The 121,896-nt window shown below is 46.0% G+C and overlaps 1 protein-coding gene, 1 long non-coding RNA gene and 1 other non-coding gene across 5 annotated transcripts; 1 reads left to right on the forward strand and 2 right to left on the reverse strand.

Moving 5' to 3' along the window:
* Nucleotides 1-47,168: 47,168 nt before the first annotated feature.
* Nucleotides 47,169-106,179, reverse strand: HSD17B3 (hydroxysteroid 17-beta dehydrogenase 3). Of its 3 annotated transcripts, XM_033236647.1 has the most exons (11): nucleotides 105,940-106,179; nucleotides 102,475-102,521; nucleotides 67,975-68,050; nucleotides 65,782-65,889; nucleotides 64,406-64,473; nucleotides 62,744-62,779; nucleotides 59,545-59,579; nucleotides 58,333-58,414; nucleotides 57,233-57,298; nucleotides 53,387-53,536; nucleotides 47,169-47,432 (listed from the first exon to the last, which is right to left on the reverse strand). In XM_033236647.1, the coding sequence occupies exons 1-11, from the start codon at nucleotides 106,091-106,093 to the stop codon at nucleotides 47,322-47,324; spliced, it is 933 nt and encodes a 310-aa protein (XP_033092538.1). In that variant the 5' UTR covers nucleotides 106,094-106,179; the 3' UTR covers nucleotides 47,169-47,321. The 3 variants fall into 3 exon arrangements, with proteins under 3 accessions (XP_033092538.1, XP_033092540.1, XP_033092539.1); XM_033236649.1 differs by lacking the exon at nucleotides 65,782-65,889; XM_033236648.1 differs by lacking the exon at nucleotides 57,233-57,298.
* Nucleotides 58,568-80,020, forward strand: LOC117098280. Its single transcript, XR_004443305.1, has 5 exons — nucleotides 58,568-59,598; nucleotides 60,211-60,267; nucleotides 72,166-72,370; nucleotides 78,944-79,034; nucleotides 79,820-80,020. It is a non-coding gene; the product is annotated as an uncharacterized LOC117098280 (long non-coding RNA).
* On the reverse strand, nucleotides 69,255-69,358 carry LOC117099474. The gene has a single exon (XR_004443812.1). It is a non-coding gene; the product is annotated as a U6 spliceosomal RNA (small nuclear RNA).
* Nucleotides 106,180-121,896: the final 15,717 nt, after the last annotated feature.

A 121,896-nucleotide genomic window follows, 5' to 3' on the forward strand; every position in this document is an offset into this window, starting at 1 on the left:
CAATGTGTAATCACACCAAAGAAATGGGAAGCTCATGTTATTGGTTTTAAATTCTTTTAATTCCATAAAATCGTCATGGTGTCGACTCTTAGTGACTATTAAATAAATTATTCCAACATGGAATCAGTGAACAACAGAAAATTGAGATAAAAATAATGGAAGTACATGCACACACCTATATATCTATGAATATTTTAGAAAAGCTGATTTCGTAGGCATAAGTGAAGTATGCTGCAGAAAATATTTAACAGTAAGTTGTAAAGTATGTCCGACTAAATGTAAAAGGACCAACTGCAGTGAGTGAATTCCGGAAGATGGAAATCTGCATCCCCATTGTTGCTCTCAGCGTTGGCACTGACTTCTGGGAGACGCTGCCAGTGCCCCGCATTGGCCACGGAACTCAGGGGTCTGCTCAGGTCCCTCCCGTGGCTGTTAACTCATTCCCATCACCTCTGATTCATGGTTGGCCATCCTGCCTTTGTCCTCAGGCTCCTCACCTTTGGAAATGAGGATAAGATCCCATGGCCAGTTGAAGACCCAGTTATACAACATAAATGAAATCAAAGGGGCCTAATTCACATACCCCTAGGAACAGCCACACAGAATCCTCATAAGAAGTTGTCCTGGAGCAAGATAGCTCCGTCCCCACTGTCATTTTGCCAAAGAGGTTTTTCTCCTTTATTTTGAGGTTCTCCTTAAACTCGTTTATAAACTCATTTTGTGACACACACAAAAGGAACCAAGCCAGAAGTCGCCCTGCCCATGCAGAGGCTTGGCCCCAACACAGCTTTTTGTTCTCACACACTTTCACCCTGAAGGAAGACGATGAATTTTTTTTTCCTGTATTTGGAAACGCTGCCCATATTTCTGTCTTGGAATGGAATCGGGCCTCAAAATCAAGGTGACACAGGAGCCAGAGCCAGTTAGAGTCTTGCAGCAGCTCTGCACTTGGTATAATGCTGGTTTGGGTCTGTGACCTTGGGCCTCCAACAGCAGCTGAGAGTCTTTTAAACACTCTGAGCTGTGTTTTCATGGGAATCCCTAAGGAAGTGATCTGTGGAGAACATTCTTATGAGGTCCCCTGTCCCCAACTAACCTGTGGCCACGGGGTTGATGGGGTTCTCCTCTGGGTCACTGGTTCATAGCACCATGTCAGCCTTGGCTGAAGAACTGGGCCTTCTGCAGACAGACCCCAAAGTCTGAGGTATGGGGGTCAATAAGGAGAGCTGCGGGTCCTCCAGGTCATTCTATTCCTATGTAGCCATTATCTCTATTCCTCAGGCATCCTTGCATTTCATCACAGAGGGGAAATGCAGGCCACAGAATCTCCTCACCTCTTGATTTGCTACTTCTTCCCTACTCCTGAGTATCTATTTAGCACCTTATGGGACTCAAAGATAGATCCTCCCTGGGGTCATCTAAAATACACCACAAGGCCAGGTGCAGGGGCTCACGCCTTAATCCCAGCATTTGGGGAGGCTGAGGTGGGCGGATCACTTGAGGTCAGGAGTTTGAAACCAGCCTGGCCAACATGGCAAAAACCCCGCCTCTACTAAAACTACAAAAATTAGCTGGGTGTGGTGGCATATGCCTGTCATCCCAGCTACACAGGAGGCTGAGGCACAAGAATCTCTTGAACCTAAGAGGTGGAGGTCACAGTGAGCTGAGATCATGTCACTGCACTCCAGCCTGGGTGACAGAGCAAGACTCTGTCTCAAAATAAATAAATAAATAAAATGCCTCACCAGCCCTCAGAGTACTCACAAATTGAGGTCCTCAGGCAAAGCTACCATTTTAGATCCCACTGGTTAACCAAATCTCTGCCTCCACCACACTCTGGGTTTGCAGGTAATTGGTAGGAGATTGTCCTTCTTTGATATTGAATCTAACAAAGGATCACCCTCCCCAGGCTCCCTCAAGGAGATCTTCTCCCTCAAAGATAGGTTGATAAAGGGAGGCAGGTACCTGCAGCAAATAGGACCTTGTTCCAGATAACTATTGCTTCTTAACAAACTACTTCGAAACTTAGTGGATTAAAATAACCACCACATTATGGTATCTCATGATTTTATGGGTGGGATTTTATTGCCAGGAATTTGGGCAGGGCTCAGCAGAGAGATTCTTCTGTTTCGTGTGGCAGCCACGAAGGTCACTCAGTGGTATTCAACTGGCAGATGGCTTCACTCACACGTCCAGTACTTTGGCAGGGGTAGTTGGAAGGCTGGACTCAACTGGGACTGTTGATGAGAGTGCCAATGTGGCCTCCCTGACACAACTGACTCAGGAAAGCTGAACAGGGGCCCAAGGGTACCTGGCAGCTCAGAGCTCCAAGGGTGCCTGCTCCAGCCTCACTTCATATGATCCAACCTCGGAAGTCATGTGTCATCACTCCAACACACTCCATTGGCCACAACAGTCACAGCCCTTCCCAGATTCAAGAAATGGGAACATGGATCCCATCTCCCCACATAAGTTATGTAAAAAACCTTATGAGACCTCATCTGCTAGTTTCAAGCGCTGCTACCTCAGAATCCTGGTTTTTCTAATCTCAGTGGCTGAAGAGTCCAGTGCTACCTACCTATTTTCCCACCTTAGAGAGCTCCTTGTGAAAGTGCCCCTACCTCCCACCCAACCATTACCCGTACCTGCAGGCATGTGCCACCAGCAACTTATACTAGGCTCTTCTTCAGAAACATGATTTGACAAAACTTGTTCAAGGCCCTCAAGACACATGTTAATAAAATGAGTCTTCTTAAGTCCCTGGGTTGAAAACCTCAATGACTTACCACCACACGCAGAATAAAATCCAAACTCCTTACTGCAAACTCTAACAGTCTGTTAGCCTGCCCTTGCCTGCCTCTTTAAGCCTTCATTTCTGGTTTCTTTCCCCACTTGTCCTCTCCAGCCACACTGGCCTTCTTCTCTCCAACTCACCAAGCTATTCTCACCTTAGAGCCTTTGCATGCCCTGTTACTTCTGCCAAAAATGTCTGTTCCTTCCATTTGCTTTGAATCTTTCAGGTATATCCCAAATGTCATGAACTCAGGCCTCTCCCCACCATCCATTTTACTTTTTATTACATTACTCTGGTCTACTGACTTCATGCAGGCATCTAACATTATCCCATGAACTAATGTTAATCTACATGAGAGTACTTTGTCTGTATTCCTTGAACTCTGTTCTGTTCCTGGCACATGGCAGACACTCAACTGATACTGATTGAGTGAATGAATAAAAGAGTAAGTGAATGAATTCCCCTGGCTGACTTCTCAACTTCACTGGCAGGACTTCTCTCTTTTTGGCCCAAAGTGATATATCACACAACTGGATCAGAGCCCTCCACCCACCAAAATCACTTAGAAGGAGTTATAGACAATCTATCTCATGTTTCTAGCTGTGCGTGGGCTCAGACATGTGGGAGACTGGGTGATGCCTTTCCATATGTACCCCAGGAACAGAATGCAAATGCAGGCCCAGGAAAAGTCTGGATGTCGAATAGTGCTCCAAGGAAATTCTGCCCCTTAAGCCAACAGCATACCTGGTCTTCACTGAGAATCCATGCACCAAATTTGTAAATGAAATCTTCATTTGCCAAGAAGGTCAGTTAAGACTGCTTAACCTTAACAAGCGACAGTACAGCCAGACCGCCAGTGTTCACACCCTGCACTTCACACTTACTCCAACTGGGACACTTATCTAACCCTTGTGTTTCTCAGTTTCCTCAGCTACCAAATGGTGTTGGCGGCAACAACAACCACACCAGTACCTAACTCATGAGATTGTTACGAGAATTAAAATATATGTAAAGGACTTAGAACACCACATGGCACCTAGTAAGCAATCAGTAAGTATCAATTGATTATTCACCTAATTTTCAAAGCCTTTTACAAGCCAATCCCTATGTACCCTGATTTTTAAAAACCTTCTCTCCTTTACTCAGTTTACCTGACCCTCTTCCAAAGCCAGACTCATCTTCTCACTCTGAGAATCCAGTGTGGGTTTCAACATCCATGCATTTGCCCATGCTGGGAATCTGCCTCTGTATAGTTAGCCTGATTCCTGTGGCCACAGCACATAGCCAAATCCCGGCTTTCCTCCCTGAATCAGCTCAAACCCCAACTTCTTCAAGCTATAAAAAGTTATTTTCTTCCTCCAAAGCCCTCTATATAATAGCATAAGATATATAATTCATTGATCAATTGATCCTATGATTTCTAGTTATTTAAATCCTTTATTTGTCAGTTCATTTCTCATGTATAGAGAGGTCCCACCTCCTCAGCTAGACAGAGTCTCCTGGAGAACATCACTGCTGGACATGCTAGAGAACAGGAACTTGAAATATTAACCTTGAATTGCCTTGATCGCTACCTGGAATTTGTCCAGTACATTTTAGACACAACTGGACAAATAACCTTAATAAAGCTTAAGGTGTATTAAGGCACTCAAGTCGAATCAGAAGAGAGTGTTTTAAATAGTAGCTTTCCTGTTGACAGCACCACAGATCTCATCAGTCTCTCTTTAAACAGCCAGCCTACCAGGATTCATCCTCAGAGGAGACAGGGAAAGAATGGATCATATCCACAGTCAATATCTTGACTCTAGGACTTGTACTTACCTGATTTTAAAAATCACTTTTACTTTTAATTTTTATTAATTAATTTAAAAATTAAAAGGATTCATGATTGTGTGAAGCAGAGTCCACGCCACCCAACAGTCTAACTCTATAGAGAGAAATAATGACAAGTCCCAAGCAGGGAGATCAACAGCTGAACTGCCGGCCAACCACTCAAGAAAGACGTGTCAACTGCGGGACTGAATGGCGGACCACAGCCATGCCCAACTGCCCTGCTGAGAAAGAATCAGGAGAGCTTGCAGATAAAGAGGATTAATCAGTAACAGAAGTGTCTTGAAGCTAAATGTGGCTGGTAGAACTGGGACAACTGCCTTCATGTATAACCCCTTTTGCTTGAGTCTTTTTTTTTTAGATATGTTTTTTAAAATTTAGAACTGCAGCTAAACTCAGCACCATCTTCTTTTGAGCAGTCACTTGCCCAGTTTCTTAGTGTGTTTTGTGTTGCTATAACAGAATCCCCGAGACTGGGTAATTTATGAATTTGGTTCATGATTCCAGTGGCTGGAAAGTTCAAGATTGGTCAGCTGCATCTGGTGAGGACCTCAGGCTGCTTCCACTCATGGCAGAAAAAGGGAGGAGAGCAAGTGTGTGCAAAGAGATCACATGGTAAGAGAGGCGGCAAGAAAGGGAAGCCAGGGAAGCTGAACTTTTTTTAACCTAATCCATTCACAAGAGCAGGAACTCACTCACTCCTGAGGGAGAGCATTAATGTATTCATGAGGAATCCACTCTCATGACCCAAACACCTCCCATTAACCCCCACCTCCCAACACTGCCACAATGAGATCAAATTTCAATGTGAATTTTGGTGGAGACAAACCAAACCGCAGCACTCAGCATCACAGCAACTTATCCCTAAGACACTCCTGGAAGGTCCCTGGTGGTTTCCTTTTAAGTCTTACTTTTCTCAGAGTTGGTCTATGGTCTATGGTCTGTATCCTACTCTGTGGACCATAGATATGCTGATAATCCTGTGGTGTAAACACCTTGCAGACTAGCATTCATCCAAACCTTTTTGAATACCTATTGGGAATTAGGACAGTCTTCTGTTCTCATATTTATTTCCTGGGGTGTTGGGAACAGGCCCCCAAGTCTGGCCGTAAACTGGCTCCAAAACTGGCCATAAACAAAATCTCTGCAGCGCTGTGACATGTTCGTGATGGCCATGACGCCCACACTGAAGGCTGTGGGTTTACCGGAATGACGGCAAGGAACACCAGGTCCACCCAGGGCAGAAAACTGCTTAAAGGTGTTCCTAAGCCACAAACAGTAGCATGAGTGATCTGTGCCTTAAGGACATGCTCCTGCTGCAGATAACTAGCCAGAGCCCATCTCTTTGTTTTGATCCCTTTGCTTCCCATAAGGAATACTTTTAGTTAATCTGTAATCTACAGAAACAATGCATATCACTGGCTTGCTGTCAATAAATATGTGGGTAAATCTGTTTGGGGCTCTCAGGTCTGCAGGCTGTGAGTCCCCTGATTTCCCACTCCACCACTATATTTCTGTGTGTGTGCCTTTAATTCTTCCAGTGCTGCTGGGTTAGGATCTCCCTGACCGAACTGGTCTCGGTACTGACCGAACTGGTCTTTCCACCTGGAAAGGCCAAATAGCCTAGACTTCTACCTTTGCCAGACTGCAAGGGGATGACAAACCCTTATGCCAGAGTGGTGTCAGAGCAGGCAGAGTGGGGAGCCAGGACCTTAAATCCACTGGGCAGTGACCAGCCTCTCTCACATACACATACACAAAGCCCCAAAGTGTCAGTGGAGACCATGTAGGGAGCCCAGACTCCCAACCCCACCCAGCAGTAATGAGGCATCTCTCCCCTCTCCACTGGAGTGGCATCAGAAGAGGCCAAGTGAAGTGTCTGGATTTTTACTTCACCAGTAAAAGGGCCATATCCCCCCACAGTGTCAGAGGAGGCCATGTGGGAGCAGTAACAAGACAACCCTCCCTATCCCAGCCAGGATGGTTTCAGGGGACTCCTAGTGGGAAGCTGGAACTTTTGAAATTTAAATATGACTGAAGTGCAAGACGCTCAGTGGCCCTGGCTGGTGTGTACAGGGGCCTGATGATGGAAGGGGAAGTGGTATTCTGATTAGGCCAGCAGGACCAGCATCTCAATGTGAGCCTGTCCCACTATCTTACAAGACCTCATTCATGTGACTAGAACAGCCCTCAACCGTAGCCACAACTGCAAACATAATGCCAACCGTAATCTGAATTTTCGGACCTGTCCACTTTGGGGAGGCAATTTTCAGAGGCTCACTTTCCTATGTCTCCAGCTGAGTCCTCTTTTACCAAATCCAAAATCAGTGCCCACCAATGCCTATGGAGTTGGGATTTTATTTTAAGCACAATGGGAAACCACTGGAGTGGTTTAAGTGGGGTCGTTAAATTTGATTTCTGTGTTTTACACTTATCTCTCTTAGAGTTCCGAGGGTCACAGATCTTCAGAAAGGGCAAGAGTGACCACAAGGAGCTCAGCAAAGGCCGTGGTCAGGTGGTAGACAAGGGTGGCTTGGACAAGGGTGATAGCAGTAGAAACCATGAAAAATGACCAAATTTAAGACACATTTTTAGGGTAGAGTCAGAAGGACTTGCTGTTGGACTGGACATGGAGTGTGAGAGAAGATGAGGAACTGGTGTTTCCAGTCAAAACACTGAATGGGGAAATCACTAACTGGTCTGGGAAAGGCCAAGGTAGGAGTGGGTTTAGAGATGAGGAAGGAATTGTGTTTTAGACACCGTAAGTCTGAGATGCCTATTAGACATCCATACTTCACAGAGAAAATAAGCAACATCATCAGCTGGGTAGTCCCTCATCTTCCACCATCTAATCTTGACTCCAGAAGCATCTCTGTGCACCTCCCTGTCTCTTCCTACTGCCGTGGAGGAAGTCCCAGGTATCCACTTCCATCCTCTACCTTACTTCCTCTCACCTCCACAAGGCTTTGCCTCTAGAAACGTTCTCCTCTCTGTTCTTGTTTTTGTTTTTGTTTTTGTTTTCAGACAGAGTCTCACTCTGTCACTCAGGCTGGAGTGCAGCGGCACGATCTCGGCTCACTGCAACCTCTGCCTCCCAGATTCAAGTGATTCTCCTGCCTCAGCCTCCTGAGTAGCTGGGATTACAGGCACCTGCCACCACACCCGACTAATTTTTGTATTTTTTGTAGAGACAGTGTTTCACCATGTTCGTCAGGCTAGTCTTGAACTCTTGACCTCATGATCCGCCCGCCTCAGCCTCCCAAAGTGCTGGGATTACAGGCGTGAGCCAGCGTGCCTGGTTATCCTCTCTGCTTTTGGAACATGATACTCTCCTGGTTTTACTGTAACCCCCAGCCATCCTTCTAGAACCATTTTGTTGGCTTCTCCTTCCTCTACCAGACCTCTAAGCCTTGGGGAGCTTGAGGACTCATCCATGCTCCAACCTAGTGATATCATCCAGTTTCATGATTCTACATTCCACTTACACCCTGATGCCTCTTAAATTTTTTTTATCTATCACCACTTCTCTCCTGAACTCCAGACTTATCTAGCCTGCTGCCTATTTGACATCTCTCCTCAGATGACTTGGGAAAGAAGAAGGGAATGGAAGAGTTTGAGAAAAGAAGAAATGTGTGAAATAGTCCGATGACTATAACAAGAGCAAACATCGTGGGATTGCTAGGTGTGGTGCCATTTGATATTTAAAGTGAAGCCAGTCATTTCTGTTTAGCAATTTTCAATTTTCTCCAGCTGCTCAAGAATAGGAACAAAAAAGGCAGACAACTGGGTCCAATCAAGCTTGGGGTCTCCAAGTAGAGTACTTCTGTCTTGATTACCACACGGCAAACCTCAAAACTTGGTGGCTCTAAAGAACAGCAATTTGATTCTATCTCAAAAGTCAAGAATTTAGGCAGGTCTCAGCTGGATGCTTCTTATGCTCCTCATAGCATTGGCAGAGGTCACTCAATGAGATTCAGCTGGCAGACAGGCTGGTCTGGAGCATCCAAGACAGCTTTCCTCACACGTCTGGCACCCTGAGATGGCAGGAAGGCTGGGACCGCAAGGACCACTGGGACTGTTGACTCAAGAGCCTATACAAGGCCGGGCGCGGTGGCTCAAGCCTGTAATCCCAGCACTTTGGGAGGCCGAGACGGGTGGATCACGAGGTCAGGAGATCGAGACCATCCTGGCTAACACAGTGAAACCCCGTCTCTACTAAAAAATACAAAAAACTAGCCGGGCGAGGTGGCGGGCGCCTGTAGTCCCAGCTACTCGGGAGGCTGAGGCAGGAGAATGGCATAAACCCGGGAGGCGGAGCTTGCAGTGAGCTGAGATCCGGTCACTGCACTCCAGCCTGGGCGGCAGAGCAAGACTCCGTCTCAAAAAAAAAAAGAACCTATACAGTCTTTCCAGCATGGAAGTTTCAGGGCTATTGGATTCCTTACTTGATTGGCTGATTTCCCCAGAGTAAGGATCCCAGAGGGACCAGAGGACAGTTGAGGGGCCATTTCCAAGCTAGAGCTGTTACTTCTACTGCATGATTTTATTTTATTTTACTTTATTTTTACTTTTGTAGAGACAAGATCTTGTTATGTTGCCCAGGCTGGTCTCGAACTCCTGGCTTCAAGCAATCCTCCCATCTTTCCCTCCCAAAGTGCTGGGATTATAGGTGTGAGCCACTATGCCCAGCCCACTGCATTCTTTTAAATATAATGAAGTCATATGGCCAGTCCAGATTCAAGGGCAAGGAATCAGACTCCAATTCTCAATGGGAAATAGCAAGGTCGCGTTATGGAGGAGTGGGTGGAAGGATGCCCTTTGGAAAACACAGCCTGCACATGCAGGACAGAGGACAGCCAGGAAGGGGCACAGAGGTTTTTTCGAAGAGAATGATTATACACATGACCACGACATCTAAGTGGGGAATGAGTTAGGGGAAGCCTTTGACAGGCAAAGTGTAGGGTTTAGTGGGTTACAGCCTTTGATGAGATTGAGGAATCTTAGCAGCCAGGAGACTAGAGCAACAGGGAGTGCTTGTCAGAGAATGGAATGCTTGAAAATGAGATTTGGATCAAATGGCTTCTGTGAATGACAAGACTCAGCGTGTGACCATGGAAGTGGATGGTTGCAGTGGAGGGAAAAGGGGTCTTTAGCAATACAGTGTCAAGGACAAATAGCCAAGGAGGTGGATGGGCGTCTACTTGGATACTGAACCCCCTGTGACTGAGGACATGAATGGGGGTGAAGAGGGAGGTCAGGCACTGAAGTCTGTAACCAAGAGGAACCAAGAAGCCAGCCCAGGAGTCACCATGAGGTTAGCTGGTGCATGGCTAGATGGCTTGATTTTGGGCCAGGAGAGGGATAGAGACCATTTAGAAACAGAAATCAGGGGTAAGAAGGCCACTCAGCTCCACTGCCAGCCACGAGGGCCTCCACTCCAGCCAGCAGGGAGCTCAGTGCTCAGGGGGAGGCCAGGTTCCTCAAATGCCAGACTCAACAAGGATGCAAGGAGTGGATTGAGGGTTTGGGGAAATTGGTTTATCCCAGACTGCAAGCCTTGCAGAGACTGGGGGAGGGCTGGGAAAAGAAGTCAGAGAGCTGGGCGCAGTGGCTCATGCCTGTAATCCCAGCACTTTGGGAGGCCCAGGTGGACGGATCACCTGAGGTCAGGAGTTCAAGACCAGCCTGGTCAACATGGTAAAACCCCATCTCTACTAAAATACAAAAATTAGCCTGGTGTAGTGGCAGGTACCTGTAGTCCCAGCTGCTCAGGAGGCTGAGGTGGGAGAATTACCTGAGGTCGAGGTTACAGTGAACCGAGATCGTACCACTGCCCTGCCACAGCCTGGGCAACAGAGTGAGAGTCTGTTGCAAATTAAAGAAAAAAGTGGGGCAGGGGGACACAAAGGAGCCACAAGGGGCTGGGTAAGGCCAGGAAGCCTGAGGGTGACTGCAGAGGCTGCCACACAAGAGCTAGACAGAAACGGGAGGCAGCCAGAATTTGCCCTGACAAATTCCGGAGCCGGAAAGAAGAGAAAATCAAACCTGCAGGCAGGAATACCTTCCTCCAAGGAAGTCTGCTTTCTCCCATGGCCACACGGGAAGCATCGTGGTGACCTCCAGCCTCTCTCCAGAATGCAGGCAGAGCTCCTAAGGGGAACCTACTCCCTAGCCCAGTTTTCTCTCCCCCCAGAAAATCTGTCTCTCCCTTCAGATGAGGAAGCCCAGGGCTTTGAGCTCCTCTGTCTTCCTCCCGCTGAGAGGTTCTGCTCAGGACACTAGTGGGCTCGGGGCTTGCCTGTGACTTCAGAGGGAGCCAAGGTGAACGTGGCTACTTTTATCCAGCTGTGGCCAGCTTGCCCCAAAAACAGCCAAAAGCAAACATCACACCACAGGAGGCCTGATTTCATTCCTAAGATGCTCCTCTCTTATCTGTATGAGAGATCATGTCCCTTCTACTACTGGGATGTTGGTCATATTTCCTAGGAAATAATAAGCTTGGCATCATTTTGCTAAGGAGACATCCATGGCCTCCCTGCCCTGGCTTACATCACAAAGTGTCTGTTTGGACGAACGGAGGCAAGATGGTGCACTTCCGGGTTCTTCATCACCAACTTTTCCCACGCACGCGAAAATGCAGCCGGCGCCCGGGAAGGTGCAGACCAACCGGGCATGCGTCAGGTGACGTCATCCCGAAGAGACTAAGATTTACCTGGTCGCACCTGCGGAACGCCCCCGACACGCCCGTGCCCCGCCTATTGCCCTCCCACTCCTAGAAAAGCCAATCCGGACGGACGCCACACGCGGACTTCCCAGCCCCACTCCTGTCGAGATGTCGGGACTGTATCAGGAACCCCGCCCGAGAGCCCCACCGGGGGACTCTGTCGGCCTCCTTTGCCGGAGGCCAACAAACCTCTCCCTACCCACCTTCTTCCCCTGAAGCTAGGTGACCAAAATAAATTTGCAGTTTTGCTCCTACCCTTGCCTGCTTGCTGGTTCTTTTGTGCCCGCTCTGCTGGTCTCAGAAAAAACAAATCAGTGTCCTCATCAGAACAGTCCTCATTCATTCATTCATCCAACAATCCTGAATGAGCACCTACTACATGCCAGGCCTTGTCCTAAGTGCTGGGGAGATGCAGTGAACAACATGGAGAAAAAAAACACAAAAACAGACAAAAAGTCGCCACCCTGGTGCAGCTTATGCTCTAATGAGGGAAGGTGGAAAGTACTTTTAAAATAATAACAAAGCAAAGTAAGGAGGACAACAGCATGTTAGCAGGTGACAAGTGCTAAGGAGAAAACAGGGCAGGGGTAGGAGAGTGGGAGTGGGTGCGTGTACCTGGGAAGGCAAAGCCTGGAAGAACATGCTCCAGCGTGACCAATCCACTCCTGTAGAGGACCTCAGACCCTTTCCTGGTTGCTCCCTGAGGGAAGGATGAAGTTCCCATCCATGCCAGCCCCTCTCACCCTCCGGACAGGAGCTGGCTAGGGCAGCAAATGCAGCTGCCCTGTTTTCTCATGAAGGAGACACCATCTCTGGCTGCTCACCCTGCCCAAGGGTCCTGCTTCTCCCACCGCCCTGCCTTCTAACAGCCACCCCCTGAGCCACCTGTGCACATTGCTCATGAGTTCTGGGTTCAGGTCGGAGGGATGGAGGAAAGCCTTCCCCACTAAGCCTTCCTGCCGTGGCCTCCTTCTGATGTCTGGGCCTTCCTGCAAAGCTTCCTTCTGTCACTCACACGCATTTCCTCAAGTTTACTTGGTGCGCCTCATCTTCCCGTCTTCTCACTTGCAGGACAATTTCACCTCCCTCTGTCTCTCTGTCTCTAACAGGCAGCTGCGCGCTGTTGGGTAGAGGGGCGAACCGATAAGGCATCCTGATGTCACCTATGTGCTGGCTCTCTTTAACATGCTGGGCAAGTCCTTTTCACCTCCTTCTGTTCCACTCAGCTGGGAGGCTGGATGGCTGAGCAACACTCCCTACAGACCAGAAATAACATCATCTCCAGGCAGAACCCTCCTGGACTAATATATTTTACCAAAAAGAGAGATCTTCAATTGCCAATAAAAACATTTCGTGTCAATCATTGATATGAAGGAGTTGCCTCGTGAAAAGCTGAACTCATTCTTTAGGGAGAAGAAAAATCACCAGAGAGAAACGAGAGCATGTCAGAGGCAGCAAGAAGAGCTCTTAGGAAGCCAAGTTGAGACAGAGAGTGCATGAGAGAAGAAGAGGCAATGTCATCATGGGCAGAAAAAAAAGGGAAGACAGGAGATGCCAAGTAAACATGAAACAGAAGTTAACACAGGAGCTGAAGAGAAAAGCTGAAAGAAAATTGAGGAATAAATGTGTAACTACCCTTCCCTTCAGCAACTGGGGTACGTGACGTGCAGAGCAAACCAGGCTCAGGCCAGCGGCTCCCAGCCGAGGCATTCACAGAAGAGGACTTCCTGGTTGGGCTCATCTTTTCAGTAGTTCAATATCAGTCCCAAAGGAATCTGTTTAGGTAAATGATGAAAACTGCAGAAGAGTGAATATAGCGCGTTACCATTTGTGTTCTTCCCTACGTAGACACGGACATTCATGCACACACGCACATGTGTCTGTGTGGACGCAGGTCATATCTGGTTGGAGAGCAAGGTGACTAACGGAGGCTGGTTGGAGACAGGAGTGGGAGGGTAACTGACTGATTACTGTATACCCTTTTAAATATTGTCCACGGGTCAGGTGCGGTGGCTCACGCCTGTAATCCCAGCACTTTGGGAGGCCAAGGCAGGCAGATCACCTGACATCAGGAGTTTGAGACTAGCCTGGCCAACATGGTGAAACCTCATCTCTACTAAAAATACAAAAATTAGCAGGGTGTGGTGGCGCGTACCTGTAATCCTAGGTCATCGGGAGGCTGAGACAGGAGGATCACTTGAGCCTGGAAGCGGAGGTTGCAGTGAGCCAAGATCACGCCACTGCACTCCAGCCTGGGTGACACAGTGAGACTCTGTCTCAAATAAATAAATCAATAAATATCGTATGTCTTTATAATGTTGTACATATCACCTATTAAAAAATAGGGATAGAAGAAGAAAAATAGACAGAAGATTTTAAGCTCCTGAAAGCGCCCAAAGGTATTCTCTGAGCTACATAAAAGGCTAAACAATAGGGAAGGGGGAAATCCACAAAGTAAATTTTATCTAAAACCCTACATCCCCCATATTACCTCCAAATCTCAGCAGAATGAGGCACGGGATGAGAAAGTGCGATACCACAAATGGATCAATTCCAGCTGCCTTCCCTTTGATCCTCCTGGGGACAAATCCTGACTTGAGGAGATATTATATAGAATAAAATGATCTGCTCAAATGTGAATTTACCCAGGGTTTGTGCATGTGTGTCATAGAGAGTAATAAATCACTAACTCCCTACAAACGTATCTGCAGGACTCTGTCCCACTGTGACTATTTTTTTCCAACATACCTAATTGTGGCTTCTTCAGGTCTCAAGCATTATAAAAGTCAAAATGCCCTAAATCCTGCATTTCTATAACCATTTGCATGGCCTGTGGTCCAGATGGCAGTGATGTGACTCCTTGCTTCTCTGAATCCATCCCCACATCTCTGTTTCTTGCCAAAAGCTTCAGGCCTATTTCTCAAAATTAGCACTTCCTTTTCCTTCCCTCCAAGCATGGCTTTGCCTGCTCCCCAGTGAATGAAGAATTGTGCAGCAGTGAAATCTCTCCTCAGTAGATCAATTCAAGCTATAGGAGAAAGTAAAGGAGACTTTTGCCTCTATGCTCACCCGAGTGGCTTTTTACTCATCCAGCACAGTAAACAAAACAGCAGCACAAAAGGCAGGCAATGCGCAGAGCTGAGAAGACAGGCCATCCCCAGGAGAAAACCTCTAACTGCAGGAAACAGGCTTTACAGCAGCACAAAAGGCAGGCAATGTGCAGAGCTGAGAAGACAGGCCATCCCCAGGAGAAAATCTCTAACTGCAGGAAACAGGCTTTACAGTTCGAGCTTCTCACAGGGTGTGAGAAAGCCCACGGAGCTCTTGTCCTGGCTCTGGGTTTCTTCCCCACCATTACTATTTTGGTAAGGAGCAATTCATACCACTTTCTGGAAGGCTTTTTGCTTGGCTGCAGCGTGGGAGAGATGGCCCCAGGACGTTCCCGCCAGGATGTGCCCCTGGGAGCTCAGCTCCCAGAGCTGCCCTGCGCTCCCTCCGTGGGGTGCCTCAAACAACACAATATGTTATTCCTGGGAAACTTGCAGCTCTTTCTCTGGAGGAACTTGGTTACTTTCGGTCCTTGAAGATTCTTTTTCTTCAAGCACATGTGCAAGACACCAGAGTTGCTTCACTTAGGCAATGGTAATTTACACTAAACCCTAAGCGAGGAAAGCTGTGCGGCCAGCAGGAGCCACAGATGTGAAATGGGGCCATGGTATCATCTAATTTAGGAATGCCAGCCCCCAGGGAAGAGTCCTCTAAGGGAGCAGAGTTGTGCAGAAAAGAAAGGCGGTTGTTACAATGGTTTTCTTCCTGCCTCAGACACCGGTTCTCAGATGAGAGCATCAGCAATTAGAGGCGGACCGATTCCTACCACCTACCTGCCACCTACCTACTTGTTGGTTGGCTGTGTGCAGGCCACCTCCCTAGTTCAGGCCCTCTTCAAAGGCTTCTTGCATCACCTTTGTAGCTGGTCCACTTGCCTTAGCATTTCTGCATGCTGACATGGCCAGCTAATGTAGACGACAGCTTCAGCTAGTGCACACCTGACATACAGGCTTCCCACAAAGCCCTGCTGGCCAAAACCTTGCCTGGCACTCAGCCTCCAACTGCCTCTTCTGGAGTCATGGCTACATCTCCTTCGAGCTACAGACTTTCGAGCTAAACGACCAGAAAGAGTCAGTCAGTGATGACCTGAGCAAGCGTGCTCCAGGCAGTGCAGAAGGCCTGTGCAAAGATGCTGAGCCCAGAGGAGTTTTAACAAGATCAAGCAACTTGCAGAGGCCAGCATTGCTGCAGGGTCATAAAGAAAGGATCACGGCTGGGCGCGGTGGCTCAAGCCTGTAATCCCAGCACTTTGGGAGGCCGAGACGGGCGGATCACGAGGTCCGGAGATGGAGACCATCCTGGCTAACACGGTGAAACCCCGTCTCTACTAAAAAATACAAAAAACTAGCCGGGCGAGGTGGCGGGCGCCTGTAGTCCCAGCTACTCGGGAGGCTGAGGCAGGAGAACGGTGTGAACCCGGGAGGCGGGGCTTGCAGTGAGCTGAGATCCGGCCACTGCACTCCAGCCTGGGGGACAGAGCGAAACTCCATCTCAAAAAAAAAAAAAAAAGAAAGGATCACAGCAGCTTAACACAGGGCAGGAATGAGTATCAGGACCAGCCCATGCTGGAGAGAGAAGAGTGGGGTTCTCTAGAGGGTGTCAGGCCAGACCCTGCCATGGCCTAGTTTCTGTTGGGAGACCCCATTGAGACCCCAGAAGAATGAATGGGGATGAAGAGGACAAGAGCGAAAGTGAGAGCTCATCTAACAGTCCAGGCATGAAATGATGGAGGCTTGCAGAGGACCAGTGACCATGAAAGCAAAGAGAAATAAACAGACTCAAGATATGCAACAGGCCCGGTGCAGTGGCTCATGCCTGTAATCCCAGCACTTTGGGAGGCCAAGGTGGGTGGATCCTCTGAGGTCAGGAGTTTGAGACCAGCCTGGCCAACATGGTGAAACCCCATCTCTAGTAAAAATACAAAAATTAACTGGGCATGGTGGCGGCTGCCTATAATCCCAGCTACTCAGGAGGCTGAGGCAGCAGAATAGCTTGAACCCGGGAGGCGGAGGTGCAGTGAGCCAAGATCATGCCATTGCACTCCAGCCTGGGTGAAAAGAGCAAGACTCCATTTGAAAAGAAAAAAAAAAGATATACAACAAAGGTAGATTATAAAAACTACTGGTGGATCAGATGGGAGAGGAGTAGAGTGGACTGAGGAGAAAGAGAAGGGAGAAATCTACCAGTTGTCTAACTGGAGCAACTGGGAGGGTGCTATGGTTTGAACATACCCTCTAAAACCCATGTGGAAACTTAATCCCCAACACAGCAGTAGTGAGAGGTAGGGCCTTTAAGAGGCTCTGCCCTCATGAATGGATTAGTTCATTCATGGATTAATGGATTAATGGGTTATGATGGCAGTGGGACTGGTGGCTTTATAAGAAGAGGAAGAGAGGCCTGAACTGGCGCACTCAGCCCCTGTACCCTGCGCCACTGGGACTCTGCAGAGTTCCCATCAGCAAGAAGGCCCTCACCGGATGCAACCCCTCAACCTTGGACCTCTCAGCCTCCATCACTGTGAAAAATAAATCCCTTTCTTTATAAATTACCCAGTTTCAAGTATTCTGTTACAAGACTAGAAAACTGATTAAGACTGAGAGGGTGGCAACTTTGAGATTCTGAACTGTTGGAGAAGCAAATGTCAGAGTCAAACATCTTGAGCTTGGTTTGGATGTGAAAGTTTCAGATGGTACTGAGATACCCAGATGGAGATGTGAGAAGGCAGCTGGCTGTAGGAGGGTGGAGCTGGAGATCTGGAGAAAGACCTGGGCTAGAAATAGAAACCTGGACGCACTGGTGTGTGGATGGTCTTGCAAACCACGGCAATGGCAAGGGCAGTTGGTGGCTCAGACACTCAGACCTTAGCAGATGTCCTGCCTGCAGCAAGTTCACTGCTTAACTGCCCCACGAGGCTACGTCTCCATGCCACATGGACTCAGAAACATCTCCTATCTCCTGCCAATCATTGAGATTTCACAAGTTATCTGTTCCAACTTGATCTAAGTGATGTGAAAAGAGACTGGTTTGGAAAGCCAAAGGATAGGAAAAGCCTAGGGACAATGGGAAGAAGCTGATCTTGCAAGCACAAAATGGTTCCCAGTTGCTGCAGCGGTTTCCAAACCCCTCTGCCCACACAGGAGCCATCTGCCTGCTGGTGGCCGCTCAGCCGAGGCCAGCAGCTCCAGTCAGGGGGAAAGCGAGCATCTATCTAACAGCATCTGATATCAGCACCCCAACTTCCTGCCCCTCCTGCAAAAAATTCTCCACACCCCCAACCCCCAGCCTCAGAAAGCCTCTGTATTACCATCACGAGCCCTGCGAGGAGGGGGCCTGGCCAAGGATGTGCTGAAAGCCACAGAGTGAGATTGATGTGGGGAGCGGCCGCCCCGGGCATGTGTTCGCCATCTGTCAGGCGGAGGGATCCCTGCCAGCCCTACATGGTTATTCAGTATTAAAAGAATATTCTTTAGTTTGACTGACACCCTACCCTGGGCAGCCTCAGCCAAGACGGTTGGGCTCTGGGATCCAGATGGGATGGAGGGGCCTCTGCTCTCCTGAGGGAAATGCCTCCGGAGGGCTGGGCCACCCAGGGTACTAGAGGGGAGGGGGCTCTCCAGGGCCCGGGAGCAGAGTGTGGCTTGGCCAGGGCTGGGCAGGCCTGGGCCTGAGCTGGGGCTTTTATGTGGGGCTCAGTTTCAAAGGCAAGGGCGGGACTGAAAGAAAATGTTCCTCACACATTATCCGTGCCTCATAGGGTCCTTAGGAGAACAGGAATACCAGGCGTGAGGGGTGCCTCCTGCAATGGAATCCCCAGCGTTAGGCTTTTTCCTGGAAACTTGTATATACAGATAAACCTCACTTATTAATTTCAGGTCAGACACCAAGGATAGACAGAGGGCCCCTTTTCAACGCTAGCCCTGTTGCCTTCACCAAATATCCAGGTTTCCCTTCCGGAAGCCACCCTCCTCCAGGAGGGATCTTGTGGATGTGGCCCCTTCCCACTGAACTGAGGCAGAGCCAAGTGACTCCCTCAGGCAATGGAACGCAGGCTGAAGTGGCATGTGCCACCCCTGGGTGGAAGCACTCGAAGACAGCATGTAGTTGACCTTGGTTCTCTTCCTCTGTCATACCAGCAAGTGGCAGAAAGAGGACACTCCTTAAACCTGGGTCCCAGGGCACAGCTAACACGGAGCAGAGTGGCAGCCAACCTGTAACGAACCCATGATGTGACTGAGACATGAGCCTTTCTTTCTAAACTGCTGGGATCAGGGGTCTGATTGTTTTTGCAGCAAAACCCAGCTTATCCTGACTGATACACGCATATGCTTGCCAGCTCACATCGCCTGCTGTCTTTATACACACTGAGTGGTTTCAGAAGTTTCCATTGGCAGTTGGAAAAATACCTTTGCAACGAGAACATTTAAAGGAAAATCTAAGGGCAGATAGTTAATTAAAACGTACTGCCACGTTAAGTTTTCACAGCTAAGAACAGTACCAGGCCTGGGATTCCAGGAAGGCTTCTTAAGAGGCATTGTGTTTGTGGCAGAAATGAAAGCTGGGTACCCAGACCAAAAACCTCCGCAACCAGTGATGCCAAGGCAGAGGGTCTAAGAGCTGGAGATTCTGAGCAAGGTGCAGGGGGCACGCAGAACGTGTTTGCAGGTCATTAAAATGGCTCTCTTCTCTGCACACATGTGAGTTCTTTTCTTTTCTTTCTTTCTCTCTCTCTCTCTCTTTTTTTTTTTTTTTAGTGGATTCATGCTTTCACGCAGTCACCCAGGCTGGGGTACAGTGGCATAATCATAGCTCACTGCAGCCTGCCTCCTGGGCCCAAGTGATCCTCCCTCCTCAGCCTTCTGAGTAGCTGGGACTCTAGGCAGGTGCCACCACCCCCAGCTAATTTTTAAAATTTTTGTAGAATTGAGGTTTTACTGTGTCCAGGCTGGTCTCAAACTCCAGGAGTCAAGTGATCCTCCCATCTCGGCCTCCCAAAGTGCTAGGACTATGCTTGAACCACCACACCCAGCCATGGGCTTTTTTTTGTTCTTGGTCTGCATCTCCAACACTTTCCTCTTGGTGTTTGATCTAATCTCTCTGGAGATGGATAGATAGAAATCAAACTTTAACAGTAGTGCCCATTTTGGTTCATGAAGACAGAAGAATTCTGCTCCTCTGAATCCATTCCAAGCGGATCCTCGAATCCTTCCAGCGTGAGAACTCCTTGCAAGTTCCCAGAGCGCTGCTGAGAACATGGAGATTTGCCTGTGGTTGAGATGGTTCCCTTTTGGTTACCAGGACATTTCCAGTTTGGCTGCTAAAAGCTGAACATCTTTCTGGTGAGCCATTCCCCTGAGATGCCCGAGTCAACTCTCAAACCCAAATCTCACATTTTCCATTGTGTTTGTCAGCTACACAAAGAGTAGGCTTACCCCCAGCTACAAGTGGCTCTGGGAAACCTGCATCTGATTTAGCGTTCCGCTAACAACTCAGCACTCCCAACAGGTTGTGGTCATGTGAAGTAGGGTCACAGTACTGCTTACATGCATTCACATGGCTATGTGTGTCAAACCGCAAATGCTCCTTCTGCCATGAGGAGGGTCTGCCACAGTGGGTTTCAGTGCCAGCCCCGGAGGCCTGAGCTGACTCGGCCCCTCCCGAGGGCACTCTGTGGCTGGAGCAAGGAGGAGCTGGATGGATGCCAAGCGGCTCTTGAATAAGGAGATGTTTGCCTTGCTATGCCTCCCCATTCCCATCTTTTCCTCAGACATATACCCAGATGTACCCACATGCACCCACACACATCCACACACATCCACAGGCATCCACACATACCCACATGCATCTATACACACCCTCACACTCACACACACCCTCTGCCTCCTCCATTCAGAACTGCCCGTGGTCTTGCCTTTTTCCCATGAATAAGCTTCAATTTCATGGCAGCAGAAAAGAAAAAAAAAGCACTGCTATGAAAGTCTAATGCTGTCTTTGACATTAGTTAATAGCAATACAAACAGAAGCTTATTACAGAGAGTGATCGCTCTCACCAGACTTTAACACACGTTAGACTGAAGCCTAAATGAATGAAGGCATAGAGAAGGAAGTCGCATCTGAAATACCCTGGGCGTGCGGGGTAACAGCATGCAGACAGGTTTTGAAGTCACACCCTCCAGCAAGGCTTGCTGGATCGCCTCTGCAGTCACTGCAGCTGGGCCCTCCTTCGCAGTTTCTATTGAATGGGATTTCAGGCCTTAATTCCTCCCTCTGGATCCTTGATAGTTAAAGAAGTGAGGCTTCATGAGGTTAAGGGGTTGGGGTAGCCATTGTTTCTCCCCTTTCCTCTCCATTAGGCCCTCCAATGCTTTGCTGAGGAACTAGCCGTGACACACCCATGACAGGTTCCAGTTCGGGGAGTCCTTTGGAGTGAATGCCACCCGTAGGCTGTGTCTTGAGGCCCTGCTAGGGAAAACCTTCCCTTAAAATCACCCAGACCTGCTGGCCTGACATTTCGTCACGGATGGGCAAGGGCCATTTTTCTGGGGCTCCTGGTTTTAGGACCCAATTCCAGGAATAGGAAAACTGCTCTGGGTCAAAGGCCAAATCAAAGGCCCCCAGACACAGCCTCGGGGGCGATAGGGTCCAATGGTTAGAGCCAAGATCCTGGAAACAGAGGCCTAGCTGTGTGATCGGGGCAGGTTACTTCACTTTTCCTTTCTCTTTTCTGTTAAACGGGCAGAGGAGGACCCACCTCTTGGGCCCAGGATGGCAGAGAAACAATGGAAGTTACGCTTCCCCCGCATCGCCTGTGCCTGGCCCTGGAAAGGGTGAGGTGAGCTCTTCCTATTCTCAGGGCCGCGCCTTCAGCAGAGGGCATGAGGAAGCCAGGAAGAAAGAAGGCACCAGGCCACAGGAAAGAGGAAAAGCAGCTTTGGCCGGGCTTGTGGTTCTGGCTCTCTCTTCCCTTGCTAACCCTCGTTAGGGCAGATGCGAGAATCAAGAGCACGTAGGCCTGGCGCAGGAGCTCACACCCAGTACTTTGGGAGGCCAAGGTGGGAGGATCACTAGAGCCCAGAGTTCAAAACCAGCCTGGGCAACAGAGTGAGACCCTGTATCTACAAATAATAAAAATGAAAAATTAGCCTGGCATGGTCGTGTGCACCTGTAGTCCCAACTACTCAGGAGGCTGAAGTAGGAGGATGGCTTGAGCCCAGGAGATCGAGGCTGCAGTGAACCATAATCACACTGCTGCACTCCAGCCTGGGCAACAAGTGAGACCTTAACTCTAAAAAGAGAGAGAAGGAGAGCAACAGAATGTATAGAAAGCACACGAAGTGAGAGGACGTGTAGAAGGCAAGGCCTGGCATGTTGTAAGTGCCCCATTACTCTTAAAGAAATTGGATATTTTGTATCAGTGAACTGGGGGACTGAGTCAGTCAACATTGGAAGTTCACGATCCGGGAGCTTCATGCACGGTCCCCATCAACCGAGACCCATGGTTTCTGCCTTCCTCTTCTTCAGGGTTACCTCCTGGAACCTCCTACCTAGAGAGTAAGCCTTGCTTCTCCTGCTCCGTTTGGAAGAGGTGACCCCCGATACCTAGAGTTGGGGCAGTCCATCTCAATGTTACATCCACCACTTTCTCGGGGATGGGATTCTTATGCAAAGGCCTTTTGGAGGCCTTGCCCAATAGCTCAGAATTTAGGGGTAAGCATGTAATGTGGTCTTCAATTAGATATTGCCTTAGCCTGGACCAAGTGTTGGCAGGAATTGGTAGCTGGTGGCAAGGTGAGAAGAGGGCTGAGGACAGGGCAAAGGGGACGTGAAGGACTCAGGCTGCCGCACGGTTGGGAAGCATTCTCGGTCCAGCTAGGACCTCCAGGACAGTGGAGGTCTTGACTAGAATTGGCCACAGCAGATATCCTTGACTTGTTTGCAGCCTCAGGAGGAAAGTGTCCAGTATTTCATCTTTGTGTAAGGTGCCACACGCAGATCTTTCGGAGATATCCTTTAGCAGATTATGGAAGTGTCTTTCTATTTCTAATGAGTCATAAACAGGTGCTGGATTTTATCTAATGCTTTGTTTAGGATCTACTGAGATTATCATATGACATGTTTTATTCTCCTTTATTCTATTAATATGATTATTATATTGAATTTTAAACCAACCTTATATTCCTAGGGGAAAAAAAACCACTTGTTCATGATGTATTATCTTTTTTATATATTTTTGTATTTTATTTGCTGCATGCCTGCTCATGAGAGATGCAGGTCTGTGCTCTCCTTTCTTATAATGTCCTTGTCAAGTTTTGATATCAATGTTATGCTGGCCTCATAAAATGAACTAAGAAATGTTCTTTCTTTTTCTAGTCTCTGCATCGCTTCTGTACTATTGATATTATCTCTTCCCTAAATATTCAGACTACTTCTGAACATCTGTGGCGGTTTTTAAAATGAGTCCACAAATTCTTTGATACTCTTCTCTCCAAGTGGTAGAGCTCAATTCTCTTTCTCGTGCGTGGAGGCTTGATTTAGGGACTTTCTGCTAATGAGTGGAATAATGGCAGGTCACATCCAAGATTACTTCATGCACTGCAGCTTCTGTCATGGGTTCTCACCCCCATCGGTCCCCCTGGAGAAGCCACCTGCCATGCTGGGAGCTGCCAGTGAGGACCCAAGGCCTCCCAACAACCACGTGAGTGAGCCTGAAGTGGTTTCTTCAGCCCCAAGCAAGTCTGGAGGTGACTGCAGGGCGACAGCTTGACTGCAGCCTCATGGGGGACCCTGAGCCAGAACCACCCAGCTAAGCTGCTTCTGGACTCCTAACCTTCGGAAAGCAGATGAGATTAGAACACGTGTTGCTTTTAGCTGCCATGTCTTAGGGTGATTTGTGATGCACCAACAGGTGACAGGTGTTGTGGCTCAGACGTGAACTCTCTTAAACTCACCTCTTGCTTGTTCTTAGAATACCTTTACATTCTGCTGGAGCACATCCTACATTAACTTCCTAAAAGGAGTACAAGAGTAGTAAAAGTGTCAGTTCTCGCAAGTTTGAGATGCCTTCGTTTTCTCCTCACACTTGATTCACAGTTTGGCTGGATGTAGAAATCTGGGTGGGTCATAAGTTTTCCTGAAAAGTATGAGGACATCACTTGACCGCCTTCCAGCTTCCAGGACACTATGCTGAAATGCAGTGTCATCATGATTCTCGTTTCATTGTGTGTCATTGCTTTTTCTTCTCTTCTAGAAGCTTCTGAGATATTAGTTTTAATCCCTGGGGTTATAAAGAATGAGTATTTTTTCACTAATCATGAAGTTAATGGATTCAGTGCAGAGCAGCCCCATATAGTAGGGCTTTCTGTGATGAGGGAACTCTCCTCATCAGCATGCCCAGTACAGCAGCCACCTCCCACGTGCAGCTATCACGCACTCGAAATGTGGCTAGCGCAACTGAGGAACGAAAGTTCAATCTCATCTAATCTCAATTAATTCTCATTTTAACTTAGTTACCCGTGGTAGCTAGTAGCTACCATCTTGAACAGTGCAGATCTAGATATCCTGAGTACGTTCTGATAGAGTGTCTTTTCCTTTTTTATTTCTTCTCCTTTCTCTGGCTTCGTTTTTGGGTTCATCACTGTTAGCTATCCTTGACTGGTCCTCTTAAGTTTCTTTCATTTATGTTCTTCTTGTCCATCTCTGCCTTTTTGTCCCTCCTTTGGAACGTTCCCTTTGTTTTCTACTTCAACGTGACTTTTTTTATTTTGCTTTTTTTCTTTAAGTTTCAAAAACTCTTCTTATTGTCAGATTGTTTATTTTTAAAGGGTCTCATACTTGATATATGGATGCATTATTTTACTTTATCTCTGAGAGGTGTTTTTTTTTTAAGTTTTTGTGTGTTCTATGCATTTTCTCTTTCCTCTAAGTTCACTTTATTCTGTCTCTGTCATGTGAGTGTTGCTCCTTAAATGTCTGATGATCTGGGGCTATTTGCTCATATTTAAGACTTAAATGCTAAAAGCCTGAATGAAAGCTTTGGAGGGTGGGCAGAGCTTCTTAGTGGGTGAGAGTCCATTCAGAGTCCTCAGGTGACAAGCGTCCTGATGGAGGTCCCTAAGAGGTCAGTGTCAGGAGGTCTCCTCTCTGGGTCCATTTCATTTCTTAAGGGAAGCATCCTTCAGTCCCGTGCCTGCAGGAGGGTGGGGCCCCTGGTGTGTGTCTGCCTTCCCGTGTTCTGAGAGCAAAGAAAGGTAAGAAAACTGGAGACCTCACCATTCAATACGAAGACGTTCCCCACATCCCCCCATTTCTAACCCTGCATCTGACCTCTCTTCTGCACTGTGCTGTCTGATGGCCCCTAGTCCAGAGCAGAAGAGCTGAATTTCTCCCCAGATAACCCTCCAGCCTCCTTAGGGGAGAGGGTGGCAACTGCCTGGGTGAATGGGCAACTCCATCCAGACCTTTATCAACCCCTTGGTTTTTGGCTCCACTGAGCATGGCACCTGGTGCCTTTGAGACCTGACAGGTTCTAGGAGACAAGGAAGCTCCTTCTCACCTATGTCCCCTCTGCTGACATTCAGGATGGACATTTTTGGCCTCTTCTGTCCATTACTACTTCTTCAGGGTCTCTCCATCTTTCAGGGATATCCTACAATCTCTCTTCTACAGCTATGTTGGTCCTCGTGGGTTAACCTTTGTATTTCCTTTATTGTCATCCTGGTGAGCTTTTGGAGGGATAGGAAACAAACCCACATGGCCCCTCCCTATGTCTAATAAGAAGCCTGCTTTGTTTTTGAATCTGATTCGCATTCTCCACACTGGCTTTCCTCCACCAATGAGCCCCACTTGCCTGCGCACATCTTCCCCATTCACTCAGAAGGCTTCAGCTGCAGCCAGCGCCATTCTCAATCCCAGCTGCCTTCTTCTGAAAGCTCACATTGCTTTTCTTCCCTCGGTATCCCTCCCATTTAATTCAACCTCAAATCCCACTATCTCCATGGAGTACTCAATGACTGGTTCAGCCCATAATAAACTTTTTGTTCTCCAATTCTCTTAGCACGTATAGTTTGCACATATACTCTAACTCTATTTATTGATTTACTTATTCCTGGATTCATTCCTTTACTTATTAGCTGGGAACTTGTCTCCAGAGCCTTTTGCTTTGTTAGGGTACATAAAATGCAGTCATATAGAGCGTATTAGAATCATGTGGGAAAGAAAAGGAAAAGGCCAAGGTGGACGTGTAAACCGGGGCCAAAAAGGAGCCGATACAAGAGCACGCGCTGTCACATAATGAGTCTCACATGCTCAATGGGTGCACCAAAAAATCAGCTTCAGGCCGGCGCGGTGGCTCACGCTTGTAATCCCAGCACTTTGGAGGCCAAAGTGGGTGGATCACCTGAGGTCAGGAGTTTGAGACTAGCCTGGCCAACATGGCAGAACCCCATCTCTACTAAAAATACAAAAATTAGCCGGGTGTGGTGGCGCGTTCCTGTAATCCTAGGTCCTCGGGAGGCTGAGACAGGAGGATCACTTGAGCCCGGAAGCAGAGGTGCAGTGAGCCAAGATCACACCACTGCACTCCAGCCTGGGTGACAGAGCGAGACTCCATCTCAAAAAAAAAAAAAAAAAAAATCAGCTTGAAGTTTTCTAGCAGTCAGTATAAAGATCATTTATCCAAAAATAAGTGTCCGACATGACAGAATCCACCTTAGGAGAGATCCGTTATCCAGCCTCTGCCAGTGCTCAACAGGCTGGTTGCTGACACGTCGGGCTTTTTCAGGAGAGGATCCCATGTCCTGAAAGGCACAAATCGTCAACTCCACCCTCGCAGACACTGGGGGTCTGATAGGACTGTCATGAAAGGTCGCTGAGCTTTCCCAGCTAATATGGTGGAGAAAATTGCCACACTCTTTCATCGGAGAAGATTGGATACCCTTGTCAGGAACAAGATGCTGGACCTCTGGGCTGACACAGGGTGGCATTTCGCCTGTGACCCCAGCAGTGTTTCCTGGGCAGTGCGTAAGACTTGAGTTACAGGCCCAGCTTTTCACTTTTACGTGAATCCCTGGTTTTCTCTGAATTTTGGTTTCCTTCCTTGTAAGATGAAGATATACTTACCCTGCCTATTACTCAGGACTAATATGAGAGTCAACTGAGTTAATATCCAAATGCTATATAAATCAAATTTAAAATGCTATATATCTATCTTCTTATTGTCTATGCTTTTCCCTGAAGTCTAAATTACCCTTTTGAGAAACTATGCTGTCAAACCTCATATGGTTTGAAGATGCTAAAGGAAACATGCCCATGACACACGACAGGGCCTCAAAACGTATCGGGCTAAGCTGCCTCTGGAAATAGAAAGCCATCTCCCAACATTGAATACTCTGAACTTAGAACAGAGAATCTAACATAGCAGATCTTTTTTTTTTTTTTTTTTTTCAGAGACAGGGTCTCACTCTGTGGCCCAGGCTGGAGTGCACTGACACCATCGTAGCTCACTGTAGCCTTCATCTCTTGGGCTCAACAGATCCTCCTGCCTCAGCCTTCTGAGTAGCTGAAACTACAGGCACGCACCGTCAAGCCCAGCTAATTTCGTAAATCTTCTTGTAGAGATGGGGTTTCATCATGTTGCCCAAGCTAGTCTCAAACACCAGGGCTCAAGTGAGCCTCCTGCCTCGGTTTCCCAAAGTGCTGGGATTAGAGGTGTGAACCACAGCACCTGGCCCAGTAGATCTTTAATATACGCAGACACGAAACCAGGCTAGATGGAGACTGTGTCAGGCTGCATCTCACAAAGCCCTTTCGTATTTTCTATCGCATTAAATGCCCACAACAATGCAGTGAGCTAAGTATGACTACTCTCAATTTAAAGTGACATGAATTTTGCAAAAATCAGTCAGTAAGTGGAAAGACACTTCTCAGTCCTAAATCTTGCTCAGCGTCCACACAATCTAAAGAATTTGTCTAACCACGGACTATGATGAGAGAGAGCACATACACGCCCTAAATCAGGGGACCCCAAACCCCCAGCCGTGGACTGGACGGGTACCAGTCCACGGCCTGCTAGGAACCAGGCCACAGAGCGGGAGGTGAGCGGTGGGCGAACGAGCATCCCCACCTGAGATCAGCCTCCTGCCAGATCAGCGGTGGCATTAGATTCGCATAAGGGTGTGAACCCTCTTGGGAACTGTGCAGGTGAGGGATATAGGTTGCATAGTCCATAACAGATTCTAATGTCTCATGATCTGAAGTGACAGCTGCATCCCCAAACCATCCGCCTCCTTCCCTCTGCCCCCGCCCACCCGTCTTCCACGAAACTGGTCCCTAGTGCCAAAAACGTTGGGGACGGCTGCTCTAGAGGACTCCTCATAGTCCAGTGGCTCTAGGAATGAGTGACAGGCACATAACAGTACAGATAAAGGAAATCCTTTTGAAGGATGGGCTGAACATGTCCTTTGAATCTGGTTTCAAACTGGACTGAAAAGAAGATGCTTCATAGGATCTCTGTTTAAAACTGTAGGGTAAAGTCCTTTGTTGAGCATCTGGTTCCTGCCCTAGGAAAAGAACATTGTCTTTCTTGAGCTTTGCCTAAAATCCCTAGAGCAGACAATCCTCTGTCCTCAAACCACCACTTCAAACATCTCAGGGTAGGGGTTAAAAACAAAAGAAAGCTCTTGTTTTTCCCACTACAACCACCACCCAAAACGCCAGCGGCTCATGGCTCACCCCAAACCGCTGGCCACTTCGGAATCCATGGTGGCCATGAAAGGCAACAAGAGATGGAGAGTTGAAGGCAAAACCACTTATGGCAAAATAGTTTGCCTCATCACCAATGCCCACATGACTGGCAGAGTGCATGAGCCTGGGGTAAGAGGAGACGGGCATGGAGGGCTCAGGGAGGAGTTGCTGGAACATTCAGTACCATGGCTGTCTAGTGCTTAAACCAACCTTCCCACTGAAAACCACCAAAATGCTAAGGAAGAAAAAATGTACCTGCACCAAAAACTGATCATTATCAGACCAAACCTACAAGAAGCCAGAACCCCAAAGAGACAGCTGTGATTTGAAGTTCTTTAGTCCCGTAGGCGTTTGCTGAACTCAGCACATTTGAGTTCCAGTTTTTACACTTCCCAGAAGATACTTCGGGACCACCCAAGGTGGGAAACCTAATAGAATAGTGTGACCCATAGGCTGCCCCGCACCTTCCCCAAGGCACTGCAAAGAGAAGCTGCAGTGCTAAGCAGAGCAGGGGGAGGCAAAAGCTGCATCCGCATAGCAGCCCCTCTCTGTGTTTGCAGCCAAACATACGAAACGTCAAGCTGTGAATTTCGTTAAAAGCACTGCAGGTGGATAGTGGCCTCCCGGGGCAGAGGTAAGTGCAGATGCTCTCAGAAGAACACCCCCTCACTCCAAGCCTCAAAGAGGCCCCACAAATAACCTTCTAAGGCTAGGGAGTGGCCCTGTGAAAAATAAAGCAGACAAGGAAAAAGGCATCATGAGTGGGAAGCGGCAGAAACCAAGTCAAGGTACCAGGCTTTTGTTTGAAGCTTACGGACTTTATTACAGGGGAGCCCTGTGGACCGTATCTGACCATGCTGAGATCTAAGAACATTTTAGCCAAAAGGAGAATAGCATCAGAAGAGGAGATTGTCCCCAGTGTGCAGGCTCACACCTCCGACTGACAGATGGCCTCGTTCCCCAGAATCGAAAGTTCCTGGAAAAGCAGAGGATGCAGTGTGGTTGCTCTTCTGCTCCTCTTTCCGCGGCTGTTTTCACCCTCCCCTGCCTCATGAAAGAAGCTGACTGCACTCTGTACCTTCCCTGCTGCCACGGCCCTTCCGCTGTGCTCTGGCTAACGAGCTCACCTCCATATGTGACACAAACCACTCAGCCTACTCTCCAGACAGGATCTGGAGGGCGCCCTCAAAATTAATCCATCTGCCGTCCATCCCATCCACAGGAAAGCATTTCCTGCTCATCTGGCCAGTTTGGCTAATGGTGATTAAAAACCATTTTCATCTGCTTCAAGATCTTGAGACTCTTTTGTAAATAACCATTTTTGACATCGGTAACCATGTCCGTGGCCCCAGGAGATCCAGCTAATGAACCCTCCATTGCCTTCACTCGTACAGCACTTAGGCCACCAGCACTTGAGTCAGGGTCTATGGACTATGTTCAGTGTCCCAGCTGTACCCCACAGGGAACTCTGGGTTCCCTCGGCCATATCTGCAACTCTGGCCTGAGAGCTTTCCCCCAGAATCTCGGAGGTCACTCTCACCGTATGCCTGCAGGTGGCAGGAAGGACTGAGGAACTGACACACACTGACCACTCCCACTAGCAGGCCTGAGTCAACTACTCTTAAGACTTGGTGTATACATACCCCAGCTCCCTTGCCTCTTGGGTTAGATAATTCTGAGAGGCGAGTTTCCCTGAGTTCCCACGGGATGGGGCTCCTTAGCACTCACCTGCCCTCCTTCCTCTCAGGCCTCTCTAGTAGAATGGGCAGGAGGCACTGAGCTCCCTAGTGGCCTCTGTGAGCACAAGGTCAGCCCCAGGCCCTTCCTTAGTTCCCAAGGGACTGGAGCCCGGACCTTCTGAGTGGCTGCCTTAATTTTCCCTTTGTCCTCCTGGAAGGAGGCCCCAGGATGTTGAATTCTGGAGGAGCTAAAAGGCTCCACTTTAAACTTCTCCCTCCTCCCTGGGTACACCTAAAAATTCTATTAGAATCACACCTCTGTTTCAGACAGAATCTCCACAGCACTCCCAGAGGAATGGGACAGGGCATGGGAGAGGCCGTGTGGGGCTCAGCCACAGGAACACGTCCTTCCAGCAGGGTTAGTAGATCCCAAAGAGAGCAGAGACTCCAGGGAAAGAAAGAAGAGCACTGAGTCAGCATGGAGACAGTGCTTATCTCTGGGTGGCGAGCCAGGAGGGATTCTTTGTCCTCCTTCTTGACTATACTTTTCAAATTCTCTAAAATGTTTCAGAAATAAGATAATCACAAAGTCTGCAAGTATCTCCCTGCAAGGTATAATCACTTTACAGTGGAGAATACAGCAGACATCACCTAACTAAGTGATAAAGGTGACATCTCCAGGAACGGCTCACATGGGTAACAGTTGCTCCCCGGTGGGGGCGGGAGTCGGGGGTGAACCCAGCACTGCCCCTGGGAAGAACCCAGCACTGCGTCTGGGATTCTGAACCCGTCTGATCCTGAGGGAACGTCAGACAAGCCCAAGTTGAGGGACTTCCTACAAGATAACTGGTCCATACGCTCAAAAACTGTCCAAGTCATAAAAAAATGAAGAAAAACTGAGGAACTATTCCAGATTAGAGGAGACTAAAGAGAGGAATAACTAACTCAAGGTGTGATTCAGCAAAGGCCCATTCGTGGGCCTAGGGGAAATATGAGGGGTCTGTGGAGGATAACACAACTATATCAATGTTAATTTCCTGATTCCGTCAGCAGCCTGTGCTTATTTTGGGGAGAAATATAAACCGAGGCATTGATAGGGCATCGATGTGGGTGAAGGGTGCATGCGAACTCTTTGCATAATTTTTACACTTTTAGAAGCTTCAAATTATTTCAAAATAAAAAGTTAGAAAAGAAAATGGCCATTAACTTTATAATCCAAAAAAAAAAAATGTTTTAGGACAAAAATATGTCTCTGGTCACAGCCTGTGCTGTGAATCCATGGAGTAGATTTTTGCTGTCAGCGAAGTTCCCAACAGCTGGAGAAGAACAAGAAACAAAAGCCGAGCTGCCCCCCTGAGCTCCCAGGTCCCAGACACAAAGCTGGCCTCTCCGGCTTTACTGAAAGATAAGTGCTGATAAGGCCTGCGGGTCATCTTCGTCAGCGCGGGCCCCCCAGCTCGCTGAGAGGGGCCCGCCCTTCCAGAGCTCAGCCAGACATAAGCCAGAGCAGAGCGTGTTTCTTTTCAGCTGAAAGCTGCAGCTGGTGCATCCACCCTGGGTACGAGCAGACTCTCAGCGGGGTGCCCACCAGAGTGGGGGCCTGCAGACGCCCCTGCGCAGAGAGGCTGGGAGACCACAGCCCAGGTCTTCTGGATGGAGATTGAACTACAGCATTCCGTTTGGATCAGTCCAGAAAAAAAAAAAAAAAGAAGAAGCAAAATCTCACTATCACTCTTAGTAAAACAAGATAAGCTACAAAAACAACTAATGCAACTACTGGCTTACACCCAAGTCTCACCAAGTTCCCCATAAGAACCAAATTCCCCATAAGAACGACCACAAGGGTGACCACACTGACTAGTTGTCCTGGCCTGGTTGACCACACTGACTAGCTGTCCCAGCGAAGTGTTGCTGGAAACACTGGTCAAGGTAGGGTTTGTGCCTGGACCCCTTGAGGCCAAGGCTGGAGGTGGGCGTCTCCGTGCCAGCTGGCCCGAAGGGCAGACCTGGCTGCATCAGGGCCCAAAAAGGCCATCATCTCCATAAATGCTGGAAGCTGCTCTCTCGCAGACTTTAACTGTGGGGGCCTCGGCCCCCCGTTTTTTAACTACTGGAAGACGTAGCCCTGAGTCCAACAACCTCTTCCACGCCTGGCGACGCTGCTAAGAACGCGGAGCAGGGCCGGGGCCGGCAGCGGGCGCTGAGGCACGGAGCCACACTGCCCCCTGGCGGCCGTCTCCCCGCCCCCGCCGCCGCCTCGCGAGGCGGAAGGTTCAATGTCACTACTGCGTTGCTGAATTTGGACTCAAGATGATTAGTGCGGGGCATCGGGTCCATCCAGGGGAGGAGAACGTTCCTAATGCGGAGTGTCACAAGCCCTGCATTTAAGGTCTGGCTCTGGAACTCTGGGCAAGTTGCTGAAATTCTCTGATCTCAGCTGCAAAAGGAGGAAAATAATTAAAGCCTGTGTTGTAAAGATCGATGTGTGTGATACAAGCTTTCCCCGCCCCCGACGCAAACACACACGCACAGAAGGCAAGATCACGAGGGATATATATATATATATATTTTTTTTTTTTTTTTTTTCGGAGTCTTGCTCTGTCCCCAGGCTGGAGTGCAGTGGCTCCATCTTGGCTCATTGCAACCTCTGCCTCCCGGGTTCAAGCGATTCTCCTGCCTCAGCCTCCCGAGTAGCTGGGACTACAGGCACCCACCACCACGCCCGGCTAGTTTTTGTGTTTTTAAGAGATGGAGTTTCACCATATTGGCCAGGCTGGTCTCGATCTCTTGACCTCGTGATCCGCCCGCTTCAGCCTCCCAAAGTGGTGGGATGGGAGTGAGCCACGGCGCCCGGCCGGCGGTTATTTTTTAACCCAAACACTGCCCCTTCTAATGTTCTCCGCTGCCGCCCAGTGCAGCTCCTGACGCTACCCCGGTTTCTGGGGTGGAAGCAGCAGAGGCCCCCCGCACTCCACCGAGCCGGAGGGCAGCCCCGCAGTGGGGCCTGAAGAGCCTCAGCGGACCCGACCCGCACTACGGCCGCGCTGCCCTGCTCCTCTGGGCGCCTCCCCAAGGGCCTCACTTGTCTGACCAGCAGTACTCTCCGCCCTGCACCTCGTGGCTTTGGTGGCTGCATGGCTTCCGGTTTTGGTGGCTGCGTGGCTTCCGGTTTTGGTGGCTGCGTGGCTTCCGGTTTTGGTGGCTGCATGGCTTCCGGTTTTGGTGGCTGCGTGGCTTTCGGCCTGCGGGGGCTATGCCCTCCGCACCAAGGAGCCCTTGACAGCCGCGCATTTGAAAACCCGCTGCCGGTCGCGCATCCTGGAGGAGGGGCACGGTCAACCCGCACGCCCCAAGGTCTGGGCCACCAGTAAAGACAGGGTTTCACCATGTTGGCCAGGCTGGTCTGGAACTCCTGACCTCAGGTGATCCACCCACCTCAGCCTCCCAAAGTGCTGGGATTACAGGGGTGAACCACTGTCCCTGGCCAACAACATGGGTGACCCTCAAAACAATTATGTTCAGGGCAAGAAGCCAGACTAACAAGAATGCCTACTGTGTGGTTCCATCTGATAAGCTTCTAAGAAATGCAAATGAATGTATAGTGTCAGAGCAGATCAGTCATCACCAGAGTTTGGGATGGGACAGGAAGGATATATTTCGAAGGGCACAAGGATATTGGGGAGGGTGAGGGGTAATCAATATTGTAGTCATTGTGATTGATTGTGATATTTTCAAAACGTATCGAGTTATGCAATTTTAAAATGTATAAGCTTATTGTATGTAATATGTCAGTGTCACCTCAATAAAACCATTTTTTCTAAAAAACAACCAACTTCAGGTCTCTGGGCTTAGTACCCCTTGGAGAAAGAGGCTACAGGTGGTCAGAAGTAGAGCCCGCAAATTTTTATTTTTCAACTTATCCTAATGATTCTAGGGCATGGTCCTGTTTGAAACTCAATGGTTTAAGCAGACCAAAGCAGAGAAGTGGGCAGCCCAAAGTCCACAGACAGCACTGTCCTCCACACCCAGGCATCCTCAAAAATGTTTAGGGGCAATCAATTGCTCTACACCCCAACAATCAACACCAAGCAATGGAACCACGAGGGGACACTTGGGGAAAGTCAGACCCTCAAAAATCCCATTTTCCCATACCCTCAGCCACCCCAGGAAACACACCATCTAAATAAAATGGCACATCTAGCCCCTCCCCCCAGAAGACAATCCCTAAAACATTCTTAAATAGAAATTCTAAGCCATAAATTTATTTCCCCTTATGCCTTGGTCAGTGACTAACACGCCTACCACTACTCATGACACATTGGTTAGTGCCCCTAATCTTCCTCATCTCCCTAATTTTGGGACCCCAGCCGAAATGGTTTAGTCTTGCTGAAAATGTTCCCCTTGGCCACTAGGGGAAGTAGTGCCCGAATTATACACATCCCTGGAGCCCCCAATCCCCAGCTCCTGAAAACTGCCACGCATGCAAATTTCTCTTTTGGGAGGTAGTCAGTAAAGCATCTTCAGATTCAAGACCCATGTTGTAATGATTCTGGACTTGGTTCTAACTCAAGGCAAAATTCAAGCAGTCTTTTAACTGATCTGAGCCTCAGTTTTCTCATCTGTAAACTTAGCACAATGAGCCCTTTGGGGCTAGCCTCCTACAGCACCGACACCCTTAGTGTAGCATCTCCCTCTCCCTTGGCTATTCCTGCATCCACAGCCAGCAGCAAATGTGGACAAATGGGGTTGAGAGTAGGCAAGGAAGTCCCTGGAAGACAGCAACCAGTGAACTGGGTCATGAGTGTAAACGGCAAGCCTGTTCTTCCCTAGTTCTGCCAGGAGGGTGGAGTGTCAGTAGAAGTCTATAGCGGTTCCTCCCAATTGACCACACTGGGAAATTCTCCCAACAATGACTCTTCAAAGCCATCCTGGTAAATTCTTCCTCTTGAGTGGTTCCCAAACAGTTGTCTCATTTTCCCCAGAACTTTACTAGTTCAACGTCCATGGTTTGGATCATGATCTGGGCTCAAATTCGTGTTTGTCCCTATACATTTATATATTTTTAAGGAAGAAGAAAAGGTCAATTATGCATTGTTTATCCAAACAGGTTTGCAGTGTCAAGAGTTTTAAAACTAGTGCTTGGACTCAGGGCTGATTTTCCTTGGTAATTGAGGGCAGTTTTGTTGCTAAAAGGCTAAGTTGTTTCAAACTTCCTTTTATTTCCCTTAATCCCAAAGCCTGTGTGAGACAGTCATTGATGAACATTGCAAACATCCTCATTCTCCTTAACAACATAATTCTCTAGGCCTAACTAAATAGAATAAACTAGAATGGAAAGAAAGGACCATTCAACATAAAAAACTTCTAAGCCAATAGTCCCTATTTTAAGTCACTATCCAACAAGCAAGGAAAAATTGGGTAAAAGAAACCAAATCTCAAGTGTCAATAGCAGTGAAATAAGCTGATTACATTAAGAATCACCTCTTAAAAAATATGCTGGCCCAGGCAGTTTAGAGACGAGTTATGTTAAATCTCCAAGGAACTGAAAATACTTCTGCTATTTAAACTGTTCTGTAGGATAGAAACAAATCTTAAAATTTCTAAGTTCATTTTACTAATCTAGCACAATCTTGATGCCATGACTGGTGGGAGGATAAATCAGTAGCTATGTTCTGGAGCAGCCAGTGAGTTACAAGGAAATTAGAGTGTGATGTCATGAAGTAACATGAAGAAAGTGTTCCAAGAAGAGTCAGTGACAACTAAAATAAGAACCAAGAAGTGACCATTGGATTGGCAACATAAGGTCATTGCTGACCTTAACAAGCATATTCTCCATGGAGAGGTGAGAACAAAGGCCAATTTTCATGGGTTGAGGAGAGAATGCAAAGTGAAGAAGTAGAGACTGTGACAAAGAAAAACTCAAGAAGTTTCATGAAGAGAAACAGAAAGGAGGCAGCAGCTGCAAGATGATATGGAAACAAGGAAGGAATATTTCTTTAATAGTATATGCTAGAGCTTGTTTGGATGCTCATGCAAATGATCCAGGAGATGGAGAGAAACTGATGGTGAGGAAAGGAGAGGAGATAGTTACAGGTGATATGGTATAGAAACCAGAGGACCACAGGCCTTGAATGAGATCCTTCATCCTTAGTAAAAAGGGGAAAACAGAGAGTGTGGGCATTTGGAGGGTGTGTAATTATGATGGGCATAAAGATTTTTCTGTATGGACATTTACTGAAACATTGCTTATAATAGCAACAAATAGGAAACAACCTAAATGCCCAAAAGAACATTGACTAAATAGTTCAGAGTATTAAGCAGTCATTAGAAGTAATGTTATGTACCTATAACTATCATTAAACTTAATGGTAAAGGCTGAATGCTTTCCCCTAAGATTGGAAACTAGGCAAGAATTTCTGTTTTCACCATTCCTATTCAACATAGGACTAGAAGTCCTAGCCAGTGCAATAAGGCAAGAAATAAAAAGGCATGCAGATTGGAAAGGGGGGACGGGGCCTGTCCTTATTTTCAGATGACATGACTGTCTATGTAAAGTATTCCAAGAAGTCTACCAAAAAAATCTCTTAGAACTAATAAATGGATTTAGCAAAGCCACAAGATACAAGGTCAGCATGGAAAAATCAATATATTTCTATAAACTACCAGTGGACAACTGGAAACTGAAATTTAAAACACAATACTGTTTATCATTGCTGGGAAAAGAAAGGAAAGAAGGACAGAAGATAGAGTTGAGTATATATCTAACAAAACGTGTACAGGATCTGTGTGCTAAAAACTACAAAACCTGAAAGAAATCAATTAAGATGTAAATCAATGGAGAGGCATACCACGTTCATGGATTGCTAAGACTCGGTATAGTAAAGATGTCAATATAGCAAAGGTGTCAATTCTCAAATTGATTTGCAGGTTTAAAATAATTCTTATTAAAATCCCAGCAGGGTTTTTGACAAATATGGACAAACTAAATCTAAAATTCAGATGGAAAAACAAAGTAACCAAATCACTAAAACAGTTTTAAAAGAGAATAAAGTTAGAGGGATTGTATTACCTGATTTTAAGACTTACTGTTACTACAATAATTAAGCTAATGTGGTATTGACAAAGTCATAGAGACATAAATCAATGACGAAATAGAGGGTTCTGAAATAGACCCACACAAGGATGGCCAACTGACTTTTGACAAAGATGCAGTAACAGCTCAATTGGAAAGGGATAGTCATTTCAACAAAGGGTGTTTGAATACTTGGACATGAACTTCAACCTAAACTTCACATATTAGTCAAAAAACTAAAAATGGATCATAGATGTATGTGTAAAATATAAAACTATAAAACACTTAGAGAAGGCCAACCTCAGCAGCACATGTCTTTAATCCCAGTACTTTAGGAGGCTGAGGCAGGAGGATTGCTTGGGACCAGGAGTTTGAAACCAACCTGGGCAATATAGCAGACCCTGTCTCTACAAAAGAAAAAAAATTTTATTTAGCCAGAAATGGTTGCACATGCCTGTAGTCCCAGCTACTTGGGAGGCTGAGGTAGGAGGATTGCCGGAGCCCAGGAGTTCAAGTCTGTAGTGACCTATGGTCATGCCACTACACTCCAGCCTGGATGACAGAGTGAGGCCCTGTCTTTAAAAACAAACAAAACAACAACAAAAACAAAAAAGAAGAAGACTTAAAGAAAAACATAGAAGAAATTATTTGTGACCCAGGGTTAGGCACAGAATTTGTAGATATGACACCAAACATATAATCCATAAAAGAAAATATTGATCAATTGAATTTCATCAAATTAAAAACATATACTCTCAAGACTGATAAGAGCATGAAAGGAAAAGCCACAGATGGGAAAAAATTTTCAATATCGTATCTGACAAAGGACTTACATCATCCAGAATACATACAGAACTCTCTAAACTCCACACTAAGAAAATTAAAAATTCAATTTAAAAATGGTCAAAAAACTCAAACAGATAATTCATCAAAGAATATACATGGGTGGCAAAAAAGAATGCTCATGAAAAGATAGTCATTATCATCTATTCATAACCAATAAAAGTAACTCTGCGCTAAGTCAGAAAAGACAACACTGCAGTTTCTACAAATTTACTGGGACATTCACTGTTGAAGCCCTGAGTTGTCATGTAAGAAGATATCTATGCTGCAAGGAAGCCCAAGCCACAAGGAGAGGCTTCAGTTGGGAGCCCCAGCTGAGGCCCCAGCCAATAGTTCACATCAATTGCCAGATGTGCGAATAAAGAGACATCCAGATGATTCTAGTCCCCAACCACTGTCACTCCCATTCACCTAGCCTTCCCAATTGAGGTTCCACATCTTGAAGCAGATACAAGTCTTTTCCACCATTCTCTATCCATATTAATAACCTGCCAAATTCATTAGTCTAATAAAATGATTGCTTTAAGTTGCAAAATTTGGGAACAATTTATTATCCAGCAATAGTAACAAGAACAAACTGGTACTCTGTTCCTATTGCAAAACATATTGACTGCAAGTCAGTGAACATGCTTACTAACATCTACTAACAAGAATGAAGCCACTCTCTGTTATGTTCGCTTTCCTTGCTTCCTTCCAGTTCAGTTGTATGCTTATGAAGAGACGTGTTGTTTCCAAATCTGTTAATGTGAGCTGTATTTATTACGAAAATTACACAATTGAATTAAAAATACATAAGCTAATAAAGCCTTGGCATGAAAAGAGAGCTACTGGCCGGACGCGGTGGCACATCCCTGTAATCCCAGCACTTTGGGAGGCCGAGGAGGGCAGATCACGAGGTCAAGAGTTCAAGACCAGCCTGGCCAATATGGTGAAACTCCGTCTCTACTAAAAATACGAAAATCAGCCAGGCATGGTGGCGCATGCCTGTAGTCCCAGCTACTCAGGAGGCTGAGGCGGGAGAATGGCGTGAACCCAGGAGGCAGAGCTTGTAGTGAACTGAGATCGTGCCACTGCTCTACAGCCTGGGCAACAGAGTGAGACTCCGTCTCAAAAAAAAAAAGAAAGATAAAAGAAAAGAGAGTTACCATTATTATGAAAACTCAATTAAAATAAGTTATTATTATAGAGGTAGGTATCAACATAATATCTATAAAATATTGTTGGGGTGATTTTGAAAATCCAAAACAATTCTGCATTCAGATCTCTTTCAAATGTCATTAAGTTCTCATTCCACTTTAAGGAAATCAAAACTACATATTATAGGTGATGCATTAGATGAGTGTGATTTATGTAAGAAAGACAAGCTGCAATTCCAATCAGTGACCCCACATTTAAAGGAAAGGACTTGGCCCTACATCTAAAGATTGGCAAAGGAATATACTTTTATATGTTTTAAGTTAAAATAAAATGTTTAATGTACCAACCCTTTGACCCAGCAAATCCACTGGTGGGTATAAACCTAAGAGAAATGAAAACATATGTCCACAAAAATACTTAAGCAAAAATGTTCGTAGCAGCATTATTCATAAAAACCCAAGCTGTAAAACCAAATGTCCTTCAAGAGGAGAATAGATCAACAAAATTGTGATATATTCCTACTGAAAGAATACTCAACAATAAAAAGGAGTAAATGCAACAACAACATGGGTAAATTTCATGGACATGACACCGAGTAAAAGAAGCCAGACCCAAAAGAACCCATCCTGTATGAATTCATTTATATAAAAGTCCATAACAGGCAAAACTAATCTATCGTGGGAGAACTCTAGAAATTTCCAAGGTAACCAAATCACACTTCTGTGCCTATTTGCCAAAACTGTACAGCTAAGATTTGCATATTTGAATGTACATACACTTTACCTAAAAAATAGAATTTAAAAGCTCCAGTGGGAAATGGGGAGATGGAGTTAGAAACGAAACAAGAATGGCAAAACGATGATAATTGCTGATGCTGGGTGATGAGTACATGGGACACATTATACTACACTGATTATTTTGTGTATGTTTGGAATTTTCCACAGTAATTTTTTAAGGTAAAATGTTTAAGGAATATGTTATTGCCTATGATTCTCAGTTGTAACCAACTTTTTTGATGAACTGATAAACTCCCTGCTCCAGTGAGGGCCTCTGCTGCACAGATTCCTGGGACTGTGCTCTCTCCCGAGCTTTGGCAAAGGGTTGGCACCAATGAGCTTTTCAAACCACAGTCAGGACTCTATGCCACGTACTCTAACACTTAAATAATATCTACCATGTTGTGCAACTGATGTATTGGTAGTTCATTAAAATATTAAGCGAAAGGTGAGGTGACAGAGCAGAACAAACAAATACGAACTTTGTTTTCAGACAGAGCTGGGGTCAAGTCTCAGGTCTAGCATTTTTAATCTATGTAACTGAAGGCAATTTAATGTCCCTGAGCTTCCATGTCCTTACCTCTGAGGGCCAGGAAAAAGTTGTGCAGAGGCTGCTGTTGCTTCCCCCTTTATCTGTTACCCCTTTTTCCCAGTAATCGAAGTATTGAGATGTGTGTACAGTCTTACAGAATGTCAGCCTCCCTTGCAGCTAGGTGTGGGTGTATGACTGAACTCTCCCTGTGAGAAATAAGAGTACATCATGTGACAGCTTCTAGGAATCTTCTTTAAATAAACCAGGCATACACTCTTTGCTTCTCTTTCATCATCCTTTTTTTTCTTGCTTCTTGTTGTCTTGAATGTGGCTGTGCTGACTGGAGATGCAGCCACCACTATCTTGGACACCATAGGAACAGAGTGGTGGTAAGTAGGCAGGGGCCCTAAAACCTTCCTGGAGCAGAGCTGCCATTCCTGCCTTGGACTCCCTACCTATGGATTTTTATGCAAAAAGAAATAAACATTCTCATTTTATAAGCCACTGTTGAAGTTTCTACTATACAACTGTAAGTCCACAACTGAACTCAAATCTAACGAATACAATACTTACTTCATGGTGTGCAGTGATGAGTGGACGTGCACATGTATATAACATATATTAGCTATTGAAGATAGTAACAACTCATCACTATCATTACAGCCCTCGAGTTACTGTCTTGTTGATTTTCTCCACCCTGCTCTGTTTCTAGCAATAAACAACTTACAGTGGGCTTCAACAAATACTTGTGGGAGTGAGTTGAATATCTCACACTCCAGCTTTTAGTGAGAGAAGACATGCTGGTCCAAAGGAGAATAATTCAACAGTATAATGATAATCATTGGCCAGGTAGGATTTAACATAATTCTAAAAGAAAGATTGGATAAAAACAACGGAATATTGAGGTGGGCACCCCCATTAACTACAGGTCAAGTTTCTCCACATTGGCAATACTGACATCTGGATCCAGATAAATCTGTGTCGGCTGGGGGTAGGGGCAGTGCTGTGCCCTGTTGAATGTTCAGAAGCATCGCTGGCCTCTATCAGTGAGAGATGCCAGGAGATTCTCCTTCCCCGAGTTGTGACAACCAAAAATGTTGCCAGACATTTTTGCAAAAAATGCAAAATGTCTTCTGGGGGACAAAATTGTTCCCAGTTGAGAACCACCGCTAAGATGGAGGTGTATATTCATACAACTTTTCTAGAAATCACTTGGTAATAAACATAAGGAGACTTAAAAATATTTAGACTTTTTGGCCGGGCGCAGTGGCTGATGCCTGTAATCCCAGCACTTTGGGAGGCCGCAGCGGGTGGATCACCTGCAGTCAGGAGTTTGAGACCATCCTGGCCAACATGGTGAAACCCCATCTCTACTAAAAACATAAAAATTAGCCGGGCGTGGTGGCGGGCGCCTGTAATCCCAGCTACTCAGGAGGCTGAGGCAGAAAAATTGCTGGAACCCAGGAGGCGGAGGTTGCAGTGAGCCAAATTGTGCCATTGCACTCCACCTCAGGCAACAACGGTGAGATTCCGTCTCAAAAAAAAAAACAAATTAAACTCTTCATCCAGGAATCCTACTCTGAGGAAATAATTGGTAATGCACACACAGCAATAATTAAAAGACGAACAACCTCATTTTAAAAATGAATGAAGCAGACTGGCGCAGTGTCTTACACCTGTGATCCCAGCACTTTGGGAGGCTGAGGCGGGCGGATCACAAGGTCAGGAGATCGAGACCATGGTGAAACTTCGTCTCTATTAAAAATACAAAAAATTAGCCAGGTGTGGTGGCGGGCGCCTGTAGTCCCAGCTACTCAGGAGGCTGAGGCAGGAGAATGGCGTGAACCCGGGAGGTGGAGCTTGCAGTGAACCGAGATCACGCCACTGCACTCCAGCCTGGGGGACAGAGCAAGACTCCGTCTCAAAAAAAAAAAAAAAAAATGAACGAAGCATCTCAGTATACGTTTCTCCAAAGAATATATACAAATGGCCAATAAGCCCATGAAAGATGCTCAGCTCAAATTGTTAGCTGTCAGGGAAATGAAAATGAAAACCATAACGAGACACCACTTCATACACCCACCAGTATAGTTATCACCAAAAAGACAGAAAAATAACAAGTACTGGTGAGGAGACAGAGAAATTGGAACCCTCACCCTCTGCTGGTGGTAATGTAAAATGGTTCAGCCACTTTGGAACAGTGAGGCATTTCCTCAAAAGGTTAAACACAGAGTCACCACAAGACCCAGCAATTCTACTCCCAGGTAAATAAGCAAGAGAAATGAAAACATATATCTGCACAAAAACTTGTACACAAATGTTCATAGCAACATTCTTTACAATAACCAAAAAGTGGAAACCATCTAAATGTCCATCAACTGATGAACTAAGAAATAAAATGTGGTCTCTTCATACAATAGAATATTATTCAGCAATAAAAAAGGACTGAAGTACTAATACATGCTATGACATAGATGAACCTTGAAAACATGGTATTAAGTGGAAAAACCCAAAAACAGAAATCTACATGTTATATTCGTTGCATTAAAAGTCCAGAATACAGCCAGGCCTGGTGGCTCATGCCTGTAATCCCAGCACTTGGGGAGGCTGAGCCAGGCAGATCACCTGAGGTCAGGGGCTGAAGAACAGCCTGGCCAACATGGTGAAACCCTGTCCCTGCTAAAAATACAAAAAAATTGGCCGGGTGTGGTGACGCACTCCTGTAATCGCAGCTACTTGGGAGGCTGAGGCAGGAGAATTGCTCGAACCCAGGAGGTGGAGGTTGCAGTGAGCTGAGATTGCACCATTGCACTCCAGCCTGGGTGAGAGAGTGAGACTCCATCTCAATCAATCAATCAATCAATCAATTAAAAAGTCTAGAATAAGCAAGTCAACGGAGAGAGAAAATACATCAATGGTTACCTAAGGCTGGGGGGTTCGGGTATGGAATGGGGAGTGACCGCTAGTGGGTATTAGGTTTCCATGTGGGTGATGAAAATATTCTAAAATTCTTCTAACGTTGATGATGAGTATGGTTATACAACTCCGTGACTATACTAAAAACAACTGAATTGTATACTTTAAATGGGTAACTCATACAGTATGTGAATTAAAGTATAAAAAGAAGTTGAAACATCACAACAGGAAAATGCACATACAAGGACAGATGTTGTTATAAGGTTTTGTGGGGGTGTTTGTTTGTTTGTTTTTTGAGACAGGGTCTCACTCTGTTGCCCAGACTGCAGTGGCATGATCTTAGCTCATGCAGCCTCCATCTCCTGGGCTCAAGAGATCCTCTCACCTGAGCCTCCCAGATGGCTGGGACCACAGGTGTGCACCACCACATCTAGCTAATTTTTTTATTTTTTGTAGAGAAGGGGTCTCACTATGTCTCAGGCTGGTCTCAAATTCTTGGGCTCAAGCAATTATCCTGCCTCGGCCTCCTAAAGTGATGGGATTACAGGTGTGAGCCACTGTGCCCAGCCTATAAGATTTTTAAAATCAGAAAACACCTAAATGTACATAAAAAAGGGATGGTAAAATAAACTATGTTTAGTACTATGAACAAATATTAAGCAAACATTATAAATCATCTTTCGAATAGCTACTATCACAAGGAAATATGCTTTAATCTTAAGAGGAAAGGCAGAATATAAAATCTACTTTTAGACTCACAAGCACACACACACAAAACACACACATGAAAATTATAAAAAGAGATTCACAATCAGTGAAGACTGGTTCATTCTGGATGGTGAGATAACGCTGGGATTTTTATTTTCTGATCTTTTCTCTGTAGTTTTTATATTTTCTACACTGTGTATCTAATTAGGAAAATTGTTTTTTTAAAGATTTTTAAAAGATAGTTTATTTCCACAACTTACTGGAGATTTACAGACTATAAGAGCTGAATAAAAAAGGATAAATCATGTATAAAACCTTCTAATTTTACTGATGAGGGAACCAGAGCCCAAAGAGGCTAAGGGGCTTGGCACTCTCTCAGTCACCTTGCCAGAGCCCGTGAAACTGAAACAGGTCCTTTCCTCCTCTCGCCTCCTTTTCCTTCTTTCTTAACGACCCTGTCCCTGACACACACACATGTGCCCGCGCGCACACACAAAGCAGCTCAAAAAATTGAGAGAGTTCTTGGCCCGGATTAGCCTCTGTTCTAACATTTCTACCAGATGAGGTAGGAGGGACCCAACCGCTTCTCTCCCAGAACATCAGAGGGCGGTAGCGAGTCAGGCCCGCTGAGCCCGCCGCACGGTGGACGAACCCCAGCGAGGACAATCATCTCTTTTGGCAGGAGAAGCACAAGAAACTGATTACAATCGCCCTGGAGTCTTCGGGTCTCTCTGGTAAGCCCTGGCTTACAGAGTCTTTGAAGTGGGGTGCCCTGGTTCCCATCCACAAGAGCAAGAAAGGGATGACACCCCAGGGAGCCGCCCGAGCACCAGCTGCCAATACTTCTGGAGCAGCAGCCCATCATCACCTCATTTTCCTGCTCCCAGTGCCATCCGAAAGGGACTCCGCGGCCTTCGGCTTCCTGGGGGGTAGCACAGATGGAAGGCTGCAAGAATGCGGAGGGAACACGTCTATCAAAACGGCTGGCTTCTGATGCTGGCCCCTGGGGTCCCAAGCCCTCCAAAGATAAGAGAATCAGGCGAGAAACAAGAGCCCAGTACTCTTCCGCAGAAACAAAAGGTCAGTGACACTTGGCAGGCCTCCCTGTTCCTGAATGATTCCCAGAGGACAGCAAATTTACAAAGTGGTCAGTGTTGAAATCCAGACATATGGGCCTGGCTGCAGAAGCCTGGCTCCCCTCCTGTTGCCTCCACAACAAGTGAGAGTGAAATACACAAACTTGAGGGCACGGGCGTTCACCCCTTGCCATTAATTTCGATTAAATAAACTTAGCCCAGATGTAGGGCTCTACTGTTCTGCTTTAGCCGAGGTGTGCGAGAAACTCCAACTCTGCCACTCACTGGTCAAGTGAACCCACACACATGGGTAAGTTTTCTGTGCCTCAGTTTCCTCATCTGTAAAATGAAGGCAATACTAATAGTATCAACCTCAGTTGTTATGAGGCTTTACATAGTCCCTGACTACAATTAGTGTTCAATAAATGATAGCTGTTATCTACTACTAATGATGATAAGGATAAAGATCTTAAAATATGGAATTTTTCTGCCCTCATTTCATAAGAAATCAGTTCAACGTCTTGGGGCCTTTACTGTTAGGAAATGCTCTCTTACTTTAAGGACCCTCAAGAAGCTTGTTGGACAACCGTGCGAATCAAGCTAGAATTCATACACTAGAAACCCCTGTATCACACAGCTAAAACTTATCTCTAAATATCTGCCCCAGGCCATTTAAGCTGACGTGTGTCTCTGTTCTCACCTAAGTTGCTGGTTGTAGAAGTTGTTCCTGAAAGGCCAGTTCACCAGGGTTTGATTGGAAGGTTCTAGAAACACAATGTCCACACTTTTATAAGTTCCTCTAGTGCCAGTGGAAAGGCCAAGTAATTCATCATAATAGGTAGATGCTAGGACAAACACTTAGATACTAAGATGAATGAATGAGAACATGTTTTCTAAAGATGGGCATGACAATATCCACCATTCCATCTGATACTCTTCCCATGGCAGGTTTTGCGTCTTCTCCCATTGAATCTGGGAGGGCTTGGGCACAATGCCACGTGACTTCCAGGGTTAAGTCATACAGAACAGTGTAGCTTCCTCCCAATCTTCTTTGGGATGCTCATTCTTGGAAGGTAGCCACCAAGCTGTGAGGAAGACCAAGCAGCCACTCAGAGAGGCCATGCATAGGGGCTTCATGTGACAGCCCCACCTGGGGTCCCAGCCAACAACTCCCTCAATCTCCGGACATGTAAGGATACCGTCCTTCAGATAATTCTAGACCTAGGGCTGGACACATCACTCCATGTGTCCCCAGCACCCCAAGAGTTGGAGACCCTCAGAAACCTCATTTCTAGTTACCAACTCCTGCCTTAGAGCAAGGGGTTTTAAACATTTTGAGTATCTTATCCTATGTTTTTATTTTTACCAACAGTCTTACATAGAACCCCAAACATAAATAAATAGATAAAGCTGGTGTTGCATTCACTGATATGGGTTGGGAGAAGACCAGAAACTGGCCTGATGTACTGTTGCCTGACGTCTTCCTCTGTTCAGTGTGAAAGTAAAAAAATCTTGGGACCCCCAAATCCTTAAGCCAATGGGACAAGTCAAGCTGGGAGCTGCGTCAGGCAAAACTGCCTCCCATTTTGGTTCTAAATAAGATGACTACAAAGAAAAAAAGCTACAGACCTCCCTCACAATTTGCCCACTAGGAAATTTCCTTGTGTGTCCCAAGATCTTTACCCTAAAATGAATCTGTTTAATTTTATCCTGACAATGTAAATTGATCACTTATCTTCACAGGATGGAGACAAAGGACAGAACTCAAAGTCATCCCTCTGCTCACCTGAGACAAATGCATATCTGATTGCTTCCTCTGATGTAAAAAAGTAGAGTCACTGAGCTAGACAAAGCATAAGTGACTTATCCTCTACCCCCTCCCACAAGTGAATTGTGTATTTGGTGAAAGGCTGATCAAAGACTCCAAAGAATGCAACCGCTTGTCTCTTATCTCCCCACACCTTTCCAAAGGTTCTTCTTCTTTCCCCAATATTCTCCCTTTAAATATTGAAGCCTTCAAAATCATCATTGGAGAAAGGCACCAACCTGCTTCCCAGGTGCACATCCTCAACCTTGGCAAAATAAACTTTCTAAGTGATTGAAATCTGTCTCAGACACTTTTTGGTTCACACCAATTTCCTGGGTCTTTCAGGAACCCTGTTTGAGAACAGGTGGGCACTTCCGGACGACAGCACAGATGGGCACCACAGCTTTCCCAAAGATCTTCCGACACAAGTAAAGTGGCAAAAAATGTGTATTCTATGCGTGTGTGACCCCAGCCCCTCCATCTTCGGCGGACTAGGTTGAAGTGCCTGTCTGCTCCTCTGGTCCTCTTCAGCCAGCATGGGACCGGTGAGGAAAAGACAGTGCTGGACTCCTCGCCGCCCGGCTACCTGACCTTGGTGTTGAGCTTCAGGTACGTGACATAGTGTGTCAGGAGCAGCCTTTGGAAGGCGCCGCTGTAGAAGGCCCAGGCCGGGATCAGGCTCAGAAAGCCCGCCTTAAACAGAAAGAAGCGTCAGTGTTGGGGAGGAAGGAGTGACAAGTACCTCAGTTCATCTTTGTGGTCTTTAAAAACATTTTTTCTGACTACTAAAGTGGAGCCCCAGAACCTTTTATGTCATTGATAAAGTGTAAGGGTCTCGTGACACTTTCTCAGCACACAAGGTTTTCTCAGACACCAAAGGAGCCAGTCCTTTGAAACTCCTTTGGACGACCTAGTAGGATCAGCCCTAAGGAATTTTTTTTTCTTTGAGACAAAGTCTTGCTCTGTTGCCCAGACTGGAGTGCACTGGCATGATCACGACTTACTGCAGCCTCAGCCTCCTGGGCTCAAGGGATCCTCCCACCTCAGCCTCTTAAGTAGCTGGCACCATAAGAGTGTGTCACCATGCCTGGCTAATTTTTTTTTTTTTTCAGAGACAGGGTCTCACTATGTTGCCCAGGCTGTGCTCAAACTCCTGGGCTTAAGTGATCCTCCTGCTTTGTTCTCCCAGAGTGCTGGGATTATAGGTGTGAGCCACCGTGCCTGGCCTGGAAATTCTAAATGAAGAGAACTCTGTGTTAACCACCTCCTGACTTACTCTTTCTCTTAGTATGTCCCCCCTTGTCTTCAAGTCCTTTCTACCAAGCTTCTGTTAAAATGAAGATCCTGGGCCAGGCGCAGTGGCTCATGCCTGTAATCTCAGCACTTTGGGAGGCCAAGGCAGGTGAATCACTTGACGTCAGGAGTTCGAGACCAGCCTGGCCAACATGGTGAAACCCCATCTCTACTAAAAATACAAAAATTAGCCAGACATGGTGGCGCATGCCTGTAGTCTCAGCTATCAAGAGGCTGAGGCAGGAGAATTGCTTGAACCCAGGAGGTAGAGGTTGCATTGAGCTGAGATCGTACCATTGCACTCCAGCCTGGGTGACAGAGTGAGAGTCTGTCATAAATAAATAAATAATAAATAAATAAATAAATAAATAAAAGTGAGGATCCAGGAAAGAATCAGAAATGCTTTCCATCATTTGGCACAACTCCAAGGCATAGTGGGCGCCAAGCAAATACGCGAAGCCTGGATGAATGGAAGTCAGTCACAGAAAGGTGTGGGTTATCGACATGCAGCACTTGCTTTTCAAAGAGGAGGAAGCCTTCAGCTCAATGCATTTCAGGCTGTAGAAAGATTCTGTCAATGTACAGGCCTTGACAGATTCCTTGCCACCAAACTGCAACTGTGTCTTGCACAGTTCTGGGGTCCAGGATCCCGGAAGCAATCATTTTGTTCACAGCATGACTTTATTAATCCAACATGCCTCAATCCACCTACTCCCTACAGAACAACGGGATTCCAACCAGAGGAAAGCTTGAGCTTCGGGGGGAGTTATTCATGTTTTGTCAGCCAGCTCAGATCCTCAGACCTCTGCATTCCTCTGAGATATTCGAAGACAAGGGACCAGTGACAGCTTCTGGGAGCCAAAGCTGACCTCTCCTCCCACTAGCCACGCTGCTGAATCAACACAGCTTCTTCCTCAAGGACTTCATTTTTCTCTCTGAACTTTCTTATCTCACAGCAAAATCAAGCCCTCTCAGTAGCTCCGTCCTGAACAACATGTTTTGGCATAGTGAGGTCAGCCATAAAGAAAATAAGCAACATAAATTAAAATTCCAGCCCCCTGGAAAAAGTCCTAAAAGAGTCCTTCTTCCATCTCCATCTTTGTCTACCCCCTCCCATCCTGGAAGGGCCATGTAAGAGCCAGAAAAGGCTGTGGCCGCAGATAAAAGTGGACCGAAATTCTAGCTTCACCATCACCAGCTGGGTGGTCACGGGCCAGCTGTTGGAGCTCTGAGCTTTGTCTTCCTCCATTGCAAAAGGGCGACTCTAAGACCTGTCTCCCAAGATTATTAATACAACTAAGCGAGGCAGCATGCATGAAGCCTCCAAGCACGACAGGGTCTCTGTAGGTAGGGGCTCCATTCCTGCCTCGGTCCCAGCCCCATGTTCCCTGTGGGTGGAGGCCATGCTATCTTTGCCTGGCCTCTTGGTAATAAAAGGGTCGCTTATTTACCATTTGATTCTACATGATTGCTTCTCTGTTTAGATACAATGATCTTTCTAAATCCTGGCAAACTCGAAATTGGCTTTAATGATTACTGTATTTTCATTTATTTTCTCTCCTGCTTCACCAGGCACGAAAACTCCTTTTCCTGGTCTGTTCTTGGCAACTGTTTGCCTGAAGAAATTAGCATCTGTTATCTAAGAAATTAAAAGGAAAGGTCAAGAAAATACTCTGGCCAGGCATGGTGGCTCACACCTGTAATCCTAGCCCTTTGCGAGGCCAAAGCAGGAGGATCGCTAGAGCCCAGAAGTTCAAGACCAGTCTGGGCAACAAAGCGAGCCCCAGTCTCTATAAAAAGTTTAAATATTAGCTGGATGTAGTGGCTTGTGCCTATAGTCCCAGCTACTGCAGAGGCTGAGGTGGGAGGATCCCTTGAGCCCAGGAGTTCGAAGAGGCTGCAGTGAGTTGCGATCCTGCACTGCACTCCAGCCTGGGCAACCTGGCTATGTCAAAATTAAATAAAATATTCAACTTTGACCCTGTGTCGAGATAAAATAAAATTTTATTCTATTTCTGTAAAAATAAAATGTTTATTTTCCTACAAGCAAACATTTTTCAGATGCTGATGAATTCTGTTTAAGCCATCAGCATCCTGGAGGACTAAGGTCACAGCGTGCTCCTGAAGATGGAAGGGACGCCATCCCCACTGGAGAGGGCTAAGCTGTGACACCAAGAAAGTGCACAAGAAATATGTAGTTTGGGCCAGGCACGGTGGCTTACGCCTATAATCCCAACACTTTGGGAGGTAGAGGCAGGCAGATCACCTGAAGTCAGGAGTTGGAGACCAGCCTGGCCAACATGGTGAAACCCTGTCTCTACTAAAAATCCAAAATGTAGCCGGGTGTGGCGGTACACACCTGTAATCCTAGCTACTCAGGAGGCTGAGGCAGGAGAACTGCTGGAACCTGGGAGGCAGAGGCTGCAGTGAGCCAAGATTGCACCACTGCACTCCAGCCTGGGCAACAGCAAGACTCCATTAAAAAAAAAAAAAAAATGTAGTTTTTCTTCCCTGGAGAGAGTGGGAAGTGGGAGGAGAGAAAGAGAAAGGCATGGTCAGAGTGTGTCCTCCGTTCGATGTGAGCTCTGGGCCTAGGCTGGGGGCTGAAGGATAAGCCCTGGCACATGAAGGACGGAGAATTGTGATTCATGAGTAAGGGTGGCACTGAGGGCAAAGGAGGAGCCATTGCCCCCACTTCTCTGGGGTGCAACCACAGGAAATTATCTCAGCATGGGGAGATAGGTGCTGAGATTTGGTTTTCCCAGCTTCCCTGGGTCCACGTTGGTGCTGATGTAGAGATAAGAGCCAGAGGTCTCCATGGATCCAAGCTACAGATGGACCTTGTGCCTGTAGCTGGAGGGGGATGTGGCAGGGTGCAGCGGTCTGCTGCCCTCAGTAGCTGGGGAGGCCTTGTCAGGGCATCCACTGGCCAAGTCAAAAGGACAGAAAGGTTCATCTCCCTCATCCGCCACAGACATAAACTTCAGCAAGGTGAACAGCCGCCCAGGACACCAGCCCACACACACGGAAGGACCGTCATGGACCACAAGGCATCCTCCCCAGCGCCACCTAGTGGGGGGCAGGAAGAAGGGAGGCTGCAGGGAAGACTGAGCACTTCTCCCCAAATAACAGACTGAGAGTACATTTCCTAAATGGCCAGTTGAGATGACGAGATCAAACCCAGTTTAGACTCATTGGATGTTTGATGAAATTTCCTGCAGCAAGTAGTGATCTGGAAGAAGACCAGATCGGCAATAGAAAAAGCGGGAGGCTAAGGCAGGAGAATGGCGGGCACCCGGGAGGCGGAGCTTGCAGTGAGCTGAGATCCGGCCACTGCACTCCAGCCTGGGCGACAGAGCCAGACTCCGTCTCAAAAAAAAAAAAAAAGAAAAAGAAAAAGTAAAGACCTTATATTCGCTGTGTGTGTCTGCTTTGTTGTGTGAGTCACACTGGTGATCCTGCACATTGTTGAGGTTCTACACAAAAATAGCAAGTAATCCTGTGAGAAAGTTCAATATCTAGCTGGGCGCGGTGGCTCACACCTGTCATCCCCGCACTTTGGGAGGCCAAGGTAGGCGGATCACAAGGTCAGGAGATCGAGACCATCCTGGCTAACATGGTGAAACCCTGTCTCTACTAAAAATACAAAAAACTAGCCGGGCGAGGTGGCAGCGCCTGTAGTCCCAGCTACTCGGGAGGCTGAGGCAGGAGAATGGCATGAACCTGGGAGGTGGAGCTTGCAGTGAGTTGAGATTGCACCACTGCGCTCCAGCCTGGGAGACAGAGCAAGACTCTGTCTTAAAAAAGAAAGAAAGAAAGAAAATTCAATATCTCTTCCCAGAGTCTTCTTTAAGTCCCAGCAGATAAAGCAATGCTTTGGGAGACTTAGCACATGGAGCCATAAATCCTTCTAGCACTCACGAAAGAGAGAGGGAAAGAGAGTTCCAATTCCCACAGTAGAAAAGCCAGTAAGACAGAGGAGGAAGCTGGCAGATGGTGGGTAAGTGAGGAAACCCCATCTGACTTTCTTTGGTGGGACCAGAGTCAGAGCTATGCCAATGTTACGTTTGTTTCAGTATTAGTGAGCAATACTCAAATCTACCTTTGTTTCATGTTTGTGTTTGTTTTTAAAAGTAGCCCAGGCCAGGCGCGGTGGTGCACGCCTGTAATCCCAGCACTCTGAGAGGCCGAGGCGGGCAGATCACGAGGTCAGGAGATCGAGACCATCCTGGCCAACTTGGTGAAATCCCATCTCTACTAAAAATACAAAAGCTAGCTGGGCATGGTGGTGGGCGCCTATAGTCCCAGCTACTTGGAGGGCTGAGGCAGGAGAATCACTTGAACCCAGGAGGTGGAGGTTGCAGTGAGCTGAGATCGCGCCACTGCACTCCAGCCTGGCAACAGAGTGATACTCAGTCTCAAAAAAAATTTTTTTAAAAAGCAGCCCAGGAGTGGTAAGAGCCTCTTGTGCCATATGCTAGATCTGTGGCATGCTGGAGCTGGCTTGTACTCACTCATAAGAGTCCGCTGTGATCATTCTCAGCAAACTAACACAGAAACAGACAACCAAACACCGCGTGTTCTCACTCATAAGTGGGAGTTGAACAAGGAGAACACATGGACACAAGGAAGGGAACATCACACTCCGGGGCCTGTCAGGGGGTGGGGGCAAGGGGAGAGAGAGCATTAGGACAAATACCTAATGCACGTGGGACTTAAAACCTAGATGATGGGTTGATAGGTGCAGCAAACCACCATGGCACACGTGTACCTATGTAACAAACCTGCACGTTCTGCATATATATCCCGAAACTTAAAGTAAAATTAAAATTAAAAAAGAGAGCCCCCTGTGCACCACGCACTCCTGAATTCACGCACACAGCATCATACCAGTGGCTTAAACTCAGCCATGCTGGGAGTATTTATACCATAGAAGTCAAACGCTACACAGCAAAGTGGTTTGTGTTGGTTTTGCTTTTTTCCCTGGAGGGCTGATAGCTAAACATTGACTGGAATCCAGGGTCAGCGAAGACAGCAGCCCCCACGTGGAAGCACCATACATCTTGGTCTTCCCTGCTCAAGAGCTCCTGGGAGCCACCTTCCTTTCTGAGGGAGGAGGGAGGCAGCCAAGAATGAGACTTGCCAACTTGGGGGTTATCTAAAGGCTGAGCTCTCAGGCTCTGGCTTCTCCCCACCTTGCCACGTAGTCCTTGTCCCTGGCTATCTTACTGCTGGGAGCATACCCAACGCATCGATGAGTGTTCCAGCAGCAGGGAAGAGCTAGCCCAGCCCTGCCAGGGCCACCTGCGTGTCCTCCCTCCCTGGCTTCAAGGAAAGGAGAAGTTATCAATTACCAAGATTTCATGGGCAAGGCAGCCACAGGTTTCCCCTCCGATTGTGACATAATTCAGTGACTCTTGGACAAACTCATCAGCAGTCTTGGTTATCACATTGGTATTTAGATATTTTGTCATTGCAGTCGAGACGGCATACGGGGTCAGCACCTACAACGGGAAACAAAGACCATGGCACGGAAGCAATCCACTCCGGAAGCAATCCACTCCGGAAGCAATCCACTCCGGAAGCAATCGACTCTGAGAAATTAACACTCAAGACCCGTCCCACCATTTCCCGACTCTTCTCTTCCTAGGCAAGGTTTTAAGATCTTCAGTGGAAAAAGGCACAGAACTGGCACAGAGCTGGGAATCAAAAATTTGGTTTTTCAAGATGAGGACTTAGCCGGCCAACATCAGGTGGCCCAGATGCCCTGCCCAGCACACAGCGTGAACGGGAAGAACTCGGGTCTCTCTCTCAGAACCGAGTTGCAAGACAGCAAATAAAAATACAGGACATCCAGTTAAATTTGAAGTTCAAACAATGAAAATCACTTCAGCACAATCGTGTCCCAAGTATTGCATGGGACATACTCATACTGAAAACCATTCATAGGCATCTGAAATTCAAATTTAACTGGAGGTCCTGTATTTAATCTGGCAACTCTATCTCAGAAGTTTGTTTCTAATACATATAACCAAAGTTGGAGCACCTGAAAGCGCTTTGGATTCCCACTTTCACACTTCAGTTAGGAACCAAGAGTGGCACATACCTCATAACCTTTTCCTGTTGTGGTAAGAAAAGCAATCACACATTGTGCCCTAAAACCCAACGCCATGTTTCCACCTGTGGTCTAACCACATTGTGGCCTGGCATAGGGATCCGTAATAGGGTTTTATTACCTTATTCCCAGAACAAAGGGTTTGGCATCTTTAGAAAGAAAAAAGGCCGGCGTGATGACTCACGTCTGTAATCCCAGCATGTTGGGAGGCCAAGGCAGGACAATTGCTTGAGCCCAGGAGTTGGAGACCAGCCTGAGCAACATGGCAAAACCTCATCTCCATTAAAAACAGAAAAATTAGCCAGGCACGGTGGCACGTGCCTGTAGTCCTAGCTACTCAGGAGGCTGAGGCAGGAGGATCCACTGACCCTGGAAGGCAGAGGTTGCAGTGAGCCAAGATCATGCTGCCCCTCTCCAGCCTGGGCAACATCAAGGAAGGAAGGAAGGGAGGGAGGAAGGGAGGGGAGGGAGGGAGGGAGGGAGGGAGGGAGGGAGGAAGGAAGGGAGGGGAGGGAGGGAGGGAGGGAGGGGGAGGGGAGGGGAGGGAGGGAGGGAGGGAGGAAGGAAGGAAGGAAGGAAGGAAGGAAGGGAGGGGAGGGAGGGAGGGAGGGAGGGGGGAGGGAGGGAGGGGAGGGAGGGAGGGAGGGAGGAGAAGGAAGGAAGGAAGGAAGGAAGGGAGGAGGGAGGGGGGAGGGGAGGGAGGAAAGGACAGAAGGAAGGAAGGGAGGAAGGGAGGAAGGAAGGAAGGAAGGGAGGAAGGAAGGAAGGAAGGAAGGAAGGGAGGAAGGAAGGAGAAAAAGTAAAAAATATATATATCCACAAAACTGTTTTTGGTTTTGTTTATCTTCACATCACATTTGGAATTACACTGTTTCATAATTGAACCCAATTATGAGTCAGTTAATCCAAATGAGCAGGTTCCTATGGAAATTAAAGCATGATTAATTTGTATAACACTTTTCTTTCAAGGATTTCAAAGTATTACTCTTTGAGAAATATAAGGAGGGTGCTTTCTCCACCACAGTTTCCAGATAGGGAAGTAATGATAAGTATTTTCATTCTTAAGTGATTTGGGGTTGACAAAACATCTGTATGTACAAAATAGGGCTCAATAAATATTGTTCAAACATGTGTACCTATTTCCTCATTAGCTCTTTGCTATAACCCAGAGATATAAGCAGGCATTGTAAGCCCCTTCTTATGGATGGGAAAACTGAGGCTCACAGAGTTTAAACAAGCTGACCAGGATCACTCAGATGATAAGTGGCAGAGCTGGGATGAAATTCAAACCCAACTCCACAGTACATGCTTTCTCATTCATTCAGCAAATATTTATTGAGCACCAACTATGCGTGCGTTCGGAGAGGCCAACTGGTTTTTGAAAGATCACAGTCTTTTCACTTTCTCCTCCTTGCTAGAAGAGCACCTCCAAGATCTCTGCATCAGAGAAGAGACAAGGGACCCCATTTCCCCACCCACATCTCCTCCTGACCCTGCTGCTCCATGGTACCCACTACCTCTGCAGCTGTGCCCTGAGGATCAAGATAAGATGCTGCTGAGGGTCACAAGGCTAGGAAGCAGGTGGCTGTGATGATCATTCATGTTCAGAAATCACCAAGGATTCCTGATTCCTTCTTCTTCCAGACACACGCATAACAGAATTGCACTTCCTGGCTCCTGTGGCTGTGTGCGACCGTGCAACCAGATTTGGCCAGTGATTTATGAACAGAAGTGAGATGTGTCATCTCTGGGCCAGAGCACTTCACTGTCAAAGCAGGACCCACTAGAACGTCCCACTCCTTTTCCTCTGGCATGTCGGCTGCTCCATCAGCCTAGGGCCCTGTGTCAACACAGTGAGCTAACGCCTTCTGTGAACCCACAGTGGATATGTCACGTGAATGCAAAATAGGACTTTGTTGTTTTAAGCCACTGAGATTTTAGGGGTTATTTTTTACTGCAGCAAACTTAGCCCAGACAGAGTTGCAGCATTGCAAAAGAGAAACCCCAGCTTCAGCTGGGATGGGAGCATGGAGACCCCAGCATGGAAGCAGGACCCTCCGATGGGTCAGACGGCTTCTGCATGGCAGAAAAAGGGACTGTGACACGGTGGCAATGCTGTTACAACCACTCACTATGGCTCAGAAATGATATTATTGGCCAAATTCCTACCATTAACTCATATCTGCCTACTTAAAAAGCTTTACCCTGTAGCTGGCTGGTTTATAGGAATAGCCGCCTAAAATACTCTCACTGGATATTTTAATTGAAAATCGGTGTGTGCAGCAATAATTCCAAGATATAATTTTGAATGTGCCTTTCTTCATTTCTAATAGTATATTGTAAAACTTTTTCCCACACAACAATAACAAAACAAAACAAAAACTCTGTTTATTCTACACTCCAGAAACTACCTAACTCTAACTCTGTTGCTGAACAAAGCACAAATAAATCACTAACACTTGAGGAATCACACTGCTCAGCCTGCAGCAGGCAGTGACAGCCCAGCTCCGCCCAGGTGAGGACAGGTCATCTCCACGACATAGGTGGAAGGGAAGCAGAGTGCCTCCTCCTCACCTGCTCAAGAACCAGAGTGTGGCGACCTCTGTGGCCCATCACAGAAGGGCCCCTCCCCTGGTGACTAGCCCCTTCCCTCGTTCAAACTCGGATCAAGTGCCCAGTTTTGTTTTGTTTGCTTCTTCTCCAGAATTCCTCCCACATAAAAGCCTGTGTCCTGTGCCAGGGTCAGAGAGGAAAAGCCACAAACAACCCTAATGTCTGCTGGGATGAAGCATCAGGTAGCAAGAAGGTCCACAGCATTTCTGAGCAGCCACTCCCCTCCCCCATTTCCTCCTCCAGCACCCAGCGTGTTGGGGAGGGCAGCAGAAGCCACAGTAGCAGGTGGGACTGAGGCGCCCCGAAAGCCCACATGGCCTCCCTAGCTCTTCCTGCTGACCACACGTGCACAGCCAGGCCCGTAGGAGACAGTGGCCCCAGCCTGCAGGAGGTCCAGAGTAACCCTTCCCAAGGACTCACAGCCGCCCACCTCACCTGGATGATAACAAGGACTCACAGCCGCCCACCTCACCTGGATGATGACTTCTTTTGCTTTATATTCCTCTTGCAGGGCCTTGGAAAATGCGCACACAAACGCCTGGAGCAAGAAGGAGAAACACCTGAGACACCTGAGGCCCCAGAGTGTGCTCCCTTGTCAGAGCCAACTTCCTCTGACTTCAAGGGGCACTGCAGAGACACTATCTGTAGACCTTAAAATAGAGTGGGGAGCTGTGGGTACGGAGGGTACGGAGGGTCCGGAGTGTGCGGAGGGTACGGTGGGTACAGAGGGTACGGAGGGTACGGAGGGTACGAAGTTTCCGCTGCACAGGGTGAATATGTGCTGGAGATCGACTGTACAGCATGGTGACAAAAGCTAACAATCATAGACCCCATACCGGAAGATTGCTAAGCAAGTAGATCTCAGGGGTCCTCACCACAAAAAAAAAAAAAAAAAAAAAAAAAGGTAAATATGTGAGGTCATGGATATGTTAATTTGCTTGACTTGATCATTTCACAACATATACATATATCAAAATATCACCTTGCATACTGTAAATAGACACAATTTTGGTCAAATATGCCTTCACGAAGCTGGAGAGTGGGGCAGAAAGAGAGTAAGGGAAAAAATGAACCAGCTTGTCTTGATGGGAGTTAGCACTTCATGCTCTGGGAAGAGGACCCCCCACTCAGCAAGAATGCCTGTTTTGGGATAAACCCATTCCTAGGGCCACTGCATGTATTAACCTCCTCTGTAGAGCGCTCCCTCCTCCTCAGGCTGTGTTTATGACGAGGGAGCGCATGGTCAGGCTAGACCTCCCAGTCTGGAAGGAAGCTACAGTGTCACTTGTCAGCAGGAAGACGGCAAGAGCTCCCAGAGGAGGTGAGTGGGGCTGGGGCTGGCATCCCCGGAGGCTGGCCAGGTCGTGCACCGCAGGGCTTCCTTCATGTGCCGGGAGCAGGGGCTTTATTCTAATTTCCTCTTGGGCTTCCCAATGACTAGCTCAGCCCTGCACATATGAGAGCGTCTCCAGGCAAACCTTTCCATCTACTTGCCAGAGGATCAAAGGAAATTGCCAACTGGGAGAAATAAGAGGACGAAGGAAGAGACTTGGAAGTCATGACATCACTCACCTTGGAAGCTGAGTACAGGGAGTAGAGAGGCCAAGGAAACAGGGCTATCCCGGAAGAAATGTTCAGGATGAGACCTTTCCGCCTGAAAGGCAAAGAAGCAAAGTTCCCATGGCTTTGTTGCCTTACCCTACCGTGGGTACAAAGAAAACAAAGGGGCCAGTGTGAACACCGCGGACTCTGCCCTTCCTGGGCTTCCGCCTGTGCTGGGGGCTCTGCTTCCAGGAACGGTGAGTGAACTTCCCCCGCCTTCCCCCGGAGGGCGCCACACAGCGATGTCGGAACTTCCGCCGCACAGAGATGCCACCTGGCGGTTATGTGACGTCACGGAATGGGAGGGGCTTGTTCCTGGAGCCAGAGGCCCTGCTACAGCTGAGGCCTCTCCACCAAAATACTGATAACCAGCTCGGCTCAGGATTTAAGGGGAGGGAATCCTTCGCCCCTAAATGTGACCACGTGAGCTGCCGGTCCCTTTGGCCTCACGGACCCACAGCAGGACAGATGTCACATGCTGGAATGTTGTCTTGGGTAGAATTTCACAGTCCAGGACCTGCTCACACAGATACCCTATGCCAGTCTCCAGGAGCCTCACTTGTCCTTTTGAAATTCAGTATCCTTAGTCCCTCCCAATTAGACGGATTCAATAGAGGAGTAGGGGACAAGAAACTGCAAATTAGCATCCAAGGCCAAGCCCCTTCTCCCTCTAGAGAAGATAAGCTATCAAGCATTTGCTTTTAACGAACAACACCTGAGAAGAACCACCTCCCAAATGCTCGTTGTATTCCAATGACGTAAATATGCAATCAGTGGAGGAGCTGACAGAGCGGCCATTTTCACACTAAATCGGAGTATTCTTTCTGACAAAAGCTGAAATTCCTAACAAAGAGATGGTCGTGATCTCAGGACAACTTCTGAAGTTTTCTTTTACACTCAACATTAATTAATTTTTCTTTAATCTAGTGCGTATTGAAACTGCCCTTCTCTTCGTCCCTCCAATAGTGTTACATTTAACCTTCACGTGAGATTGTCTATTTGCAGAGGTGGCCTGGCCCAGAACGTTATGTTTTTTTTCCCATAATCACCGTGTGCTTTCATTGTAGCTGTTATCGTTTGTTAAAGCACAGCCAGATGGACTCTGTGTCCCAGTCCCCGAGTTAGCTGACTGCCAGGGCAGGGAGGCCATGTTGCTCCACACTTTTTTGAAGAAGGCCTTACCTTGATTCCATATGTTTCAGAATTAGCTGTGTCATCTACAAGAGAAGGCCAAAGGTAAGCCCGACAAGGAACTAAGTAGCAGTGCAAGGGGGCGGGATGGAATGGGGAAGGGAGAGCGGGAGGAAGCTGGGAAAGAGCCTCATCTTCTCAGAAGGCCTTGAAAATTGCTGGCACTCATTGGAGGTCACTCTGGCCACATTAGAGTCTGGCTAGAACCCACAGCAGCCAACCTAGACAAATGACAGGCTGTTCTGGGGCCTCTGGTTTCTTCCCCCTAAAGCTAATGTCTTCCTGGAAAAAGAGGGCAGTGAAAAATTGGGTGAATTGGCTTACAGCTGTGGGACCAACACTGAGGTTCCCATGATACTCTTCATTCTGCCGGACAGGCCAAAGTGGACTGGCCATGAGCTGGAACTGGGGAGCTATGCGGAAACCTAACAAGACTCTGTAGAGAGAAGAACACCTCTTCAATTCAACAGCAGCCGCTTACGCAGCCTGCAGCCGGGCTGTGAAATAGCTCTGTGGACACAGCACGTGGCCACTCCTGTGTATCAGAATTACAAGAGCCTTGAGAAGCCCCTTCCCCCTCCCAGCCTACAGACCCCTGAAAAGGTCTTCTCTGCCATTTCGGGAGCCTAAAAGAACCTTTTGTTTCAAAATTGCAAGGTGCACATTCTACAAACGAAGGAAGAGGCAACCCCATGGACTGAAGTGTTCTCTGAGGTAAAATTGACCAGAATCAGGCCTGACTGCAGCAGGTTTGAGACAAGGGACCCAAGTGAAAGGAGAGGGGCAGAGACATCAAGGCACCTGGGGACTGGAAGACACAGGCCGCCCATTTCTCGATACTGTCTAGGGGCCCTGCAGCAGCTCCTCGCAGGTGCCCACTCCCAGGCCAGGCCCCAGCCTGTCTCAGAGCCTCCAGGGAATGTCTTTGCTGCTGGGGGACCAGGGGGCCAGGGCAGTGGGCGGGGGCAGGGGCTCTCTAGAACCACTAGGCTGCCTGTGGAACACTGGATTTTGAGGAAGAAGAGGGAGGATGAGGGGCGAGATGGTGTCAGCCCTCTTTCCGTGAATGACTTCCTAGCGATATTGTATAAACCTTTTCAGCCAGCACCCACATTGCCTCAAAGCCTCCCGAACAAACTCACTAGCCCCATTGGCTGAATGATCCCAATTAGAGAGACAACACTGAATCTTGTGGGTCCCTGCCTCAAGGCTTCCAACATTCAGTTTCTTATTCCACCTTCCCTTTGCCCTCAAACGCATATTCTCCCATCCCTGCCGGAAAGAGCACTCGACCATCTCCAGATGGCTCCTTGGAAATAATGCAGTTTCTCTAGTCACGCTTCTAACCAGCAAGGTTCACTGGGGCATGGTCTACTTAGAAGCTAAACTTCTATTTATTTTATTTGTTACTTAGGGAACTTAGTGTTTATCAATACATAATTTTTTTAAACAAATCAAAGCATTTCTCTGCTAAAGGAGTCAGAGGGTTGTCAAGTACATTTGGGAAATGCCTATGATCAAACAGCCCAAGACTAAAAGGTCAGTTGTAAAATAACGTGAAAGACTTTAGTGGTGAGGCTACAGATGACAGTTAGACACACAAAACTCATAATTGCATCAGCTGGGGGCTCCAAAAAGCCATCAATTGCTAAGCATAAAAAGATGTGTGTACCCCATAGCAACTGAGCAAGAAACCATAAAATGCCAACGTGCTGACAGAAAAACAACCAAGAGTTGTTGTCAGCTCAACTTACCCATCTGAAAAAAAAATTTTTTTTTGTCTACTCTCCCTCCATTTCCCCTCCTTATCTTAACAGCAGCCTGGCTTTCTTTGGGAAATCTGTCCTCCCCTACTGCCAGTCCACGGTGCTCAGATGGGTGAGACTGGGTCTTCCACTACTCTCCAACCAGGGTCCCAGCTCCTTGAAATCAGGAATCAGACTTTACTCATCCCTGCAGTCCCACTGACCTTCCAGAGTGGTCACCAAGGCTGCCATATACAGCTGTGAATGTTGTGTACTGAGCAAGGTGCCCAGCTGTGGGGTTAGTGCAGGTGGGGAGCTCAGAGCTCACTCACAAGCCACGTGCCCTAGTAGAGGAAGAGGGCTCTGTCCCCAGAGGAAGGGGGAACACGTCATTCACACAAAATCCTCATCTACTCACCAAGTCACGCAGCCACAAGCTGTGTCCGTTCTTAAACAGTACCTTTCTCTAAATGGTCTATATAGGATAGCTTTGAGGGACTCGTGCTATACATCTTTGTGCAGCTGACCCTCATCAAAGAACTTGAATGCTGAATGGTGCCTAAGACATCTCTTGATCCACAGCCATTTTATTTTTATTTTTATTTTTTGTTTTTCTGAGACAGAGTCTTGCTCTGTCGCCCAGGCTGGAGTGCAGTGGTGCGATCTCGGCTCACTGCAACCTCTGCCTCCTCGGTTCAGGAGATTCTCCTGCCTCAGCCTCCCAAGTAGCTGGGTTTACAGGCGTCCGCCACCACACCTAGCTAATTTTTGTATTTTTAGTAGAGATAGGGTTTCACCATGTTAGCCAGGATGGTCTCGATCTCCTGACCTCGTGATCCACCCGCCTCAGCCTCCCAAAGTGCTGGGATTACAGGCGTGAGCCACCGCGCCCGGCCGATCCACAGCCTTTTAATAGCAGATGCAGAACCTCAAGTTCAAGGGGGTTACATAACTTGTCCAGTGCTGTCCGACTAATTAGTAGCTGTGCTGGGACCAGAACACAGATGAACTTGAGCTTTGATTCAACAAATATTTATTGAACAACAAAAGTTCAGAAAATGCAAGCCATGCCCTCCGTCAGTTTTCCAAAATAAGCTTTCCTCTATCTACAAAGCCTAAAGTTAGAGGAAGATACTAATTTTGTTTAAGTTGTCTCTGAATCCTGACTACGTTTCAGCATCATCAAGCTTAATATGTTGTGACATGTGACAAAACTGAAAGCAGAAATAGAATTCAGATACAAGGGAGAGTTGAATCCATTACTGTGTTTTCTAGATGAAAAACAGAACAAGACAATTACAAGACCACGACATGGCCTCACAACTAAGTGCGGTTCGATTTCAAAGAATGCTGCTTCTACAGTGGACGGGCACAATTCTCCTGAGTTGCCAAACTTCAACAGCTACTACATGTTAATGCATTTCACACATATATGGATCACATACCTTGACTACGGAGGTGATGTTACAATGGATGACTCTCTGTAATAAATAATCACAACCACACATCAACCGGATGATTAGAGAAATTCTCCTGGAAAGTAGTCAGTGCTAAAGAACCATGAAGAGGGTAAAAGTGCATGTCTGAGCGGTTTCATCATTCACCCTATGAGCAAACTAGGCTCATCACTGACTTCCAGCAAGCATGCACTAGCATCAAGAAACATCTGACTCCCATTCTGTCCTTCTGTACCTATGTCATGTTGACTAGACGTCAATTAAGAGTTTCTGGGAAAACTTGGAACTATATTACTGGAGGAATATAGATACGGTTTTTCAAAGGGAGCTATTCCATTCCCAGCTGGAGGAAGAGGGGTTAGCATATGTGAGTCTAGGAGAACAGAAAGGCAGATGGTTGTACAATATAAGGTAGAGGTTCTGGGCTATGGAGGGCAGGTAAAGAACCCACTAGAATCACCCGAGATAAAGAGAAAGGAAAAGAGGATGGACACAGACACTAGCACAAACACAGACACACACAGGCAGAGGAGCAACCCTGGAACTTGCTTTGTGGAGAGACATAGACTTGTGCCAGAAACAGAGTGTGGGGGACAGAGCCCGCGCAGGAGATGTGTGGTCCTGAGAGGAGTTTGGTGAGGGTGTGCAGCAGCGCCCAAGCAGTCTGGCATTATCACCCGGTGCAGCAGACTCGGGGCTTACACAGGACTGCAGGATACCTGCAGACGTGGGGAATGGAAGCATGAGGGCCTGTTCAGATTGGTGTAGCCCTGTGACTCCAAAGGTCAGGGCCTAAGGAAGGGTCAACAAATTGTGCCTTCAAAAACTGTTAAATGCGGCTGGGCGCGGTGGTTCACACCTGTCACCCCAGTATTTTGGGAGGCCGAGCCAGGCGGATTACCTGAGGTCAGGCATTTGAGAGCAGCCTGACCAACATGGTGAAACCCCATCTCTACTAAAAATACAAAAACTAGCTGGGTGTGGTGGTGCATGCCTGTCGTCCCAGCTACTCAGGAGGCTGAGGCAGGAGAATAGCTTGAACCCAGGAGGCGGCGGTTGCAGTGAGCCGAGATCATGTCACTACACTCCAGCCTGGGCGACAGAGGGAGACTCCATCTCAAAAAGAAAAAAAAAAAAAAGGACTGTTAAATCCATTAAAAATATACTCCCAACCAACAACGGCAGCCATGGGTCTGAGTCAAGCTTACTGAACTTACAATCCTGCCAGCCACAGAGTTTGTGTCATGTACTTCCCTCACACTAAAAGTTAAACAAATCTTGGTACCTGGGAAGACAGAGAAAGCCAAAGAGCTGGTCTTCTCCCCTGTGTGGTCACAGCTGCGAATGTGTTAGGCAGAATTACCCTTTATAAAGTGGAGTGCAGCGCCCCAAAAGAGTGGGATAATGGACAGGTACATTTTGATGTGCAGAGAAGGAAGATGTCCCTATCCCAGAGATATCATGAAAAGTGGTGCTCGTGACTATGGATCGAGCGCTCAGGTGAAGAGAAAAGGGGCCTGAATACACACAGTCCAGGCTTTCGGCCGGAAGCACGCTTCCATCACTCCTTCCCGGGCCTGACTCATTACCCAGCCAGGGGACCCAGAACCTGGGTAAGAGGAAAGTATACACAGAAGGACACAAGTCTACCTGGATTTCATCTGGCGCGTTCAGGAAATGGCTTGGGAGAAGGTTTGGAAGCATTCCGACGTTGTTGACTGGCAGAAAGAAGCAAAACAAAAATGTGTCAGAAGATCAGGTGGAAGATTTTCCCAAAGAAACATGTGCAAAAAGATTGACATGTAAGGTTGTTCATCGCAGCGTGATTTGATAACAGTGAGGAAACCGGAGGGAAAATTTTGTCCCGTAGTAGGAGACACCATCAGTGAATCATGGGGTTGTCATATGTTGGAATGCAGTGTAGTCATTAAAGTCTATGACTGGGCTGTTTACATGGGAGAAGATGCATGAGGTAAGCTTTTTAAAAATATATGACAAAACAGCACATACGTATAATTCTGGTTTTGAAAATATGTGTGTGTTTAGGATTAGAAAAGTATGCACCAAAAGGCTATCTCAGAGTATTGGGATTTTAAGAGATTCATGTTTGTTTTATCAGCCTATCTATTCTTTCCAATTTTTCTGCAATGATATACTGTACACTTTCATATATAAAAATGTAATTATTTTTAAAATTCAGCAGAAGGTTTAGAAATCCAATTTGACTTTCTTCTATGTATACTATAAACACTGCACTGTGCACATGGCCATAAAATACCTTGTCTGTAAATCATTACAGAAACAAATATTATATTGTTTTCTAAATAAGAGAGTCAATTCTCAACTAACTATACAGTATTTCATGGATCAATCACAGCAATGTTTGTTTGCTAAACTAATTCCTTTAGGCCAATGTTTCTGGGATTCTTTTTCTGCCAAATGTCAACACCAGTTCCATAAAAGACAATTCATTTTAATATTAGAAAATATAGTCAGTCCGGCTGGGTGAGGTGGCTCACACCTGTAATCCCAGCACTTTGGGAGGCTGAGGTGGGTGGATCACGAGGTCAGGAATTTGAGAGCAGCATGGCCAATATGGTGAAACCCTGTCTCTACTAAAAATACAAAAATTAGCTGGGCGTGGTGGCGGGTGCCTGTAGTCCCAGCTGCTTGTGAGGCTGAGGCAGGAGAATCACTTGAACCTGGGAGGTGGAGGTTGCCGTGAGCTGGGATCGCACCACTGCACTCCAGACTGGGCGACAGAGTGAGACTCCGTCTCAAATAAAAAAAGAAAATATAGTTGGGGGTTGAAATATATATGTCTGATACATTCCAAACCAATATATAAATTTTTTTATTCAGTGATGCCTCTAGAAGTGTGCTTTGATATTCAACTTAATGCTATAGCTTAAAATATAGTCATGGTTTCAGTATAAATTACCATGAAATAATCAGGTGTCACTAATCAGTGTCAGGTTATTTCACTGATGTATTACAACAAGCTTTGCATCTTGCAATTTACTCACCTAAAATTCCAATTTCTAAGCCTGTAAGTTTTTCTTTAATATGCTCGTAGATGTCATCTTTGGTAAAATCTGCTTGTATAATCTTCACACTCCTCCCTGTAGTCCGCTCTACATGAGAGATAACAGTTTTTTAATGAACAGGGATCCAGATGCCCCCCGCCCGTGAAGTTTCCACCAGTGCTCCTGTATTACCTGAGCAGACATTGAAGAGGACAGCCCATTGCCCCAAACAGAAATGGGAGATGGCACTGGGTAAATGCTGGGAGGTGCTAAGAGATTGGTGAATGGTGGTTTCTACATGTCCCTAAGAGTTACTGCAGGGACGCGTATATGCATTAAGAGATTTACTGCAGCGGTTCTCAAAGTGAAGTCCACAAACCACAGCATCCGGGTTTACAGGGAAACTTGTCAGAAACGCACATTCTCGGGCTCTACCCCAGACCGACTGCATCGGAAACTGTGGGTGAAGCCCAGCCAGCCACCTGCTTAACACACCTCTGAGTGACTTTGCTGCTTGCTCAAGTTTGAGACATCGGACTGACAGCTGTAAAAGCAAGATCTGACACTGCCTCTGCTCATAAGTGTCAAGTCTCCTCCACACAGACCCACCAACTCTTTGTATTTGTCCAATGCTTTAGCATTCACAGAGCATTTACATACACGATGTCTTAGGTCATCGTCCCTACCACATTCTAAAGTAGACATTATGGTTTTCATTTTCCAGAGGAGAAAATGAAGGCTCAGAGAAGCTAACACACCCAAGACCGTCCACTCTCTGGTCACTCCACGTTCAATGCGCTCCCCACTACTCTGTGCTCACTTGCCTTCTGTGGGAGTTTTCCGGCAGATGTGAAAGCAACAAGCAGAGTTTACCAGTAGCTTGGTGAGCTGCTTTGCTTTGGAGTTAGCTGGTATTTGTGGGCCAAGCAATCTTGAGGCATAGTTTGGGGGTGGACAATACTTTCAGGACAAAGACACTACTTACTTTTCAAAAGGATGATAAAAAGCACATTTCAGCATTGTGAGGCAAACACTGAGGATTGTCTCAGTCCTAGTCAAAGTTACTTCTGATATCCAGACACAGAACAAAAGCAGAATTCATGGGTCCAAGGGCACTGCCCTCCACGGTGTGACTGCACAGCCCACACCTCCCACACCCATCTCCTGTCCCAGATCTCCCCCAGGGAGACAAGGCTCACCCCTGACAACCCACCATGGTCTTCACAAGTCTCCAGAACTAACGTCTCATCCCTTTGAGTTAAAGAGTTTATTAATGATTAAATTAATAATTATTAAAATTCAAAGGTCCCAAAAGAAATATGATTATCATTATTAACAAAAGAACACTTCAGAGCAAATCCTAATAAGAAAACATTGTGATATAAAAGTTGCCTCAGGGTTGCACAGTGTACAGCCTCCGCGTCCATACATGATGATCCTGGATCAAAACTGTTTTTAAAATCTGACAAACACCAGTGAGCACTGTCGCTCATCCTCCTGCCAGAAGCAGAGCACAGGCATAGGGAAGGGAAGTCCCAAACACTGATCTTGTTTTTGTTTTTGTTTTTGTTTTGAGACAGAGTCTCGCTCTGTCGCCCAGGCTGGAGTGCAGTGGTGCAATCTCAGCTCACTGCAAGCTCCGCCTCCCAGGTTCATGCCCTTCTCCTGCCTCAGCCTCCCGAGTAGCTGGGACTACAGGCACCCGCCACCGCACCCGGCTAATTGTTTGTATTTTTAGTAGAGACGGGGTTTCACCGTGTTAGCCAGGATGGTCTTGATCTCCTGACCTCATGATCCGCCTGCCTCAGCCTCCCAAAGTGCTGGGATTACAGGCGTGAGCCACCGCACCCGGCCACTGATCTTGCTTTTGAAGGGAGTGGCATAAGCAACCAGGCAGCCAGGGCCTCAAGAATGAGCAGGGCTGATCTAGCGATGAAGGCACCACCCCAAAGGAGAAAGTGGACCTATCTGTGCCTCAGCTGGTTCCTGCTTCCCCCGGCTCCCAGAGCCAGTGTGCACTGAAGGTGACACCTTCCATCCCGCCCTCTGCTTTGTAACCAGGCTGCCCAGGAGAGTTGGTGCCCCAGGCTCTGAGAGCAGATGGGGGGATGCCAAGTATGTCAACTGGCAGGGTGGGAGCAGGCTTGGTTGGTGGGCTCCACACACATCTCCCTTATTTGGGGGGACACTCACCGATCTCTGTGGCAATGGCCTCTAGTTTTTCCAGCGTCCGGCTAATAAGCACGACGTTGAGCCCACGTTTTGCTAGCTGAGAGTGGGAGTGAAAAACCAAAAGAGACAAGGATGGTGAGCAGACAGGGAGGGTTTGTGTCGAGGTGACTTGGTCCCGAGGCTGTGCGTGTACTGGCAGGGTGACGTGGCTGCTTCACCTGGGTTGAAGTGTGCAGAATGTGACAAAGCTTTCTGGGCTAGGAATAGCACAGCCCCAATGGGCCAGGCTAACTAGCAGGCCATCATGAGAGGCGTTACCACTTGTTGTGTGTTTATTGTGTGCCGGGGACTTTTCTAAGTGCTTTTGTTGTCCAGGACCACAAACTGAAAGTGCTTCTCTGAAGTTCATGGGCTCAGCTACGCATCAGAATTTAAAATACTGGGGACTGTATACTATATCTTATGCAGCAGGGGGTGGAGCAGCATTCCATAGTAAAAGCAGTGTTTCTGCAACTACTTTTTTTTTTTTTTTTTTTTTTGCGATGGAGTCTCGCTGTGTCACCCAGGCTGGAGTGTAGTGGTGCAATCGCGGCTCACTGCAACTTCCAACTCCCGGGTTCAAGCGATTCTCCTGCCTCAGCCTCCCAAGTAGCTGGATTACAGGCATGCGCCACCAAGCCCAGCTAATTTTTGTATTTTTAGTAGAGACAGGGTTTCCCCATGTGTAAAGACGGGGTTTCCCCGTGTTGACCAGGCTAGTCTCAAACTCCTGACCTCATGTGATCCGCCCACCTCAGTCTCCCAAAGTGCTGGGATTACAGGCCTGAGCCACCATGCCCGGCCATCTGCCCCAACTTTTGAGCTGCTTCCTATGCACAAGGACACCCTTCTTGTGGCTTACTCGACCTGAGACCTTTCTTCCTGTTTTCTGACTCCCAACAGAAGAGTAAATGGGATGGGGAGCATAGGGTGGAGAGCTGGACGCATCCCCTGAGACCAGCAGGGCGGCCCTGCAGAGTGGGTAACCCCTGGACTCCCGAGGTTGCACGGGGGACATGTAAATGTGCGTCGCCGGAGGTGTGTCTGTATCTAAAACTGTTACCAGTGAGAAAAGTTAGAGTTTTTCCTGAAAGACGAAAGGAAAAACCAACATTCGTTTAAACAGAGACGGATGACATTTGCATTAGTGACAAAGGCCCCAGTTTATTGAAATCTGTCTCTGTGGTTTCAGTCAAATGATTCATACCGTTATTTTCTTTAATTGTGGTAAAATACAACGTAGCAAAATCTACCATCTTAAGAAAAATGTGGAATACTTTACGAATTTCTGTGTCATCCTTGGGAACTCATGCTAATGTTCTCTGTATGGTTCCAATTTTAGTATATGTGTTGCAGAAACAAGCACTACGCTGTTATTTTAAGAAGTTACGTATTATAGGCTGGGCACGGTGGCTCACACCTGTATTCCCAGCACTCTGGGAGGCCAAGGCAGGCAGACCACCTGAGGTCAGGAGTTCAAGACCAGCCTGGCCAACATGGTGAAACCCTGTCTCTACTAAAAATCCAAAAAAAAAAAAAAAATTAACTGGGCATGGTGGCACACGCCTGTGATCCCATCTATTTGGGAGGCTGCAGCAAGAGAATTGCTTGAACCCAGGAGGTGGTGGTTGCAGTGATCCGAGATTGTGCCACTGTACTCCAGCCTGGGTGACAGAGCAAGACTCCGTCTCACAAGAAAGAGTTACATATTATAGAAAACACATAAGAAGCTGAATTATAGTCTATAAGATATAGTCTCCAAAAGCTAGTAATTCACTATAGCCCACAGTCTCAGAATCACCCAAGGAAATGTCAAAAAAAAAAAAAAAAAAAACACCGATTCCCACCAAACCATCTGATATGGTTTGGATCTCAAGTCAAATTGTAATCCCCAGTGTTGGAGGTGGGGCCTGGTGAGAGGTGATGAGATCGTGGGGACCATTTCTCATGGTTTAACACCATCCCCCAGGTGCTGTCCGTGCTAAGAGTGAGTCATCGAGGGATCTGGTGATTTAGAAGTGTGTGGCACCTCCCCTCTCTTCCTGCTGCTCCAGCCATGTGATGTGCTCACTCCCCTTTTGCCTTCCGCAGTGCTTGTAAGTTTCCTGAGGCCTCCAAAGCTGAGCAAATGCAAGCATCATCCTTCCTGTACAGCGTGCGGAACCGTGAGCCAATTAAACCTCTTTTCTTCATAAATTACCCAATCTCAGGTATTTCTTTATAGCAGTGCAAGAACGAAATAATACACCATCCTGATAAAAATCTCTGGGGTGGAAGCCTCAGGATTTTCATCTTTTTCTGTTTGTATTTATTAAATTATACTATTATATGCACAAATACATCCTCATTGTAAAAGATTCCAACAATGCCAAGGAAAAAAATGTCTCCAAGACTGCCCCTGCCTATTTCCCCACCCACCCCTAGGCTCCCACCACCTTTAGTTGTTGTTGAGCCTTCCCTAACTTTTTCTCTACATTTACAGGCATATATCGGCACATATAGAAATAAAGGTTTCTTTTGTGAGTTTTATTTATTTTTATCCTACATAAATGACATTATAAGCAGTGTCCTGCAATATTCTTTTTAACGTAATGACATATTTTATCTCTAAGAATCGTGTATATTTCCATAGCAGTGCACGAAGAACCACTTGATTCTTTTCTATTGCTCCATGGTATTCTAGAGTTCACCTTAGGGCGTTTCCAAGTTTTTCTATTACCAATCTTGCTACAGTGAAAGATCTTCCATATAGCTCTTTGTATATATGAGTAAATTAATTCCTATATACTGTATAGGAATATTTGGGACTACAGATGCATGCCATCATGCCTGGCTAACTCTTTATTTTTTGTAGAGATGAGGTCTCACTATGTTGGCCAGGCTAGTCTTAAACTCCTGGGCTCAAGTAGTCTTCCCGCCTCAGCCTCCCAAAGTGCCAGGATTACAGGGGTAAGCCACCACACCTGGCTCGTTTGTTGTCATCCAATTATCCAATTATCAGTGGGGCTAAGCATCATTTGCTATGTTATGTGTGAGTTACCAGTACATACCCCTTGCCCATTCTTCTATGGAGTAACTTATCATTTTCTTATCAATTTGTAGAAGTCGTATATATCCCCGGTATTGATTATTTGCCTGCCATGTACATAGCAAGTATTTTCTACTTTGTTTCTGGTGCCCTTGTCATACATTATATACTACTTGTAATGTTATCAAATGTGTGAATGTTTTCCTTGTTTTATATGTTCTTTTTGATTTTCCTTAACTTCAAGGATATAAATATGTTTTTCTATATCCTTTTTGTTTGTTTATTTTTGAGAATGGTATGAGGTTGAAATTATTCCACAATATGTTTTTCAAATTGGGTGCCTAATTGTCTCAACAACATTCTCCACTGTCCATTCATTCCTAATTTAAAATGTTGACTTAGTCATATGCTCAGTTCTCATGTTTGCCTGGGGCTGTTTCTGGTTTATTGTTTCCGTCGCACTGACCTATTTATCAATCTCCACACCAGGGCTACTTCTGATTTAATCGTAAGCTTATATTAGCCTTTGATAGCTTTCCAATATTTGCGTATTTTTGACCTCATTATCTTAGCTGACCCCTCCTATACAATGTTAAGGAAGCTCCTACCATTTATTATTCTCTTTCGAAATTTTATTTCATCTTCTTTGTTTAATCTTCCAAATAAATGGGAAAATTGTCTAGACAAGTATTAAAGTAGGGATATTTAGGGAAAAATTTATATCTTTTCAGGAATCAGTTGTCTTACCCATAAGTATATTATAGTATCCATTTTTTTTCAAATCTCATATAGCCTTCTAAACATTTAAAAGATTTTTCATGTAAATCCTGGACATTTCTTGTTAGGTTTGTGTTAATTAGGATAACATTAGTTGCTGTAACAAATAACTCCATAATTTCAGCCTTTTAACACAAAGGAAGTCTGTTTTTGTCTTACGTAGCAGACCCTATTTCACATTTGGGAACCCATTCAGGACCCAACGCTGAGACAGCGTTTGTCATCTTTACTGCCAGGTCTCCAAGATTGCTCTGGGCTTCGCCATCCAGCTAGTGCCAGGATTGAGAGGGGCTGGAGAAGATATGCCCTCTGTTAACCACCTTGATCAAGAAGTGACCCACATCCTTTCTGCTTGCTTTCATTTGCAGAATGAGTTGCATGGCCTCACATAGATGTCAAGGAGCCTGGGAAGTGCCCTGCTGGGAGCCATTTGCCAGCTGCAACTCCACTCAAAGAAGAGAGAGTAGGGATCTGGGTGGACATTGAGTTGCTCCTGCCACCAGGATCTTAAGTTTATTCACTGCCATGGTGAGCTGAGTTATTCTGGATAGAAGACACCTCAGGATGAAGTAGGTAGGTTCAATTCCTGTCTCTACCACTTATTTCTGTCAGCGCAAGTCAGTTGTTCTGGGGATCACAGAAGGGAATACATTCAAAAATGTGTGGCGCAGCTGGGTGCATTGTCTCACACCTGTAATCTCAGCACTTTGGGAGGCCGAGGTGGGCAGAGTACGAGGTCAGGAGTTCGAGACCAGCCTGACCAACATGGTGAAACCCTGTCTCTACTAAAATATAAAAGTTAGCCGGGCGTGGTGGCGCACGCCTGTAGTCCCAGCTACTCAGTGGGCTGAGGCAGGAGAATCACTTGAACCCGGGAGGCAGAGCTTGCAGTGGGCTGAGATGGCGCCACTGCACTCCAGCCTGGACAACAGAGCGAGACTCTGTCTCAAAAAAAAAAAAAGGTGTGTGGCAGAGAATCTGTCACATAAGAAGCCCTCAATTGTGTTACCTATTTTTCTATATATTCTAATTTGTTATTAATCGTGAGTGGGAGCTCTTTAAACAGCCACCTCACAGAATTTTTTATTTGTTCTGATAGTCTGTTCATCAGTGTTTGGTTTTCATCACAGACAATAGTATTCTCTACAAAGAGTACAGTTTTGTCCCTTTCTTTCCAATATTTGCATGTTTTTGGCCTCATGATCTTGGCAGACACCTCCCACACTTACAGTGTTTCTCAGGATGCAAGCATGAGGTTTCCTGTCACTTCTGGTAGATGTTCTTTATCAATTTAAGAACAATTACATCTGTTCCTTTTTTCCCAATTACTTTTTTAATAAACTGCTGGATTCAGTTGGCAAATATTTAAATTGGATCATACTTCTCTGATGCCATCCTTGTCCCATTTTGGTATCTGAGTCATGCTCATCTGTCTGGATAATTTATCAAACATGTACAGGATCAACTTGTCCCAGGAGCTTCCCAGTTTTAAAACTGAAAGTCCCACATCTGAAATCACCTTTGCAAAAATTGTAACAGTGAGAAAATTATGGCAATAAAAGAGATCTGATCTAATCAACCCCTTATCTTGCCCTTAAGCTTCCAAATTATCCTTAATTATTCTTGGGTTTGGGCCAAGCTAACTTTGGGAGATACTTAGTTTGTGATTTAAATTATAATAACCCGTTCCCAAAACTCAACCACCTTGGTAAAGCTAATGAAGGGCCAGCAGGCTAGGGAGAGGAGAGGAGCCTGAACTCTGCTAAGGTGGAGACATAAAGGATTACCCAGCATTATATTGGAGGTCACGAGCTAGGCAACATCCCCCAGTTACTCTTGCAGACAAATATCACTATTGTACAAGCCAAGATTGGCCTTTTGAGATGTCTTTTCAGGTTTTTTGCATTTCTGATGACTGATGGTTCCACCTTGACCTGCCAGTCACTCCTGTTGTCCCCCATTCAGCCGGCTCTGCGTGAATTAAGCTCTTTTTCTATTGCAGTTCTGCTGTCTTGATAAATCAGCTCGACCTCGGCAGCAGGCAAAATGAACCCGCTGGGTGGTTACCCATCCGAGGAACGCTCCAAGCACAGAAAAATCAAAAGTCAGAGTTAACCAGCCTAGAAATATGGGGCGGGGCGGGGGGGGTTTCTTATTCCTTGAGGATTTGGTGATAGTGTAAACATGTCTGGACATCTTATTCAGCTGTAGTTCTTCATAACTGCCTCTTTCATTTTTTTCATAACTACTAATCACTTGGTGTTTTTCTACTTCTTCTTAAGCCAATCGTGATCATTTATAATTTTCACAGAAAATTGTTTATTTCATCCAGATTTTCAATTTTTCAGTACAAAGATTTAAATGGTATTTTCTTCCTCTCTTTTTCTTCTTCCTCTTCTTTTTGAAATAAATTTCCTCTTCTGTAGCTAGCTTCCTAGAATTGGTCCTTTTCTTTCTTCTTTTTTGTGCTTCTTCTTTGTTTTTTTCTGAGACAGCATCTCACTCGTCGCCCAGGCTGGAATGCAATAGCTGGATCAGAGCTCACTGTAATCTTGAACTCCCAGGCTCAAGCAATGCTCTCACCTCAGCCTCCTGAGTAGCTGGGATTACAGGTGTGTGCTACCATTCCTGGCTAATTTTCTAATTTTTTGTGTATATGAGGTCCCACTACTTCGCCCAGGCCAATCTCAGACTCCTGACTTCAAGGGATCCTCTTGCCTCCTCCTTGCAAAGTGCTGGGATTATAGGCATCAGCCACAGAGCCGGACCTCTTTTTTTTTTTTTAAATTTAAGATTTTTCAAAGATTTGTCTCTTATTTGGCATTTTTAAAGAATTGGTTTGACTGTTGGTTTGCTTTAAACTGATCAATTCCATTTCTTCCTGTGTTTTTTATATTATCAGTTTTTGTTCTCTATTAATTTCCTCCTTGTATCTCTTTTGGAATTTTTTTTTTTTTTTTTTTTTTTTTTGAGACGGAGTATCGCTCTGTGGCCCACGCTGGAGTGCAGTGGTGCAATCTAGGCTCACTGCAAGCTCCGCCTCCCAGGTTCACACCATTCTCCTGCCTCAGCCTCCCAAGTAGCTGGGACTACAGGCACCTGCCACCACGCCCGGCTAATTGTTTGTATTTTTAGTAGAGATGGGGTTTCACCGGGTTAGCCAGGATGGTCTCAATCTCCTGACCTCGTAATCAGGCCGCCTCGGCCTCCCAGAGAGCTGGGATTAATAGGCGTGAGCCACCGTGCCCGGCCACTGATCTTGCTTTTGAAAGGAGTGGCAGAAGCAACCAGGCTTCTTGTTCCTTTTCTAGAGTTTCTTGGAAGCTAAATCTGTTTATAATCTTTCTTATTTTCTGACAGATGCCTTTAAAGCCGAAAGTTTCCATCTGCGTAGCACCTTGGCTGCAATTCATGAGAGTACCCACTTTTATTTTTTCTGTAATCTTAGAAGTACACTGGAGAATACTTTCTGAGTATAGGTGGGGATGGATATCATTTTCTAATGTTATTTTTAATTTTATTGCATGGTGGTTAGTGAATGTAATGGTATATCTTTTGCTATTTGGAATCAGTCACAGTTTCCTTTGTAGCCTAGTCAGCAGACCATTTATATGAATGGCTCCTGTGTATCCTTCAGGAATATATATGAAATCTTTGTTGGCTACCCAGTCTTGTAAATAGTTGTCTATTAAATTAAACTTGAGGTTTACCAGATGCCCTACCAGGTATTTGTTAATCCAGTATGAGAGGATATTCAAATTCCTTATAGCCTTAATTATTTCTTATTTATGTAATAAGATGTTACATTACAAGTTTCAACAGGAGTGCTAAGACACAATAGACATTAGATCACAAAACGAGTTCAGAGAAAGAACCTAGAAAAAACTGTGTTATTGTAAGATAACAGTGAATATACGTGATGTGTGTCTCTTGTTCTTGGCACAAAGCTCATAATACCCCTATAATTTCCTGATCGATAGGGATGATCTTTGTTACAAAGTTTGGTCTTGGTCCCCAGTTCCCGACACAAGAGTTTCTAAGATTCTTGGAATCTTCAGAGTGATGAGAGTGTGTTTTTGTTGTTGTTATTGTTGTGGTTCCTTACTGCATTGTAGGAGCCTCTCATATATACAACATCAGCAGTTTCAGCAGCAGATGGCATACCAAGGAGCATTTTTAAAAATTTATTTCCATAGGTGTTTGTGGAACAGGTGGTATTTGGCTGCATGAGTTAGTTCTTTAGTGGTGATTGTATGCTTACGAGATGACTGGTGGCTGGGGGCCCCTAGAGAGCTTCAGGATGGGGGCTGGTTGCTGGAGAAATCAACTGTGTGACTGCAGGGTTAGAACCTTCAACCCCACCTCCCGACCTCCTTCTTTGTTCCAAGGAGGGAAGAGGGGCCGGGGATGGAATTAATCTCAAATGGCCAATGACTTAATCAATCATGCCTATGTAACAAAAACTCCATCAAAACCTTTGGCCAGGCGCGGTGGCTCAAGCCTGTAATCCCAGCACTTTGGGAGGCCGAGATGGGCAGATCACGAGGTCAGGAGATCGAGACCATCCTGGCTAACACGGTGAAACCCCGTCTCTACTAAAAAGTATGAAAAATTAGCCGGGCGACGTGGCGGGCGCCTGTAGTCCCAGCTACTCGGGAGGCTGAGGCAGGAGAATGCTGTGAATCCAGGAGGCAGAGCTTGCAGTGAGCTGAGATCCAGCCACTACACTCCAGCCTGGGCGGCAGAGCGAGACTCCGTCTCAAAAAAAAAAAAAAAACCTTTAAGCGACAGGATTCAGAGAGCTTCTAGGCTGCAAACACACGGAGGCACTGGGAGACGGTATCCCCCGAGAAGGCTTGGAGGCTCCAACCCTTCCCCACACCTGGCCCTACGCATCTGTGGTTTGGCCATTCCTGAGCTATATCTCTCATAATAAACTGGTACCAGTAAGTAAGGTGCCTTCCTGAGCTCTGTGAGCCATTCTAGCAGAGTCTTGAACCTAAGGAGGGGTTTGTGGGAGTCCCCGATTTATACCCAGTCAGTGAGAAGTACAGGAGACCTGGGACTTTCAACTGGGATCTGAAGGGCATGGGGGCAGTCTAGTGGGACCGGGCCCTTAACCTGTGGGGTCTGTGCTACCTCTGGGTAGTGTTAGAAATGAATTGAATTGGAGGACATCCGATTGTGTCAAGAGAGTTGGGGAACTGGTTGGTGTGAGGAGAAAACCCCATGCATTTAGTGTCCGAAATGTGAGCAGAAAGAGCACAAAATAATCAGATGGAGCAGGGACCCCTCTTAGGAGCCCGCTGACCACTGCCACCCCTACCAGCATGAAATGAAGGACAAGCTTAGTCCCTCCAAGGGAAATTCCAGGCCCCTAGATAGCCTGAGAAGCACATGAGCAACCTGATGAGTAGCAAGGTAACAGCAGCTTCACGTCATGGCCACGGAGGTTGGCTCGAGATACCAGTTCCCCGCAGCGACTAAAGCTAACGTCTGGACACGTGTCCCTGAGTTATTTTTCCGAAACCCGGAGCCCCCACCAACTGGAAAATACTGTTCACTCGTACGTAGACCTCAGATAAGGGGCAGCTGAGGACTGAACATGGCTGCTGTTTTGTTCTAAACTTCTTCCTAAGGGCTGGAGCGAGTTACGCCCACAGGCCAGACCTTAACATTTCTTTCTGCTGGCCCCAGTTTTTAGACAAAGCTTCACTTCCTTAACCAATTGAAACCGGGGCATTGCTGAATCCACCTGTGACTTATAAGCCCCCACTTCAAGTTATCCCGCCTTTTTCAGACAAACCGGTGTATAACGCCTGTGTATTGACTTACGACTTTGCCTATCTACTTTCCTGAAACCTACCCCTACCTTTAAAAACCCCTGCTTGTGAGCCATTAGGGAGGTCATCTCTTAAGCAGGAGCTGCCTGATCCTCCTTACTCGGCGGCCTGCAAATCATCACCCTCCTTTCCCTCACTGCAAAACCTCAGGGTGGATGTTTGGCTTTACTGCGCCAGGCAAGGCAGCCCAGGTTTTGTTCAGAAAAAGTAATATCTGTGAACTAGAATGTGATTCTTGAGCCCTTCCCAGTGGACCCCTCACTCACAGAAGAAAGATAACAAGATAAAGAGGGAGGCTGGGCACCGTGGCGCACATCTGTAGTCCCAGCAGTTTGGGGGGCCAAGGCAGGAGGATTGCCTGAGCCCAAGAGTTGGAGACCAGTCTGGATAGCACAGTGGGACCCCATCTCTACAAAAAATAAAAATAAATTATCTTGGCATGGTGGCACGTGCCTGTGGTCCCAGCTACTCAGGAGACTGAGGCAGGGGGATCCCTTGAACCCAGGAGGTTGAGGCTGCAGTGTGCTCTGATTGCACACTGCACTCCAGCCTGGGTAACAGAGCAAGACTCTATCTAAAAAAAAAAAAAAATTGGCCAGGTGCAGTGGCTCACAGCCACAATCCCAGCACTTTGGGAGACTGAGGTGGGCGGATCACAAGGTCAAGAGTTCAAGACCATCCTGGTCAACATGGTGAAACCCATCTCTACTTTTAAAAAAATACAAAAATTAGCTGGGCATGGTGGCACACGCCTATAGTCCCAGCTACTCAGGAGGCTGAGGGAGGAAAATCACTTGAACATAGGAGGTGGAGGTTGTAGTGAGCAGAGATTGCACCACTGAACTCCAGCCTGGAGACAGAGTGAGACTCTATCTCAATAAATAAATAAATAAATACATAAATAATTTAAAATAAAAAATAAAAAAAGGTAAAGAGAGTAGCAACTAAGAGGAATGTGTGAAAAGGATTTCTTTGGTTCTCTCTGCTGCCAAACTGTGACTGCCATCCCCATTGGGTCGGGTGTGGAGGGAGCATTGCCTGCCTCTCACCTCGCAGTAAAGGAGAGGGCTCTCAGTAGTCCCTTCCCCTCTTGTTTCAGGATTTATGTTCACTGTGCGTTCTTGTTTTTTATTCCCCCTCTCCTTTTTTGCCTGAATTAGTTCATGTAGGATAGGTAATGTTGTGGCAACAAGTTAACACTGAAATCTCAGCAGTTTAACACAACAGAAGTTTATTTCTTACTTGTTATGCTCAAACTGTAGACTGATCTTTGACCCAGATCCCCCAAAAATCTCATGAGCAGGAGGTTGCTGCTCCTCAGCTGCTCTAATGCTGGAACCTTCTGCTGCCAAGGGCGAGGCCTGCTGCTGAGACTTGGTTCAGACAGTAGAAATGTAAGTGTTTATTCACGATCTCGGCTCACGGCAACCTCGGCCTTCCAGGTTCAAGGGATTCTCCTGCCTCAGCCTCCTGAGTAGCTGGGACCACGGGCATGTGCCACCACGCCCGGCTAATTTTTGCATTTTTAGTGGAGATGGGGTTTCACCGTGTTGCCAGGCTGGTCTCTGACTCCTGACCTCAGGTGATCCGCCCACCTTGGCCTCCCAAAGTGCTGGAATTACAGGTGTGAGCCACTGCTCTTGGCCCAAAACTTCTGTCTCAAAGCACAGAGACCTTGGGAGAAGCAAAGGTGGAGGCAGAGTGCTGTGTGACAGGGCCCGAGGAGGCTGATGCAGGACGGGGTGAATTCGCCAAGGTCAAGGTCCTGCAGAGCAGCGAGCAGCACTTCCATGGGGAGAGCCCACAAAAGGGCCCCACGGGGAAAGAGTCAGTGTCAGTCACCAGACCCAGAGAGGGAGACACGCAGACCTGCCCGATGCCCCTTCCTTGTCCTCCCTCCTATGCTCTCCCATCTCCCTCCTCCTCAGACTTGGGCAGGTTCCCGCATCTCAGTTAGCAACGACGGAATGGAGAACTGCGAGGCCAGGAAAGAGAGAAAACACCGCGGCACTGTCTTCCGACGGCAGTGGCATCCAAAGCAGGCCCTAGCTGTGGGGAGGGGAGATGTAACTTTCATCACAGGGTCAGCATTTGGACTCCTGCAGGTGACTGGCGCTGTAACTACGAAGTGAAACCATGTTTGCATCTGGAACTGACCAAAGGACTTTGTTTCACCTAGGGAGGATCAGTGAGGCAACAGGAGTGGAGGCAGAGAAAGAACCACCACTAAGAGGTTTAAAGAGACACTTAGAAACAGAACGGTCATGAACAACCCCTGAAGAGTCCCATGAGACTGCCAAAACACTGGTTGCACTTTGTGTTTCTCCCTCTGAAAAAGACATGCTAATTGCCCACAGTGGTTGTAAATATGTCAGTTGCTTTTTTTTTTTTTTTTTTTTTTTTTTGAGATGGAGTCTGGCTCTGTCGCCCAGGCTGGAGTGCAGTGGTGTAATCTTGGCTCACTGCAATCTCTGCCCCCCAGGTTCCAGCAGTTCTCTGCTTCAGCCTCCCTAGTAGCTGGGATTACAGGTGCCCACCACCACGCCCGGCTAATTTTTGTATTTTCCGTAGACAAGGGGTTTCACCATGTTGGCCAGGCTGGTCTTAAACTCCTGATCTCGTGATCCACCCACCTCAGCCTCCCGAAGTGCTGGGATTACAGGCGTGAGCCACTGCACCCAGGCAGTTGCTTTTAATTTCTTTACAGTTTCAGTAATTTGAAGTTATATTGTCAGGAATAGAATATGGCCAGTATTCATAATCTGAAATTTATTAATAAGAATATTTTCCTTTTATTAGGTTGGTGCAAAAGCAATCGCAGTTTTTGCCATCAAAATAATGGCAAAAACCGTGATTACTTTTTCACCAAGCTAATATTATTTCTTCTCTTGAATTACATTTTGTCTGATACTGATGTTGCTTCCATTCCTTTTCTTTTACTTTCGTTTTCCCAGTATATAGTTTTTTCATTCATTTATTTTCAACCTCTCTGTAATCAACATTGGATTTTTAAGCCCCATCTGAGCATTTGCCATTTATCAGTAAGTGTAACTGTCATATTTATTGAGATTGCAGATTTATTACACTAACTTCTGCTGTCTTATTTGAGTTTCCCTTCACTATGCTTTCTTTACCATTTGTCTCCCTTTTATGACTAGTAAGCAGGATAGGATCGGCAATACTGTAGTAACAAACTAGCCCCAAGTCTCAGTGGCTTCTTACAAGAGGCATTCGTTCTTCCTCCTGCAATGTCTTCTTTAGATAATACAATAGTCCAGGGCAGCCCCCTCCCTGCAATGATGCAGGGTTCTAGACTTTCTCCCAGGGCTGAAACTAGGATGAGGCAAGTAAAGCACTCGGATGCAAAATTTAAGGAGGTGCTCTTTCTCAGGTTCATGGTCACCTCGCAAGCCTCACCTTAGTCCTGGCCCTGCTTTTTCCATCTAGTGGCTGCTCTCTTCAACACGAAGCCTACGCTGGTTTGCCTCATATTGAGTAATTGAGCATCAAATTTGATTACAGTGTAGCAAAGACAAATTCATGTCTGCAACTTAAAAATAAGCTACAAGTGCAGGGCGCAGTGGTCATGTCTGTAATCCCAGCACTTTGGGAGGCTGAAGCAGGTGGATCACGAGGTGAGGAGATCGAGACCATCCTGGCTAACATGGTGAAACCCCGTCTCTACTGAAAAAAAAATCAAAAAGTTAGCTGGGCATGGTGGCGGGCACCTGTAGTTCCAGCAACTCGGGAGGCTGAGGCAGGAGAATGGCGTGAACCCGGGAGGCGAAGTGTGCAGTGAGCCGAGATCGCACCACTGCACTCCAGCCTGGGCAACAGAGTAAGACTCTGACTCAAAAAATAAATAAATAAAAAATAAAAATAAAAATAAGCTACAAGAACAAGAGTAGTCATTTTCTGGGGTGGGGGTATTGGGAAGATGTTGCTCAAAGGATACAAAATGTCTTTTCTGTATCCTTTGATGGAAAGTAAGATAGGAAAAAATGTTCAAGGGATCTATTGTACACCATGTATACATGCTGTATTAGTAACAATGTATCATATTCTTTAAAATTGATGAGAACAGGTTTTAAGTGATCTCAGCACAAAAAATAGTAAGTATGTAAGGTAATTTATATGTTAATTAGTTCGACTGAGCCATTTTACAATGTATATATATTTTAAATGTCATTTTGTACCCAATAAATATACACAATTTTTTTGCCAATTAAAAATTAATTAACTAAAATAAGTAAAAGAATAGCCATTTTTTGCAAACTGCATATAAAAATACTAGTTCTACCTGTGGATTAGTAAAACATTGACATAAAAAATGCATACAAAACAATAAACATTTTCTAAAAGTACATACAAACAAAAAGATGCACATCAAACGTATTAGGAAGGTTGCATATGGGAAGACGGGGAATAGAAATGGGAGGTGGGAGTGAAAGAAAATAAATGAGAGAGGGACTGTGTATGGATCAATGATAATAACTCAATCCTCTATGTCTTTGACAAAGAAGAAGGAGAAGGAGGAGGAAGAAAAGGAAAGTGGGATAAAGGATCAGAAAGGGAAGAAAATAGAAAAAATTAGAGTATGACTGCCAGGGTAGGCCTGTTTTATTATTGCTGGGGTTTTTTGTTTGTTTGTTGTATTTTTAGTAGAGACGGGGTTTCGCCGTGTTGGTCAGGCTGGTCTCAAACTTCTAGCCTCAAGTGATCAACCCGCCTCAGCTTCCCAGAGTGCTGGGATTACAGGTGGGAGCCACCACGTCCAGCCCCTGTACTGCATCTGGCCTCCATGGTAGACCTATATTTTGATGGAAATAGTATATATGTAATTTGCTACTGATTAAGTAAATTATACCAATTCCAAATTTTACAATAGCCATGATAGAAAATTTCAGATTCTTGTCTATAAAAGCTTATTTTACAGCTGCCTTTAACTATTCTAGTTTATATTTTAGCTAAGGCTGGTCTTATCAATTAATAAGACTGGAATCACATACATTCTGACAAAAGAATTTCATATTTTTATGTTAAATTGTTAAAGAATTCCAAACTTCAAAAAAAGCAAGCTGATGATTGCTTGAGTTTTTAAAAATTAGTATCCCCCCTGGCCGGGCGCGGTGGCTCAAGCCTGTAATCCCAGCACTTTGGGAGGCCGAGACGGGCGGATCACGAGGTCAGGAGATTGAGACCATCCTGGCTAATACGGTGAAACCTCGTCTCTACTAAAAGATACAAAAAAACTAGCCGGGCGAGGTGGCGGGCGCCTGTATTCCCAGCTACTCGGGAGGCTGAGGCAGGAGAATGACGTAAACCCGGGCGGCGGAGCTAGCAGTGAGCTGAGATCCGGCCACTGCACTCCAGCCTGGGTGACAGAGCGAGACTCCGTCTTAAAAAAAAAAAAAAAAAAAAAAAATTAGTATCCCCCTAGAATCTTTTTTAATAACCCTGTTTGACCTCATCTGACACCCTTGGGCAGGTAACTTTGCTGTTACCAAATCTTTGTTTAACAATTCTCAGCCAGTGAAGGTGCAGACAGCTCACGGCCAGTGAGGTTGGAAACAGAGGAGTCGTTGGGACATTATAGCTTGACAGAGAAGCTGACCTCCAGGTGACATGGGCAATAGCCTTCAGAAAGTCAGCCCACTGGGTACCTAACTCAGCAATATTATTTTGCATTCCTTTTTAGACTAACTATATACATCCATATTGCTTAAATGCTGTTCATTCAGACCTTTTGTCTTCTTGCTTAGATCCTTTGTTACTAAGTCAATATAAAACTTTAACAACTGCTAACATGTGTCTTTGAGAATTGTGCTCTTACAACACTGAATGTGAAATGTTGTCTGATCCTTTGAGTTATTTGGCTAAATGGCCACAACAGTTATACTATAATCCTAATGTCTCTAAGATTTTGGAAATAATGTAATAAACATACTACCATGCTCTACTAAAGACAAAGAATATCAAAAGAAGTTTTAAGATCTGGCTTTATGATATTTTCAAGAGATAGCCTAAAAGAGAAAGTTGAAGTGAAGACAGACATACATATATATATGATATTTATTCATATCCACTAAAATAGGCATTAAAACAAGTAAGTATTACTAGAAGTAAAAGCGAGTTAAAAGGCTACATTTATCAGGAAGTTATAGCAATTGTAATCCTGGATTGCTTACTAAAATAGCTTTACATAAAACTACAAAGGGAACTGAAACGTACCTATCAGACTGGGAGATTTCATTTTACCTTTTCAGTAATTGTTGGGTGAAACACAAACATTTGGCAGAGATACAAATTACGTACACCACATCAATAATGCATCTATCTAAAGGCCGTGTCTAAACACAGAACAGGGGCACATGATGTTCCTTTGAAAGCTGGCTCTTTGAAAACACTGATAATCCTGACAAATCTCCAGCAGAATTGATCAAGGGAAAGAATAGAGCACAGGAATAAGCGGCAATATGAGACAATATGAGGAATTTTAAATGAGTGTAATTAGAGGGACAGCCAAGATTTAAAATGTAGAAAAAGGGTTGAAAGAGGAGAATGAGCACACACAGTTCATTTTGCTGCCTATTGAAATCCTTTTAAACCATAGGAAATTATATGTGTGTGTGTGTGTGTGTGTGTGTGTGTATGTGTGTGTGTGTGTGTGTGTATTTTCTCCTTTTAGCTTTCAGTTTTTTCCTAGGAAAACAGAAATCCTTGGGGAAGGTGACAACAAGAGACAAGAGCAATCCCAAAATGTTTGTTTTTGGAGACAGGGTCTCACTCTGTTACTCAGGCTGTAGTGCAGTGGTGTGATCGAGGCTCACTGCAGCCTCATCCTCCTGGGCTTCAGTGATCCTCCCACCTCAACCTCTCGAGTAGCTGAAACTACAGGCATGCACCACCATGCCTGGCTAATTTTTGTGTGTGTGGTAGAGTTGGGGTCTTGCTCTGTTGCCCAGGCTAGTCTCAACTGCTGGCCTCAAGCTACCCTCTTGCCTCAGCCTTCTAAAGTGCTGAGATTACAGGCATGAGCCACCATGCCCAGACCTGGCCTACGAAACTTTTGTTGCTAGAAAATGGATGGGCAAGATCTCAAATCCTAAACCAGCAACAGAGTACACTGAAAACTGACAAAATGCATACTAGTAAAATCCTCAAAAGTCTCAGGCACTGCCAGTACAGAACCTGGGAGAGAGAAGCTAGACTCAGGAGGTTTGGGTCAGAGTGAGAAGTCATCATCTCCGGATGCCATTCTCCACTCCAGGCAGGCACTGAGGACAGGGCCCTCTCTGAGAGTGAGGAGATAAAGCAGTGGGTATGCATCGAGTGCGATTCCAGAACAGCAGGTGGCCTTCACTCTACAGGCAGGAGGTAAGATGGTTTTTCTCTGCGGAATCTGACCCACCCCAAGGAAAAGGCCTCAAGGCGCTTGCTTAGGACTCCTCTCACCCTGATCATACTCACAGATTCAAGACCCACTCAACACAAAGAATGTCCAGGCAGGTTCCTAACCTGACCTAATCAAACAGACAACAAGACAACAGGAAGTGTCTATGAGCAGCAGCTAACTTGAAAGACAGACTGCCAAACAAACGCAGGAAAGAGCAACTTGGTGGAACAGCGCCAGGCAGGAGACAACCTTTTTTTTTTTTTTTTTTTTTTTTTGAGATGGGCTCTCGCTCTGTTGCCCAGGCTGGAGTGCAGTGGTGCAATCTCGGCTCACTGCAACCTCCGGCTCCGGGGTTCAAGCAATTCACCTGCCTCAGCCTCCTGAGTAGGTGGGATTACAGACGCACACCACCAGGACCAGCTAATTTTTTGTATTTTTAGTCGAGATAGGGTTTCACCATGTTGACCAGGCTGGTCTCGAACTCCTGACCTCAAGTGATCTACACACCTCGGCCTCCCAAAGTGTTGGGATTATAGGTGTGAGCCACTGTGCCTGGCCAACCATTTTTAAAAGAAGAAAAAAATACCTTCGGAGGAATTAGAGAAGCTACTACATCTGTGAAAAGAAGAGGCTGCTCCACAAATGAAAATTCAGAAGTATAAAAAATTTTTAATTTCTTTAAAAATTTTAATTTTAAGAAATTGAAAAAGAAAAGAGCAAGAATGAAAAAAATGCATTTGAGAGGATGGAAGATACAATTGATGAAATCCTTTTGCAGAAAGGAAAGCAAAGGGGCAAAGAAATAGAAATTATGAGAAAAAAAGGAAGAGAAATAAAGAATGATTTCAGGATCTGTGTAACAGGAGTTCCAGAAATAACATTTTTCAACATATGAGTGACAGGAGATCCAGAAAGAAGAGACAAAGCAGACAGGATGAATGAGAACACCCTGGCCCACCCTGCTCTGTGCGGCAACACTAGCTGTGCCCCCACTGCCTTGCCCCTCCATATCTCTGTTCCTTTTCTTTTTTCTTTTTTCTTTTTTTTTTTTTTTTTGAGACAGAGTCTCACTCTGTCACCCAGGCTGAGTGCAGTGGTGCGATCTCAGCTCACTGCAACCTCCACCTCCTGGGTTCAAGCAATTCTCCTGCCTCAACCTCCCGAGTAACTGGGACTACAGGTGCATGCCACGTCACCCACCTAATGTTTGTACTTTTAGTAGTGACAGGGTTTCACCATGTTGGCCAGGCTGGTCTGAACTCCTGGCCTCAAGTGATCCACTGGCCTCAGCCTCCCAAAATGCTGGGATTACAGGCATGAGCCACACGCCCAGCCTCTCTGCTCATTTTCTGAAATGGTTCTTGAGCCTTCTCAGTGATTTTGTGAACTAGATGATAGCTTTACAATAAACTCATTTCCTGCTTAGGTTTTTTTAAAGATAATATTACAAAAAAAAACTTTTGCCAATCAATTTGAAAACTTAGGTGAAAGGGATATATTTCTATAAAAATATAAATTACCAAAACTGGTGCAAGAAAAAAATTAACCCAAGTAGTTATCCCACCATTAAAAATTAACAATAATAACAAGATGATTATGATAATAAGTAGTCCCACAAAGAACACTGCAGCCACAGATAGTCTTAAGATAGATTCTATCAAACATTTACAAAACCAATCATTCCAAAATTACACAATCTTTTTCAAAGAATAAAACGCCTCTATTCAGTTTATGAAGCTTATGAGAACATGACGCAAAAACTTTGAAAAGCCGGACGCGGTGGCTCATGCCTGTAATCCCAGCACTTTGGGAAGCCGAGGTGGGCAGATCACCTGAGGTCAGGAGTTCAAGACCAGCTTGGCCAACATGGCAACTCCCTGTCTCTACTTAAAATCCAAAAATTGGCTGTGCGTGGTGACGCACCCATGTAATCCCAGTTACTCGAGAGGCTGAGGTAGGAAGATTGGTTGAACCCAGGAGGCAGAGGTTGCAGTGAGCCGAGATCGTGCCACTGCACTTCAGCCTGGGCGAGAAAGCGAAACTCCCTCTCAAAAAGAAAAAAAAAAACTTTGGAAAAGTTGGCATTACATCATTACATATGTCACTTAACAACAGGGACATGTTCTAAGAAATGCATTATTAGGCAATTTCATTGTGCCAACATCACAGAGTGCACTTACACACACCGAGAGGGTATGGCCTACTACACAACTAAACTATGTGGTAGAGCCCATTGCTCTTAGGCTACAAACCTGTATGGTATGTGACTGTACTGAATATAGTAGGCAACTGGAACATAGTGGTATTTGTGTTATCTAAACATAGCAAAGATATAGTAAAAAGATGGTTTTAGAATCTTACAGGACCACCATTGTATGTGCAGTCTGTCATTGACCAAAGCATTTTGTGGCACACGAGTGTATTTAGTAGTGCTGACTATGTAAGCTGTGACCCAGTAATTCTGTTCCTGGGTACATTCTCTACTCATCCATGTCAGCATGGATGAATTTCGGAAGCATAATGTTGATTTACATAAAAGAAGCAGATTAGGCTGGGCACAATGGCTCATGCCTGTAATCCCAGCACTTTGGGAGGCCGAGGCAGGTGGATCACCTGAGGTCAGGAGTTCGAGACCAACCTGGCCAACATGGTGAAACCCCGTCTCTAGTAAAAATACAAAAATTAGCCAGGCATGATGGTGGGCACCTATAATCCCAGCTATTCAGAAGGCCGAGGCAGGAGAATCACTCGAACCTGGGAGGCAAAGGTTGCAGTGAGCCGAGATCGTGTCACTGCACTCCAGCCTGGGTGACAGAGTAAGACTCCATCTCAAAAAAAAAAAAAAAAGCAGATTATAGAAATATGTAGGACTCAATTTACATTAAGTGCCAAACAAGCAATAAAACCAACATATTATTTAGGCATATCTGCATATGCAATAGAACCACTTTGTTACAAAGCAAAGAAATTATTAAAGTAAGTGTTTTACATGTGTGGGGGTGAGGGAGGGTAACATAAATATGGCATACAGGCAGCTTCAAGGACACTGGTGATGTTCTGTTTCTTTTTTTTTTTTTTTTTTTTGAGACGGAGTCTCGCTCTGTCGCCCAGGCTGGAGTGCAGTGGCCGGATCTCAGCTCGCTGCAAGCTCTGCTTCCCGGGTTTATGCCATTCTCCTGCCTCAGCCTCCCGAGTAGCTGGGACTACAGGCGCCCGCCACCTCGCCCGGCTAGTTTTTTGTATTTTTTAGTAGAGACGGGGTTTCACCATGTTAGCCAGGATGGTCTCGATCTCCTGACCTTGCGATCCGCCCGTCTCGGCCTCCCAAAGTGCTGGGATTACAGGCTTGAGCCACCGCGCCCGGCCGATGTTCTGTTTCTTAAGCTGAGTAATAAATGACACAGGACTGATTCTATCATTTTTTATAACCATATCTATGCATTACATACACCCTTGTTTGATCTATCCCCCACAAGCACACACACACACACACATACACACACACACACACAGAGTGCCATGGCATACTATAATGTACTTAGGATATTCAAAGCCTGGATCAGAAATTGCAGGGTTGAAGTCAAGTAGCACAAGAACAAAGGAATGAATCTAGAGGAACATAAAAATAACTAAAAGCTGCTGTTTTCATTTAAGACCAGATGAAAGAAAATATGCTGAGAGTGCAGATGTAGGAATTTAGACTAGACATTAGGAAGAAGAATTTCCTCACTGGCCGAAGACACTGCCATATATTGCACAGTAAGCATGTGCTGTTATTCAAAAACAGGGCAAGGCAGTGATTTTTCTTGGGTTGGTCTGAGACAGAGCTAGTCCAGTGCTTTGAATCCAGGGGCCAACTGTGTGCCATTACCTGAAGCTATTGGGAACACTGTCCTCAGAAGCATTCTGACTGCCCTGTCTGCCACACTGCAGGTGGGCAGGCCTCCCAGATGTTGCCTTCCCAGGTATTGGGAGATGGTACTAGAATGGCCCAGATGTGGAGAATGAAACTCAGCTAACCTTTCATCTTGTGTTTTGGTTCTAGCATTCTCTGAGCAATAACAGCCAAGAATACATGTTTACACATATCAGAGTGACAAAAAGTAAAATTAATAACATTTCATACAAACAAGTGTAGTGAAAAGATCCCTTAAATCTTCTTGTGGGGTTTAAGATTGATATAATCAAATAGGAAACAATTTGGCAATGGTGTGCAATATTTAAATTCACATACCTATTGAGCCAGCAGTCTTACTGACAGAGATTTAGTCCTGGATGTGCGCTCAAACTTATGCTCAAAGAGGCAACTTACAGCACTATTTGCAAAATGAAAAATGAAAATTCACCTTAGTGTTCATCCCTAAAGGCTGATAAAAGATACATGGTACATCCATGGGATGGGATATCCTGAAAACATTAAACAGAATCAAGCCCATCTGTGTGCCTTTGCTGTGGTCAGATCTCCATGCTATATTATTAAATAAACAAAGCAAGGTTTAGAACACGGTTTATGGTTGTGTGAGGTAGGATCCCATTTGTGCCCAGGGGGCAAAAATTAAACAATTTTTGATTCTGATAATTTAATTCTAATAATAAATTCTGATAGAGAACTGCTGGTGGGACTAAAACTTGTTCTCTCCTTCTTCCTGGGTAAAAGGAGAGCAGGAAGATCTTTAGGATTGTGCCTTCAGGGTTCGTGAGAAAGATGTTACTAGACTCCACCACTTATCCAAAGTTAGCCTTTGGGAAAGGGGTTTCCACACTATAATCCCTTGTGGTTACCAGTGATCTCTGACTGCTGTTCAGAAGAAACAAGAGGAGTGGGTAATGTAAAAATCTGAATCTGTCTTCTAACTCTGGGCACATTGGAATCAGCTAGCAACCCCGTATCAACTTGGTTCCAACAGTTTCCCAGTTCATGCAAAGCCTTCTAATTTAGTTTACTTGGGATAATTTTCCTTTTTTTTTTTTTTTTTTTTTGCTGTTGTGGAATATATTGCTGTTGTACTCTTTGTGTAGGAACACAAGACAAGTTCGCTCACCGTTTTCTTAAATTGGACACTTATTAATCTTCCAGATACCACCTTTTGTTGGAACTTGGACTTGTGAATGACGCTCACCATATTGATGCCTTCTCGCTGAGCTCCTCTCTACCCTGAACACAAGAGACCCTAATAGTTAGGCAGGAATATCATTGCCCCTATTCAGCCTGAAGAAGTTACAGAAGATGGATTTTTCATCCCTCTGCAACCCTTAGGATTAAGAGTTCTCTTATAAAAGAGAGGGGGAAAATGTCAGAGGCGTTTGAACCAGAGCTACTCCATCTTAAGTAGGAGTTGAGTAAAATGAGGCTGAGACCTACTGGGCTGCATTCCCAGACTGTTAAGGCGTTCTAAGTCACAGGAGGAGATAGGAGGTCAACCCAAGATACAGGTCATAAAGACCTTGCTGATAAAACAGGTTGGGGCCAGGCACAGTGGCTCATGCCTGTAATCCCAGCACTTTGGGAGGCCAAGGCAGACGGATCACCTGAGGTCAGGAGTTCAAGATCAGTCTGGCCAACATGGCAAAACCCCATCTCTACTAAAACTGCAAAAATTAGCCAGGCGTGGTAGTGGGTGCCTGTAATCCCAGCTACTCAGGAGGCTGAGGCAGGAGAATCACTTTAACCCGGGAGGCAGAGGTTGCAGTGAGCCGAGATCGCACCACTGCACTCTAGCCTAAGTGACAGAGTGAGACTCTGTCTCAAAGAAAAAGAAAAAACAGGTTGCAGTAAAGAAGCCAGCTAACACCCACCATAACTGGTGGGGTGTAGTGGCTCATGCCTGTAATCCTAGCACATTGTGAGGCCAAGGCAGGTGGATCACTTGAGATCAGGAGTTCAAGACCAATCTGGCCAATATGGTGAAACCCCATCTCTACTAAAAATACAAAAATTAACTGGGCATGGTGGTGCACACCTGTAATCACAGCTACTCAGGAGGCTGAGGCAGGAGAATTGCTTGAACCCAGGAGGTAGAGGCTGCAGTGAGCCAAGATTGTGCCACTGCACTCCAGCCTGGGTAACAGAGCAAGACTCTGTCTCAGAAAAAAAAAAAAAGATGGCAGGATGACAGTGACCTCTGGTCGTCCTCACTGCTACACCCCCACCAGCACCATAACAGTTTACAGATGCTATGGCAAAATCAGAAAGTTAACTTATATGGGCTAAAAAGGGGAGGCATGAATAATCTACCTCTTGTTTAGCATGTAATCAAGAAATAATCATAAAAGTGGGCAACCAGCAGCCCTCGGGGCTGCTCTGTCTATGGAGTAGCCACTCTTTGATACCTTTACTTTCCTAATAATCTTGCTTTCACTTTATGGACTTGCCCTGAATTCCTTTTTACATGAGGTCCAAGAACACTCGCCTGGGGACTGGATCAGGACCCATTTCCTGTAACAACCAGGGGCCAGAACGTGTTGGAAAAAGCGCTCTGTGGAGAAGTCCACACAACAGGAGTAGTGACCTTCAGCAGAGGACACAAGCTGCCCTCCACAACCAGAGAGACAGCCCAGTCCCCCGCTTTACTCTCCCTCCTACCTGTTCCTGTGTTCCCCACTGGCCAACCCCGCTGAAACCAGAGGCCAAGGGAGCTCAGTGGCGCAGGTCAGCCTCCCGAGCAGAGACTGGATCCACTAGGCAGGCCAGTGAGAGCCACACACCGACACTGGGCGGCACAGACAAGGGTGCCACAACTGCTGCCCAACTGCCACAGAAATGTGACTGCCGCCGGATAACTGTACTGGCCAGGGGCGGTGGCTCACGCCTGTAATCCCAGCACTTTGGGAGGCCGAGACGGGCGGATCATGAGGTCAAGAGATCGAGACCATCCTGGCTAATACAGTGAAACCCCATCTCTACTAAAAATACAAAAAAGTAGCCGGGCGTGGTGGCGGGCGCCTGTAGTCCCAGCTACTCGGGAGGCTGAGGCAGGAGAATGGCATGAACCCGGGAGGTGGAGCTTGCAGTGAGCCAAGATCGCGCCACTGCACTCCAGCCTGGGAGACAGAGCAAGACTCTGTCTCAAAATAAATAAATAAATAAAAATTTAAAAAAAGACAACTTCACCTCGCAACCCAGAGACTCCACTGCTAGGTAATCTACCTGAAGGAAAGAGAAAAGTGTCCACACAAAAACTCAAGGGTCAGTATTCATAGCAGCATTATTCATAATGGCCAAAAAAAAAAAAAGGAAACAACTCAAACAGTTGTCAACTGACAAATGAATAAACAAAATGGGGTATATCCATACAATGGAATATTATTCTGCAATAAAACCTAAAGAGCTACTGACACATGCTACAATATGGGTGAACCTCCAAAACAACATGCTAAGTGGAAGAAAGCAGTCACAGAGAACTGCACCTTGTATGGTGACCTTCATATGAAGCATCTAGAAAAGGTCAGTGCAGCCTAGGGCTAGGGATAGGAGTGCAGGATTAATAGCAACCAGGTGTACATGATCTTATTCAAGTGATGGAAATGTTCCAAAACCGGATGGTGGTGATAATAAACAACTCAGTTAATTTCCTAAAAATTACTGAAGTGTACACTTGGGTGAATTTTATGGTATATAAATTATATCTCAAAAAGCTGTTCAGGATTAAAAAACTGACCCACATGTACATGACACCATCGATGCTGAAGTTTTAAAAAGTCAATTATATTCACTCTCACAGGTGGTCTTCAGCCATGACTCTGGACAGCTGAAGGTGTTAACACCACAAAGGTATTGCCACAAATTTCCCCCAACCTGCAATCCGCACAGTGAGGTTTCACTCCATTAAAAAGACAAGCAATTAGGCCAAGTGAGGTGGCTCATTTCTGTAACCCCAGAGCTTTGGGAGGCCAAGACAGGAGGATCACTTGAGGCCAGGAGTTCAAGACCAACCTGGGCAACAGAGCAAGACACCCCCCCCACCACCACCATCTCTACAAAAATAAAAATTAAAAAATAGCTGAGCATGGTGGCACAGTCTATAGTCCCAGCTACTCAGGAGGCTGAGGTGAGAGGATCACTTCAGCCCAGGAGGTCAAGGATGCAATGAGCCATGATCCCACCACTGCACTCCAGGCTGGACGACAGAGCGAGACCCTGTCTCTAAAAAAAACCAAAACCAGAAATAAAAAGCTAAGCAGTCACCCGTTGTTGCGTCAATTGTTTCTTTAAACAGTCGATTTCCTGGGGTGTGTGTGTGTGTGTGTACGGAAGTGCGTAATGGGGGAGGCGGCCTGTGTGGGGGCAGAAGGCTTATGGGAAACCTCCATACTGTCTGCTCAATTTTTCTGTGAACCTATAACTGCTCTAAAAAATAAATTCTATTAAAAAATGTTTTTTCATTTAAAAAAAGACACTAAACCAAGACAGTCCTATTTCAAGACTGACCCCTGCCAATGACATCCCCAAGTCTTCTCTCATTCTCTCCACGGAAAATTCCCTACCCCCACCTGTAGCCTCCATTTTTGAGTCCTGGAATCCATCAATGGGATGGCTAAAGAATTAAGCACCTTTGTCTCCCAATTCACTTCATCAGCCTCCTGAAGGGGAGATTGTCCAATAAATGAAAGACCATTTGCATTTTCAGCACAAAGGATGCTCTCTGCCTGGTGGGCTTCCAGCCTCTCCTTAATTGTGTGTTTCTCTCAAGAGCCACAGGCCTTTTAGAGGTTCCATGTGAAGTGGTCTGGGCCAGGAGGGGGGCGCCCGAGAACACTTGATTGTCTGGGCTGGCATTGTTCCCTTTGTCTGCTTGAACAGGACTCCATCTTATTTCCAGAATGTCCAGGCTGACAGTCCCCATACACAGCTTTGCCACCCCCTTTTCAGAAAGCTAAGCTGCAAAAGCCTCCCTTTCCCAGAATTCACTGCCGGGGCCCCATCCTGATGCAGAACGGCTGCCGTGGGACGAATGGACCTTGTTTTCCTTCTCCTGTATGTGGGGGCCTGGGTCAAGGAAGGTGCTCATAGCTGCTAATCTACAGTGGGTGGTGGGAACACCAGGAAAAACAGGGCTTCCTCTGTGTGGCCGAGAATAAAAGACAGGCTTGAATTCGGGTGCTAAAGGAGTGGAAATGGTGTGAAAAATAGGGTGAGCAGTGGCTTCAGAGGTACGGGAGAGTGGGCCCGCTCTCATCCTCCCTCCACCCCTGGCCCGTTCCTCTCCACAATTTTTCCCCACCTGCCTCAAGTAATGCTTGAAATTCTTTTAACAGGAAGCAAACCCTCTCCTGCCACTCTAAATGTAAATGCAGATTCGGTTAAATGCAGTGCAGAATAAGCTTCTGGAAGGGTGGAGGAGAAGTGCTTTCCCTATTCCCACCGTCAAGTGCATCAAACAAAACCTGGACACAGTACTTAAAACAAACAGAAGAAGACTCCAGAATGTGAAGAGAGGTTCATTTAGAGGCCTTGAAACCCGAGGAAGGGCACTGTAGTATTTCCTGGGCTTTTTTTTTTTTTTTTTTTTTCACATATCCCAGACATTGCTGGAGAAACTGATGGTTCAGAAATGCCAACAGGTGCAGATGTAAAAAACTCTCGCCAGGCACAGCAGCTCACACTTGTAATCCCAGCACGTTGGGAGGCCGAGGTGGGCGGATCACGAGGTCAGGAGTTTGAGACCAGCCTGGCCAACATGGTGAAAACCCATCTCCACTAAAAATACAAAAATTAGCCAGGCATGGGGGTGGGCGCCTGTAATCCCAGGAGGCTGAGGCAGGAGAATCATTTGAAACCAGAAGGCAAAAGTTGCAGTGAGCCAAGATTGCGCCACTGCACTCCAGCTTGTATGACAGAGTGAGACTGGGCAAAAGAGTGAAACTCCGTCTCAAAAAAAAAGAAAAGTCTCAACAAAAGCCTACCTTCTCTAACTAGAGGACCAGAAAAGGGGATGCCTAGCAAGACAGAAAACATTTAGACAGCAACTGCTGTACTCCAAGCAAACACCGTGGGAAAAACTGTGACCCCACCCACACCCCTGCCAGTAAAGGCTGGGTGAGGAGCTGGGTCTTGCACGCCGGTGAGGCTCTGTAGCAAGGAGCCTGGGACTTTCATCCCAGCCGCCACCATCCCCACCAATGTCAGTGGAGATCTGAATTCCACCCCACCTGGCAGTAACAAGGCACCTCTTCCCCTCTTTGTCCTCTTCCTTTGCCCGGGATGATAACGGAGGAGGCCTCATGGAGAGCCAGGACTTTCACTGCTGCCCAGTGGAATGAGGCCACCTCTCCTAAGTGTCATCGGAGGCCTTGTGGAGAGCAGTAAAGAGGTGTTTCTGCCCCTCCCAGCCAGAGTGGTATCAGCAGAGGCCCAGGAGGGAGACAGAACCCCACCCCCGCCACCCAACAGTAACAAGTAGGCAGCTCCCCACAAGTGGAGAATTGAGCCCCACTCCACCTGGTAGAAACTAGTCAGTGCCCCCTCCTCTCCCTCCCAAAGCAATGTCAGTATGGACCAATATAAAGCAAAGATTTAAATAAGATCCAGAGTCCCATAACATAAAACCAAAATGTCGAGGATTCAATCAAAAGCCACTCATCATACAAAGAACCAAGATCTTAATCTGAATGAGAAAATACTAACAACAGATGCCAACATAGAGATGATACAGACATTAAATTGTCTGACAAGCTTTGGAGCATAAAAATGCTTCAGTAGGCTGGGTGATGTGGCTCATGCCTGTAACCCCAGCACTTTGGGAGGCCACAGCGAGCGGATCACTTGAGGTCAGGAGTTTGAGACACGCCTGGCCAACAAGGTGAAACCCCGTCTCTATTAAAAATACAAAAATTAGCCGGGCGTGGTGGCAGGCACCTGTAATCCCAGCTACTTGGGAGGCTGAGGCAAGAGTATCACTTGAACCTGGAAGGCAGAGGTTGCAGTGAGCCGAGATCGCACCGCTGCACTCCAGCCTGGTGACAGAGTGAGATTCCGTCTCAAAAAAGAAAAAAAAAGTTCAATAAACTGTTATAAACACACACAAAAAATGGCAAAAACAGAAAATCTCTGCAAAGAAATAGAAGATGTAAGGAAGAACCACATGAAAATACTTGAACTGAAAAATATAATCACTAAAGTTAAAACCTTGATGGGTGGGCTGAGTAGCAGAATGAGTGAGACTAAGAAAAGAATTAATGAACTTGAAGATTAAAAAAAAAAAAGAAGAAATTACCCAATATAAGCAACAGAGAAAAAATACACTGAAAAAAATTGAACAGAATCTCAAAGCCCCATTGAACTATAAAAAGGTCTAATATTCATGTCATTGGAGGGTTATAAGGAGAGAAGAGGGTAGGGCTGAAAGAGTAGTTGAATAAATAATGGAGGAAAGTTTTTGAAATTTGTTTTTATTTATTTATTTATTTTTTCAGATGGAGTCTCACTCTTGTCACCTAAGCTGGAGTGCAATGGCACAATCTTCGCCTCCTGGATTCAAGCAATTCTGCCTCAGCCTCCCAAGTAGCTGGGATTACAGGCGCCCACCATCATGCCCAGCTAATATATTTTTAGTAGAGATGGGGTTTCACCATTATGGCCAGGGTGGTCTCGAACTCCTGACCTCAGGTGATCTGCCCGCCTCAGCCTCCCAAAATGCTAGGAATACAGGCAGGAGCCACCGCGCCCGGCCCAAATTTGTGAAAAGATGTAAACCTACATATTCAAGAGGCTGAGTAAACCCCAAACAGGGTAAAGCCAAAGAAATCCATGCCAAGAATCATTATATTTAAACTTTTGAAAAATAAAGACAAAGAAAAAATTTTGAAAGCCAAGAGAGAAACAATCCCTTATTTATTGTGGAAAAGCAATTCAAATAATATCAGATTTCTCATCAGAAACCACAGAGGCCAGAAGAAAGTGCCACCGCATTTTTCAAGTGCTGAAAGAAAAGGTCTGTCAACTGCAAATCCTGTATCCAGCAAAACTCTCTTTCAGGAATGAAGGGGAAATGAAGCCATCCTGGAATGAAGAAAAGCTAAGAGAATTTGTTGCCGGCAGACCAACCCTAAAATAATAGCTAAAGAAAATTCTAGAAACAGAAATAAAGTGACTTAAAAAAGAATCTTAGGACATTGGGAAGGAAGAAAGAGCAACAGGAAGAGAAAATACTGGTAAATACAAGATATTCTTCTTCTCTGTGGTGGTGAACATTGTGTGTCAACTTGGCTAGGTCATGATACCCAGCTCCTTAGTCAAACATGATTATGTTTCTGTAAAGATATCTTTATATGAGATTAACATCTAAATTAGTAGACTTTGAGTAAAGCCTATTACACTCCATCAGGCGGGTAGGCCTTGTCTCATCAGCTAAGGGCCTTCGGAAAACAAGATAGACCTGCCTGGAGGAACAGGGAATTCTGTCACCTGATAGATGGCCTGTGGACTTGAACTGCAGCTTTGCCCCTTCTTGGGTCTCCAACCTGCCAGCCTACACTGCAGATTTGGGACACACCGGCCTCCATAACCGTGTGTGTCAATTCCTTCAAATAAATCAACCTCTCTCTCCTCGCCCTCTCCCTCTCCCACTCTTCTCTCTCTGTCTCCTTCCCTCTTCCTTCCTCCCCACTCTCTCTCTCTCCCCCTCTGTCTCTCCCTTCCTCCCCCACCCCTACTCCCAGCTCTTTCTCTATGTCTGTCTGTGTGTGTATGTGTGTGTGTGACACACACCCTATTGATTCTGTTTCTCTTGAGAACCATGACTAATACATTCTCAAAAAATAAAAAAGCAGTATATGTGAAAGGAATCACAGTTGAAATATCCAATGAGAACAAAACCTAACCTTGGAAAGCTTACTCTAAGCAAACCATTTTGCCTCTCATCCTACTTAACCCTTACAAAAGCCTAGGTGAGACTGTCATCACCTCCAGCTCACTGATGTGGAAATTCAGCCAGTGAGCCTTGGAGGGAGGCTTTGACACACATCTGATCAATTCCCAACCTCAGGCTTTTACCCATTACAGTCCACAGCATCTCAGGCTCAGCTGCACTTCTTGGAGCAGCAGTTAGCGCGAGAGAATGGGCTCTCTGGAAGGGAGAAAAGCCTGCATGAAGGAGGGGTTGGGAGCCCAGAAAATTGTTTAGCACAGCCTCAGTAAAGAACATAAGGAGGCTGGGCACAGTGGCTCATGCCTATAATCCCAGCACTTTGGGAGGCGAAGCCAAGAGGATTGCTTAAGCTTAGGAATTTGAGAACAGCCTAGCAACAAAGTGAGACCTCATCTCTACAAAAAAATAAAATAAAAAGGCAAAGAGGAAAAAAAGTCCACAAGGAGAAATGCAAAGCAAGAATTCGTCAAGGACAGAACACAAAGTTGGCAAAGACCCAGAAGTGCAGAAAGGATGTGTAACTTGTGCAAAATCTCCAGACAGCATCATAGTGAAGGCTGGAACCCACAGCTCCTGACCCGCAGGGCCATTGCTTTGTGAAACAATAAAGAAATGAATGGCTAAGGACAGCTTCCACACGGCGTCTCCCCTAAGCAGAAAGAAGAGTGTCTGAGTCTTGTGATAGCAAGGGACCACAGAGAGGTCAGGTCAGCATGAACTGGAGAAAAGATTCTGAAGAATCGTGAAGAACTGCTTGGCAATCCAGGGAATTAGAGGTAAGGTGAAGAACCTTTTTGGTTGACATATTAGGTCTTTCCAAACCCTGGACCAGGGTGAGAAATTGTTATATAAAAGGTTATATAGTTTTAATACAGTTAGAAACGCCTTCCTTCTGATTTGGGGGAATGGAAGACACATTGTTTTGAAAAGTGGCTGCTGGGTGATCTCTCCAACTTCAACACTCAAATATGACCACTCATCTCCCGAGTGTCAGCCACTCCTGATCACCAGTAAGTTGCTATACATGAATGAGGATAAGAGCAAAGAACTCCTTGTCTTATCTTAAAAATAAACAGAGTTGAGATAGAAGGGTCGGTGGCAAAAAAACCATCAGCAGCAGATGAAGGATGGGGTCAGACACGAGGAGCTTTTTTTTTTTTTTTTTGAGACAGAGTCTCGTTCTGTCTCCAGGCTGGAGTGCAGTGGTGCAATCTCGGCTCACTGCAACCTTCGCCTCCCGAGTTCAAGCGATTCTCCTGCCTCAGCCTCCTGAGTAGCTGGGATTACAGGTGAGAGCCACCACTCCTGACTAATTTTTGTATTTTTAGTGGAGACGGGCTTTCACTATGTTGGTCAGGCTGGTCTGGAGCTCCTGACCTCATGATCCGCCCACCTCAGCCTCCCAAAGTGTTGGGATTACAGGCATGAGCCACCACACGGGGCCACAAGGAGTTTTTCTGTTTGTTTGGTTTGGGTGGTTTTTTTGTTTGTTTTTTGTTTTTTTTTTTTCCAGACGAAGTATCACTCTTGTACCCCAGGCTGGAGTGCAGTGGCACAATCTCAGCTCACTGCAACCTCCACCTCCCGGGTTCAAGCAATTCTCCTGCCTCAGCCTCCCAAGTAGCTGGGATTACAGGTGCCCGCCACCACACCCAGCTACTTTTTGTATTTTAAGTAGAGACGGGGTTTCACCATGTTGGCCAGGCTGGTCTCGAACTCCTGACCTCAGGTGATCTGCCTGCCTCAGCCTCCCAAATTGCTGGGATCACAGGCGTAAGCCACCATTCCCGGCCCACGAGGAGCTTTTTTAACTGGCATGCTTGAGGTTTGTTAACTCCCCAAAGTTTCTAGCAAGTACGTCCCAGATGCCTGGCACCTGCTGTTTCACATAAGATGTTTATTATGATGCAAGCCTTCTGGGACAAGAAAAGGCATGGGTACTGTGCTGCAGTGGAATGCATTTTTCACATGAACCAAATGGTTTTTTGGCCCCCCAAAATTCATATTTTGAAATCCTAACCCCCAATGAGATGACACGTGGAGGTAGGGGCTTTCAGGAGGTCATCAGGTCATGAGAGTGGGGCCTTCAGGATGAGATTAATGTCCTTATGACAAGAAACACCAGGCCAGGCATGGTGGCTCATGTCTGTAATCCCAGTACTTTGGGAGGCCAAGGCAGGCAGATCACTTGAGCCCAGGAGTTCAAGACCAGCCTGGGCAACATGGTGAAATCCCGTCAGTACAAAAAATTTTAAAATTAGCCAGGCTTGATGGCACACACCCATAGTCCCTGATACTCAGGAGACTGAGTGGGAGGATCACTTGAGCCCAGGAGGTTGAGGCTGCAGTGAGCTGTGTTTGCACCACTGCACTCCAGCCTGAGCAACAGAGCAAGATCCTGTCTCAAAAAAGTAAAAGAGAAGAAACACCAGAGAGCTTGCTTCCCCTCTCTCTGCTTTCTGCCATGTGAAGCTACATCAAGAAGATAGTTGTCTGCAAACCAAGAAGAGAGCCCTCACCAGACATCAGATCTGCTGGCACCTCGCTCTCGGACTTCCCAGCCTCCAGAACTGTAAGAAATATATGCTTGCTTAGGCCACTCAGCTTATGGAATTAATTCTGCGCTCAAGCTGATGAAGACAACGTCTCTCTCAGAAATGGGTGTAAATTACTATCACATAAATGGAAAGCACGAGAACCTTATGTGTATTCACAACCTCTGACCCAGCCAGGCCACCTCAAGGAAAATAGCTCCCAAAATAATTGGAGAGAAGTAGAAAAGTTTCTGTATTTACTCCCAATTTTATATAAAATGAAGAAAAATTTGGGAAAAAAACTAAAATGTTTACCAAGAAAATGGTTAAATTATGGACCATCCATTTGATGGAATATTAGGTTACCATTTAAAAATCATGGCTTTGGGCAGGCTGCGGGGGCTCATACCTGTAATCCCAGCACTATGGGAGGCCAAAGCAGGCAGATTGTTTGAGCTCAGGAGTTCAAGACCAGCCTGTACAATAGAGTAATAGTGAAATCCTGTCTACAAAAATACATGAGCCTGTAGTTCCAGGAGGATACATTGCTTTGGGAGGCTGAGGTGGGAGGATTGCTTGAGCCCAGGAGGTCAAGGCTGCAGTAAGTAGTGTTTGTACCACTGCATTCCAGCCTGGGCAACAGAGCAAGACACTGTCTCAAAAAAAATAAAAAATGAAACTCCACAGTTTTGACATAAGAAAATGCTCACAACTAATGTAACATTTAAAAAATAATGGTATGTATAATATGGGATTTGAGATAAATTTAGGAGAAACTGTTAGATTTCAAATATCTTTCTCTTCAAGAATGTGTTACTTTTTTCTCTTATTTGGAATATCTCTTATATTTCTCAAGGAATTTTATAGTTTTCTTGAAAAAGACCTAAAAATTTTATATTAACTATATTTCTAGGATTACTTATTTTTCTATTGCAAATGGAAATGCTTTTCATTATATTTTTAAGATGTTATTGACTTCTTTTTGGAGGGGGAGAAGAAGACTCGCTCTGTTGCCCAGGTTGGCGTGCAATGGCACAATCTCGGCTCACTGCAACCTCTGCCTCCCAGGTTCAAGAGATTCTCCTGCCTCCCAAGTAGCTGGGATTACAGGCACCTGCCAGCACGTCCTGCTAATTTTTGTGTTTTTAGTAGAGACAGGGTTTCACCATGTTGGGCAGGCTGGTCTTGAACTCCTGACCTCAGGTGATCCACCTGCCTCGGCCTCCCAAAATGCTGGGATTACAGGAGTGCGTCACCATGCCCAGCTGCTGTTACTGATTTTTAAACAGCCTTACTCTTACAGTTTCTAGAATTCTTTCTGTTCTTCTACTGTATTTGATGTGGTTCTAGACATCAGTTTAACAGGCATGAGGAAGAAATAAAAGACATAGGAATTCCAGGAAATAGTGTTTCATTAATAAAAATGTGAAATTTGTAATAATAATAGCATATACAACCACACATGTTATAAACGCATTTTTTAAAGTATAATTATCAATCTATCTATCTACAGAGAAATAAGCCTGGAAGGAAATACCCAAAAATACTAATTGTATTCTAGTGACTCTCAGTTCTATCAGACCTTTTTTTTACAGAATATTTTATAATGCCATTAATCTACTTGAAATTAAAGTCACTGATGCTTTGCCTAAACAAGTGACTTTTAAAAAATCAATATATGCCCTAGCTTACTGTAAATAATAAATAAAAGGAAAGTAGTTTATAATGTTTTGAAAAAATTATATTTAAGAATATAAGCTCATACAGCACAATTACACTAGAAAATCCCAATGCCCCACAAATTCCCAAAACAATCCCAAGGCGAGGTACTGTCACCTTTGAGTATCGTTGTGTTTAAAAAAGGAGGTCCAGGGAGTGAGATTCTTATTTTTTTGTTTGCTTTTCTATGGAGTATTTTTTCTCCTTTAAATGAATGCATACTGCTTTTATATTCAAAAATCTAGTGTTGGGGTAGATGTCTCAGGACTGTGATGTGTTCAATACAAGGGAGGAGAAAGTGCCCAGGAAGACAGCTTACCTCGAATGAGTACGCTTTCCCAATTCCATCACCTGCTCCAGTGATCACTGTGAAAAGCAGGAATGTTTTTAAATGACGGAATTCATCTTTAAGCTTCTCTTTCTCACTGGCTACGTTTTCTCACAAGCCTAGTCTCCAGGACAGTCAGTGCTCCAAAGGCGCATCCCTTTGCTTTCCAGCCCACACCCTTGAAGCCCCTCGCTAAACATTCCGGTGAAAGGGTTGGTTGGTTGGTTGGTTGGCTGGTTGGTTGGTTGGTTGGTTTTTTGGAGGGATTGGCGAGATTCTGGAAAACATGTTCCAAGATGAAACAAAGAGCCGCAGCCAGGGAACATTTCCTGCAGGCCCCATGAGGATGCAGATACTGCGAGCCTTCACCCCGCAAGGGCAGGCAGTGTTCCCCATTATCTCTCTGCCCAGGCACTCATCTGTCATTGTAAGGACATTTCAAGGTTCCTTCTAAAAGTAGAGCTGTGCCCCCTTCTCACCCCCACCCCACAGCAGCAATTAAAGGCCTATGGAAGGTAAGGAATTTAGCAAAGAGGAAAATACAAAAAAGCAAAAAGAAAATGCAGTGAAATGAAGAAACCTGAAGAATTTGTACTCAATAGAACTATCTGTTAATATACAACAATCAAATAGGTCTTCTAGTCCTTTTATATCAACATTACAGACATATTTAATGATTGAGCTCTAGGATACGCCTCATTCGTGAGAACATGACAATTTCAAAATTCACTACAATTCGGCATATCATAAAACTTACAATGTATCCTTGCAACAACAATTAAAGGGCTTGCTTTCAAAAAGTGTGAACAAAAGATACATTCAGCTCACTTGAGAGTGAGTGCAGGCCAAGCTCTACAAGCTTCATGGACCACACTGACAGAAGCACTCTGACTTTAATCATTACTAATGATGTGTCTGTTCATTTTGGAACTTCTAGGAGGCTCCCTGCACACCGTCTGCAGCTCCGGGTGCAGGAACTATGCTCAGGGCCATCTTGGGCCTTATCTTCCCTCCCTGGGGGGAATCTTCACTTTACCCAATACAGGGCCTGCACGACAGGCAAGATGATACCATCAATGATAACAACGGCTGACGGTCACACACTTACTTCTTGCCATGTACTGCTTCTAGTGTTTTAGATGCATCATCTCATTTAATGTTCAAAACAAACCTAAAATGCAGGGACCATCATTATCCTTAGTTTGTAAATGAGGAAGCCAAGGGGAAAAAGTTCGTAAATGATGACACAAGGATTTGAACCCAGGCTGTCTGACTTTGGGGCCCCAAGTCTACGAATATACACCAAGAAAAGAATTAGGAAATCCAGCACAGAGTTCAGGGTACTCTCTCTGAGGAATTAAAAATTTAGCCTCTAGTACTTGGGTTTCTTTTTTGTCCGCTACTTGAAATATATTATCTCCCTGATATCTGCCTCTGCCCAAACATATTTTACTCCTGCTAGAGGTAACTCACTCCATCTTGACTCATAAAAACAGGTTTTATGAGATCATGTTTTTACTTTGAGTCACCACATGCTCTAAGTCTCTGGACCCATTTGAACTTCTTTTAGAATGTGGGTTCTTAGAAGGGCTTTCCCTACACAAACGATAGCAGCTATGCAGAGTGCTACGTCCACCCACACATGGGCATCTGAATCTGTGTGGAGTGGGGTATTTAAATCCAGAACACACAGGTCAAGCTGCTCAGCAAGTTCACTACAGACAGCATAATGCCCCGAGAGGACGCACACACACATACCCACAATGTAAGAAGCAGCAGTCAAAAATCCATTCGTCATCCCAAACAATTTCTCATGTGGTAATTTTTTAAATTTCCATTGCTAAGTTTTTAAGGTTGCCAGGTTTAGCAAATAAGGATACAGAATGCCCACTTAAATTTGAAATTCAGGCAAATTATGAATGGTTTAATATGTGTCCTATGCAATATGTGAGTTATAAAATACTTAAAAAGTGTTCCTTTTTTCTGAAATTTAAATTTAACTGGGTGTCCTGTATTTTATCTGGCAGCCCTATAAGGATATTAGAATCTTTCCTATTTCACCTGGATAATATCCCTAATGTCACTTAATCATTTTTATCATTGGATTCTTTTTTTATTTTTATTGTTTGGTGTCCAAATTTGAAATATAAGCCCCTGCAAAGATCTTAGCATTTCATTCAAGGAGATGCTGAAGCCATGGCCTCATGCTCTTCACCTTAACCTCAGTCACAGGGCTGAAGTTCTGCATGGGCGTTCCAGTAGATAAATCCCATGGGGAGGCAGCATTTAATTGACACCAGCCAGATTCCCTTCCAAACCATCCTGAAAACATGGCTCCACAGAGATATGTGTTGCCTTGATTTTGTAATACCTTCATTTCTTAAACACACTTGGATTCTTTTTTTAATACACTGAATTAAAATTATTTAGATTCCAAAATTTGGAAACACCTTCTAGTAAAATGAAAACACCCGGGCTTTTTGTAAATCTGGAGATGAGGATGTGGAAATTTCTGCATTGTTTATTATTTGTATCAGCAGGAAACTCCCAAAAGAAGAAAACTCATCTAATGGGGTCGGGAGGACAAGTGCTTAGCAAGGGCTGGGTAGCCTTCTTCCCTAGTGTTCCCTTAATGCCCTATGGCTTGTGTTGCAGACCATTCTAATTTCACTCACACTTTCTAATCCCTCCAATTAAAATTACCCAAAGGAATTACTTCTTTGCTCTCAAAGAGAAAAGATGCAATATCCCTTTTGAGACATAAATAATAATAAGCAGGGGCTGGGTGCGGTGGCTCACGTCTGTCATCCCAGCAGTTTGGGAGTCCAAGGCGGGTGAATCACGAGGTGAAGAGTTTGAGACAAGCCTGGTCAACGGGGTGAAACCCTATCTCCACTAAAAATACAAAATGTTGGACGGGTGCGGTGGCTCACGCCTGTAATCTCAGCACTTTGAGAGGCCAAAGTGAGCGAATCATGAGGTCAGGAGTTTGAGACCAGCCTGACCAACATGGCAGAACCCTGTCTCTACTAAAAATACAAAAATTAGCCGGCTGCGGCAGTGTGCACCTGTAATCCCAGCTACGCGGGAGGCTGAGGCAGGAGAATTGCTTGAACCCAGGAGGCAGAGGTGGCAGTGAGCAGAGATTGCACCATTGCACTCCAGCCCAGGCAACAGAGTGAGACTCCGTCTCAAAAAAAAAATAAAACAGAAAACTAAAAAAAAAAAAAAAATTAGCCAGGTGTGGTGACAGGTGCCTATAATATAATCCCAGCTACTTGGGAGGCTGAGGCAGGAGAATTGCTTAAACCTGGGAAGTGGAGGTTGCAGTGAGCCAAGATCGCGCCATTGCACTCCAGCCCAGATGAGAGAGCAAGACTCTGTCTCAAAAATAATAATAATAGTAATAAGCAGGAAGAACAGCAGCAAAAAAAACACGAGATAGAACGCTCTTACCTGCCCACTGTCCCATTGACCGCAAGAAAGGCTTTGGCAAAACTTTCCAGTAACTCAGTAAAATACATCTGGAGAATCTCATGCACTTTACCAGGCAGGCCAGGCACACCAGCAGCCCTGTGAGGATGAAGAACTGTTCCAGAGCGTCCCTCATGGCTGCACGTAACAGACTGTTTCAGCCCTGGCCGTGGCCCTCTGTGCGTGCCTCCTGGGACCGCGCTGCTCTGGAGACCTCCAGATCTTCTTCCAGGAGTCACTGGGTGTGTTCCACCAAGTCAGGGGCATCTAGATTAAAGTAACTTCTTTACAGAATCCTCTGATTCACAGGCCTTTGAATGAGGCTTTTGTTACTGTGGAGGAGCTGGTGAAAAAGTAAAAGGTGGAGATGAAGGGAAAAAAACAAAGCCTGGACAGATATAAAATGGCAGCCCATGGTTCTCTCACTGAATTTGGAAACTTAAAAAGGATGCAGAATCCCAGGCATTCATTCATGTATTTAGCACTGTGTATTGGCTGCCTACCAGGTGGAATCCCCTCTTACAGGCATTAGGAAGATAATAGTGACCACTTAGGGTCACTATTGGGAGTGGTTGGGAGCTTAGATTCTGGTAGCAGGGACAGATGATGAGCAGATAAATAAGATAACATCAGGCTGGGTAGTGGCTCACGCCCGTAATCCCAACATTTTGGGAAGCCAAGGCAGATGGGTCACATGAAGTCAAGAGTTTGAGATCAGCCTGGCCGATGTGGTGAAACCTCATCTCTACTTAAAATACAAAAATTAGCCAGGCCTGGTGGTGTGCACCTGTAATCCCAGCTACTTGGGAGGCTAAGGCAGGAGAATCACTTGAACATGGGAAGCAGAGATTGCAGTGAGCCAAGATCACACCATTGCACTCCAGCCTGGGTGACAGAGTGAGATTCTGTCTCAAAAAAAAAAAAAAAAAAAAGTATGTGCTATGAAAAAGCACTATTGAACCACGTGTTTGAGTAGCTACTCAGGGAATGCTTCAGAGAGGGTGTTCAGGAAGAATTCTGTGAAAAGGTGGAGTTTTTAGTTGAAATTTGAATGAAAGGAACCAGCTCTGCAAAGATGAGTTCTCCCTCCGGGCTAATGGAACAGCTAGTACAATGCCCGAAGTGAGAAAAATCCGTGTATTTGAGGAATAAGAACCAGGACAGGCCGGGCGTGGTTGCTCACGCCTGTAATCCCAGCACTTTGGGAGGCTGAGGCAGGCGGATCATGAGGTCAGAAGATCGAGACTATCCTGGCCAATATGGTGAAACCCCATCTCTACTGAAAATACAATAATTAGCTGGGTGTGGTGAGCACGCCTGTAATCTTAGCTACTCAGGAGGCTGAGGCAGGAGAATCACTTGAACCCAGGAGGTGGAGCTTGCAGTGAGCCGAGATCACGCCAGAGGGACTGGCCACAGAGAGCAAGGGAGGAAAAGGCCCGGGCAGGAGGGAGGAGCCACGCTCTACAGGTGCGTATGGACTTTCAGAGCAACCAGAAGCCGTTACACAGATTTAGGAAATAGAGTTTTATACTCTGAATTATGCTTTTAAAAGGCCATAATTTTAAAAGCTGAGGGAAAATGTCCTTTTGGGAGTGGGATGGAGCATGGGTGTGACAAGTGAAGCAAGGGCAGCCAGGACATTGAAGTCATCCATGCAGAGGCCACAGAATCAGTCCTTGGCCTTCTCTCATTTCTGCCTGTGCTCATTCTCGGCTCACTCTGTGCTGCAATCAACAGCCTTGCGCTCACCCTAGAAGCAGAATTTCTGGCCAGAACATAGATTCATACGTCTGTATGCTAGATATTGTCAGATCTGCCTTCATTTTGCGTTCACGCCAACAACACGTGAGCATGTTCGTTTTCCTGCTGCCTTAGCAGTAGAGCATGTTGTCAAGCTTTGGGACTTTCGCCACCCAGTAGGTAAGAAGTAGCATCCAATGTTGTTTTAAGTTTAAATTAACTTATTAGCCAGGTTGGAGAGATTTTCATAAGCCTAAGGGCTATTTTCACTGTTTTCTTTGTGAATTTTCTCTCTCCTGCCCATTTTTCTATGTGGTTTTTGGTCTTTCCCTTCTCTGTATTTAGAGATGGTTTCAGAACTCTGATTGGACGGAAATCCGACCTGCTCACTCTGTCCTTCATGTTCGTTGATTATCTCTTCAGATGTGTCTGATCATTATTAAATCAGCCCATTGTGGTTTTTACTTTAATGACCTTAACTTCATTTCTAAAAGTTCCTTTTGTACAAAACTGAGGTTTTTCTTCTCATGGTTTTCTGTTCCATGCAGATATTTTTAATTTTGACTTTCCTTACCTCAGCATGATTGTTCCAGTGCCTACATCAGCCTTTCTGTTGCTGTCTCCTCTCTCTGGTAGGTCTCACTCATGGTGCCCTGTTGCCTTGTGTGCTTGATAATTTTCACCTGTGCACATCCCCGTGTGCTTGGAACTTTCTCTGAGGTTTTCTGATGAAGCCGTATTCCTCCACAGAGGAGGTAATTTCGCTGCTACCAGACATCTACAGGAACTTCCAATTTGGAAAATTAAATTCATGGCTAAATTCATAGTTTTCTAAACTATGCAGGTGAAGTGAATTTGGTCTGCCATGACAACCCACCCTGGCCTGTGTTGATAAACCCGCAGGACGGTTCTCTGGCCATCTCCACCCACCACCACCTCCTCTGCTCAATGCCAAGGCGCATTTCCTTGCAGTCCGGGAGCATGTTTCTTCTGGACCATGCTTACCCTGAGGATGTAGAAACCTTCTGGGACCCCGGCATTATGGACTGTTCATCTATTAGACTCTTCCTGACCTTCGTTTCTGTCCCATACCGTCACCACCAAAGCTCCCCATCACCCCACCCAGCAAATGCAGGGCTAATGTGGCTTCAGTGCTCAATTTACCTCTCTGTGTTGCTGCTTTCTCTTATACTGAAATTTTTGACTATCTTAATAGGTTTTTGCTTTTAATAAGCTCTTTGAGAATATCTCTTCTTCTACCCACAAAAGCATGGGTGAATCCCATTTTGTCAAGCAAAAGAAGTCACAGAAAAGTACTGCATTCGTTATCTATTCTATATAACAAATTAACCCAAAACTTAGTCTCCTAAACAATGCCATTTATTATCTCATGATTTCTGTGGGTCAGGAATCCAGGCATGGATCAGCCAGGTCCTCTGGCTCAAGGTCTTTCACAGGTGGCAATAAAGTCCAGCCAGGTGGCCGTCACCTCCAGGCTCACCTGGGGAGACAGCAGCCCAGTCATTTGTTTGTTGCAGAATTCGGTTGCTCCTCCTTTATTCCTTGCTGTGTGGGCCTCGCCACAGGGCAGCTCCCAAGGGCAGCTTTGCTTCATCAGATCTAGCCAGTGGGAAGAATCAGAGAGACAGAGAGAGAAGGCAGAAGCCACACTCTTGTCATCTGATCTCGGAAGGGCTATTCCATTACCTTAGCTGTATTCTGTGCATTAGAAGCAAGTTCCTAGATCCACTCCATATTCAAAGGGAAAATATCACACAAGGGAGTGAAAGTAGGGGGCAGAGGGATCATTGAGGTCCATTCTAGAAACTGCCTTCTACATGTACATAGTATAGGATGTTATTTATAGGAAGTTAAAGGACAGGCAAACACAATCTTCAGTAAAATAAAATCAGAACACTGGTAGCCTGGTAGAGGTGAAGGGATTGGCTGGTAGGGTCATAGGGAACTTTTCTGATTGATTAAGATATTCTATATTTTGATAAGCAATGTGTTTGGAAGGGTCTGCCTTAATCAAAACTCACTGTAGTGTACACTGTTAAGCTCTGTGCAATTTATCACATGTAAATTATCTTGAAACTTCAAACAAATTTTATCCTGCAGTTATTCTTTGAATGGCGGATAATTTAGACTTCCGTTACCAGAATCGTAAGCAGCAATTCATTTGTGTGCTTGGTCACAGACCAAGATTTCCCCACTTTTACTTTTCAGCATCAAAAACTATATCCAACCCCATGTAATAGATTGAGAAATTACATACCGATATCTGACTGTGAATTCAGCAAAGCTTTTAAGTAAATGTGTATTTTTCTATTTACAAGATGCTATGACTTGTGTCCCTCAACCCCTGGCCTCAGCCAAAATTCACACATTGAAGGCCTAACCCCCAATGTGATGATATTTGGAGATGGAGCCTTTGGGGGGTAATGAGATCATGAGGGTGGGGCCTTCATGGTAAGATTAATGCCCTTAAATGAAGAGACACAGGCCGGGTGCCACGGCTCACACCTGCAATCCCACACTTTGGGAGGCTGAGGTGGGCAGATCACCTGAGGTCCACGGCTCATGCCTGCAATCCCACACTTTGGGAGGCTGAGGTGGGCAGATCACCTGAGGTCCATGGCTCACACCTGTAATCCCACACTTTGGGAGGCTGAGGCGGGCAGATCACCTGAGGTCAGGAGTTCTAGACGAGCCTGGCCAGCATGGTGAAACCCCGTCTCTACTAAAAATACAAAAATTAGCCGGGCGTGGTGGCACCTGCCTGTAATCCCAGCTACTCGGGAGGCTGAGGCATGAGAATTGCTTAAACCCGGGAGGCAGAGGTTGCAGTGAGCAAAGATCACACCACTGCACTCCTAGCATGGGTGACAGAATGAGACTCCATCTCAAAAAAAACAAAAAAAAGAAGAAGAGACACAAGAGGTCTCCCTCTCTCTCTCTCCACCACATGAGGGCACAGCAAGCAGACCACTGTCTACCAGCCGGGAAGAGAGCCCTCACCAGGAACCCAGTGGGCCACCACCTTGATCTTGGACTTCTCAGCTTCCAGAACTGTGAGAAAAAAATGCTGCCATTTAAGCCACTTAGTCTGTGGTATTTTGCTATAGCAGCCCGAGCGGACACAGAGTACATGGGAACACTTAAAAATTAAATTATTCAGTGTGGAGACATGTTATTTCCCCAGCATATGTTTGCTGTTGTTTTCTGCTCCACTTGAGAAATGCGACTGAATGACTGATGCTATTATAGCAACAACATTAATGCCAGTGTAAAACTTCTAAATACATGATCTTCAAAACTCAATAGTTACCAAAAAAATTTTCTTACCATACATCTAGCAACTCTGCACAGTTGCTAGGCAGAGAAAAGCAGTTGAGAACTGGGTCTCTGAAACAGGGATCATAAACTCAGATGCTTACAGTGGTGGAAGGCAAGTGATATAAGCCCATGAAACAGGGCAGGGACCTTGTGTTGTACTTTTTTTTTCCTTTTGAGACACAGTCTTACTCTGTCACCCAGGCTGGAGTGCAATGGCGCAATCTCAGCTCACTGCAACTTCTGCCTCCCGGGTTCAAGCAATTCTCCTGCCTCAGCCTCCAGTGTAGCTGGGATTACAGGTGCCCGTCATCGCACCTGGCTAATTTTTGTATTTTTAGTAGAGACAGGGTTTCACCTTGTTGGCCAGGCTGGTCTCAAACTCCTGACCTCATGATCCGCCCACCTCAGCCTCCCAAAGTGCTGGGATTACAGGCGTGAGCCACTGCGCCCGGCCTTATGCTGCTCTTTCTCCCACAGACACGGAGCAGGTATAATGTTCACTTCCACAGACAAATGCACTCTCTTTCATTGTCTTTGAAATCTTGTCTCTCTTGATTTAGCTTTCGTTTTCTTGCTTTCCTTTCAACTCTACTTTAGGAAATGACGCTACAAACACCCTGAAGGATAGAGACCGACCCTGAGCCTCCGCTCGCGGGACGTAGAGAACAGGGAACGTGGAGAACATGATGAAACTGAAACTGTCCACTCCACCCAGCTCCAGCTGTCCTGTGGAACTGTGGCCTAGCTGGCACATTGTGATTTTTTTTTTTAAGTGATGAAAAAATCCAGTTTCTAATATGACATTTCTCCATTTTTATAAAAAGTGTTATGAAAATAACAACTGGAATACAAAGCAACAAACTCCAAAACCATGTTAACACTGCATAGACAAAATAAAACACATCTGCAGCCCTCCAAGAGCCCGTGGATGAAAGGTCTGGGGCTTCAGATTAAGGAGGTGAATTAACTTAGTTAAGTGCAGTGTGCATGTACTTGGCAGGGCAGTGGGGCTGGGATTGAAGGGGGTGCGGAGGCGGTGAACAGAACTCAATAACCAAGTTCACTGAGTACCCTCTCCACAACACTACCGTAAAGGTAGGAGCAGCAGAGGCAAGAACAAATATGGAAAAGCTGGTAGCACTGAGAAAACACATAAAGTCAGAAAACCTAGCTGGATATGGGTCCAAACAGGGCCTTAGATGCAGGATATAAGGGAGCAACTCAAAGGTCAAAGAACGTCTTGAAGTAAAAGACATGAGCAGAAAATTGGCCAGGCGTGGTGGCTCATGCCTGTAATCCCAGCACTTTGGGAGGCCAAGGCAGGCAATCACGAGGTCGGGAGTTCAAGACCCGCCTAGCCAACATGGTGAAACCCCTTCTCTAATAAAAATACAAAAGATTATCCTGGCGTGGTGGCAGGCGCCTGTAATCCCAGCTACTTGGGAGGCTGAGGCAGGAGAATTGCTTGAACCCAGCAGGCAGAGGGTGCAGTGAGCTGAGATAGCACCACTGCACTCCAGCCTGGCCAACACAGTGAGACCCCATCTCAAAAAAAAAAAAGATATGGACAGAAAATTAAATTAAATGAAGAAATACAACTAGTATGCAAATGTGTGGAATGTTTAAACTCATACGTTATTAGAAATGTCAATTGAATGAGTAAAATACTACATACACATAAACTAGTAAATAGAGCATCAGGCTCGCATGCAGCGTTCGTGAGGATGCGGTGGAACTGAGGCTGTCCTCCACGCCTCTGTGGTGAAGAAGAAACAGCAGAGGCTTTCTGAAATACACTCCGCACACAGCAGGCCAGTGCTTGCCTGGGGCTGGTTGAGGGCATGGGGAAGGGGAATGTTTTGGGGGGCGTGGAAATGTTCTAAAACTGTATTGGGATGATGGTTGCACAGTTCCATAAATTAACCCCCAGGTCATTAAACTGTACACTTACAATTGCTGGACTTTAAAATATTTAAATAATACCTCGGTCAAGCTGTTTTTTAAAACTAGGACGTGGCCCCAGGCCATCTGATTCCAGAGGCTGCCATCACACAACGACTGCCCACCTGTGCCATCACAACAGGAGAATAATGGCACCTTTGGAAAAGCCCAGCCACCCCGATGTCAGCAGCTTCCTTGGTTGGTTTCCTAGGTAAAATGCACAAGGACTGGATGATCTTATTCAACTACCAACGTGACCCCATCCACCCTCCTCTTCAAGCCAGTACTCCAAGTTTGGGATGAAAATGCAACAACAGGCCGGGCGCGGTGGCTCAAGCCTGTAATCCCTGCACTTTGGGAGGCCGAGACGGGCGGATCATGAGGTCAGGAGATCGAGACCATCCTGGCTAACACGGTGAAACCCCGTCTCTACTAAAAAATACAAAAAACTAGCCGGGCGACATGGCGGGCGCCTGTAGTCCCAGCTGCTTGGGAGGCTGAGGCAGGAGAATGGTGTGAACCCAGGAGGCGGAGCTTGCAGTGAGCTGAGATCCGGCCACTGCACTCCAGCCCAGGCGATAGAACAAGACTCCGTCTGAAAAAAAAAAAAAAAAAGAAAATGCAACAACTCGGTCTAGAAGAATTGTTCCAAACTAAAGTTCCCAAATCACTACAGAGTTCCTGAAAACAAGAATGGCCATCCTCAAGTCATTTTCAGTATCCCCCAAAAGTCAAGTTTTCAGAAGACTTTTGTATCCCAAAGCTATAAGGATTAAGACTGTCATCAACTCTCCATCCTTTCGACTAGAATTAACCCCAGTCGGCTGGTTAGTAACATCGGCTGTCTCATGTCAACCAGAAATTCTAATTGGGAATCACACAGTTTTGACAAATACAAAATATAGATTGTGCACAAGTACGATTTCAAGTTTTGAGCGTTTTTTCAAAGCATCGGGCTGAGGGAGCACTAACCAGGGGGTGCTGGGGTTGAAGGAGTGGGAAACCCCCGGAAGGAGAGTGCTAAAGGGATTGGTTCCTGTTTTTGGATCTCACAGAACGGGTGCTCAGTAAATGGTAGTTGTCATTAACAGTATTGCTATTGCAGATGTGATCACATTTAACAAAACCTGGGGGATCAATCATTTCTATGACTGGGAGCGGCCAGCAATGGCAGAAAGGGTGTGCGGTCTCAGCCCATCAATAAAAAGAGCGCTTCTGCCAGCTGATCAAGAACACCTTGGGAGTCTAGAAGACGGGGTAAATGCTTGCTTCTTGCTCCCATCCAGCTACCTTTCAGGGCCTGGTTGGCCTCCGTTCAGCTCGCCATTGCTAGCTGTCCCTATCCTACGAAGTCCCCATTCGTAAACAACCTACACACAAACCCAACTCTATCTTGCTAATATGCAGGCTCTCTCATGCCAGGGGTGAGCACGTGGATGGACAAAGAAGAAGAGAGCAGGGAACCACACCCTGTCAAATAAACTCTCATGAGTGTTCTAAGTTTAGTTTACTTAGGAAGAGAGAACTTCACCTTCATTTACATTTTATGTCAAGAGAAATTAATTGAAGAAAAACAAGAACATTGTGAGGCTTGCCCTTTGATTATATGGTCTATTCATTCATTCAACAAGGATTTTTCCGTAGCCACGTGTACCGGGCCTTGTTCTACTCAACTTAGAGCTTTTAGAGCCCGCTTTATGGGCATAAATTCCTCTTTAGGAATCACAGTGTCGGCCGGTGCGGTGGCTCAAGCCTCTAATCCCTGCACTTTGGGAGGCCGAGACGGGCGGATCACGAGGTCAGGAGATCGAGACCATCCTGGCTAACACGGTGAAACCCCGTCTCTACTAAAAAATACAAAAAACTAGCCGGGCGAGGTGGCGGGCGCCTGTAGTCCCAGCTACTCGGGAGGCTGAGGCAGGAGAATGGCGTAAACCCGGGAGGCGGAGCTTGCAGTGAGCTGAGATCTGGCCACTGTACTCCAGCCCAGGCGATAGAAGGAGACTCCGTCTGAAAAAAAAAAAAGAAAATGCAACAACAACTTGGTCTAGAAGAATTGTTCCAAACTAAAGTTCCCAATCACTACAGAGTTCCTGAAAACAAGAATGGCCATCCTCAAGTCATTTTCAGTATCCCCCAAAAGTCAAGTTTTCAGAAGACTTTTGTATCCCAAAGCTATAAGGATTAAGACTGTCATCAACTCTCCATCCTTTCGACTAGAATTAACCCCAGTCGGCTGGTTAGTAACATCGGCTGTCTCATGTCAACCAGAAATTCTAATTGGGAATCACACAGTTTTGACAAATACAAAATATAGATTGTGCACAAGTACGATTTCAAGTTTTGAGCGTTTTTTCAAAGCATCGGGCTGAGGGAGCACTAACCAGGGGGTGCTGGGGTTGAAGGAGTGGGAACCCCCGGAAGGAGAGTGCTAAAGGGATTGGTTCCTGTTTTTGGATCTCACAGAACGGGTGCTCAGTAAATGGTAGTTGTCATTAACAGTATTGCTATTGCAGATGTGATCACATTTAACAAAACCTGGGGGATCAATCATTTCTATGACTGGGAGCGGCCAGCAATGGCAGAAAGGGTGTGCGGTCTCAGCCCATCAATAAAAAGAGCGCTTCTGCCAGCTGATCAAGAACACCTTGGGAGTCTAGAAGACGGGGTAAATGCTTGCTTCTTGCTCCCATCCAGCTACCTTTCAGGGCCTGGTTGGCCTCCGTTCAGCTCGCCATTGCTAGCTGTCCCTATCCTACGAAGTCCCCATTCGTAAACAACCTACACACAAACCCAACTCTATCTTGCTAATATGCAGGCTCTCTCATGCCAGGGGTGAGCACGTGGATGGACAAAGAAGAAGAGAGCAGGGAACCACACCCTGTCAAATAAACTCTCATGAGTGTTCTAAGTTTAGTTTACTTAGGAAGAGAGAACTTCACCTTCATTTACATTTTATGTCAAGAGAAATTAATTGAAGAAAAACAAGAACATTGTGAGGCTTGCCCTTTGATTATATGGTCTATTCATTCATTCAACAAGGATTTTTCCGTAGCCACGTGTACCGGGCCTTGTTCTACTCAACTTAGAGCTTTTAGAGCCCGCTTTATGGGCATAAATTCCTCTTTAGGAATCACAGTGTCGGCCGGGCGCGGTGGCTCAAGCCTGTAATCCCTGCACTTTGGGAGGCCGAGACGGGCGGATCACGAGGTCAGGAGATCGAGACCATCCTAGCTAACACGGTGAAACCTCGTCTCTACTAAAAAATACAAAAAACTAGCCGGGCAAGGTGGCGGGCGCCTGTAGTTCCAGCTACTCGGGAGGCTGAGGCAGGAGAATGGTGTAAACCCGCGAGGCGGAGCTTGCAGTGAGCTGAGATCCGGCCACTGCACTCCAGCCTGGGCGACAGAGCGAGACTCCGTCTCAAAAAAAAAAAAAAAATGGGCCAAGAAAAGCACTGGATTGGATGGTGCGTGGGGAAGTGCCAAATGTAGAGCTTCCATTGTCTTCTCTCATAGAATCAACACACATCATCACCTTTCCAGCAACAGTGTGTGACAGCACGCACAGAGTATCACCAACCCGGGAAACTCAATCAAGACTCAGTGTTCAGAGTTCTTACTGCGGCTTCATTACATAAACATCACTGATTGCCTACATGGCTGATCTCTGTGTCCAGACTCTGCAGGTATCACCAAAAGCCTTCATCCTAAACCACACTCTTGGTCTTTCTGGTGTGGCCAGTCCCCATCTGAAATCACATTGTTAGACTATCTAATGTGACCCAAGGTCCCCAGGCAAACAAAGACTCCTATTTGCCATGATATTCCAAGAAACTTAGGGGCAAAGACCAGACATCTTTTTGGGCAAGATTAAATTCTTTTTTTTTTTTTTTTTTTTTTTTTTTTTTTTTTTGAGACGGAGTCTTGCTCTAGCCCGGGCTGGAGTGCAGTGGCCGGATCTCAGCTCACTGCAAGCTCCGCCTCCCGGGTTTACGCCATTCTCCTGCCTCAGCCTCCGGAGTAGCTGGGACTACAGGCGCTCGCCACCTCGCCCGGCTAGTTTTTTGTATTTTTTAGTAGAGACGGGGTTTCACCGTGTTAGCCAGATGGTCTCGATCTCCTGACCTCGTGATCCGCCCGTCTCGGCCTCCCAAAGTGCTGGGATTACAGGCTTGAGCCACCGCGCCCGGCCAAGATTAAATTCTTTACTGCACAGGCTGTGTCTTCCCTGGACAACTTCTCTGAGCCACTCCTCTGGGTGCTGGGCAGGGTGGTGGCCTCTGGTCTTATCAGCTCATCTCTCCCCAGCATGGAACAGCCTTCCAAGTCAGCTGGGGCAAGGGTAATGGGGACCCCAGTATTTGTGGCCTGCTGTACTTGAGGTAGAGCCTGCATCTTATGGATAGGGGCTTGGTAGAGAGGGCCCTAGCCTCTCAGCTGCACTCACCAGGAATTGAGCATCTCTGGCTGGGCATGGTGGTTCACACCTGTAATCACAGCACTTTGGGAGGCCAAGGCGGGAGGATCACTTGAGGGCAGCCTAGGCAACACAGAAAGATCCCATCTCTACTAAAAAGACAAAAATTAGCCAGGCATAGTGATGTGTCCCTGTGGTCTCAGCTGCTCAGGAGGCTGAGGAGGGCAGATCACTTGAGCCTGGGAGGCAGTGGTTGCAGTGAGCTGAGATCATGCCACTGCACTCCTGCCTGAGCAACAGAGCCAGACCCTGACTTTAAAAAAAGATTTTTAAAAATAAAGATACGGGCATGTGTATGTTCATTGCAGCACTTTTCACAATAGCAAAGACATGGAATCAACCCAAATGCCCATCTATGATAGACTGGATAAAGAAAACATGGTACATACACACCATGGAATACTATGCAGCCATCAAAAGGAATGAGCTCATTTCCATTGCAGAGACATGGATGGAGCTAGAAGCCATTATCCTCAGCAAACTTACGCAGGAACAGAAAACCAAACACTGCACGTTTTCACTTATAAGTGGGAGCTGAACAATGAGAATACATGGACACAGGGAGAGGAGCAACACACACTGGGGCCTGTTCGGTGGGTGGGGGGAGTGAGAGCATCAGGATAAATAGCTAATGCAGGTGGGGTTTAACACCTAAGTGATAGGTTGATCTGTGCAGCAAACCACCACGGCACACATTTACCCATATAACAAACCTGCATGTCCTGCACGCGTATCCCAGAACTTAAAATTGCATTAAATGAAATTAAAATTTTTAAAACATGGCATCTTCAACTTAGATGGGATGAGAAATTCTGGTGGTCTGCTCCTCCCAGTTGGATCCAGTAACCCTTGATTAGGAACTGAAAAGAGAATGACCCCTTCTTGGCTATGCCCACCCGAGGCGGAGCTTCCACCAAGCCATGCTGGGAGAAGGAAAAGAGAGGGGTGGGGTCCAGTCTCAAATGCCACAGCCTCTTACTGTTCTTACCAAGTGTTAGTAGATTTACCTGAATCAATGTTTCTTCATTTGCCCTTATAATGCCTGGAGACTTTAATTACTTGTCTTTTTGTAGTTTTTGCCAGCTTTGCTTGTTTCACAGAAGAATGAGTCCACAGGACTCCTCATGCTGCGATCTGACCTTTTCATAGACTTTTTTTTTAAAGACAATGTCTTACTCTGTCACACAGGCTGAAGTGCAGTGGTGCAGTCATGGCTCACTGCAATCATGGCTCACTGCAACCTCAACCTCCCAAAGTCAAGTTGTCCTCCCACCTCAGCCTCCTAAGTAGCTGGGACTACAGGCATGTGCCACCATGCCTGGCTAATGTTTGTACTTTATGGTAGAGATGGAGGTCTCACTGTGTTGCCCAGGCTGGTCTCAAACTCCCAGGCTCAAGTAATCCACCTGCCTTGGCCTTCCAAAACGCTAGGATTATAGATATGAGCCACTGTGCTGGCCTTCACAGACTTTTTTTTTTTTTTTTGAGATGGAGTCTCGCTCTGTTGCCCAGGCTGGAGTGCAATGGCACAATCTCAGCTCACTGCAAGCTCTGCCTCCCAGGTTCACGCCATTCTCCTGCCTCAGCCTCCCAAGTAGCTGGGACTACAGGTGCTCGCCACCATGCCTGGCTAATTTTTCGTATTTTTAGTAGAGACGGGGTTTCACCATGTTCTCCAGAATGGTCTCAATCTCCTGATCTTGTGATTCACCCACCTCGGCCTCCCAAAGTGCTGGGATTACAGGTGTGAGCCACTGCACCTGGTTAGATCCTTATTTTTCTTTTATGCCCTGGACCACAATGACAGTCTAGTCATGGCCTCCTTCTTTGAATAATATTTTTAAATGCACAAAATTAAATAGAATTATAAAGGAAACCAATTATACACTAAACCAAAAACCAGATATACACTATTTTTAATGTGATGTACTAAAAATATGCCTTTTTATGAACATATTAAATAACAAGAACTAATGGAGAGTCTAACAACTAGTAAATGACAAGTAGGGTATAAATGGTTTTTCTGTGAAACCCATAATGTAATATGAAAATATCTTTAATTCTATTGGTAACAAAGTCACAGGTACAGCTACTACTACTGTGGGTTCTCCTACATTCGAATGGAAAGAAATGCTAAATGTTGATTAGAGGTTAGGGAAAATCCAGATGTATTCTTTCCCCAGCTGTGTGCGCCAGCTCACTAAATCTTGTCCATGAACTCCAGGTTAAGCTCCCCTACTACTTAAAGGATGGTCCAGGCCGGGCGCAGTGGCTCACACCTGTAATCTCAGCACTGTGGGAGGCTGAGATGGGTGGATCATTTGAGGTCAGGAGTTCAAGACCAGCCTGGTCAACATGGTGAAACCCCATCTCTGCTAAAAATACAAAAATTAGCCAGGCATGGTGGCACATGCCTGTAATTCCAGCTACTCAGGAGGCTGAGGCAAGAGAATCCCTTGAACCCGGGAGGCAGAGGTTGCAGTGAGCCGAGATCGCGCCATTGCACTCCAGGCTGGGCGACAGAGCAAGACTCTATCTCAAAAAAAAAAAAAAAAAAAAAAAAAGGATGATCTGGACCAATAGCCTGGGGTGGCTAATGCTTCTCAGATCCTCTGGGATAAATGCAGTTTCTGATTCAGTGAATGTACCCTGAGAGTCTGCATTGCTAAGAGGCCCCAAGTTAGCAATGCTGTTTCTGGTGCAGGCACCACAAATGGCAGACAAAAGCCTCAAGGCTTATCCTGGCAACGACTTTAACCTGGAGTGGGGGTCAGAGCTGGAATGCACACGGCACACGGATGGTGTTTCCTGATCCTTGAAGTCTCTAGCAATGGCTTGGAGTTCCCCAGCTTCACCCTCAAGGGGCATGCGTTCCTTTTCCATAAGTATGTGATGACAGAGAGGAACATGGGGGGAGATTCTGAGCAGCTAGGTGCCCTGCTTCCTGAAAGCTCCCACGGAGCAGCAGCAGCTGCTGGTCAGGTAAGCCGCAGACCCGTGGCAAGTCCCAATACACAAAATGCATGCACAACTACACACGACCATTCACAGAAAATAGAGACGACTCACAAGTGCAAGTCACCAAGCCCTAAAAGTGCAAGGAAAAAAGCAACTAAAGATTTTTTTTTTTTTTTTTGAGATGGAGTGTCGCTCTGTCACCCAGGCTGGAGTACAGTGGTACAATCTCAGCTCACTGCAACCTCTGCCTCTCAGGTTGAAGCCATTCTCCTGCCTCAGCCTCCGGAGTAGCTGGGATTACAGGTGCCCACCATCACGCCCAGCAAATTTTTGTATTTTTAGTAGAGATGGGGTTTCAGCATGTTGGCCAGGTTGGTCTTGAACTCCAGACCTCAGGTGTCTGCCTGCCTTGGCTTCCCAAAGTGTGGGATTACAGGCATGAGCCACCGTGCCTGGCCTAAAGACTTTGAAATTAATAACAAATGTACCTTCCCTATATTCCTGAGTGCACAAAAACATATATTTAACTCTTCTCTAAACTAGGTCCTATTATGTAATCAACCTCAGCTGTGAAAAAACTCCAATGCTTGAGATATACTTCATATAAAAAGTATTAAAACAGCAGGAAATAGTCCAAGTTAACAAATGGTGTAACTGTTATTTGTAGTACCATGGCAAGAAGTGTGCAAAATATCAAGGTAATTAAACTAATTTTTGTGTCCCATCCACTAGTGGTTTTTACAATGTTTTTACCAGGAAAAATTAAACCTGGAGACCTAGGTCACTGGGCCTACATTTTTTTCTTCAGCCTCGATGGGGTTTGCAGAGCCTTTCCATGACCACTTCTCCACCTCCAGCACCCCCAACAGCCTGACTGGAGCTTCCTTCAACCTCCCTCTTCCCTTAAACCCAAGTTCTTTAGCTGTACAGCAAACGTTTCAACTTTCAACCTAGTTACTAGGGCTGCTGGGCTGCTCTTAGGTGCCCTCTGCTGGCCACACACGGAAGCAGGTGTAAAAGTCTTAAAACACATCTTTCTTTAGGAATTCCAAGAATAAAAATTAAAGATAAAAAAATAAAATTGGAAGAAAGAATTAGTTTGTGTTTGTTTTACTTAGCATCTTTGGTCTCTGGGATTCAAAAAGTATGTTGATGCAACAGGAGGTAGTTAAGAAAAGTCTGGATGGCTGGGTGCAGTGGCTCAAGCCTGTAATCCCAACACTTTGGGAGGCCGAGGCGGGTGGATCACCTGAGGCCAGGAGTTCGAGACCAATCTGGCCAACTGGTGAAACCCAGTCGCTACTAAAAATACAAAAAAAAAAAAAAAAAAGCCCAGCTTGGTGGCGTACACCTATGATCCCAGCTACTTGGGAGACTGAGACACGAGAATCACTTGAACCTGGGAGTTCAAGATTGCAGTGAGCTGAGATCATGCCACTGCACTCCAGCCTGGGAGACAGAGCAAGACCTTGTCTCAAA

This window comes from Trachypithecus francoisi, unplaced genomic scaffold, assembly GCF_009764315.1.
Source record: "Trachypithecus francoisi isolate TF-2019V2 unplaced genomic scaffold, Tfra_2.0 Lachesis_group16, whole genome shotgun sequence".
Lineage (NCBI taxonomy): Eukaryota > Metazoa > Chordata > Mammalia > Primates > Cercopithecidae > Trachypithecus > Trachypithecus francoisi.

Coding starts and splice junctions, on each gene's coding strand:
- HSD17B3 (XM_033236647.1), bottom strand. CDS start 106,093: ATGAGGGACGCTCTGGAACAGTTCTTCATCCTCACAGGGCTGCTGGTG. Junction 53,537..57,232: donor CAAAAGAAGTCATCATCCAG/GTGAGGTGGGCG, acceptor TTCCCGTTGTAG/GTGCTGACCCCGTATGCCGT. Junction 47,433..53,386: donor GCCTTGCCCATGAAATCTTG/GTAATTGATAAC, acceptor TTTCTGTTTAAG/GCGGGCTTTCTGAGCCTGAT.